Source organism: Mytilus galloprovincialis, chromosome 11 (genome assembly GCF_965363235.1).
Source record: "Mytilus galloprovincialis chromosome 11, xbMytGall1.hap1.1, whole genome shotgun sequence".
Taxonomy (NCBI): Eukaryota; Metazoa; Mollusca; class Bivalvia; order Mytilida; family Mytilidae; genus Mytilus; species Mytilus galloprovincialis.
Genome location: NC_134848.1, coordinates 33,010,638 through 33,154,816, shown reverse-complemented (window position 1 = coordinate 33,154,816; position 144,179 = coordinate 33,010,638). Strand labels below are relative to the sequence as shown.

At 32.7% G+C, this 144,179-nt stretch overlaps 6 protein-coding genes and 2 long non-coding RNA genes across 13 annotated transcripts; 4 read left to right on the top strand and 4 right to left on the bottom strand.

The window, feature by feature from the left end:
* Positions 1–34,132: 34,132 nt before the first annotated feature.
* LOC143051996 (uncharacterized) lies at positions 34,133–40,806 on the top strand. 4 transcript variants are annotated; one of them, XR_012970974.1, is made up of 4 exons: positions 34,133–34,327; positions 35,999–36,216; positions 36,819–36,878; positions 38,023–40,806. It is a non-coding gene; the product is annotated as an uncharacterized LOC143051996 (long non-coding RNA). The 4 variants fall into 4 exon arrangements; XR_012970973.1 differs by lacking the exon at positions 34,133–34,327 and adding an exon at positions 34,964–35,163; XR_012970971.1 differs by lacking the exon at positions 34,133–34,327 and adding an exon at positions 35,405–35,538.
* On the bottom strand, positions 34,267–34,950 carry LOC143051997 (uncharacterized). The gene is made up of 3 exons (XR_012970975.1): positions 34,798–34,950; positions 34,604–34,660; positions 34,267–34,316 (listed from the first exon to the last, which is right to left on the bottom strand). It is a non-coding gene; the product is annotated as an uncharacterized LOC143051997 (long non-coding RNA).
* A 24,491-nt stretch (positions 40,807–65,297) lies between the features above and the next one.
* Positions 65,298–66,008, bottom strand: LOC143051993 (uncharacterized). Its single transcript, XM_076224965.1, has one exon. The coding sequence runs from the start codon at positions 65,986–65,988 to the stop codon at positions 65,341–65,343; it is 648 nt and encodes a 215-aa protein (XP_076081080.1). The 5' UTR covers positions 65,989–66,008; the 3' UTR covers positions 65,298–65,340.
* A 101-nt stretch (positions 66,009–66,109) lies between these two features.
* LOC143051992 (uncharacterized) lies at positions 66,110–127,029 on the top strand. 3 transcript variants are annotated; one of them, XM_076224964.1, is made up of 13 exons: positions 66,244–66,262; positions 114,204–114,277; positions 118,335–118,443; positions 119,661–120,189; positions 120,968–121,033; positions 121,428–121,529; positions 122,312–122,395; positions 122,594–122,638; positions 123,054–123,134; positions 123,736–123,790; positions 124,347–124,986; positions 125,771–125,835; positions 126,323–127,029. In XM_076224964.1, exons 3-13 carry the CDS (start codon positions 118,437–118,439, stop codon positions 126,506–126,508), a joined length of 1,860 nt encoding a protein of 619 aa, XP_076081079.1. In that variant the 5' UTR covers positions 66,244–66,262; positions 114,204–114,277; positions 118,335–118,436; the 3' UTR covers positions 126,509–127,029. The 3 variants fall into 3 exon arrangements, with proteins under 3 accessions (XP_076081077.1, XP_076081079.1, XP_076081078.1); XM_076224962.1 differs by lacking the exon at positions 118,335–118,443 and having other exon boundaries at positions 66,110–66,262; XM_076224963.1 differs by lacking the exons at positions 66,244–66,262; positions 118,335–118,443 and having other exon boundaries at positions 113,502–114,277.
* On the bottom strand, positions 81,092–83,008 carry LOC143051995 (uncharacterized). Its single transcript, XM_076224968.1, has 4 exons — positions 82,972–83,008; positions 82,116–82,174; positions 81,481–81,543; positions 81,092–81,346 (listed from the first exon to the last, which is right to left on the bottom strand). The coding sequence occupies exons 2-4, from the start codon at positions 82,166–82,168 to the stop codon at positions 81,151–81,153; spliced, it is 312 nt and encodes a 103-aa protein (XP_076081083.1). The 5' UTR covers positions 82,169–82,174; positions 82,972–83,008; the 3' UTR covers positions 81,092–81,150.
* Positions 83,929–87,987, top strand: LOC143051994 (uncharacterized). Its single transcript, XM_076224966.1, has 5 exons — positions 83,929–83,989; positions 84,390–84,455; positions 84,605–84,685; positions 85,162–85,227; positions 85,601–87,987. Exons 3-5 carry the CDS (start codon positions 84,640–84,642, stop codon positions 86,041–86,043), a joined length of 555 nt encoding a protein of 184 aa, XP_076081081.1. The 5' UTR covers positions 83,929–83,989; positions 84,390–84,455; positions 84,605–84,639; the 3' UTR covers positions 86,044–87,987.
* On the top strand, positions 89,396–94,359 carry LOC143050731 (uncharacterized). Its single transcript, XM_076223852.1, has 3 exons — positions 89,396–92,347; positions 92,628–92,964; positions 93,078–94,359. The coding sequence occupies exons 1-3, from the start codon at positions 89,401–89,403 to the stop codon at positions 94,357–94,359; spliced, it is 4,566 nt and encodes a 1,521-aa protein (XP_076079967.1). The 5' UTR covers positions 89,396–89,400.
* Positions 127,030–138,545: 11,516 nt separating the features above from the next.
* LOC143050730 (uncharacterized) lies at positions 138,546–139,131 on the bottom strand (the record flags this gene model as incomplete). The annotated part of the gene is made up of 3 exons (XM_076223851.1): positions 138,546–138,558; positions 138,712–138,819; positions 139,043–139,131. Coding segments are annotated over 3 exons (210 nt in total), but the record flags the coding sequence as incomplete, so codon positions are not given.
* Between the last annotated feature and the right edge of the window lie 5,048 nt (positions 139,132–144,179).

The following is a 144,179-nucleotide window of genomic DNA, read 5'->3' as shown; positions in this document are numbered from 1 at the left end:
ATATCTTGCATTAAATAATGCTTTGCAGCTCAGATATAACTTTTTTTAATTTAATTTAGTTATTTTCCCAATTTTATTTTAATAAGTCAATATTCAGATTACTTTTAAACTTGCATTTTTGTATCCAAAATAATAGTATATCCTGCTGTTTCATATTTTTCTTAAATTATTATTTGTTTTGAAAAGTTATCAAAATTTTGAAGAGGACAATTTTGATTATGATAATTTGTGAACATTATTATAAAATCATATTATTATACCAATGACAGATTAACTGTCATCCCCAGGGCAATAAACTAGTGTGTCTTAATTTGTATATTAGCTACATCATGTATATAATAATTTCTGATTTTTACCTATCCAGTGTTAACATCCTGATTATTACCTATTTCAATGTCACATTTGCATGGTCATATTCAGTAAATAAAAATATTTTAATTATTTATTTTGAATTTGAATTAAAAAAAAATTAGACGAAATTAGTAGATACAACATGTACAATATGCAGTTAACACAGTAAATTTTATGACAACTTACTGGATAATACTATATCTACCAAAAAATTTTGAGCTTCATAAAATACTTTTAAAAAAGTTTATACCATGTTAACATAAAACAATATGCATACAGATAGATTGTTTTGTTATGTTTTCCTGACATTGAATGTTAACATAAACTAATGATCATGATTATGCAGAAAAGGGAAAAAATCTGCAGTCGTACATAAATGCACATGATCAACGGAGATGTGGGATATATATATATATATATATATATATATATATATATATATATATATATATATATATCAATGATGCATTAACCCAACAGTTAGGCAACAATAAAGTAACCAAACCACAATTGAATGCGTGTCAAAAAATATGACTCATGATTAGAAGGTCCTTAATCATTTCGGAATAAATAAAAAAAAAGACCATTGAATGTTACTACTTGTAAGTTAGATAACATGTATGGCACAAATGAATTTTGAAAAACAATGCTAACAGGCACAATTTATATAAAAATTTCACATGAAAATATATAGTTTAGGTATTTAAGTATTAACAAATTATAGTGATTTAATATAAATTCTATGTTAAATCTAAAAAGAATAAATTATGATGCTAGCTTTGCTTTTTTAATATGTGTTTTTAAACAATGTGGTACATGATAAAACAATTACTAATTGAATTAGCACAATTTGTTTAATCAACTGTGTTTAAATAGCAACTGTTTATGACACTGTGCCTTTTTTCAGGAACATTAATTTAATAATATTGTGATTAATGCGATTTTAAACCATTATTTAAATTCATATTTTTCAAAATGTTAAGTACTAGAAGAAAGCTGATACTTCTACTTCCATCTAACAATTTTGGAAAGATTTCTTTTTCAAGACCAGGGTTTTAGATAACAGGTAAAAGATCTGCCCACCTATTTCCAATAGTCAAATATTCAAAACAAATAATAATCATGTACAGGGTCTTAATACAAGCAGATAATGATGTATTTTTTGCTCGGCTGTGTTTTTTTCAAGAAAAACCCCAAAATACACATCTTTTCATATACATTCAACTTTGTTCTCATTGGTTATAATACAGTACCAGAAGTCATGCATATGCTTAATACATTTCCTGATTGACAAATGCTATTAGAAGAGAGGTACACAATATGACAAATTTTATTAAACTTATTTCATAAATTAATTTGACTAAAGACTAACTTTGAGTGTTCCAAATGAAGTTTAATTCAAGATGCAATTTTCATTTAATAGGCATTACAAAAGACCATTCCAACGTTTCCAGAGTTACCAACGTCAGATAAAGAAGAAGAAGAAAATTTGAATAAACCAACCACTTCTGATGATACAACTAACAGTTCCCTAGCATCTGTGGTAGGCTCACCTATCACCTATTAGCTATGCCAAGCATTAGTGGGTCAACCAGCAGATTGTCTTCCGGAGATGCAGGATTGATTAAACAAAGTGAGTTACTTATGAATATATCTTTCACATTCATTTGTTATATATAACAGTATTCTTATCCCGGGCATAAAAACAATGCCGTATTTGGCAAAATCTTTTCAACTTTTGATCTTCAGTGCTGTACAACTTTGTATTTTTTTCACTTTCGATTTCTGATAAATAAATGAATGTGATGAGAATGTGTCGGGTTGTGGTCTATAAAAATGTCCTTCTCACTATTATAACTATATCTAGTATTACACATGATAGCTAAAACGGAAGGGCAATGTCGAAGAGTTACCTTTGAAGTTTTAAAACATTTCCCCGTTGCATTTAAAGTTATCATGTTATCTGCTATGAATTAGAATTTTTCGAAAATCACTTTATTAAGATTCGGTAGCAGAGCTGACAACGAATGTTGTTAAATCGAGCATAACATTGTTGTTGTTATCTATTGGTTCTTTCTAGTTGACAACGTTTCATATGATGATGGACATGAAAGAACATCGGCTTCCTTTCCGTCTACCTTGAAATCAGTTTCGGATGAGACATTCCTAGGAACATAATGCTCCTCGTCAGACTCCTCTTCTACACAAGATACCGTATAGTTGGTCGTGTTATCTGAAACATCTCGTGAATATGACACAAATACCTGTTTATGTGGCTCCAAAACGACATTCCTAGTAGACATGGGAGGAGAGCATGAACGTTTTCTCGTCTCTGAATAAGATCTTGTTAGTTTAAACCACAATTCTTGGTATAGTTATAACATCAGTTATTGGTATACTTTAACCATAATTAGTGGTACACTTTAACCATAATTATATTATCAGATGATAATAGGGACATCAGATTGGCTTATTTTCTGTTAGGTTTACTCTAGATCTATATTTATAGTGAAGTTATATCATAAATGTTTTATATATGCATACACAATTTTATTCTCAACACATATGAAGCTTAAATATAGACGTTTTAAAAATCTTTTTTTCAAATTAATGGTCAACTTTTTCAGATTTCTCATTCTTGAAAATTGCTACTAAACGGTATCGTGGTTAAAATTCAATTTAAGGTGTATTGTTAAGAAATTTATTACAAGATCGTATCCAAAACTGAAAAGTGACCTTCTCCTTTTCTTATCGGATCCTATCGCTTTAAAGATTTTTCATCGCCCATTATACAATCAGAAATACTTATCTAAAGACTACTGTATTCTTACACTTAAGTTTAACAATAATCGCTGCTTAACCCTAATCTTATCCTTAGTTTTATTTCAAACCTATCTAACATTCAAAACTGTTTCACGGACAACTGTTGTCTTGCATTGTATTTTTACCCACGTCGATTTTAATATTTTTTAACAAGACAGCAGTTCAACAACAGTATATAAACATCTTCATCCATTTGATAAAACGATGTACAGAGAAACTTTTGCATGGGTACTTTTTCTATTCCATAAATATGTAGTACTGGAGTCTTCTTTTAATATTTAGTGCTATGTTGTTACTTTCAAATCATTGCAATATTAAGGTACCTGTATTTTACAGTACTTGATTTTTTTACTAGAAATTTTAATTCTTTATGTTTTTGGTTACACCGTCACATTTTCTGCATTCTGAAAGTTTGTCTATTTCAAATTTCTTTAAGTTATGATTTTTAAATATGGAATATTGTTGGTATTATTTCTGTACCAAAACTTTAAATACAAATCAAGTACTATAAAATACAGGTACCTAGACTTACAATATGTTTAAAGTGAAGAAATAGTACTAGATATTAAAAGTTAATTTCCAGTACTACAGATTTTAAGTACAGAAAAAGTACAAATTCAAAAGTAGAAACCTTAACAATAGACAATAGGAAGCTTTAATGTTTACCTTCCTTGCTATTACACACAGTGTCCACCCTGTTGTACACATAGTTTTCCATTTTGTCCGTTTCTTCCCAATATTTGTGAATAACTCCTTCTGCGAATATTTTCTCCTTTACGTGATTTGCTTTCTTGTAATTAACTTTTTACACATATCCTGAATGAATTGGTTTCCCTTAGCATACGGTTTCCATTCGAATCTTCTTTTCTTCACTGTCTTTTCCTTCCTCTTCACTCCAGAACAACTTGGAATAGCATCGCTTGGTGAAACGTGAGCGATTGGTCGAATAGCAAAACATACTTCTGTTTTCTTCTGAATAGTCACAGGAAATTTCACTATTGGTTTCAGCAATGCATTCCTTTGGTGTACTGGTATGTGGTGTCTGGTTTATTGCAATGTATTCCGTGACTGGGATATTTTCCGCCGAAAGAAGGTCTCTCTCCAACCCAGGAAACACTTCAAAGATTGTAGTGCTAAAGTTGTCTCTGTCAGTTGCATTTGAATTAGTCTTTATGCTCAACGTTGCATTGTTCAGACAGCTCTCAATCTCATCTACCACTGGACGTTAAGCAACCAACAATCAATCAATCAATCTCATCTTTTTGAGAAGATTTCAACATGGTTAGATCTTTTCTAATATTTTCCAAAGCTTGGTCATTAGTTTTGTTATACAAGTCAATGTCATTCTTTATTTTTTTTAGTTCAATGTTGTATGTTGCGATGGTAACACCTAACAAGGCTATTTCATTCTGGTTCTGAGATTCATTTTGGTTTTCATCAACCTCCATGTATAATTATGAAAATTTCTTTTTCATTGGAATAATTTTATATAATATTTTAAAAGTGCATTTCATCTGTTTTTATGGTATTTTCACTTGATAGATATATGTAGCTGCTATGCACTAAAATATCAGTATCTGAGGTTATGGAAACTGCAAAATTAAACCTAGACTGTGGTAATTTGTATTATAGAATATTTAAAAAAATCTGTAATTATCTTAGTGTCTTTCAAAATCTTTGAGTGTTTTAATCTCAGCATTGAGTTAACCTATTTAGTTGAAAATAAAAGTTGCTATCCTTCTCCACTGGTCTAATCAAGGATGCATATAAAGTCTGTATTTATCTTATAGTAAAACGTGCTTTAAATGTTGACGTATGTTTTGACATAATTTATTGGTAATGTAGTTCATGGCACCTTAATGAATACTTTTTTTCTGAGGGTTTGCTACAGATTCTGTTTATGGCTGGTGCACTTGGTAGGCCAATCCAGCAGTACTCTGAAATAAAGCGATATGGGTATGACATTTGCCTGCCGCCCATGCCAAAAAGGGGATAGTGTGTGGATCAAGTTTAAAGCCACTTCAGTTCAAATGCACCATGTCGCGCCATTGCTAAAAGTAAGAGGTAAGTCTTTCTTTTATAAAATTTAAAAAAATTAAAAGTCCCACGAGTCAAATTAGTCAACCTCTTCAGACTCCTCTCAACAAATCATCACAGAACCAAAGTGTACGAGTTTTCAGAGCTCCATGAGGTCATTGCTTACACGAGTCGTATGCACAGAATGTGGAGTTGATAACCTACAATGGAGCATCAATGGAAGTAAACTTTCTCTGCATGGAAGGTCATCAGACATTTTGGGAATCCCTGCCATTAGTCAAGGGCAACCCAGCTGGCAATTTCATGGTGGCAACAGCGATAGTCGTAAAAAATATATAAGTATTTTGGTACATGTCATATGGTCAATCGCTTAGGAACGGACTTGAAAATATCCCGGTCGTCAAAAGACTTGTTTTTACAAGAAAAACAAAATTCAGAAGGATAGTTCTTTGACACCAAAACAAATATACTGCCTACTTGTACATGGTTGCACATGGTATTTAAACCGCAAGAAAAGAAAAAAAGATGACCTACAAAAACAGACATTTGTGTAAAGTAGACCTGTAACCTACCTTTTATTTTTGGAGAACCTGGATGAAAAAGATAAATTAGTCACGAACAAAAGGCATAATGTATTGTATGGAGTGGAGTGTTGGAGTGAACTTTTGGAATGAGATTTTGGAGTTAAATTTTTGGAGTGAGGTTTTGGAGTGAAATTTGATGAAAAATTTTGTAGTGAAAAATTTAAAAACAAACTACTGAAATAGAAATAAAAAAAAAATGCATGCAGTGAAGTATTCGAATAATAATGTGAACGACCTCATATCACCAGTCCTTTATAAACAATTTCAAATTTTCCTGATCTTCTGATGCATAACTAAAAGTTATATAATTATTTAGCATTGTGATTTCCCAATCTCTTAAGAATCTGGCAGCATCCTCATTAGGAGAATTTTACATGCTCGTGTATTAGGTTTAGTCCCCATTTCCATTCTTTATTATATTATATCACTTTGTAAAATGAACAAAAAATCTTTACAATATCATGTTTAAAAGTATCATATTCATTGTTTTTGCACTGTGGTTTTTAGTTTTTTTAAATGATTTACAAATTAATTGACTTGAGCTTCTGTTTAAATAAAAAAGAATGTTTAAATGTTTTCAACAATGATGAAAGTATTTTCATTTTCTGAATTTAATTTAGATAAAATTTGGATTTATGAAAAAATAAGTTATTAATTGGTATTACCTAGCTATCATTTCGGTATCAATTGAACACAATAATAAAAGATGAACTGCAATTACAGTGTTATTTCCTGGATTTACATTGAGAAAATATTGTTACACCTGGGGTGTGTGGTTAACGGTGCATTACGTTTGCGCGCATTACCATTACATTTGCGCGCTTTTTTTTGGCAGGTTAACTCAGGTAAAATACAGGTAATAATGCTTATTTATCTATTAACTTGTTCAATTATTTATAAGTATCAGTACCCCTTCCGTTAGTCTTAGTATGTTGTCTCTATGAAACATTCCCCATTTCCATTCTTAATGTTATCATAAAGCACATATTTTGAAAGTATTCAATCAGTATTTTTTTAGGGAAAATACAGGTAATAATGCTTATTTATCTATTAATTTGTTCAATTATTTACAGGTATCAGTACCCCTTCCTTTAGTATAAGTTTCATAAGGCAGGGAAAAAAGAGATAAGGCATATAATAATTATGGTCTCAATAAAGTATATAAGTCTTGAGATTTATTACGTGTGTTGGTTGAATGAACCGCATTTAATAAAAGTTGAAAATAAATGAACCAACTACTAACGTTGTTGTCAAATCTATAAAAGATATTGTTGAAAATCTATATAGGAAAAAATAAATAGATTCACAAACTTATAATTTTTTGAGGAATAAAAATGAACCAAAACACGGACACATGTACCTTCTTCCAAAAGTTCATAAATTAATCTCGAAACAATTAATGAGGCATTCCGAACTGGTCAAATAGTTGGTAACATAAACATTCCTTACCGACTAATCATCAATAAGTGTATCTCTCCCACGAGACGCATTGAAAGATTACTGGGTCTAATCTTAAAACCATTATTGAAGAGGCATAACTTTTACATTTTACATTCAAGATACAAAAGACTTCATTAATAAAATAGTCACACGAGGTCACAAAAGAATGCATCCTTATTGCCTATGATGTAACGTCGATGTACAAAACTATGAACATTGATAACTAAGAAGAAACAGTTATCAATTCATTAGATTCAATTGACACACAAGAATATAGTTTCAGCAGATTTTACTATATAAATGTTCTTAAAACGGTTGCAGTATTTCTTTGCGTGTGAACTGGGTTATCACAAGTTTCAGGTAATAATATATTATGCAAATCATTTGCAGGTTGTACCAATATAGAAAATAATTTGAAAATATGTGATATTGAAAATTTTTACTTTATAAATGAAAAAAAGAAAATGAATATACAGATAAAAGAAATTATGCAAGAAAATTATAAAAAACTGTTTTAAAAAAAATTGAATTCGTTAACAGAAAATAATTAAGGAATAACAGTACTGTAGTTGAAGAGTTGCCACCGTCAATTGTAGATTTGACGGTCGCAAATGCATTTTTACTGGCGACGCGGAGCGGAGACAGTAAAACGGAGATTTACGACCGTCAAATCAAAATTGACGGTGGCAACTCTTCAACTACAGTACTGTTATTCCGATTCTAATGCATTACAAAAAGAAAAAACACGATAAAACTTGAAAAAATGTCTAAATTTGTCAAATAAAAAAAAATCCGCGAAACTTCATGAATAATTTTGGCACAAAGACGTCATGGCTAAACGTGACGTCATACAATTGAAAACTTACAAACTAGAGGTTTTTACGTTACCTGTACGCTTCAAATTCGGATAAAATTACATTAAAACGTCGAATTCGAGGTAGGTGTTATTTTATTTTCGATTAAATAGTAGTAATCGAACATTTGTTGATTCATCAATTCAAAATGGCGGGTCTCTCCTTAGTTACGCCTGGTCAACTGTGGATTTGACGGCAACTTTTAGCCAATGAAAAAAATTGTTACAAATGTACATCCATATTGCATTAGAATAAATTATTTATTTACAGTAAAGTTAAAAAGAAATATGAAATTTAGCCTTATTTAATAAAAGATAACTCTGAAATCAGGAAATGTTTTACTAAATTAAGGGTAAGTGACCATATTTTGGAAATCGAAAGGGGCAGATACAGAAATATAAAAAAAAAAGAGGAACGTTTATGTCAACATTGTTTTTAAATAAAATAGACCGGCGATGAAGAACACTTTCTGTTTGAATGTAAAAAAAAATGAAATATTGAGACTTGAATTTTTACAGAAAGTTAACAATACTTATTCTTATATAAATAGTATGGAGAATTTTAATAAATTGATTTTATGTCTTTCGTGTCCGTTAATTATGCAGTATGCTGCTCCATTTGTTAAAAAGTCATGGTCACTGAGGAGGGTGGACTCGACAGCTGCATGATATATACATATGTATATAATGTCTTATTAATTTGTTCTTTTTTGTTTTTTATGATGTACTGTTTTAGTAATTGTTAATTTGTATGTCATGCCTTCAACCCCATTGGGGTATAACTGTGCATTTGTTTGTTTAATAAAGTTAAATATATCTTTAGGTAAGGTGTTGAGTCAATGGGGGCTGGTTGCATTCAGTATCTGATAATATGGTTAGAAAGGTTCATATACCCTTGTCTCGGGCCCACAATCTTACAGACACCTCGTGCAAAGCCCTTTATATACTAAAGGTCCCACCAAAATCGTTGAGATTCCAAGGGCAATGATTTGTCCCACCGTTACGATTGGTCCGCTCCAGTTTCAGAAGGTCGTCTTTTATGCTTCTATACACAATTGGGTCAAAATTCATAAGCGGGCCGACACCATAGCCCACTGGGCAGTTACAAAATATATCCCTTAGTTGAACGGCAAATTAAAAAAAAATGAGAAGGGGTGTATGACAATGTTTTTTATCCAACGAAAGACTGGCACTCTTACATCTGGGGAAAACAATGAGATATTCTGGTTCAATGAGTTTTCCAAGATTTTTGCCCATTAGGACTTCGAAATTCTGAGCAATTCAATGTGCGCTTTGTCACCACAAGTCAAATTACACTCCCACAAGGTGAGTTAATGAGAGGAGCAAATTTCATATTTTTAAATGAACATGACCAAATAATTATTCTGTGATCAAAATTTAAATCAATATTTAGCACTGTAATTTTTCTTTATTTATTTTTAATGAATACTTGTTCAAAATTAAACAAAACATTAAACCACCGACATTCTACTACTTCTAGAATAATATACTATATACTGTAAACTTTCACCAAAAAAAAATCACTCCAAATTCTCACTCCAAAAATTTCACTCAAAAATCTCACTTTAAAAATTTCACTCCAACACTCCACTCCAATACTCCACTCCACTCCATAGAATACATTATGCCCGAACAAAATAGGTCAAACACATTATCCATGGAGTCAAAAGGTGTATTTTAGGGAAAAGTGGACACAACTGGTTATAAAATACAAGTGAAATGCCTCTCCCCGAGAGAAATGATTACGATGTACATAAAATAACAAAAATATTAAATAGTGCTGGAATTGTCAATCAACAGATCACATCAAAAATCTTTTATGATAATAATCTCTTTGTTTGCGGGTTGAAATGAAAGCAGAAGAAATTTATGAATCATTGGAATCATTGGAGTCGAGAAGTTCAAGATCAACTTAAAGTGCAAGCAAAAGTCATTTATTCCGCATCAAAATAAGAACAAGTAGGTAATCACCTTAAAATGAAAAGAATCAATGAAAAAGTTATGTTCGTCATCGAATCTCCTTACAAGGATAGTTGTTGTATTTATTTGTTCAGCTTCCTTTACACTCTGAATGTAGTTTTAAGTTAACATTTAAAGTCAATGTTATTCAATTCAACATTGTTCTTACATTTCATAACGTCTTGGCAATTTCGATTGACTTTCAAAGTAAACTTACTATAGCAACCACTTTCTCAGTAAAACACCTCTGAAACTATGGGCATCATATATAAGCATCGTGTTACAATGTTCCTCCCCAAGGGTGACTGGGGTATAGAAATATGGTCACTTGGTCTTCTCCCGACCGGGAGTAAAACGCTTGCCGAAGTGGGGCGTCCGTTTGGCTGTGCGGGATGTATCAAGTTCGCAGTCACGTCCGTCAGAAGGGGACGTTAAATCCGATGCCTCGTGTAAAGAGAGTGCCACGCTCTTTGCACGTTAAGAACCCTTGCAACAACTCTTTGAGGGGTCCGTAGGTGGCCTGTTGCAAGGCAAAATTTCTGTCCCTATCCAATATACCCTCATTTTCCAGTGGCAGTCCAAATTTCCCCGACCATCATCCTAGATGGCCTCTATTACAACAACCTACCTATTGTATTTATTGTGAACTTGTTCTCGTCCTGAATATGCATGGAATATTTGCCACTGGACGTTAAGCAACCAACAATCAATCATGTTACAATGTTCTACGTTTAAATCATTATGATGATTTGTGTTTACGGCCCCTTATGGTTTACAGTTTTGTTCCATATCAGTCTGTGTGCCTTGGGTTCTGTTAACAAAACTTCAGTTTTGGCTTTAGTTTCCAAAAGTTCCAAAGTCGTATTTTGTACAATGCCAATATTTACAGTACAAGGCAAAGAACTAGTCAATTCCTAATTGGGACCGAAGTTTTCTTCCCCTTTTGTTTTTTGCTAGGTAATCCACAACGTGGTGACATACTAGGTCTCTTCTTGTTAGACGATCCAATGACTATAATGGCTTGTGCAGCACAAAGAAGTGGCGGTGGTATAAGCTCTTGAAGGGTTGGTTTTTGGGGTTGTTGAATTTGAGGTGGCTAAGGCTGCTGAGTTTGAACAGCCGCCTTAAAAAAATACGTATCGATCTTATTAATAAAAAAAAAACTTGCCTCAAATTGTTTGAAAAGCTGCTCCAAGCCTTCCTTCATATTGGTCAACCCCAAAAACTCATCCCAGCCAGGAAAATATCTTCCTGGATTTCTCGGATTATAATGGTACAAGTTTATACAGTGAAAGTCATTCACTTTTGTCAACACTACCGTTATGTGACGTCCAAAAAGAGGTACGCATATCCATATTTTCCCTGATACTTTGTTTTTTGGTAAAAACGTAACTTTCCATAATTGTAAAACGTTTATTCATCTCTTGATTACGCATCTGTACAGGGTGAATCATGTGGTACATGCGGTTGACCTCATTTATCAACTAATACTGCCTGTGACATTACTATGGTCTTGTTTACCTTCTCTCTGTAATTTTATATAAAAAAAATATCTTTTAATTACCTTGTTTATTTCAGTAGGGAAAGATACAAATGTTTCTTCCATATTCAAAAAAAAAAAATAATAATTAAACCAAAGACAATGAAATACATATATCTATAAGTACTTTTATGTTCAAGTTATACAATACTCCTGATAACTTGATAGTACTTAAATAACTCTGGAAAAATGGATCAACTCTGCTTACACTGGTTATATCATTGATCTAGACAATGTACCATCCCAAAACACTGTTCCTATATCAATTGAATAAATTAGATAACTAAATTCAGAGAGATCTTGGAAAGTTTTCAAGTAAAGAAATTATTGAAAAAGTGGCAAATAATACTCGCGGAAATTATGTTTTACATTTGTATCATACCAAAATGTCGAGACTATGACACGATTATTTCTGTCTTTAAAATTAACCACAAAAGGGAAAATCTGAACTCTAAATTATTATTTAATTGTAATTTGCTTGACCATATTCTTGTTTATTTTATCAATTTTGGGATCAGATATTATTTAAGAACCATACCACTTCCTTCAGAAGTCTCTCCCAAGAGAAATGAATACGATGTACATAAACTAACAAAAATATAAACAGTGATGGAATTGTTAATCTACAAATCACGTCAAAAATATTTTATGATAATAATTTCTTTGTTTGCGGGTTGAAATGAAAGCTGAAGAAAATTATTGATAAATAGATTCTAGAAAGTCGAGAATACAGATCAACTTAAAATGCAGGCAAAATCATTTATTCCGCTTGAAAATTAGAACAAGTCGGTTAAAATGAAAAGAAATCAATGAAATAGTTATGTTCATCATCGAATCTCCTTATATGGACATTCGCTATACTAGTTGTTGTATATATTTGTTTTAGCTTCCTGAACAATCTGAACGTAGTTATTTTATTCAACATTGTTCTTACATTTGGTAATGTTTTGTCAATTTCGATTGATTTTCATAGCACTCTATGAATGGAGGATTCATGTTTTCTGAGGGAATGTGGTCGTTTGTTTTTTTGTGTGGCTATTATATATGTTGAAATTTGTGTTTATGTACGGGATCAGTCCTCACTGAGAAATAAGTGATATATTTTAACTTTTTCAGAAGTCATGTATGCTAATTGGGTCTTTAATTTCTCCTGCTTTTGCCTGTTCCTAGGCCTGACTGTTCACTTCTTTCAAGGAATACGGGTATTTTAACAATTTCCATTGTAAGTCCTCTGCTATGTGAAATATTTCCCTTCTTAAATCTGTGTTTTTTTAGTGCATAACACGAGTTCAATATCTTCAACATGAGGACGGCATAACCATCGATGCCGACGAAAACAAAATCCCACAGAGGCAAGGCAATAACATTGAATGTATTATTAAGATGTATAGATTTTACCACGTTCGATCATATCATTAAATAAAATTTATAAAATATGTATATATTTCAAAGTTACAAATATTTCGTGACCTTATCAACTTGCGATTCCCATAAACATGCCATAAAGCATTCGGAACAGAAAGCTGGTACGATCTTCTTCGTATCGTTCGGCACCATCGTATTGCTACTCCGGCTTCGTCAACTCTGATGAGGGATTCTGCTATTCTTTTTCTTTGCAAAACGATTCCTTCTTTTTTTCAAAATTCATTGGACCATTCGTTGACCTGACGATCTTTTAAACTGGGTTATCCTCCTTACATGATTATCTAAATTGGTGTCACATTATCAAATGTGTTCTATAATTAGTACAATGGAAAATCAATTCTCTCATTACTTAACACAGACCGAAATTCTTCAAAAAGCTTTAAATGGCATTGAAAGGTCGGCTACATGACAACTATGTTGAACATCATTAATCATTTCAAATTTGTTGTAGGTCAGGGTTGACAAATGATCATATTCTGTATCTGAATACAAAACTGAAAAGCCATCCATCCAAACTGTTCAGAGTTTCGCAAAACTAACATGAAGTGCTTTCATAATAAATGACTATTATTCGTATCAACTTATACTTGGATTGTTTTGTGTAAAAATAGCATAACCTTTTTTTTAAACATTATATATTGTTTAAGGCATGTAAGCAAATATTTTGGATCTTTCACTATGATCTGCATAAGAGACCGTGTAAATTTATGACTGAAAGATGTACATTATCTAGTTCTGCCACATGCTAACTGTTTACTACGGAAAGAGTTATTTATATGGTAAGGTGTTGCACAAGTACATTATAAAAGCTGAATTAGTCTTTCATGTCTATATTTAGTGCATCTTAAACAAATGAAAACTGGTGCATAGTGAGAAAAAAAAGTATTTGGAGTTATGATTTTTGTGTGCATAAAACCATAAATATGACCGTGTAAAACAGACTCATTTACTAGATGAAAAACATTGTAATATTTAAAAAATACTAGTATAGTTTAGAACATTTGCAGATAAGACATACAGATATTGTAAGTAAGCAAGTATTTAAGCATTCGAATAATTATTTAGTATTTAGAAAGCGTTTCTTCAATTCAAAACTATGCTGTATAACTTTTTTCAGTATTATATACCCTTTCATCTATAAATTGTTGCTAAAATGTTTGTTTATCTATATTGTGATGCTTAAAATTATCTTCTACTTAGTATATATTGTAAATGCTTTATCAATAGCAATGCAAAGTATGAACGTCAATAATGTCACGTTAATTGGTTAAAGAATTTCTTTGATCGAAACATTTGGAAACGTTTTTAAATAATTTTAAAATACATACTGATGGATGGAATTCAACATTCTCAATCCCCTGCAATACATTTAAAATTAATATACATGCAACTACAATATTCATTTAATATTTCTCTCCTCACAGCGTGTGTACATTTTATAACATTTGCCACATACTTTGGAGGATCTTCTTAAGTTTCAATTTTGTCTCTGTGACCTTTTCGATCATTGAAGATTTTTGTCTTGATGGCTGTTATCCTTTTTTTAATTTCAATATCTTGAAGGATTGGATGCTTCTGAAGAAACTCTCTTACATCATTTGATCCTGAAAAAACCCCAATCTTTTTCATTGGCATAGTTATCCGTTAAGGATACAGAAAAAATATTTTTTGTTCGAATTTATTTTACAGAGTTACCCATAATGTGCATTTGAAAAGGCAGGGTCTATAACATCCACCACCATCATCTTTATTCTGGTTCCATGCCCAGTGTTGTTGTCCAGGCATCGCACCAACTCGTATAACCACACAAGCTTTTCTGAATCCACCCAGTACAGCAGTCTAATTCCATCTTGGGTGCTGGAATGTGCTAATTTGTGGTAAATTCCAACAAGGTCTTTATCCAAACTTGCTGTCTGGTCTATTGAATTTAACATGCTCAACACATTTATTCTAAAAACAGTTGTTGGCATGACACGGGTTATGTTCTTCTCATATATGTTATGATGGTATGATACTAATTACCCCTAACGGGAAGGATTGTGCCTGATGTTCATATGATGAAATCATAATCTTTCAGTCAGTTTAGTTGAAGTCTGGAGCTGGCATGTCAGTTAACTGCTAGTAGTCTGTTGTTATTTATGTATTATTGTCATTTTGTTTATTTTCTTTAGTTACATCTTCTGACATCAGACTCGGATTTCTCTTGAACTGAATTTTAATGTGCGTATTGTTATGCGTTTACCTTACTACATTGGTTAGAGGTATAGGGGGAGGGTTGAGATCTCACAAACATGTTTAACCCCGCCGCATTTTTGCGCCTGTCCCAAGTCAGGAGCCTCTGGCCTTTGTTAGTCTTGTATTATTTTAATTTTAGTTTCTTGTGTACAATTTGGAAATTAGTATGGCGTTCATTATCACTGGACTAGTATATATTTGTTTAAGGGCCAGCTGAAGGACGCCTCCGGGTGCGGGAATTTCTCGCTACATTGAAGACCTGTTGGTGACCCTCTGCTGTTGTTTTTTATTTGGGCGGGTTGTTGTCTCTTTGACACATTCCCCATTTCCATTCTCAATTTTATCTCAATCTTATGTTTATTACTTGTATCTCTATTACACAAATCGCATGGTGTGTATAACTGGTAGATCGTAAAGTGTGATCTTTTCATATCGCAACTTAAAATCCATGGTTGTAGTGTATTGGAAAAGCCTTTGAAGAGCAATGTTCAGCAAATTTCTGTTACTTTGGATATATATTATTTTGAATGGAGGTTTCCCCTCCCAACTACATATATGTAAATCTGAATGTTTTAGTTTTCATTTGGAGGAGGAGTGTGAAATCAACTTTTAAAAGCTTGGGGGTGGGGGAGATCTGGATTGAAATAATAAATAAAGCAGTCCAATCAAATTTGATTCCCATTTTCAGCATACATTTTGTACTTTGTTTCGTTTATTTTTTTATATTTATCATGTTTATATATACAAGTCACTATTAGGTTGAAGTTGAAATATATTAAATAAAGTGCTTTTTAAACATGTTTAACCCGGCCGCATTTTTGCGCCTGTCCCAAGTCAGGAGCCTCTGGCCTTTGTTAGTCTTGTATTATTTTAATTTTATTTTCTTGTGTACAATTTGGAAATTAGTATGGCGTACATTATCACTGGACTAGTATATATTTGTTTAGGGGCCAGCTGAAGGACACCTCCGGGTGCGGGAATTTCTCGCTACATTGAAGACCTGTTGGTGACCCTCTGCTGTTGTTTTTTTCATTTGGTCGGGTTGTTGTCTCTTTGACACATTCCCCATTTCCATTCTCAATTTTATTTAGTAATTTACATTAGATAATGGAACTATAATTTCACTGACAATAATTTTGCACTTCATATATTGTGCACTAAATCCCACGAGCATAACAAATATAACATCAAAACTAAATACATGAATTTGGGATAGACAAGTACCGTGACACGTCTTATCGCAATGTGAAATAACATTAAAATAAAGCTGCACCCTGCGGAGCACCTGGTTCTAATCTGTTTTTATGTTGAACATTTTGTAAACCATGAGTTCCACCTAAAACTTGTCAAATTATTGTCAATATATGAAAAACGTCTAACTTTAATAATGCTGATAACACACCAGTTAATTACATCATAAATAATGACAACAGTTGTATACCGCTGTTCAAAACTCAAAAATCCATGGACTAAAACAAAATCGGGGTAACAAACCGAAACCGAGGGAAACGCATTAAATACAAGAGAAGAACAACGCCACAATATCAAAATGCAACTGACACAGAAACGGACCAAGCACCAGACAAAATCCAACGAGAACAACAAACATAACATCCAAACCAAACGCATGAATTTGGGATAGACAAGTACCGTGACACGTCTTAAATATAAAAAAAACAAACGACACAACGTTAAAATGTAACACACCCTGAAATGAACTATAATATAACAATGTCCATATTCCTGATTTGGTACAGGACATTTTTAAAGGAAAAAATGGGGGGTTGAACCTGGTTTTGTGGCATACCAAACCTCCCTCTTTTAAGGGCATGTGAAATATAACATTAAAATGACAACACAACATTACAGGGCTACAATATAATTGAATTAGGGGCCTAAATGAGGTATTCATATCGAAATCACATCTAGAGTTTATCATGCAGTATTATATCAAATATAATTTCATTTTGACGTAGCCTCTAGATTTTTTCTTCTGTTTGTTGAAACATGTATGCTGTAGACCTTCTTTTAAAAGTATACTAATTAATTGATAAAGTGTCATTGGAGGGGGCAGTTGCTGTCTGTTCTAACATTTTCTTCCGACTTTCTGCTAGTTGCTTTGAATGTCCGGGTCCAATGTTTAGTTTGCTGGGAGTAACCAATGTAACATTTTTGATTATATCTTCATGTGTTGGAAACAACATGTCTACACCGTTTACTTTCTTAACCCATCGCTGGTAAGAGCTGGTTCTGCATTTTGAACTTTGTCGAAGGTCTCTCCTAACCCGATAATGTTGGTCTAGTCTTTCTGTTTTTCTTGACATCTTAAATTACAAATACTGCTGTAACCGGATCAGCCTTCAAACTTTTTAACCTTGCTAATTGGCATTTAATTTGTTTAATAACTTCACATTTTATACGACGATCATTCGACAAATTTGCCAAGGACTCCTTTTCTTCTGTTTCATATATCTTTTTTTCACCGATTTTATATTTACGGGATTGGTCACAATTCATTCTGAAAAATAAACGATGGAATATGTAATATATTCTATTTGATTAGTATGCCCTACATTTAGAATACATTTCAATCACTGACTTACTGACCCCCTCTCCAATATCCATCTCATTACGTAAACGATACAATATGGGAAGGAATATGAACATTGTTAGAAAAATGTTTGAAATGACACTAGCTTCATACACATTAAAAGCCTTTTGTCTATATACAAATTATACTTGTAAATTAATTTATCGTATACCAACAATGAATTTCATACTTACAATGTAGCTGATTAGTTACATTAGTTTATAATTTATTCTTAAAAAAAAACTCCGTAATGTCAATCAATATTATATTACGCTTGGTGCTCCTTTTTTTTTTATTAAATAAAGATATGTATTTTGTATGAACATTTAAAGTGCTGTTAAAAATTTCTTTATCATGCTCAAAAACAATCTTCTGTATCATTTCATTCTTTGGTTGAGTTGCTTTTTTTGTTATCTTTTTGTATTGCTTCTTTGATAATCTCTTTCCCCACAGCTAATGCAAACTCGTTTCCGTTTTTCATTTAATGTTTGACAATTTTTCGGAAGTTATGTAATTTTCCTTGTTACAATTCTTGTTAACTAAATCGTCTATAGAATCTGTAAAATCTTCACCATTCTCTTTTTGGTCCTTTAAAACAATCACTATGGCATGATTTATATGGTGATACAACTGTTCGGTGTGTTCTGTTGTCATTCTTATGTAGTCTTAACCATCCTAATCAATTATGTCTGAAATGATAGACTTCAATTTGTCATTCTCCTGTGTCTTTTTAATCTGTCCCTTCTCAGTTTGATCAATATCTATTAATGGCTTTACTACCGTTTCTGGTTTACATTGCATATTTTCTTTGGAGAGTAATTTGACATAACCTTTGTTTGTAATAACTGACATTGAAACCTTATTTCGTGGCTTTTTTTAATATGCCGTATCAATGACTTGTTCATTATCGAAGACAATCATTAAATCACTAGAATTACTGGTAGTTGGCTTCCTTGGTACTTCAACCAATTTGTAATTGTCTTTTAATTACCAGAAGGATTTGTGTTACCAATCATATCAACGACTACTTTACTTCCTGTGAATACATATGCAGATATGCTCATTAAAAAGGGAAATATTTCTATAACTTATACACGGTTAAACAAATAAAACAGAAAAACCTTCTGAGGTTACAGCCCTGAACTACGACCAGACTAATGTAGATGGTTCCACAAATGAGACATAACAACCCTTCTGACGTTTTAGACCTGAACTACGATCAGACTACGGTAGATGGTTCCACAAAAGGAAACAAAATATCCTTCTGAGGTTTCAGCCCTGCACTACGACCAGACTTATGTACATGGTTCCACAAATGAGACGTAACAACCCTTCTCAGGTTTCAGCCCTAAACTACGATCAGACTAAGGTAGATGGTTCCACAAATGAGACAGAACAATCATCGGAGGTTTCAGCCCTGAACTACAACCAGACCTTCGGCTGTTGTCTGCTCTATGGTCGGGTGGTTGTCGCTTTGACATATTCACCATTTCCTTTCTCAATTTTAAGGTAGATGGTTCCACATTTGAGACATAACAACCTTTCTAAGGGTTTAGCCTTGTTTTAGGCAAAAGCAGGGGTTAAAAAATCCACTAGCCCGACGCCCGGGACTATAGCCTTTAGGCCTCGGGCAATTAAAACTTGTAACCCAATATGCCCGACGGACTAGTAACAAAAAAATCTTGGCGCTTCCAAAATAGAAAGTGAAAAATCCCCACATCACTATTATATCTTAGTTATCACATGTTATGGCAGCCATTTTGTGTTGTGTAAACATACTGTGAAGAAGTCTCTAGAACCATGACCTAAACATTAACAGCCTTCAGAAATCTTAAATTTGATGCAATAATATTTCATCAATCATGATTTTTCTTCATTGATATTCAAATGAATTTGATTTTTAAAGAAATAAAATTTATATCAAAAACAATTTCAGTTTAGAGAATACAAAACAACACGTTTAATAATTTATTGCGTCCGAAGCGCTTTTCTGGATTTACCTTCATCAGGAACGCTCAAAGCCAAACATTTGAAATCCGAAGATGTATAAGTACCGAAAATCGTTGAAGAGCTATATGTTAAAAACACCTAAAATAAATAGCCAAATTCATCTAAAGCCAACTTTGCCTGAGGGAGTTGAAACCTTAGTTTCATAATAATTTCAAAATTTATAAACGGACAATTTTAGTAAAGTTTGTTTAATCATGTCAGTACCGAAGCACTGACTACTGAGCTGATGATACCCTCGGGGACTGATAGTCCACCAGCAGAGGTATCGACCCAGTGATGTAGAAAATACAAAACAACACGTTTAATAATTTATTGCGTCCGAAGCGCTTTTCTGGATTTACCTTCATCAGGAACGCTCAAAGCCAAACATTTGAAATCCGAAGATGTATAAGTACCGAAAATCGTTGAAGAGCTATATGTTAAAAACACCTAAAATAAATAGAGACTGTGCTCGGTTTGTAATCTATTTAGAGCCCAAAATTATCGTACCTTTGATGAATGTAATATGGATATTACTGTACTTCGTTTATAAAACAATTATAAAAGACACAAACCGTATGGATGGTGATATTTATTCACATAAATACTTGTGGTCATTTGATTTATTCTTGAATAGGATTTTAAAACTGAAAACAAATATGAGCATTACATATAACCAGCTGATATTTCTTTTACACAAAAGTGATGATGTACATGTATCTGATAAAAATTACTCTAATCCTTTTATGCAAGGCATGACTTTATATAACCATGTTTAGAAGTGGTCAAGACTTATACCATCTCGGGATTTGGTCAACTCATTATTACAGTATATTTAATGAATATTCAATTATCGATTATTTGAATATATCTGCTAATGGGATATGTTTTTGATGTAAGTTTTGGGTATCCAATTTGAAAAAATCTACTGTACAACGGATAAAAATTGTTATGTTTAAAGAATTCATTGTATATTGCAGTAACCTCTGAATTTTTTCAGGCATATTTCAGTCTAGTAGGTCAGTTTTGTTGGGCGTTGGGCTATTAGTTCTTCCAACAGGGCTAGTAAAATCCTGCTACCAATAAGTCCTGGGCTAGTGAGCTATAACAAAATTTCTTAACCCCTGAAAAGTCAGATTGATATTCTTTCTGGATCATGGTATTGTGAAAAAAAACCCAGAAAAGATAACTGCATACAATGAGCAATATAAGTTGTGTTTCTCTGTTCATGAAAATTCTGAAAAACATTTGGATATACCTAGTCTAGATAGCTTTACATCAGACCTACTAGTTAAAAAAACATGGTCAAAAAACTTTTACAGTTTCTTATAAGAAAAAGACTTTATATACACCTTATCTAAAATCAGTAGAAAAATTGGCTCATCAAAGACAAGCTGCTGCTAAAATGGGCATTCATTCATCGTCTTGCATGATTGGTTGCTTAACGTCCAGTGGCAAATATTTCATGCATATTCAGGACGAGAACAAGTTAAACAATAAATACAATAGGTAGGTTGTTGTAATAGAGGCCATCTAGGATGATGGTCGGGGTAATTTGGACTGCCACTGGAAAATGAGGGTATATTGGATAGGGACAGAAATTTAGCCTTGCAACAGGCCACCTACGGACCCCTCAAAGAGTTGTTGCAAGGGTTCTTAACGTTCAAAGAGCGTGGCACTCTCTTTACACGAGGCATCGGATTTAACGTCCCCCGTCTGACCGGACGTGACTGCGAACTTGATACATCCCGCACAGCCAAGCGGACGCCCCACTTCGGCAAGCGTTTTACTGCCGGTCGGGAGAAGACCAAGTGACCATATTTCTATACCCCAGTCACCCTTGGGGATTCGTCTTACATGCAACAGGCATTAGGTACATTATTAGAAACATTACTAGACATTTATTTCAGCTTGATTCAAATAATTGATATCAGTTGAAGCTAGAATACTTAACTTGCAATGATAGTTGTCATAAGAAACTGATACTGAATAATACTTGCAGAGGGTATATCTTACTTGGCTGTATTTCTAGTTGTAAATTAAATATGACGACTATCCCAGAACCGACAGAAAGGCGTGTGAAAATACGATAAACGCAATAAAAATAAAAACCATTTATTGCGGTCATATATCAAAGGACACGGCTATCGTTAAACATCACCAATTTATCCCACTCATGTATAGAAACAAACTTATAGTCTTCAGAAAAAAATTCAAAGTGATAATATGCTTTCTTCCTCCTGTTGGGTATCTTCCTCATCTTGCTGTTCTTTCTCCTGCTGGGTATCTTCCTCATCTTGCTGGGTATCTTCCTCCTCTTCTATCCAAACATCTTCCTCTATACATAACTCTTCCTGCTCTGTCTCCTGCTGATTATCTTCCTCCTGCTCAGTATCCTCATCATAGTCTAGGTCTTCATAATGCTGCCTATAAACCTCTTCCATCTCTTTCCCATCATTCCAACTTTTTGCCATGCTGGTTATACACAATTATCCTAATGCTATTTTTTTTTTAAACTTCTATATACATGATATACAATATTTTACAATGTTTAGTTTTTTTTTCCATTATTATTTGTTTAAAAACCAGCCAATCTGGCAAAAATTAAAACTCATCAGACAAATAGATGTTTTCTTCTTTATTAATTTCACTTTTGACTGTTTTTGAACATGAGTCATAACTGGATCTCTTCATAATAAAAACGACAAGTTTATTTTCCATTACGTTTGAAAACTTTTGGTGGTAACAATTGGTGCATCAGCAAATTACGTCAATGTTAAAGTTAACAAAAATTGTTCAGTTGTCAAAAGCAACCTAACTGTCACATGCGTCATCATGTTGATGTTTTTTTTCTTAAATAAACTAATTGTTCTGAGATAGTTTCTTGCCACTTTTATACGTTTAACGAATGTATCTCTCCGTACCGTCTTTATTGTTGATCGTGTTAAATTCAAATGAGGACTACAATAGTTATCAAAGGTACCAGGATTATAATTTTGTACGCCAGACGCGCGTTTCGTCTACATAAGACTCATCAGTGACGCTCATATCAAAATATTTATAAAGCCAAACAAGTACAAAGTTGAAGAGCATTGAGGATCCAAAATTCCGAAAAGTTGTGCCAAATACGGCTAAAGTAATCTTTGCCTGGAAAAAGAAAATCCTTAGTTTTTTCAAAAATTTAAAGTTTGGGAAACAGGAAATTTATAAAAATGACCACATTATTGATATTTGACAAAGTTAGAAGACATGAAGTGACAATTATTTTTTACATCATACAGGTAACGAAAAATAAATTTGTCGTTTTCTGTATGTACAAAAAACTGAAAACTATATATAATTTAATCAACAAAGTACAACTTGTATGATCATATGCCGAAGGTAATCAGAAATGGAGCATTCAATATCATTCAAATTACTCGTACTTAGAAAGCATGTAGTAAATGCACTAACGTACTATGGAGGCATGTAGCAAATGCACTAACGTACTATGGAGGCATGTAGCAAATGCACTAACGTACTATGGAGGCACGTAGCAAATGCACTAACGTACTATGGAGGCACGTAGCAAATGCACTAACGTACTATGGAGGCACGTAGCAAATGCACTAACGTACTATGGAGGCACGTAGCAAATGCACTAACGTACTATGGAGGCACGTAGCAAATGCACTAACGTACTATGGAGGCACGTAGCAAATGTACTAACGTACTATGGAGGCATGTAGCAAATGCACTAATGTACTATGGAGGCATGTAGCAAATGCACTGACCAAAAGCTTGGCTTTCCTTGGTTGGATATCAGTCCTTAGAGGATTTAAAGTAAGAATTTAAAACTAGTTCTATAAAATATATAAGTTTCTCACAGAAGTTAATCAAGGTTTTGCTGCGGTGCAAATATTAAACTTTTCAATATAAATAAATATCTTTCAACAAATGAATTCAAATAGCAAAAGCTATGTTATTTAACAAATATGTACTGAATAAGCTTCATCTGATTCATCAAATAAAGGAATATGAAATTTATAGTTTTAATTAAGGGAACTAATAACGACATAATAATCCTAACTGCCACATTATACTAGTATCAGTGTATCTCTACTCATTCCCAAATCTGCAAGTGTCCCATGACAGTAACTTGATTTAATTGGTGGTCTGTTGGGAATTGTAATTCAATAGTTTTCTGATGAATCAGCCAAACTGCAAATGAAGTCTTGCAACACCTGAAAGTCTACAAATAAATTTCTAACCTATAACAATAAATTGTGTGGGCATGCATTTATTGGGATCTATTTCAAATTTGCACTTTTTGTTTGGAACTACAAAATCTAAAATTAAGAAATATAAATGAAAAATATATGATTTTTTATCTGATGATGTCGCAACTATGTAATAATACGTACCGTTTTCATGAAAACGATGAAAAATACAGAATGTGTGCAGTTTTCAAATATTAATCTTTTGCATCTTACTTTCCAATGAGGAAAACCATTGTACTAAAAAAACAACAAAATCATTTCAGAAGCTTTATTTTCACTACTGACATAATCATACCCAATATAAAGTTGTTTCTTGTATAAAAATAGGGAGGTATAAAGTTTTGAACGATAGAGTCATTAAATATACTAGATAAGTTGATAAAAACAATACCTCTGCTAATATATTTAATTAAAAAAAAAGACGTTTATGATCTTCAGGTTCGTCAATACGTGGGAACAGCCTATGGTGGCAAAATGCTGTTTTTATACGAGAATATTCATACAGTGGGCTGAAGAATGAGGTGGTGTCACACTCTTTGAAAATATCGTGTAATTTACTAATCGGTATTTGACCCAGTTTACATAATAATTGATGCCTACCATTACTTGAAATATAGATAGGATATTATCAAGTGTATAATTTATACGATGTTTAACTCGTTGATTTCGATTGATACGATTCCCATGAGACCTATTATTTCGTTGTTTATTATCAATAATATTCATGATATCAATAGAGAAGGTAGTAGAGGATTCTGACTTTCTTAAATCAAGTAAGTTATATAACTGATGACTGTACAGATAGAACTCCTTTGTCCTGTGTTGATAGAAAAAAAAATAACTTGATATATAGGGCCGTTAGTTTTCTCGTTTGAATTATTTTACATTGTCATATCAGGGACTTTTAAAACTGACTATGGGATATAGGCTTTTCTCATTGTTGAAGACTACAGTGACCTGAAGTTGTAAGCAGCAAGAATGTTCAGTAAAGTAAGATCTACAAACATATCACCATCAACAAAACACATTTTGTCATGAATCCCACCTGTCCTTTGTTTGTTTTATATTCACATAGACCAAGGTGAGCGACAAAGGATCTTTAGTGCCTCTAGTTATAAATTGTAATTTGGATGGAGAGAGGTCTCATTGGCACTCACACCACATCTTCTGATATATATGTACTTAAAAACTGTTTCCCAACATATCTATTCTGGGCCATTCAAGAATAAAATATATATAAATGATAGTTTATTAATTAAGACGAGGCTTTTGAAAATTGAATACAGATATAATATTATATACTGACATAAAACATAATAATCCAAATGTTACTGAATTTTACATTATTTTGTAAATTCAAATTAAAACATTACCCAATTGACGACTACATATATATAAATAAACAAAATAAATAATTACAGATAGATAAACAAACAAATGACTACAGATCATATATACACACATAAGGTTGCATGAGACTGATAGATAAGTGAACTGGTAACACTATTCTCATCACCACATTTATAAGTTGCATTTGTAGTGTCTAAAAGACAACGGCGACAAGCCTTCACACGTGGTCGCCTCAAAGCCTCGTTCACCTTGTGAAGTTTTTCAATATATTGCTGTATACTGGAACTTTGTTTGTCTTTCATAATGCAATCAGCACAGTTATTGTTTGAATAAAGTGAGTCAATTGGTTGAAGATCAGTTAGTTCTGTAAAATTTGATAGAGGATTTGTAGAAGTAGATGTTGAATTATTGGAAGCTGGTATGTCATTATTGCTCATTATAACAGGTCTTGAGGTAGATGTGTCAACATGCATGTAAGAAGACTGCTGACTATTAGTTGACATATGCAAGGGTGACACATAGGAATGAGAACCCGATGTGAGAGGTGAAAGAAATGATGGAACATAACTATAAGATGTTGAGACTTGCTTATCATGCTGATTGAGATAATGATGCAACGGCTCTGCTGTGTAGGGCAAGGGTACTGAACAGGAAACATGGGCATTAACAAGTGGAGTGTAAGTAGGTTGCTGACTAGTAGTTGCTATGTAAGGAAAGGGTGCAGAAGAGGTAACATGTGTGTTAACTAAGCCAGGATTGAAATAAAAATGTTATGTGGTGGTTGACTGGTTACTTCTGTTGGAGGCATATGAGTTAAGGAATGAACATTATTGTTGGGCACAGGTGATGGTGAAGGGACATTCATGATAACTGGGGAAAGAGGGATGGTAGTAATGTTATGTGGTGGTTGACTGGTTACTGCTGATGGAGGCATATGAGTAAAGGAATGAACATTAGTGTTAGGCACAGGTGATGGTGAAGGGACATGCATGTTAACTGGGGAAAGAGGGATGGTAGTAATGTTATGTGGTGGTTGACTGGTTACTGCTGGTGGAGGCATATGAGTAAAGGAATGAACATTAGTGTTAGGCACAGGTGATGAGGAAGGGACATGCATGTTAATTTGGGCAGAGGGGGTAGGCACAGTGGTAGTGCAGGAAACATTATTAATCTGTTGGTTAAAGTCTAACATGCCAGTATTTGTAGGTGTACTACAAGTACCTACACTTGCATTCAGCATGCAGCTCTTGAACATATCACTAGCATTTTTTTTGCTGTCTCCTGGCGGTTTTTTTTCTGTGCTTTTCCTTATTTCTCATGAAAAAATAAAAAAAAATAAGAGTTTTCAGTATAAAAGAAGTAAAAAAATCAAGTGGTTACATAAAAGCACTGTTTGTCTATCGTGAAGTATAAATTAATCATTGTTAAAAGAAAGGTAGGTAGGTAAGGATTTTTTTTCATTTCAAAACATTTTTTGCATTTCATTGAGACTATTAGAAAGAAATTATGACTTAACAGAGCTAATTGAAAAATGACAAAAAAAAAACTTAAGTTAGGCTAGATTTCTAAACACAGTATTTTATTTGGCCTTGACAGACTTCTAGCAGTTAACTGACATGCCAGCTCCAGACATCAATAAAACTGATAGAAAGATTATGTCTTCATCATATGAATATCAGGCAAGTCCCCAGGGGTTACTCCCACTCCCTTGTTGTTTGAGAACTTGTAAACGGTTGAGATCCTCACCCACAAACCAAGTATATCTTTGTATGGGACAATAAAATAAATCAAATGAAATATAAAAGAAGTCCGCAGGGGTGACCCCCCTCATTTTGAAAACTTGTGAACAGTCGTGATCCTCAGTTGGATCGTTAAATTAACTCCTATAAGTTAAATTTGAAATAGTCTCAATTTCAACATAAGTAATCTTAAAGCAATAAAATTAACGGTACCAATTTTCTTGCACCAGATGCGCGTTTCGACAAAATATGTCTCTTCAGTGATGCTCGTGGCCAAAATATTTGAAATCCAAAGCTCATACAAAAGATGAAGAGCTATAATCCAAAAAGTCCAAAGAGTATAGCCAAATCCTTGAAAGGAATCAGAGCTTTGCATTCCTTAATTTATAATAATTTCTAATATTTTTTAACAGCAAATTTTAATAACACAAAACATCCGTATTTTCATGTAGTAAGTTTAACTTACCCAGATTCAAATGACATATTCTCATCCTCTTCACTTTCACTAATTCTAAAATTAAATAGTTGCAGTTGCTAAACATTTTCCTTCAAAATAAAGACTTGCGATAAAATTATAGTAAAAAGTAAATATCTACCTTTAATATAACTTAACCCTAATTACATTGTAAGTGTTCAGAAACAATTATAATAAAATGAAATCTCAATCATATTTGAAACACTTTTCAATTGCAAGAGACCTTGATGTTGCCCTATGGCTTTTTAAGTTAACCTGTTTCAAAACTTTTTCATTAATGATTACCAAACATCTTTTAATCTAAACAATAAGCAAATATTTCATGAATGAATAAAATAAAACAATATTTACGTTTCCCTTTGTCTTGTTTTCCCTTCTCCTCCCTGCCCCTGACAATTGGGCACCTCTTCCTTTTCCTTGTATTTCCTCTTTCAGATCTACAAAGTTGACACTTTTTATTAAAATAACATTGTGTAGTTATTTGCAATAGAAATTCATGTAGTCAAGACAATGACTGAGGTGACATTAACATTAAGGTTGTGATTGGAAAATGAGGTTTTTTTTTTTAATAAATGGTGATTTAGAGTTTCAAACTTCTTTCAATTATCTTGTTTTAGTAAACACTCTTCTGCTTTTCAGTAAAACTTCAAAAAATGTATGAATTCCATTTTTTTTTTTATATCTTGAAATTGTTCTAAGATTGACTAACCTCATTAATTCATATCCCTTGTAAAAGATATGACATAGGCAAATATAGAATATTAGAAGCAATGTGTTTTGGGATAAATTATGTGTTTGTTTTTATTGAAAAATATATTACTGAAGATTTATTATCAAGCTGACTGTTTTACCTTGATATACCCCCGGCAGTGTAAAGCTGTTGCCAAATACCAGATTTCCCAGATCTTCCTTCTTTCTTCTAGCAAGATCTTTCCCTGCCCCTTCTGTAAAATTAAACTTGTATTTGTTTGGTGTCAAGAAACTATCCTTCTGAATTTTGTTTTTCTTGTAAAAACTATAGTCTTTTGACGACCGGGATATTTTCAAGTCCGTTTCGAAGCGATTGACCATATGACATGTATCAAAATACTTATATATTTTTTACGACTATCGCTGTTGCCACCATGAAATTACCAGCTGGATTGCTCTTGACTAATGGCAGGGATTCCCAAAGTGTCTGATGACCTCCCATGCAGAGAAAGTTTACTTCCATTGATGCTCCATTGTGGGTTATCAACTCCACATTCTGTGCATACGACTTGTGTAAGTAATGACCTCATGGAGCTCTGAAAACTCGTACTCGTACACTTTGGTTCTGTGATGATTTGTTGAGAGGAGTCTGAAGAGGTTGACTAATTTGACTCATGGGACTTAAATTTTTTAAATTTTATAAAAAAAAAGACTTACCTCTTACTTTTAGCAATGGCACGACATGGTGCATTTGAACTGAAGTGGCTTTACACTTGATCCACAAACTATCCCCTTCTTGGCATGGGCATGGGGGTAGGCAAATGTCATACCTATATCGCTTAATTTCAGAGTACTGCTGGATTGGCCTACCAAGTGCACCAGCCATAAACAGAATCTGTAGCAAACCTACAGAAAAGAAGTATTCATGAAGGTGCCATGGACTACATTACCAATAAATATTCTATTATTTCAAAATATATGTCATTACCAATAAATATTCTATTATGTCAAAATATATGTCATTACCAATAAATATTCTATTATGTCAAAATATATGTCATTACCAATAAATATTCTATTATATCAAAATATATGTCAACATTTAAAGCACGTTGTACTATAAGATAAATACAGACTTTACATGCATCCTTGATTAGACCAGTGGAGAAGGATTGCAACTTTTATTTTCAACTAAGTAGGTTAACTCAATGCTGAGATTAAAACACTCAAAGATTTTGAAAGATACTAAGATAATTACAGATTTTTATAAATATTCTAAATTACCACAGTCTAGGTTAAATTTTGCAGTTTCCATAACCTCAGATTTAATGGTATGCTCAACAATACTTCTCGCTGTAGGCTGGTTAACTGGTCCACAGTACACATACATTGGGTAGCCTCATCCTCTGTTATCGGTTCAATATTATACTATCAAAAGAGTGAATCAGATATTACATTAGGATTATTGAATATACATTTTTAACTATTAGACAACTGTATGCATAGCAGCTATATATATCTTACAAGTGAAGGTACCATAAAAACAAATGAAATGCACTTTTAAAATATAATATAAAATTATTCCAATGAAAAAGAACGAAAATTGGTAAACACAAAAATAAATAAATAGATACATATGTTTTCTCTGACACAAATTTGTCTATGTATGAGTAATAAATGAATCAACCTTCAAACAATAACCATCATATTTTTGTGATATAATTATTTGTGTTTGTATAATAGCTACATTCTATTCAAAGTGTTCATCCATTTGTAGGTATCATTCTATCATACTCTTCTACTGATATTTTAGTGCATAGCAGCTATATATATCTATCAAGTGAAAATACCATAAAAACAGATGAAATGCACTTTTAAAATATTATATAAAATTATTCCAATGAAATTTTTTTTTTATAATTATACATGCATAAAAGAAACTGATAACATAACCTTTGGCTGAATGTGTTAAACCAACATACATTGGATTCATTAATATGCATTGGATACCAATTTTCATTGTGGCTCCATGTGAACCACGAATTTCAATGTTCAAGGAAGCACAATTATGAAAAGGGGCTATATTGGATAGGGACAGAAATTTTTCCTTGCAACAGGCCACCTACGGACCCCTCAAAGAGTTGTTGCAAGGGTTCTTAACGTGCAAAGAGCGTGGCACTCTGTACACGAGGCATCGGATTTAACGTCCCCCTTCTGACCGGACGTGACTGCGAACTTGATACATCCCGCACAGCCAAACAGACGCCCCCCTTCGGCAAGCGTTTTACTGCCGGTCGGGAGAAGACCAAGTGACCATATTTCTATACCCCAGTCACCCTTGGGGGGGAATGGTAGCAAGAAGGTTGGTGATGAGCTACAAAGAAATTAAATAACAAAATAATGTCATTTATACCGTGTAAATATAGGAACACCTACAACATTATTAAATAAAAACAAGGTACAATCAGCACTGACCTGGGGTACGTCTTGTACAAGTCATTTTCATTTAATTGAAAAAGTACATAATACATTTATCTCATAAGTTTGAATAACCTCCCCTTAATCTAAGTAGATATACATCTTTTTACAATCCTTAAAATGCTCAAGCTTTTGAATGTATACAACTGCATAAGACAATTTTTCACTAGAGAACTCGTGACATATAAAAGTTGATTTAAGAAAAAATTATACTCTCTTTTCAAAATATTTCAGAGGTCAGTCAAAATGAGGTTCGTACCAGTATTTAGACAGCCAGTCCTGATGACCGATGTTAAAACGGCTGTTGCAGTGCTTTTTTTGGGGTAATTAGTTAACAGTTGTACTGCAACTAATTCTAGTGCATGTTTACATCAGTAAGTACCTGCTGCTAATTTCCGCAGTACTGGTTTCCTATAATAAACAAACCGAAACTAAGGTGGCAGTCTACAAGTGGCCTGCAAAACAACAGGCAATTGAGTCCTTCGGTGGAGATACATTTTTTAGTTATAAGACAAATCAGGAACTCTGATATTTCATTGTAATTACAGAAGATAGAAGTGCCCAGTCTCTTGACAAAGTTGATTGGTTTGGTTGCTTTACGCCGCATTAGCACAAAAAGGCTATATCGCGGCGAGAGCTAATTCGGATATTTTTACAAATTATAAAATTGAGAAAGGAAATGGTGAATATGTCAAAGCGACAACCACCCGACCATAGAGCAAACAACAGCCGAAGGCAACTAGCATATTTTTAAAATAAGACAAAAAGTCCTTCAATATATTAAAATTCTTAACTAAAGCAAATTGATTATATACAAATAAAAATCAACAGTAAAATAACGTAATAAAAGTTAAAAACAATTTACATATAATAACATTTTTATATTCTATAATAAATTCCATTTTTTTTTTAAAAAGCAACAATTTTTGTTAATGGAGCATTATTTAAGAGAACTGACATAGTAAGTTTTCTGTATTTATATCTATAATTTCAATTTGAAATAGTACCACAAACTATAACTTCAGTAATAGCAGAATACACTTATATAATACATCATATGCATCTATTATAGGATTGTTTTAATATATGATGCTTGAATTATAAAACACAGTGGTAAAACAATATAATGTTAAATCATTTACACCTTCCTTATACAATGGCCTTCTAAATACTGGTACGAACCTCATTTTGACTGACCTCTGAAATATTTTGAAAAGAGAGTATATATTTTTCTTAAATCAACTTTTATATGTCATGAGTTCTCTGATACCATTAATTCTTACATTTATAAAACAGCATGAATAAATATTGATACATTGAAACCTTAGTTAATTCTTACCTATTTTCTTCTGTTCTGGAACTTTTTCACTTTTTCCCCCTCTTGTCCCATCATCAAGCTCTATTTCCAATTCTTCCGATATTTTATCTGGTTTTCTTAAGATCTCCTTATTTTCAGCTCTTGTTTTTACACCTCTCATCGACATATCTGCTGTTTTCAAGACTTTGTCCTCAGTAATTATTTCCTCAGTCATGACATTTCTATCTGCTCCTGTGGGAATGATGATGGCATCATGTTGTGCACTTTCTGCAACTTCCAGTGGTACTTCGGCTGTTTCTTGGTTTGAGGTATCTACCTCTTCTTCAGTTGTTTCTGTCAGTTTTAAAGGCAAACCTTTTTCTTTTGTCACACCTTGATCCTTTTGATGTACATGTTCTTAAATAAGAAATATAAATATTCAAATAAGTATTTAAAAAAACTTGTTATCATAATGATATGTCTTGCCTTTTTGTAATTCTAAGTATGCAAATAATTATCAAAGGTACCAGGATTATAATTTAGTACGCCAGACGCGCGTTTCGTCTTCATAAGGCTCATCAGTGACGCTCATATCAAAATATTAATAAAGCCACACTAGTACAAAGTTGAAGAGCATCGAGGATCTAAAATTCCAAAAAGTTGTGCCAAAAACGGCTATGTTAATCTATGCCTTGGATAAGAAAATCCTTCGTTTTTTGATAAATTAAAAGTTTAAAGTACATGAATGCCCCATATTGACAATGAAAATATTGTGAACAGTTGAGTGTTTGATGAATTGGCATTTCACATTTTGTTGCTCCTGTTCAACTCTGAGCCTTCGTCTAAGGCAGCAATCAATTAAAGAACATTTGCCACCCTCACAGTCAAGTGTAACATGCACTTACCAAAGAACTGTTGATACAGTTGTTACATCAATCAGCTTCAGTGGTCTGATGTTGAAAAGTTGATTGGGATGGCACCAGTTTTGCTTTCTTTAACAAAACCATCTGGTGGTTATTTCTTTTTCCCATGATGTGCGCTAGGTGTTTATTCCACAAGGTAGTGATATGCGTCAAGTGTGGTTAAAATTCATAATTTTGTCAACTACCGCTGGCTTGCATACTTGACGTTCGAAAAGAAAGCCGAGTGTGTAAGTCTTTCCTGCCAGTACATAGCTTCTACACTATCAAGACTCCCGCGATAGTGCACGTAAACTGGGGTCTTAGTACCTCAGGCTAAACTGCAGGAGATCTCGGAGTAGCAAGGGCCCTAGAGATGCATTGTGTAGACCCACCGGTGTGTGGACATACCCTAGCACTCATCAACCTTGTTCAGTTATAGGTAAATAGGCGGTTAGATGAGAGTCGTAGCCTAGTAAGGCAACTCATCTAGGAGATGGTAACTTCGAAAACAAACCTGGAAAGAATGGATTAAAAAGCTCACGACAGCAGCCCTTCTAGAGGATGGAAACCTGGACTACAAATGAACTGGCCCTCTAGGTTGGAGTGTTAGACATGGGGTTATAGCCGGTTGCAGGATTATTTATATGTAAACATTAACAATGTACCCACCAACTGTAACTCTTCCTACTACACTCGGAGAGTGCAAGACTTCTATTAAATGTTCTCAGTCCAGTAAAACAAATCCTGGCAAATAGATTTAGCTTATAAACCAAAAAAAAAAAACACATCTTAATGTATATGCGTGTCATTCGATAGTTTGTTACTGATTGTGTCAAAAGGGGGTTGGCATCTATGACTTTACATAAAATTCCAATAACTTAGAATAGATCATATATATTTTATATTAACTGTGGATAATATACACTTTAAAGATGTAGAAGAAGAAAAATGAAAAAAAATTAACACAATGAAGGTAGTTCATTTACAACTTTAAAATGAAAACAAAGCTTTTTATTACATTAATTATAAATTATTTGATAATAACAAAAATTCTTAACTCTATTTGTTTTCAAAGAAGCATATGGTGTGTTTCATTTTTCTGCAATTTTTAGGTTAAGCTTACCAGAATGATGAGAGGGTTTCACTTTCAGAAGTGTACACCCTTCCTCCATGACATTGCTGACCTCATCATTTAAATATCTACAATCAATGACTGGCAGAAGACTCGAGTCCCTAATTTGATCCTTTGCTCGGTCATTTTCCTTGATAATTTTAGTAGCTGCAAAAAAGGTCAGTGCTTTTCTCAATAATGATCCAAATTTTCTCTTGCTTTAATATTAAAAAAAAGACTGACTTGTAATTAATGCAGGAAATTTAAATATACCCATATTATTGGAGAAAATCACACACCTGTTGATCATTAGTTATTTGATAAACATGTAGCTTGAATGGGTCATCTCCTTTTCATAATAATGATTTTCACATTTTATGACAGTTATTTTTTATATATTTAATCAAATGTAATAATAAACATATTGAAATGCATCTTTGGAACCATAATTTTACCTTCATAATCTGGTATGTGAGGCTGGTAACTGATGGTGATATCCGACGCATCGTCTTCTGTAAAAGAGAAATTTATAGATTAAAAAAGAATTATGCTCGTTACGGTGCACAAATATATACTTTAAGAAGATTAAAACAAATACTCATTTTATTTAAAGTATTCAAAGTACATATTATGAACATGATGAAAGTACCTTTCAATGTGTTTTTTTCACAAGACACATATCTTGAATTTCCATCATCATCAAACACCTTCAGTTTTTTTAAAGGTAGCAGTAAATACCCACTTTCAAATTTATCCACTACCTTAGCCCAAGCATTTTTCAAAATTTTGCCTTCTTCTTTCAGGCCAGATGATCTAAAATGGTGAAGTGAAGGCCCCTCAGGTCTGGAGGAGGGATCATTTGGGCCATCAAAAAAGACCAAAGCTCCATTTTCAAAATGCCACCAGACATCTTGACCCTGCAACATGAAATCTGCAATTCTTTCCAGATGGCATTGGACAAAGGAAGGTCGCTTATTGATCAGTTCTGCTGAAAATGTAGATCTTCTTCTTTCTGGTAACAGCCTTGCCTGCCTACTTATTATTGAATCCTGTATTTTAAATGACTCCGGTTTATCAGGTGCATTCTGCTGACTATTGAACCTTAGCATAGCATTGTCAGCAATCCATTTGGGTTGTCTATTGGTCGTCATTTCAGAAATTCTTCTTAAGTCGCCGAAACATCTTTCCTCTTGTTCAGTGTGAACAGATCGTACAGAGAAAATTCTTAAAGTGTTGGGAAGATGGACTGTAACACTATGAAAATGACTGCCATAAAACTTTCTAGATGTCATTTTTGAAGGTTTTCCAATAACATTCCTGCATACCATACCAAATATGAGAGCCTGATTATAAAGTCTTAAAATAATCTTCGGTGTTCTTGATTCACTGGGTAGGTAAGAAATATTAACTACTTCTACAAGGGAATTTATAAGCTGCATAATGTTGTCTTCTAATTTTCCATTACCGTGTAAATCTGATGTAAACTGGGCCAATTTAACCAAAAACAGACGAGCATCTGATCCTTTGATTTGGTTTTTGTCACCGATTGTGCTGTTTGAAAAATTTGAAAACAGCTTTTGAACTGATGAATCAGAGATATGACATGGTAACTCTGTAATAACATTTTGGATAACGTTCGTCAAATCATGTAGGGGTTCACAGCCAAGAATTTCGTATTTTCCTATGTTTAAATCTTGTGATGTTAGATGTGGACTGTTTGTCATCAATGCTGGTGGTCTACAAATACCATGCAGTGTCGTCGTCAAAATGGCTTGAAGGTCTGGTTTAAGGGAACAGTCAAAATCTATTTTCCTGCTGTCCAACTCTGTCATGATTTCATCTTTTTTCAGGTTTTGAAAGGGGTTTAGACAGCCTTCTTTCAATTTCCGTAGGGAATTTGATGAAGTGGCCAATCTGCATCTGTCATCCAAATCTTGAGGGGAAACTTGGAAACAATGGAGTAAATTTGTATGTTCTTCAGCATGAACACCACAAAGACATGGGTAATTTCCTCCTCGTTGTTGACCACCTTCAAACTGTCTGGCAGGTCCATCTCCACTAAAAAGTCGTAAGCAATCCTGTATTTTGTAGTTGTCGTGTTCGATGGGGGTGTCTATATCTTTCAAGTCTTCCAGTCGAGTTTCTACATATGTCATTTGCTCTTCATCTTTACAACCTGCATTTAATATTTGACTGAATTAATTTTACAAGTGGCATCATGCACAGGTCTCCAAGTTTTTTTGTGTTTCTATTTATTTTTTTTATTTTTTTTTTTGGAGGGGGGTGAAGGTTGGAGGGGGCTTTAAGCTTTGCTCATAGAACCATTAGTAACACAATATTTATAAGCTGAGAAGTGGCCTAGGAAGGAATAAATTATCCACCAAAATAAGTTGCTTTACAGTAGTTAACTGTTCAATGAATCTTTGAGGTGTTATTTTTAATTTTTATGTTAAGAAATTAAATATTTTGAATGAACAATTAAACAGATGAAATATATTTTGGTATGAATTATAATTTTGATAAATGTCACAATAAGAAGGGATAAAATAAAGTAGATTTAGTGTCCATTGTGAATAATTTCTTTGAGGGGGAACATGTGTGGATGTATACTATTTATGTACTATATGAATTATAAAAATGTTTTATCTTGTACAATTATTCTTTTTTCAGCATCACGATAAAAAGAATATCAGGAATAAAGATTTTCAATGAATGACAAAGACAGAACAGGTATATATTTTATTTTACAGCAGAATGCTTATAGTGTGTAGGTTAAGGTAGTATCTTTTCTTAGCTTGTGTGCTAGCTGAAACATGAAGTCTTTATTAAATTAGGTATATTAACCTTCTTAATCTTTAATTGTAGACTATATATAACTAGTCCAAACAGATAACCAATATATCTGTCTGTAGGACTTGTACTCAACTCAGAAAGGAGGGATGTATACCTTTATACCTAACTGATTTCACAGAGATATTACCTTTACCTACACATTCTAGGCATTTTAGCTGGTAGATTTTTATCTTAAGGTTGTTAAAGGTAAATAATGCAAGTTTTAATTGGCCACTGACAACCTTCAATAATGAGACTAACCAATACTTTGTTGGCTGTTAAAGGCCTTGACAAAATATATGAAATGATTTAAATGAGAAAATTCTACTTTAAAACAAATAAGAAATGCAACTTTGGGATCATCATTATTATGAAAACAGACAAACTGGACTTGTCTCTAAGTCCTAAATGCCTAATGCAGAGGCTCAAAGGTACAAAAAAAGTGGAAAAAATGTATTTTGATAACTTTTTTTATTTTGATAGTTAAACAGAAAAAAGTACCTTACAAAAAAGGATGTCTCTTTCGAAAGCAGATTAAGAGCTTAAATGAATGGTTGCACCATATTTTTACTTTTATTTATTTAAATATATAGGATTAAGTTTATTTATAGAAAAAAAAAGAAAAACATTTATACCTGTGAGCCCCATTAATGCAGATAATATCAATTTTATAGTCTTTGTTCTGACCAAGCTAGAAATTCAACTTTCATTCAAGGGAGCACAAGGCCTTTATTAAGAGGTGGTTCATAAAGAATTAACAATGTGCGAAATGAAGTGTGGTAAATTATTCGACTATTACCTGATTGTCCAAATATATAAATTTTTGGTTTTTCAACCTCTGCTTGTACATTTATAGGTCGTCTTTCTGGATATTTTTCCATATACTCTTGATTGGTTAGATAATTAGCTGTGTCGTAAAGCCAAGATAGCATAAAACAAACATATGAATGGTTGAGTATATCACTATGGTCATGCCATAGTTTTATACTTCTAGTACGTTCCAAAGATTTTAGGAAACTAATGGCATTTTCTCTGTTTTCAGGTATACTCTCCTGGATTCTCAAGAATCGTGATCTGAGCTCTTGGTCGGATATGTTGATGTATTCCTCATCAGTGAAGAAGCGTAGCGTTCCAGATTGAATTTGATGTTCTAACGCAGATTTTCTGATATGTTGCATTGGAATTTTTCTTCCATATATTTGTTCTTTCTCCTGATTAAGTGTACCGGCATCTGTTATTTTTGTTTTAACTATTGATTTAGGGGCAACTGGAACTCCAATATATAATTCTCCGGAAGAAACCTTCCTCTTTATATCTGTCTTTAGATTTTTAGCTGGTCTCTTGGTTGGTAGGGAAATTTTTATGTTTTTTTGGATGATTATTTTTTTGGCCCTCCTGATCCTTCGCAATCGTAAATGTTGAGTTAGATTTGGATTTTTTGTTTTTGCATACTCTTTCAAAACTTGGCCAGCATTTTTTGGGGTTGTTCCATTCTTAGATTTAATGTCATACTTCCTAGCTAAAAGGGACCAATTAATTGTACTACCTGCTGGATTTTGTTGAATTTCCTGTAAAAATAAATCTTTGTCAAACTTGTAATTGTCAAATTTACCATGATGTTTCTTTGGTTTGTATCCTGATTTTTCTTTGTTTAACCGAGACAGGACCCTTTTACTGGCACTTTTTTTGGACTCAAAACTGGTTGACATTCTGTCCCTGGTATACTGATTGAAGGATTTTCCGGATGCAAGAAATACATGAATGTCCTCTCCAACGTCAGTAAAAGCATCGTCCATTTTTTGTTTAGTTTCTTTTAAGTTTCTTTCAAACTCCTTTCTTTTCTGCTCTGGTGTTTTTAATGGAGATAAAGAAACTTTAATTGGGTTTTCAAATTTGATGTTGAGATTTTTTTCCATCATTGGTTGAACAATTTTTACTATATTTTGTACAGCCTTCAGTCCCTTTGTTGTTGTCCCATGGCTAGATGAAGGTGTACTCTGCTGTACAATTGTGTCAGTAATAGACTGACAAAGTGCTGTCAGTTCTGTAACCTCTGGAGCGGCAGACTTATGGAGTGATGAGTGCTCAATGTGAACAGTATTGCAAAGCCTGCAATTCTCCAAAGTGTGTTGTTTTTTCTCCGGCTCGGGTAGTTTTTGCCAATTTTTGAAAGAAAAGTACTCCAGAAATTTATTTTGTTGTCCTTCTTTGTTGTTGTTGTTCCAATACTTTTTCTCCGTTATGTACCCCTGAAGCCTTCTATATCTCAAACTAAAATCCTTGAAGTTCATACTAGTCATCTTTGGATATTGGTCCATGAATATTTCATAGTTTTTAAATCTGTCTTGGAGACTGATATGGCTTGAGTAGATTGGCTTATTTTTGTTTTCTTTTTTCTCCTTCCAGGCATTTATTGAGGAAAGGTCTTTGGTTGCCCTTGTTATAATAACTTTGCCAAAGTTACAAATGTTCATTGTGTGGTTATTTACAGCTACCTATTAATTATAAAATCATGTATTCTTGAGGCTGTATTGTAGAATTAAATTTTTTTGTCGTTATTTTTATTGTATGTTCACAATTAACTTTAAAATTTATTTATTTAGTATATTGTTGAAATATAATTTAATTTTGACAGCCAATAGGCTGTGAGTTTGGGTATTTCCTGGCAAGATGGCTTGATTTTAGCTTCTTTTAAAATTTATTGAATTAATATCTTTTGATGTGGTATGATGGCTAATGAGATGAGAAAACTGGACCAAAGACCAACTGACAGAAATAAGCAACTAAAGATTATTATATGGCCTTTAACAATGAGCATAAATCCAGGATCAATTAATCATAAATAAATGGAAATTGTAATAAAAAAAAGACTTGTTATAAATTTTTCAAATAACAGATGTTTATTCTATGGTTTATTACATGTCTTAAGATGTACTTTTCTGCTTGTTTTATTTATATAATTGTATTTTGATTATTGTTGGTGTGCTTTGTTGCACTTGTTTTATTGTATGTTCTCTATTGTTGCTGACATTTAAAAAGGTATGTTCCTGACCCAAATCAGAAACCTCATAAAGAACAACAAATAGTCAATCACTTAGTTTAAGATAGATGTGTTATGATTGGCATTGAGACAATATTATATATATTATATGAAGTCTACATTAAGTTGCATTCTACAGTTGATTTCAATGAGTATGTGGCTAAAGACAATATCTTTGGTTGGCTGGCTTGCTAGCTGAACCTAAAAGTCACTGGGTTAGATAAACTACCCTCTAAGAGTAGACTAGTCTGACAGATAACCAATCTAGTCTGTAGGACTAGGCTACTTCGAAAGGAGGGTAGTATACCTTACCTAATAATGACATCCAGGTTAGCAGATTTTATAGTTTGGTTCCTCACTTATTGATGAATTGTATAGTTTAAATGATATATTTTATAGCTTGGTTTCTGTCTTATTGGTGTATTGTATAATTTAAATGATAATTTGTAGTTGGGTTTCTGTCTTATTGATGCTCTTTAATAGTTCGTGTGATGCCATGCTAATATATAATTTATTTAATAGCAGTTTTATTTCTGTATTCCTAGTGTTACTGTTTCTTAAATGTATTACGGTATGTAGTTGGGTTGCTGCCTTAATAATGTTCTATGTAGTGTCTCATTGATGTATTTTGTAATTAGTTGCTGTTTTGTTGATAATTACACTAAAGCACCAGTTATGCTTACAAGGTGCAAATATTTTTCATTTTAATACGGAAATGTGTTAATTTTGTCTGCATCATAAGGTATGCATTTTCATGTTGAAAAAAAAAATTGCATTAAATTTCAATGGTGTTATGTTATTAATTATTTCAGCTCTATCAATACTAATTACCAGGGGACAATTTGTTTTGGTGGTAAATATATTTAAAATATTTGCCACTTGCAATGTGTTTCAGTATAATATACTATATATTAAAAAGGAATTGAGCAATCCTAATAGTTAACCTGAAAGTTGGAAGCAAATTCAGAGCTATGACTCCCAAAAGCAGGAGCATGTCTTAAACTTCTATGTAAAAAAGCCTTGTTTTAGAGGAAGGCAATGGTGCATGTATATGCCATAAGACTAACAAAAGGAATTAAAATTGAAAACTACAAGAAATGTTGCAACTTGTTTTGTTTTGGGATAGACATTTATAAATGTATAACTAAGGTGGGTGGCTGATGGAGATGCAAAAAGAATTAAAGCATAAACGTTACAGGTGTTCTCAACCTTCGGAGATCTTCTGAACATACATGTATAGCGTTGGTGATATTACCCCCTCCCCCTTTTTAACTCTTTTTTTTCATAGAAATTTAAATTGAACTGATTTACTCCAGAACTTTATGTATCAATGAAAGGTAAGTTAATGTAAACAGTTCAAAAACCGGCATATTCCTATTGATCATCAAGATAATTACTGTATGGTGGTGGTGTCCAGATGAGCGGGGGAAATAATTTTCGCGATGTCTTGCGGGATTTCTCTATTATTCTTGGATAGTTTTTCAATAAAATTTGCGATATATGTTGTTGAAAACTACTGCCTCAAGAATACAAGTTTTGATATAAATATAAATCGAAATGAGATGATGATGGATTGTTTTTCCCTGGTGCAAGTTGTATCATATGCTTTCCTCCATCTTCAATATAGTTGGTGCAGTTCACTCCGATATTTGAGGGTTCAACATAAAAAAATATTCGTAATTAATCGATTGGTATACGAATGTTGTAGGACAACTGCTGCATAGGGTAGCTATTGTAGGTCTAGGACATTTGTCTTTAATAATTTGTGATCGCTTGGAAGTGTTCGTATATTATTTTTGATTGTTATTTAACCTGCACGACCTCCTATGTATTGGAATCTCCCAAGAAAACCGGGAAAACTTTTGCACATTCAAATAATTTTATTTTATTTTTTTAGAAAATAATTTGTACATAATAAACAAAAAACAAATGTTTCATCGATTGTTCTAATAAAACAAAATTGTATTAACAATTGAAAGTTTGCCGCCAACCAACTGTCCGGTTTCTGGATAAGACCCGTTTTATTCCGTGTTTGCTGTTCTACGTCATTGGTGCGTTTGTTTATCTCTGAAAATATAAACATATCCAACAACATTTTTTTAAACGAAAAGTGCAGGTTGAAGATCGATAAGTACGTCTTAGTTTCAGGCATGTATGGATTCAGCAGATGTTGAAATTTATAGAAAGTGCTGTTACAAATCAAAATAATTCTTGTTCATTTTTCTAGCGCCATTAGAAGGGTATTGTTGTTGTTTATAAAACCATTTTACTCGTAAAAGTGACTCGTTTTTCATCTTACAAATTAAAAATCAACTTGTAACAGCAGTTTTTATAAAAAGTAGACCTAGCAGTTTCTAAAATTCCAAAGTTGGCATTTGTACGTTACTATCTTCAACCTGCACTTTTCACTTTTGTGATCGATTATGTTGTATGTGGATTTGTGGTCACGTGACTACTTTCACTTTACCGCAAAACTGTACAATGTAATAAAACTGTTAACATGTATGTTTTATGGAAATAAAAACATTGACATATAATTTTAACGAAAGTTATTGGTGATAAACAGTGTAATTTTTGGCAGATACAAATTATGGCAAAATTTGATTGATTTTCTTTCAATGTGCCTTAACCTCGCTGCGTACAAAAAAAAACAGTTTTCACTTGAAATATAAGAAAATGTTGTTCCTATATGGGGATTACCACCAAGGGTCTCCTGCTTTTCATGATGAATCACGAGGACGACAATGCATGCCAAATAGCATTATATTTTCAGCAGTCTCTCAAATACGGCCAATAGCTACATGGTCTTCAGACACATTAAAAGTCATTTTGCATTCTGGTGATGTTTTGTATACATACATTCGTAAAGAATGTCTTGTCTCGAGTGATTTCTTGTTTTTTTGAAGATCTTCCAAAGCACTTTACTTTTTTGGGGAAAAACTTTTCCATTAAAAATGAAAAGAGTTTCAGTGGAACATTAACAAAGACTAGTATCTCAATTGTTTGTAAAACAATTGAAAGGTCTTTCCTATAAAAGTTATGTTTTCGTAATGTACTTTGTATGACCTTTCGTTTGATATACGACAAGCATACCTTCTGAAACTTTTCGCTTTTTACACTTAATGACCCCATCGGCCTACATTTTCGAGATCGGAAGTATGATATATATATATGTACCATTAAAGACTTGATGATCTTTCATTTGATATGCGACAACGCCATGTTTTAGAAAGTTTGGTTTTTGTAACTAATAACCCCATCCAACTCATTTTTGGAGGACAGGAATTTGATATTTGAAATGTACACGTTATGACCTTTCATTTGATATATAACAACCTTACCTTCAAAGAAATTGTTTTTGCACTCAATGACCCCACCCAACCCATTTGTTGGGGACATCAATTTGATATTCGAAATGTACGCTTTATGGACTTTCATTTGATATGCGACAACCTAACAATTTGAGAAGTTTGAAATTTTGCACTAAATGACCCCACCCTGCCCACTGGGATGAAACAGGGGTTTGAAATTTTCATTTTTGAGTAGAGCTCATTAAGACCTTCAATTTGATGTATCATATGACCCCATTTTGCAAAGTGCCAAAAATGACGCAATATCAATTATATAAATAGAACTTATGCAACTTACAAAGACAATGCAAAACATGAATATTTCAAATTGATTTTTTGGTTTTTTTTTCATGGAATGTTTTCGGTATTTGGTCAAACATATAACTATGTTACCCTCTTCAATTTCTAAAACATTTTAGGTTGTAATCTGTTGTTGATTCAGAAATACATGCCTCCGCTCGCAAAATTTCAAACTGCATTATCTCTAAAACGACAGCAGATATCTCAAATCTGTTAATTGATAAATGATCTGCAGTTGAAGGACAACATTGTAGAAAAAGATTTCGACACTTCCAAGGTTCATCAAGGTCACAATGAATCATCAAATATATGATGCAATAACAAACTTGAGAAGCGGAAGTGGTAGAGACATGGGACTACCACCAATCAACTCAGGACTACTTGTTCTTTCAAATGTGACAAGGTCAAGGTCATACTACACTTTGAAGGTCAAGGTTAAATTTCATCATGGCCTGACATTGACATCAAATTGAAGGTCTTGAATTACTGATCATCTTTGCAGTTTATAGTAGGTTGATATCTGTTACCTTTTAAAAGATATACACTTGTTACTATAGTTTTAAGAATTATGTTGATGTAACATTTGAACAGACAGTCGGACATTTTTTAGCTCGTCGAGAGGAACATTTTATACACAGTATGAGTGCAGCAAACTCTTATAGTTTTCTTAATATGCAAGCTTGAAATTGCAGCGTAATTTCTTTTTGCACTCGGTGACTTCCGGTTCTCGAAATATAATTTTTTCAAAAATGTATAATTTGTCAAGGGAAATAACTTCTTATCAGGGTAAATAACCTACTAATTTTTTATGTTTATTAACATTGCCATCTGTTCCTGTACATGCTGCCATTTTCAATTCTATTCTATCTCTAATAGTTTTTAAGACAAATACAAAAAAGAAAAATGCTTCAAGGGGATATAACTCTCAAAGGGGATGATGAAAACCTACACAGCCTCATCTGGTAATACGTCATGATGAAATCTATCGATGGTCAATATTTGGTCTTGATAACTTCAATAGAAACGGGGGGAGGGCATGTCAAAAAAATGTTGGAAGAAAAAAAAACATTAGAAAAACAATAAGGTCTTTCCTCACGTAAGGGAAAGACCTTAAAAAAAAACATTAGAAAAACAATTAGGTCTTTCCTCACGGATATCAGACAGAGATATCATATAAGCACTGTGTGGCACAGGAAATGATTAGACCAAATCATGTTAAAGATGCTGTTAAGTTATTAACAAAGAGTAATCTATTCAAATCAGAAGGTATATCTATTGATCCACATTGGTCAGTTGATAATGTGTCCAATACTTTTACTGATAATCATGATAAAGGTCAATCAAGTGACATTGAAACTAATGAGGAATCATCAAATAGTTGGGATGAAGCTGCAAATCATGAGAATGAACCCAGTGGTAATTTAGATACAATGCTTAATCCTATAGGATTTAGAGAGTACAAACCGGTTATAAATATTGCACCTGGTGAGGGAAATTCTCGCCTTGGTGTTTTTCAAGATATTAATAGTGAATTTTTAGCATTCCCTGCCATATATTGTGGTCAAACTAGAACACCAAACAATTTGAGGTGTATTCCCTTGCACTACAGCACAATAAGTAAATGGGAATTGCGTAATATTGACAGACGAGTAGCTATGTGCATTTGTTACACAATTGGTAACATTAATTAATTATCAAGGAGTATTAATTAGGAAATTTATTAAAAAGGAAATAAACAATTCAATGACAATCATGTATGCTTTGGACACTAATAACCATCTGTGAATACATTAAATAGCAGAAAGCCTTTGGACACTAATAACAATCTGTGAATACATTAAATAGCAGAAAGCCTTTGGACACTAATAACAATCTGTTCGTATATTATGGACATATATACCCCGAAGCCCATAAATGACCATGTTTACTTTAAAATAACATTTATCCGTCAGGGGTTAATTACATTATTTGACAATTAACCTCATGTAAATAGTACTCGATAACCGGACGATTATACAACCGGCCTACAGCTATAAACATGTGTATGGACCATTGGACTATATAAGATACCTCAATGGACTACAAGGACACAATTCGATCACACCAGAATTCGTCACATCTCGGCCAGTGTCAGTGCAAAACATTTATTTGAACTTTAAATCGCTCTTTGAATATACTTGTAAAATTAAGCAATAAATACTAATTGACAAGTATCACTTATTAACTTATTGATTGTGCCACATCAGTCAAATTGGTGCCGTTCAGACCACGGATTAAGGACTTCTAACCACTATACGACCAAGGAACCAAGGAACCACGTAAGTTGCAATTACCATAGCTTTCATTCTTTTTTGATGGATAACCAAGATACTTCTATGTCAGCACAAAAAGTAGAATTAGCTTTCAATTCTGTCGCTAACGAATTACATGGGTTACGAGAGGTAGTTACGATTCAAGGCGATGTAGCCACGGAAATTAAAGGGTTAAAATCAGCCATTTGTTCTCAAAATGTAGTTCAAGGAATAACGCCTTTTGAAGGTAATACGAAAGATTTTAAAGCCTGGATTAAGTCAATTGAAAAATATGCGTTACTTTTTAATGATAGGGATCGAATTAAGGAAATAGCTTTTCAAACATGTAAAGGGGCTTGTTCAGATTACATACAAAGGTATTTAAGAGACCATCAGGACACCACTTGGGAACAATTAAAAAAAGAATTAACTTCAAGGTTTGGGGAAATTACTGACCCTCAACATGCGTCGACACTTTTGAGACAATTAAAACAAAAAGGGGACGAATCTGTTCAAATTTATGCAGAAAATTTATTGAATTTGGCAAATGAGGCATATTCAGATTTAGATGGACATAACGAAGCTATAGAAAGGGAACTCGTAGGCATTTTTATAGATGGTTTAGCTCATTCGTATTTAAAAATGAAATTAATGAGAGAAAACCCAGCTACTTTTTCTTTGGCAGTTAAAAGTGCAATGACTGAACAAAATTTGAGAAAAAGATTTACTTTAAGAACGGAAAGGGTAGACGAACCAAGGTATAAAACGACACGACCAATGACATTAACAAGACCAAGACGGACTGAACCTTTGAACTCTCATGAACCAATGGAAATTGATCATTATCGTGATGCAAAACGTTGTTATTCTTGTGGTAAAGTAGGTCATGTATCACGTGATTGTCGTTCTGGGGGAAATTTGAGACAAATTAATGCCGTAGAAATGCAAACATATCACGGAAATTCGGGTAGAAATAGGGAAATTAATTGTTATTCTTGTGGTAGGGTAGGACATATAGCACGAGATTGTCGTTCTAAGGGAACATATAGACAAGTAAATGCAGTTGAAACGCAACAATATCAAGGGAATTCGGGAAGAAATAATGAGATAGTTTGTTATCAGTGTAATCAACGGGGACATTAGGCCAAATTGCCCAAATAGAAAACCTAGGACTGTTAACATGGTAGAAAACTGGGGTGTATATCCGGAAAACTAAAGCGCTCTTGTCACGTTGAAGCCAGTGATAAGAGTCCAATTAAATTACCTACTTATTCTATAAATGTTGCAGGAGCTCCAAATTCAACTTTAATTAAATTTCAAAATCAAAGATATAGAGCTCTTGTAGATTCAGGCGCTAGTGTTTCTTTGATACACAAAAGAATTTTTGAAACTTTGAGGGATAAACCAAAATTATTAAAGAAAACGGCTAATTTACAGTCCGTAAATGGGGGGTCTTTACATGTAGAAGGTTGTGCAAACCTTACTTTTAAAATAGGTAGTACAAAAGTTACTCAATTATTTTATGTTGTTAGAGACATGAACAGAAATGTTATTTTAGGAAAAGATTGGTTAGTACAAAATGGAGTTAGGTTATATTTTGATTTAGGATGTTTGAGAATTCAAAAAAATTATATTCCATTAGAAGAAGATATTAATGTGGCTTCAGTTGTAAGATTAACCGTAAATGCCGTATTAAAACCACAATCAATTAATGTTTGTCCCGTAGGCCTTAAGAACAATCCAAGTTTTGGAAGTACTAATTTGTTAGAAATCTCACCTGTAGCTTCAGGGTATGTTAGTACAGAACCAGGCTTAATGATAAGTAATACGGTGGTTAATTTTAATAAAAATAGGAAGTTTCCTTTGATGATTGTAAATAACACAAACAAATCAATTAGGTTAAAAAGGGGTTGTGTAGTAGGTAAGGCTTCTCATTTAGAAGAAATAAATTTAGTCAATGTGAATCAATCTCAAGGAACTTCGGGACTCAAAAAGTTAGATGAGTCTGAAATAAGTGTACCGCAAGAATTTAAAAAGGATATACTTAGAATGATAAGGGACAATGAAGATGTTTTCGCAACTTCAGATAAAGATTTGGGGTGCACTGATACAGTACAAATGACTATCGATACAGGGAATAACCCACCTATTAGATTAAAACCTTATAGGGCCCCTCTCAATCAGAGAAAAATAATAGATAAGACCATTGAAGAACTATTAGAGGCTAATATCATTAGGAAATCTAGGTCGGCTTGGGCTGCGCCTATCATTATTGTTTCAAAAAAGGATAAGACTTCAAGGATGTGTGTGGACTATCGAAGCCTAAACGCAGTTAGTAAAATTTATTCCTTTCCGCTGCCCCTGATTGATGACTTACTTGCTTCAGTAGGTAAAGCCAAAGTAATGACCTCGCTTGATTTAAAGTCAGGATATTATCAGGTCAAGGTCAAAGAGTCGGATAAGGAAAAAACTGCTTTTGTATGTCACAAGGGATTATTTGAGTTCAATGTCTTACCATTTGGTCTCGCCTCAGGGCCCAGTTTATTTAGTGAATTAGTTACAGAAGTACTACAAGGGTTAGAGCATTTTTCAACTGCTTATATAGATGATATTTTGATATTTTCCGAAACAGAGGAAGAACATTTAGGCCACATTCAACAAGTTTTTGATAGATTACGACAGCACAAACTTAAATTAAAATTGAAAAAATGTAATTTTTTGCAAAATGAAACCAACTATTTAGGCTTTATAATAAGTAAAGATGGATTAAAACCAGACCCTGAAAAGGTTAAGGCCATTCAAGGCATGAAAGCTCCCTCGAATGTAAGGGAAGTAAGAGGATTAATAGGTTGCTTGAGCTATTATCGCAGATTTGTACCTTCATTTTCAAAAATTGCAGAGCCTATAGTGGCTTTAACTAGGAAAAACAAGGTTTTTAATTGGACCACAACTTGTCAGGTAGCTTTTGAAAAGTTAAGGGATGAACTAGTGAAAGTACCATTATTGGCATACCCAGATTTGAATAAACCCTATGTGCTGTACACGGACGCTAGCGATAGTTGTGTAGGGGCTTGTTTAACGCAATTACAAGAAAATCCAATCAAGGGTGAAAAGGAAGTGGAAAGACCGATTTATTTCCTATCTCATAAATTGAGTGATACGCAAACACGTTGGTCAACCATTGAAAAAGAAGCATTTGCTATTCATTATGCGTTACAAAAATTGAATCATTATTTGTATAATGCTGAATTTGTGATAAAGACAGATCACAAACCTTTGAAATACATATTAGAATCCCCCATGCAAAATAAGAAAATTCAACTGTGGGCTTTGAACATAACGGGTTATAACTGTAAGATTCAGTATATTCCAGGGCCCCAAAACGTGTGTGCAGATTTCATGTCTAGATTACCTTCAGATGAAAAACCAAACGAAAATCCAGATCCTTATCCAGATATTAGTGACAATACTTACGAAGTTAATGTGATTAATTCAAATAGATTTCATTTTACTGATTACGCAAATAATGACAAATTAGTTGAAGATATTCCAGAAAAAGAAAATTTTCAGTTTGAAGAATTTGATATGTCAATTGAACAAATGAAAGACAAAACATTACGCGACTTAAAGGAACAACTTGTAGGCGATAAAGTACCCGAGGCAGTGCAAAACAAGTACATCATAATAGATGACATACTTTATTACATCTCAAATGTAGATAATGATCCTATTATAAGGTTGTATATACCTTCTCATATAAAACAAGCAGTTGTAGAACAGTATCATGATAAGAATGGGCACATGGGCATTGACAAAACATTTGATTCGATTCGTCAAAAATATTTTTGGCCAAACATGTTTAAGGAGTTGTATAATTATGTCACCACTTGTGTACCTTGTCAATCACGCAACTTACAAAAAGTTAGAGCGCCAATTCAGGAAACAAAAATTCCGCCTTATCCTTTTTGTCATGTAGGGGTAGATTTGAGTGGACCATATCCAACTACCATGTCAGGTAACAGGTACATTATAGGATTTATCGATTTGTACTCGGGGTGGCCAGAAGCTTTTAGTGTCGCAACAAAAAGCACTGACAATGTTGCACATCTTTTGATTGAAGAAATTACTTCAAGGCATTCTGGGATACAAATTCTAACAAGTGATAACGGAGGGGAAAACTGTTCTAAGGCTATGGAAGAAGTTTGTAAAGAACTTAATATAAAGCATATTAAAACTTCATTCTATCACCCTCAGGGTAATGCAAAAATAGAAAGATTTCATAGAACATTACATGATGTTTTGTCAAAATTAATAGAAGATCATTCCACAACTTGGGAATTATACTTGAACCAAGCTTTAGCAGCAATTAGATTCAATATCAATGAGTCCACCCAACTTTCACCTTTTTATGCATTATATAACAGGGATCCAGTTTTACCTTTAGATAACATTTTACAGCCTAGGAGAAAATACAATGGGGAGGAATATCATAAAATTGCCTTACAACAACAACATAAATCATTTATGCTGGTTCATAAAACTATGAAAAAATCTAAGCAGAAACAAGCTAAGTACGCAAACAAAAATAGCAAAGATATAAAGTTTGAGGTAGGAAACCCAGTTTTTTATAAAAATCATAGAAGGGCAAGCAAACTTTCAAAAAAATGGACTCCGTACTATAGGATTATAGAACAAACTTCACCTGTTAGTTTTATTTTAAAAAATCAGTTAGATGGGACAACCACAAAAGCTCATGCAGAACAAATTCGTTTGGCTAGGTTAGATTGGGAAATTCCTAACAACAATCAAGGTAGGGCATTACGTAAAGCTGCGTATGTAGTTCCCATTGAGTCACAATCAGAAGATTCCTCTGATGATGAAAGCATAGATTCAGACACTCCGTTAAATCAAATTGCAAAAAGATATAAGAAAGAAAGGGAAAATTCTGATTATGAAGATGATATACCATTAATGGAGTTATCTAAAAAATTAAGGGGAAAGAAAATTTTTTCAGAACAAGATAGTCAAATAGAAAATGATGATAATGATGATCAAGTCATTAAAGTAGAAAATTCGCCTTCGGATTATGAAGTCTCTGACATTGATGATAACATGTCTAGCACTCATTCTTCGTCGGTAACATCTGAAAATTATGACATTGAAGATAACATGTCTGTAAACAGTGTTAAAATAAAAAATAATCAGAAACCTACTGATATTGGGGCTAATGAAACAAAATTAGTATCTAAGGAACATGTACAAAACTTAGTGAGGGCTTTAATAGGTATTATGTAGGTATCAATTGGCTTTATAGGTAGTAAGAAGGATGCAAATCATTTAAGAAATTCTAAAACTTATAAAATATGTTATTTAAACCATTTGCAATTACAATTAAACATGTTGTCCTTAGGACACATGTCACCTAGTCTTATATCACCCGGTAATTTAAGAGTACTATTGACTGACATAAAACGACGACTACCGGCGACATTAAAAATACCTGGTGACGAAGTTAAAGATATTTGGAAATTTTTTATATAAATTTTTGACCATTGCTGCAAACCAAGAAAAAAAACAACTAAATATTTGCTGCTAAATACCAATGAAATTGACAAATGTTCAAATCCGTTAGTTATTTTTTTTGGTGAAATTAAAAGTCCAGTTTATCCAGTTAATTTAAGTAAATTATGTATCATAGCCTTATTTGCCAATAAAGAAAATTGGAAAACAAGATGTACAGCAAAAGTACGACCAAATACAATTTTGCCTATGGCAACTTATTTGACCGATAGTATGTGGGCAGTTACTACCATTAATGAATTTAGAATCACAATTAGATGTGATGACAATACAAACATGTTGACGGATCAGATAATTAATCCTCCTACCACTATAATTAATTTAAAGCGAACTTGTACCGCTACGAGTGATCATTTGACCTTATTACCTACTTATCAAATGGAAAGTACATTTTTAACAGAAAAAACGTTCGATAGATTCTTAAATACCTTTCAAGTATTGAATACAAGTTTATGGGAACCCTTTCATGCTGCTTTACCAAATTTTACAAAGCTTGAACTACCAAGAGAACTAACGGCTATTAAACAAATTCCTATGAACGCTTTGATTGAAAAACTTTAGAATTTACGGGAAATTGAAAATGATGTTGTATTTCCAAATTGGGGAGTAGGTTTATCCATGGGTTTGGGTGCGATATTCATTGGAATAGCTATATTTTTGTACTGTAAGTTTTTTAGAAACAAATCTTGGTTAGCCAAAAAGAAAGGTGAGAGTTCGGGTTCTAATGCCACGAACGATGGGTACCAAATGGTGACAACGAAAATGGTTGGGACAGAAGTACCTGATTCCAGAGAGAAGCTTCCCTCTGCACCATTACTCAAGGACGATGTTAGACCAAAGACCGATGCGACCAGTCTTTTGAGAAAGATGTACCCAGAGCTAGATACGTCGACTACTTCGTAAAAGGACTGGATTGTAAACCATACAACGTAGACGACCGAATCAACTAGCGGAAGACGAACCGTGTAAATAATTTTCAAAATGACTTTATGAACTGTGTAAATAGAATTGTATAAACATTTGCGTTCCTAATCAGTATTGAGGAACAACTTATTATGAGAGTGTTGGAAATAAAACACGAACTATGTATATCGAAATATTTTCAAATGACCTATGTGTAAATATATTCAGATGTTGGACTTGCCGAATTTTATGAACTATATATGTGGTGATGGTTACCAAAAAACTTAACAATGGAACTACTGGATTTACAATAGCATAAATGAAGAAGGATTATCGTATTTTCCGAACTTTCGTTCTTATTGCGAGGGAAGGGATAATGTTACACAATTGGTAACATTAATTAATTATCAAGGAGTATTAATTAGGAAATTTATTAAAAAGGAAATAAACAATTCAATGACAATCATGTATGCTTTGGACACTAATAACCATCTGTGAATACATTAAATAGCAGAAAGCCTTTGGACACTAATAACAATCTGTGAATACATTAAATAGCAGAAAGCCTTTGGACACTAATAACAATCTGTTCGTATATTATGGACATATATACCCCGAAGCCCATAAATGACCATGTTTACTTTAAAATAACATTTATCCGTCAGGGGTTAATTACATTATTTGACAATTAACCTCATGTAAATAGTACTCGATAACCGGACGATTATACAACCGGCCTACAGCTATAAACATGTGTATGGACCATTGGACTATATAAGATACCTCAATGGACTACAAGGACACAATTCGATCACACCAGAATTCGTCACATCTCGGCCAGTGTCAGTGCAAAACATTTATTTGAACTTTAAATCGCTCTTTGAATATACTTGTAAAATTAAGCAATAAATACTAATTGACAAGTATCACTTATTAACTTATTGATTGTGCCACACATTCCAAACATATTTTTCAAAATGAAAAAATTACAGATAAAATACATTCAAGATAAAATTCAGTTGGCTGTAAGAAAATGTAAATTACAAGGAAAAAAATAACAGTAGAGGATGTTCTTGCCCCTGGTGCAGTTGATAATTTTGTAAAACACAATGAAGGCTTCCACATTTTGAGAAAAAATTCGTGGGTCACCTGCCTATTGGGAGGGGGCAAAAAAAGATTTGTTTGGAATGATAAGGCAATTAGGTATTCCACATTGGTTTGTTTCATTATCTGCTGCAGAAACAAAGTGGAAAAATCTATTGCAAACCCTTGGCAAGTTGGTTGATCATAAAGACTACACTTATGAAGATATTGACAAAATGTCCTGGCTAGACAAATGCCACTTGATAAGTTCTGATCCAGTTACGTGTACAAGATATTTTGATTACAGAGTTCAAAAGTTTTTGAATGAAATTTTGACGAGTTCTCTACATCCACTAGGGAAAATTAAAGATTTCTTCTACAGGGTTGAATTTCAACAGAGAGGTTCACCACATATACATATGATAGTTTGGGTAGATAATGGTCCAAACATTTCAATGACATCAGAAGAAGAAATTACTGCCTTTATAGATAAACATGTAACCTGCAAGAAAGATGATACAATTACTGAGCTAATTAACTATCAAACCCATAGACATGCACGAACGTGTAGAAAAAAGGGTAAAGCCATATGTCGGTTTAATTATCCTATTCCACCAATGTCATTCTGCATCCCATTGATAGTTCAACTGAACAGATTTGCATTGCAGATTGCAAGAAAAATTTTGATAAAATAGCCCAAAAACTGGATGATATGAAGTATGGATCTGATCAAACATTAATGAGCTTTTGGCTGAATTAAAGTTGACAGAGAAAGATTATATTAATGCTATAAGATCTTCCCTACAAAGAGATAAGGTGTTCTTAAAACACAAACCATCTGAAATCAGAATAAACTCGTACAACTCAATCATGTTAAACTGTTGGCAAGCTAATATTGATGTACAGTTCGTTTTAGATGCTTACTCTTGTGCATCGTACATTGTATCTTATATCAGCAAAGGTCAAAGAGGCATGTCGAATCTAATGCAAAGAGCAACACATGAATCTAAAGAGTACAAGTTGAGTCTGAAACAACAATTCCGACATTTTGGAAACCAGTTCTTAACACATGTTGTGGACGCCGACGACGACGGAATGTAGGATCGCTTAGTCTCGCTTTTTCGACTAAAGTCGAAGGCTCGACAAAAATGTGGACATAAATAAAATACATACATTATTCAGTTTTTCAATGTTTAATGATATATCGTTTATTTTCCCGCAATTGCTATGAGACAACACTCCGACACTACTTTTATGAAGTCTTCCATACTGTCTTCTTCTTCTTGTCACCGTATAAGCACCCTTTATAAGGATCACCACCATGAGTTATGGCGTATGAAGGAAGCATTTGGAGCCTGTATCGGTACAGATTACTGTAGACGACAAATTTATTTTCCATTACCTGTGTGCGGTAAAAAAAAATAATTGTCACACCATGTCTCCTTACTTGCTGTCCCTAATGAATTCGTCAGATATTTTAGCACGATCAACAGTATATAAATATACATTCCCAAGGTGTATAAAGTTGCAAGTAAGCAGCTATTGTTGTTGCATTCACTCTTAACTCCTCAATACAACATCAACATCATGAAGATTACCTTCTGTCGCATGTGTAAGAGAGGTTGCTTTTTTGACAGCTTTACTATTTACTAATTACTTACCAAAAGGTAATGGAAAATAAACTTGTCATTTACAGTATGAAGAGATCCAGTTATAAATCATTTTCTCAAAAGGTCAAAAGTGACAGAGGGAGAGCCATTTTCCAGTGAATTCTTTTCATTTGTAGGTTAATCGTGTTTTAAATAGCCAGATCGGTGCTAATTATAGTACATGAACATACATCACATTACTTATTTCTATACCTTGAACTTGGTATTCCTACAAAAACAAGTCCAAGACTATTGGTTTTTTTATGTTGACTTTGTTAATTGTTAACTTCCTGTATGCGCATAAGGTACCATACCACGTAACTTGTCCAACAAGCAAAATAATATCGAACAAATTCAAATGGGATGCTGTTTTTCTCATTTTGAATATATCATGTATATCTGTATTTCGCCTGGTCTTTTAAGGTTTTATCTTCTATAAGATAATACATGTATATATTTTAACCGGAGAACATCTTACATCAAGTCACCCCAAGGGTGACTGGGGTATAGAAATGTGGTCACTTGGTCTTCTCCCGACCGGCAGTAAAACGCTTGCCGAAGTGGGGCGTCCGTTTGGCTGTGCGGGATGTATCAAGTTCGCAGTCACGTCCGTCAGAAGGGGACGTTAAATCCGATGCCTCGTGTAAAGAGAGTGCCACGCTCTTTGCACGTTAAGAACCCTTGCAACAACTCTTTGAGGGGTCCGTAGGTGGCCTGTTGCAAGGCAAAATTTCTGTCCCTATCCAATATACCCTCATTTTCCAGTGGCAGTCCAAATTTCCCCAACCATCATCCTAGATGGCCTCTATTACAACAACCTACCTATTGTATTTATTGTAAACTTGTTCTCGTCCTGAATATGCATGAAATATTTGCCACTGGACGTTAAGCAACCAACAATCAATCAATCTTACATCAAGTGGTCATAGAACACCTTGTGTTACTAACACATGGGATATGGCCTTTTCTGGCATTTTAACAAATCGGCCCTTCGTTGTGATGTCAGCGTATATTTATTCCGCCTAACAGAAGTTCCACTAGAAACTTTATTATAAACAATGTCATAATACCTATTCCTGTTGGAACAAATATTTTATACTATTTATTCCGTTAGGAACATATACTGTAATATATATTCCTGTGGAAATAATATTCCAGAAAATTTATTCCTTTTGGAACTTATATTATGAAGGAACTTATATTCCGTGACAGTGAAACAGATGCAATAGCTTCTCGATGCTTTACCTACAATCACGATTTGTAGTGTAATTGATTTGTTCTGTGGTGTTGTTTATTTTCTAATGACTTAGGTACCGGTGTAGGGACGGTGGTAAAAATGTCAGTACTAGCACAGTTAGTGAATTTGCAACAAAATTGCTGTTGACCGCATTTGATAAATATACTACCATGTTCGAAAAAGGTTTCGAAAAAATGTTTGTGTTGTTTTGAATCTTGTATACAATGGCCTCATTTTAAGTTATGTGTATATTACACACGCAGCATTTGGGCTTCATTACAATATAATAATTTCTCGTGTTATTGGTTATAATGCATAGGCACCTACATTAGTTTGACGGGAGTTGTTCCTTGCATATATGTAATAAATGTAAACACATTTATAGAAAGTAAGTCGAAGAGTATGGACAGTCATAGGAATGCACACAATAAGGGATACATTTTTTTTTCTTTAATAAAATGATATACATGTACTAGTATACTATATAGTCAAAATGAACCAGATTGACTCTATGAATTAAGCCAACATCCGAAAAATATGATAGAAACATTAAAATTTAATATAACAACACAAAAAATGCTAAACGTCTGAGCGAGATTCGAAACTTATCTTCAAACCAATCTTTGAGTAGTAGTCCTATGCTTTACTGATGGAGCCACGGGGACGCTTGACTATAAGTTGTTATTAAGGAGCTATATTAGTACAATTTATCGATGTTACAATTTTTTCATTAAAGTGTTGTTTTTCATGTAATAAGGACATACCAAACCAATTTCATTTTTGAGGGAAAAAGTAGTATACATTACAACTGTCACAAAAAGCATAACTTTTTCTTTGGTTTGAAATGTCCTTCTGGGGGGATTCCCTGTTTTTCCAACCTAAAAACATCCTAACTTCCGCATAATGGACTTTCATCCTTTTTGAGGGTTGAATCAACTATTTATCACACATATCATAATCTGTGTAAATCGAGATATTAATCAAAAAGCATTTTCATTTTTTGTTTTTATAGTAAATTCTATTCTGTCGGCACTTTTTGAAATTGGCTCTTCTGTGAAAAAAAATCCACGGCATATCGGGCCTACCTCTTTATAAAGAAGAAAACATTTATTTGTTTGGAATGAACTTTTATTGATGACATGGTACATATAAACATTTGTAAAATATAAAACCATAAACATTATAGCTGAAAAAAGTGTTGTAGCAAGAATTAGTTGATAATTATAGCTGATCAGGTTAAAAAAAAAAAGGTGAACAGACAGAAAAAGTCACAAATAATTGTTGATCAAATGTTTGAATATACAAGAGAAATGTCTTGAAATATTTACTTTGTAATTCAGATTTTTATATTGAAGTTTAGGAAATGTGTCATTAGACTTGAAAAATCAAGATTTATTTAATTTTAATCATGCAAAAGATATATTACTTGGCACCATGAAGCCATTTAGGTGCCAAGTCACCTCGACAAATTTTTTTTCAACAACTTTTTGATCATCTTTGATATTTAATGATTGATTGATTGTTAGTTTCTTAACGTCCAGTGGCAAATATTTCATGCATATTCAGGACGAGAACAAGTTAAAAATAAATAACAATAGGTAGGACTTGTCATAATAAAGGCCACTTGGGAAGATAGTCGGGAAAATTTAGACTGCCACTGGAAAATGAGGGTATAATGGATAAGGACAGAAATTTTGTCTTGCAACGGGCCAACTACGGACCCCTCAAAGAGTTGTTGCAAGGGTTCTCATCGTCCTCAATCTGACCGCACGTGACTGCGAACTTGAATCATCTCGCACAGCCAAACGGACGCCCCACTTCGGAAAGCGCTTTACTGCCGGTTGGAAGAAGACCAAGTGACCATATTTCTATTCCCCAGTCACCCTTGATATTTTATGATAAATTGTGTTTACAAAGTTGATTTATAAACAATAGTTCAGGAAAATAATTTGTAGAAATAAGCGGTTTTTATTCATGTCCCTATCCAATATACCCTCATTTTCCAGTGGCAGTCCAAATTCCCCCGACCATCATCCTAGATGGCCTCTCTTACAACAACCTACCTATTGTATTTATTGTGAACTTGTTCTCGTCCTGAATATGCATGAAATATTTGCCACTGGACGTTAAGCAACCAACAACCAATCAATCTATTACATCAACCTACCTATAGTATTTATTGTTAACTTGTTCTCGTCCTGAATATGCATAAAATATTTGCCACTGGACGTTAAACAACCAACAATCAATCAATCATCGTTAGTTTTCTCATTTGATTTGTTTTACATGTCATTGCAATGCCTTGTATAGCTGACTATGCAGAATATGCTTTGCTCATTGTTGAAGGCCGTGCTGTGACCCATAGTTGTTAATTTCTGTGTTATATGGTCTCTAGTGTACAAGTTCCAAAACATTTGAGTGTGGAGAATTGAAACGTTAAAATCAGCATTGTTTTTCAATAAGAAAAGGGGCATAACTCAAAAACAACACCGAAACTCAATCTTGGTCTGTGTTTTTGTGGTAAAAAAGCATTTTGTAGAGGCACACTAAAGTTAAGAACAAACAACACCCTTTGAATAAACTAAATGCCCCCATCATCATATGACCTTATCTTGATGATATTTTTTTTCTAAATTCACTCTTTATCTATTACTGTTTTCCAATAATATCCAACATCCAAACAATGGGTACTATTTTAATTTTCAACATTATGAAAAAAAATGGACATTAAAATTCTACACAGGGCACAGCTTGATGCGACTGAAGACATGTTGACAAATTACCTATCCTTTTAATCTTCGCTTACTACCAACGACAAAAATACTTGCTACCTGTTTAAACCTCCAAACTATAATATCATTGATGATGTAACAGCATATTAAGTTTCTGATTTTGTCTTCGCCTCAGGGAAACTATTTCTATTAGTCGAAATAGAGCAACCGACAATTTGGAAATAAATTTAAACGATGACCCATTGATTTATTGAATAAATTACAATTATACTAGTTTCATTCTTATTCCGAATACTAAATGGTTAGCTCGACTTAAAAACTGAATATTAGTATTTCAAAGCGTAAATGTATTCGTGTCTTTATCCCGCGTCAATTTATTTTGATAAACATACCAGCTATTTCTTTCCAAGAGGTTTAAAATGCTACTTGGTGTAATGTTTAGTTAAGCTTGTGCAAAGTCATATTTCAGTAATAAACGTTGTTTACTTTTGTCAGTTGTTTGGAATATTTTAAATTTATCTCGTCCTTACGAAGCTTCTGGTTTCAGGTAAGCCTTGTCGTCCATGCTGTGAAACAATGCTAATTTATTGTCGGATTTGTATAAATGTACAATCCTCTTTCCACATAAGCCCGCTGGTGTTTGGAAGTTTTCTATACTTTTCTTCTGATTTGATAGGTTTTTGTACATGAGAATATCCATTTTCCATGGTGCCTTTAGGCTTCAATACTTATTGTTGACTTTGGCCTAGATCTGTTGTATACTGTTGTTCTTGATTTTATTGGTTGTTAACCTCTGGAAACTCTAATTATGTACAATATTTTTGAAACTTTTTAAAAGTTAATAAATTTAGATATTGGTTTCAAAAATATAAATACAAATGTATGGCCCAATTAAAATACACCTTCACGGGTGCGATCGAGCAAGTGCAGCAGCGCGTGGTTCAAGAAAATCAAGTGAATAATCTACAGATATAGGAAGATGTGGTATGAGTGTCAATACGACAACTCTCCATCCAAGTAATAATTCATAAAAGTATATCATTAAAGGTCAGGGAACGGTCTTCAACATGTAGCCTTGGCTTACACTGAACAGCAAGCTATAAAGGGCCCCATAATTAAGTAGTTTAAAACCATTCAAACGGGAAAACCAACGGTCTAATCTACGGAAAAACGAGAAACACTTGTACGTCAAAAGAACAGAATTAATAGACCTGTCCATTAAAATTTTTAGACTTGCCAATGACTAGAATATGTAATTTAGCATTCCCAGACATATTCGCACAAACTAAAGCAGTCAGCCTGTCCTTACTTTGTTTGCCATCACTACATTTTACATCTTTAAATTCTAGAGTCTTATCTCTTATCAGGTAATAACCGAAACTGTTTTTACATAAAAACAGTTTCGGTTATTACCTACCGAAACTGTTTTTATGTAAAGTGTAACTATTTGGAAAGGTTCAGAGTTCATCTTGGCTATCTGTCGTCTATGTTGCCTTCTTGGCTTCAGCAGCTGGTTAATGACCTGGTGGACAGATGTGTCATTTACTTTTCATTTCTTTTGTATGATGCCTTAAAAAAGTTACCTTGTTAATTTTTTTTTTGAAAAAAAATATTATATATATACTAGTGTATTAAAATTAAGCTAAAATGTGTTTGATATATTTTATACCCTTGGTCTTCAGACGCGAGTACCCTTATCAAGAGGTAATGTTTCGATAATTCATTTAAAAAAAGGAATTATTTGTAAGACACACGTGTAGATGCTCCAAAGAGCGTTTTGAAGTTTTAAACTCTTCACATAATAAACCCAAATATTCAAGGTAATTGAATAATCTGTTATTAAGAATACATGTAAATAGTTTGCCATAACAACTACGTATAGTGATACTCTATAATTGTCAGCATTTGCGGGGTCACCTTTGTTTTTGTATATTAGACAAATAAATCCTCGAGACCAAGAATCTGGTACAATACCACTTTCAAAAACAATATTAAAAATCTTGACATAAACAGGCAATAACTTGACAGCTCCATGTTTCAAAAATTCATTTAGTATCATATCATTACTACAAGCTTTATCATTCTTTAACGTTTTTATAGCATCTACAACATCTTTTTTACTTATAGGCTCATTAACAACAGTATTATATTCTGTAACATTATCTGGTAAAACAATATCAATATGTTTACAACATTGTTTAAATTTTTAAAATGATCAAAAAATACATTCATAGCTACTTTTTGCTGGGTAGCTTTACCTTTTTCACAACCTTTATTTAGTAGTGACCAATATGATTTAGGATCTGAGGTACACAGACCTCTGAGTTTACCTATTAACGCCTTTTGAAATTCACAAAATTGTTTTTTTCTTTCAGTATATTCTTTTATTCCTTGCTTTTACGTACCAAATTATTGTGATAAACAACAGAACGTACTCTATAATGGTATTTTTTTGCTTTACGATAAGCTTGCGTTTTGTATAACATTCACTGTTAAAATATTTTTTACAATGATTATATTAGTAGTAGTTTTAATCAACATATCAGCAGCATTCTTAATAATACTATTACAATTTTCAACTATATCTTTTGCGTATTAGTGTTTGATTTTGTCTTATGAACATTTTTCTGCGTAACCGCGTCCTGTACAGTAAGCATATTTGCAGCCAAATTAGCAATGATCTCTGTCTTAGATTCTATCTGCCGTTTGTTGACATCGGCCATCGATTTTTTATCCAACACTGCTTGTATTGTAAGGTGTCATACCACCAATTAAAAGTCCCTATCTGTTCTACCAAATTTTACAATTTTCACAGCTTTCTAAATATTTTACCTTAAGTTTAACTTCATAGAAACCAGGTATATCCTGAATCGTACATGTATCAGCTTTCTACATGCCAATTTTCAACAGATGTTTAAAATCATATAAAAAAGGTCTTTCGAATAGAGGTACCACTAAAAAAAAACCTGGTTTTCTGGAAATCTTAAATTAATATAATATGGAGTGCATTAATCCTCAATTTAGAATGCAAACTCATATAGAAGTAAATTTTAGCTCAAAATGGTCTTAATATATTTCTCTTTCACCAAAAGCTTCATTTCTGCCAATTTGTTGGTTAGTTCAAGTAAACAATGACATCAAAATACACTATTTTTTGTCCGAGTAGGCCCACTTGCACATACGTTCTAAATTTGATGGAGTAATTGGTGGTATGACACCTAAAGAGACAGAAAAGTTGATTAGAAAAATCTTTTATTTTGCTTACATTTGTTTACGGTCCTTATTGTCCCAGGATTACGAAAACATACTTGGAAGACTGGCATATAAATAATCAACGGAATAGAATGAGAATTCCAAGTAAGTCTCTTGTTAAACATCAAAATGTAAAGAGTTATGTAAGATGAGACAACAGTCACACCATCCCTCATATGAGTTAACAAAAAATAATACTTACATGAAGTGTACAGTGGTAGTTTTGATGTATTTGGTTGAAAACATATTTTTTCAACCTCACTTGGCATTTCCCTGCAATCACTGCACCGACACCAAGTTTGAATATCTACTGAAGGTGTTCGTGTAGGTTCTGACTCTGGTGGAGTTTCACTTGCAGTAAACTGTTGGTTTACTGTTTCCAGTATTCTGAACAGAAAACTAGGTTGTTCCCTGTACGTGGCCATCATGGCAAATGTCATCTGATCTTCAGATAGGCCGTTCCTGAAAAAATAAGGTACTTTTACATTTCAAGGCAAATCACACAAAGTCAGTAAAATGTTTTATTGAATGAAGAAATTAATGAAACAATAAAAGTTTGTTGGATAGTTTACCTGCATCTGACGATCTCTTTCAGCTCTGGCCTGTGCAGCTACTTCGGCTCTGTTGAGTGGTTTCTGGCTGTCATGCTATACATGTTTGTGGTAGACCATTTTTACCTACTGATTCGCCACTACGACTTGATACCAAATCATTTGCCATAAAGAGTGCAATAAATAGTCCGAAACCAGAGTCTTTCACTAATGAGAAAGAAAAAGACGAGAGTTCGATTAAAAACCATATGAAAAGCAAACTGGTGTAAAGGGTATTATCCATCCACTCACCTCATATTTTGATGGACTTAAGCAGATGCAGACCAATGACATGCACACTATCTCTTATGTCATTAGCAACATACTAGACTTGATAAGTGGCAAAACAGATACCAATTAAGTTCGTAATTGTAAATAATACCAACGGCTTGAAGATAGTTGGCAGGAACCAAGAAAAAACAAGCTGCACCCAAGGCTCCTACATTTATACCAAACAGATGAGTCAAGGACACGGAACTGAAAGTCCATCTCCTAGGCCTGCTCAAGCTAGACTCGTTCGTATACATTCGTATTGTTTTTCCACAGATGTCAAATTCAATTATTTACTCGCTAGACTCTACTAGATATTATACAAAATTCGTTTTTTTTATGTTATATACATGTATTCTTATACATAAAACAATGGCTATACAATCACATTGAGCTACTCATAAAGGAAATGAGAGTTTTTTTTATTAGACGGCGGATAGAAATCTTATCCAACGCATCGGAAACACATTCTTATATCACGGGATATCAACAACATTGTCGACGTTGCTTCGTTCACCGTTTTTCACCTGTCCCCTCCTAAATTTATACATGCATGGATATTTTATTGTTATTCAACTTGTTTGCATTGGATTTACTATTCTATTTTCCGCAGAATATTCTAACAGAAATTGTACAGTGTCCGTAAGCATACGGTGTGGTAAAACTATCAAAAATCTCGTCAGATTTGTCGAGAGATTTGTCTTTGCCGATTAATTGATATATATATGGGACGTCCCAAAATTAGACTCAATGCGCACTTGAATGAAATAGTTGCCACTTGACGTTTAACTACAAACAAAATCAATCAACCGACAAAATAGATTAACAGTATACTATTCCAAGAATTAGTACAAATGAATCCAGACATGTCAGTGTTGGTACTTTGATGATTCGGCCTAATAGTTTTGTTTAACACACCATCATGAACTACTATATCTAGTGACTGTTCAATATAATGAATATAGAGATGTAATGCTGACTTTCACAATTTATGCAGTAACATTTTTGCATTAATTGTTTTTCAATATTATTGATTACATGTACATTTACGGTCCTACTAAAATATGCACAGGAGCGCCAGGAGAAGACATTAAGGCGATCGGTACAATACTATGCGCCTATATAGATTTACAAATGAAAATGCACATATGGTCAGTTTTGGTCAAATAATTTTGTTGTACAAGTCAGCATGAGGTATATAAACTATTGTAATTTTTGTTACGTATTCAATATTTAAAAAAAAGAGGACATGCTGGCACCTTAAATTGGTGCAAACAAAAATGTGTTGTTGTATTATTGCAATATTGCTGTCCATTGTATTATACATTGAATCCTGACATAAAAAATATGGCTGATTTACTATACGGGAATATATATTTACAAATTAAAGCGCACATATGGTCAGTTTTGGTCAGTGCGGTCAAATAATTTTGTTATACAAGTCAGCATGAGGTATCAAATCTACTGAAATTTGGTACGTATCAATATTTTGAATAAAAGGAGGACATGCTGGCATCCTAAATTGATGCGAACAAAAATTTGTTATTCCATTACAATATTTCTGTCTATTGTATTATACATTGAATCTCGATATAAAAAAATATGGCTGATTTACAATATGCGGGTATATAGATTTTCAAATTAATGTGCACATATGGTCAGTTTTGGTCGATGCTGTCAAATAATTTTGTTGTACAAGTCAGCATGAAGTATCAAAACTACTGAAATTTTATTACGTATCAATATTTTGAATATAAAGAGGACATGCTGGCACCCTAAAATTATGCGAACAAAAATTGTTTATTATTGTATTGCAATATTGCTGTCCATTGTATTATACATTGAATCCTGATACAACCGGTTGTTAGGGTTGCTGCCCCTGAATTGGCAATTTTAAGGAAATTATACTGTTTTTTGGCTATTATCTTGAATATAGCCGACGAGGTCGCTAAAATTAAAGTAGAATCGAAAAAACATGCACCAAACACAAAGGAGGTTAATATAAAGTGGTAATGGACGAAAAGTTGAAGGAGCGTTGGGAGCATATGGCACACACTTTTGCCAGACTGATATGACAATTTATTTATTTCAAATAATTCAAGTTCCTCTGATGTTTTGGCTTTTTCTTGTAGGTTTCAGCTAACCAGACACCATCTTTTGCATCATTCCATTCTTTTATAGTAAGTCTACTTGGTTCTCCTCCCCGCTTGGCATTGAACAGTGTTATTCTGGCTACCACAAGATCTCTAAGCCGGGGATATTCATTCATATCTAAAATCTTGTATGGGTCATCCATCTGTGCAATTTCAGTCAGAGTGTAATTCCGCAATCTTCTTACATCATCATCAAGAGGTAAATATTGTGGTCGTCTAAGGTTTTCCTGTCTATTCTTAATACAATTGTATTCAGCTCCATCGAATATCTCCTTTTTGTAGTAATCAAATAATGTTTTGAATTCCTCAATTTTTACCAGCTTATCTTTCTTACCCTGCAATAAATGCTGCCCTTTTATGTGTCTAATAACATTTTTTAAAAGGTGACCTACATTTTTTTTTAATCCAGATTTTATACCACCATCGTCTTGTGCAGCCATCACATGGATAGCATCCATAAAAGTGGTAAAGTGTTCCATTTTAAACATGTCTAATGTTAAATTTATGTCTATGCCAATTTTAGCTGCCTCGCTTTTAAAACAAAAGAAAAGATTTGCTATCATCCTCATGTACTTCATTATATTTTTTCTGCTGTGTTGTTTTTGTCCTTCCTTGCTGCAAATCTTCTGTAACTGTCAGTCTGGGGTCTCACTGGCAGAAGTCAATTTCATTTACCTATTTCCGTAAAGACAATTTACGGTTATGCGTAATCTGTATTTTAATGCATTTCCGAGATCGGTAATATTTTTGAATTTACCGCCGTATGACACGAGAACGCTATCCCATGATGCTTTTGTACGTTGTTCAGCTTATGGTCGTGTGATTGTGCGGGTCAGAGATCAATGAACACAGGTGAATATTATAGTATTTATCGATTTCCAGGTAAAAATTGTGTTATTATAAGCCAACTACGATTGGCCAACTGTGGAAAACACAATTTATGCAGTGATAGGGTATATTTTTACCGTGATTTTCGATCTTTTCTGCGTTGTTTTTTCCAACTTTTGGAAAGGGGCACGAAACATTTCAAGTGGCGCACGTGGCTTCAAAAGTTGAGCCATTTTAAGAAGTTTACGTGTATGCGTAAACAAAAAAATGGAAGATAACTCTGTCAGTCTTATAAGATTTAGGTGTTGGGACCATTGAGTCCGTATACGATATGAAAAAAAAACCTCCGTGGAGAATCGACCCGAAGCCCGAGAAATTAAATGAAAATAAGAATTCCGTCGTCATTTTGTTTAACATTTTCAAAGGGTAAACATAGGGCCTACTGAACTGAGCAAGTTAAAATTGAAAAATATTTTGTCATGGTCAGATCTAATCATCTAATTTCTAAAGGGGGAGGGGGCTACATATTTTTGTTGTTTTTTTTTGGGGTGGGGGTGGGGTTGCAGGCCAAATTTTCCTGTCAATTAAATAATAATAAGTCCAAATGATAAATGTTGTTTTGCAAAAGTTAGGTGGGGGGAGAGGGGGGAGGAGGTTTTTTTTGGGGGGGGACGGGCGGCTATATGTTTTTTTCTTGTCCGAGTCAGATTTTTTTTCCACAATTCATGCAAACCATTTAATTTAATTTTTCAACGCTTTCAATCAAATTTGTTTTATGAGGGTCATCAAGGTATGGGGAACATCTGAAATATTTCTTTCGTCATCTGCTTGAACAGAATTTTTTTTAAGAAAAAACATAGATATATATGCTAAAAGTCCCTATCAGTAAGAAAATTGAAGAAACTGCAATATCTTTGCCTGACTAGAGAAAGAAAATAAACACACGTTAAATTAACTCTAAAGAGAAAGATTTTTTTACTTACATAGGTAAATGAAATGAGAACCTGGACAAATATTCTAATTTTATATCATCACAGTTTCATTTAAAATTTGGTTTATACAGATAAGATAAACATTTGTATTCTGCTTCAGCTGCTGTTTATGTGACAATCAAATTTTATTTAAAAGCATTCATTGAATGAAACAATATGAAATTGCGCTATTCTAAATTCTAAATACCCATAATGTTGTCTTGCCAATATGTATGAAATCTTTACCTAAACAGGTAAAAAAAGCTAATCCTGTTCAGGTAAAGAAATGAATTAATTGAAGAAAAGTTTTGATTGAAAATTATTTTGATGAAATATTTGATTCTCACAAATTGTGTTTACCAGCCAAAAAAAAATGTTGTACATATAAAAAAGAAGATTTGGTGTAATCATTTCTTACTTTTTATTCTTATTAGAGGGAATACCTGGGTGTAAAGGCATAAATTTCCATGTCACTTTTTTTTCTGGGATGTGTTTTGATATGATTTTAGTCTCTGATTTATAATTTTTTTTGTTGATTGTTTTTGGCTTTAACTGCGAGTTGGCCTATTCTCAAATCTTTATTTGTATGTTAAGTTGGTTTTTATACACAATTTATAATGCATATCTCATTATCTGCAGTAATTTCATGTTATCATATTTTGTTATCTATCTTAATTTCTTGTCTTACTAGTTTTGAATGTGTACCACTTTTGATAGTATAAAGTATTATGACCAACTAGAACTTTCCCTTCCATAATCCTACTCTTAACTACAGTTTTATTATCTGTATGATGTATTCAAGATATATATATAACAATAATTTTTCACCTCCATACTCCATAGACTTCAATAAATTGGGACTCAAAACATCCCCTTGCCTTACGCCAACACCTGCTGTAAAGAACTGAGACTTTCATTTTTTTAGTTAACTCCATTATGTTAGTACATAAAATTTTGTTATTGTAGAAGACTACTTTAATATCATATATCTTAATATCACATTTTTAGATACATCAACTTTGGTTCATAAAACTCTTCATTTGAGGTGCTCTTTTTTTTTGAGGAAGATTTTTAGTTACACAAAATATGAAAACTACCTGTTTCTCTCCCCAATCATATATGTATCCCTTTGTTATCAAAGAAGTTGACATACAAAACATTGATGTTTGAGCATCTACTTCTTACATACAGACAAACTTTGTTAAAATAATTTTTAACACTTCAAACATTACTTTCCCACAGATAATATAGCATCAAAAATGCATTTTACAGAGGCTAGAGGTAATCCCAGTGACTGAGTGATAGAAATAAGTAAAAAAAATACAAATCATTGAATGGGTTTTATAAAAATGGTCTTGTAGTTAAAGAATATGGGTGTTCATCAGAATATCAGTATGAAAATTGAAGACCTAGGACTGTTTTTATGTCTGCCAAAAAGTTAACTTAGAAACAGGTCCGCTATTGATATAAGTTAACTTCGAACCAGTCCTGTCATAAGTTAACATAAGTTAACTTCGGAACCAGTCCTGTCATAAAGTTAACATAAGTTAACTTGGAAACCGGTCCTGCCACAAAGTTAACTTCTGCTTGAACAAATCCGATCAAAACCAGACCTGTTCCCAAGTTAACTTTTGACTGGTCTGGTCAACACTAAGTTAACTTGTAACCAGGACCGCTCTTCGTTGATTTAAAAAAAAAATATTTTTAATATCTTTGTTTCGTAGTATAAACATCGAAAATAAAGTAATTTGAAAATTAATACTTCCGTTTTATGAACAGGATTAAACACAAATAATTGAAAATAAGTATGCACAGAACGTAACACAAATTTATCTGTGATCTGACAATCTATCTATTATAAAAACGATCTCGGTTACAATGATAACAGGCACTGAATATATATATATATATTCCGAGATCAAATTCAATCATATTATGTATATTTTTGAAAAGAAGTATATTTGATGTTAGGTGTATACGTCCTTGTTAGTTATACATCCTTGAACTATGCAGCCACAATCAGCAATAGTTTAATTCATTTAAATAATGACTACAAATTTTTGTTCGCCTAAATTAAGGGTGCCAGCATGTCTTCTTTTTACTCAAAATACTGATACGTAACAAAATTTCAGTAGTTTTGATGCCTCCAGTTGACTTGTACAACAAAATTATTTGACCGCATCCACCAAAACTGACAATATATGCACTTTAATTTGTAAATCTATATACCCGCATAGTAAATCAGCAATATTTTTTATGTCAGGATTCAATGTATAATACAATCATGACAATGGACAGCAAAATTGCAATATAATAACAAAAAATTTTGGTTCGCATAAATTTAGGATACCAGCATCTCCTCATTTTATTCAAAATATTGATACGTAACAAAATTTCAGTAGTTTTGATACCCCCAGCTGACTTGTACAACAAAATTATTTGACCGCATTACCAAAACTGACCATATGTGAACTTTAAATTGTAAATCTATATACCAGCATAGTAAATCAGCCTTATTTTTAATGTCAGGATTCAATGTATAATACAATCATGACAATGTACAGCAATATTGCAATATAATAACAACAAATTTCTGTTCGCCTAAATTAAGGGTGCCAGCATGTCCTCTTTTTACTTAAAATACTGATACGTAACAAAATTTCAGTAGTTTTGATGCCTCCAGTTGACTTGTACAACCAAATTATTTGACCGCATCCACCAAAACTGACCATATATGCACTTTAATTTGTAAATCTATATACCCGCATAGTAAATCAGCCATATTTTTGGAAAATGACGCAGTCATTGTTCCATAACTGCCGACCTGAACTTCATTACATTGCTCTGCCTACCGCGCTTGGTTTCGTATTTCCTATTTTCCAAACAAACTGGAATCTGCTTGTGTTATCATTATGCATCATTGTGTAGTATTAAACCAGCCAGGACCCAGTTTACACTGGTTTTTGCTTGTATTCCACTACACTCGAACAAAGTGTTGTAGTTTGACGGGAACCAGTTTTAGAATTTGTAAACTACAAAACGTAATCGGTTATTGTTCATTCCGTTTTGGTGTTTCATACCGACTTATATGGTTTGAATAAGCTTAAGACCATTCAAACATTAATGTGATAGGTATATTAAAGATTGTTTTACAAAAGGATTGAACTGCTTTACTTTCAAAGTCGTACTATAGGGATATCTGTCATATACGGATTTCCACTCTCACCGGTTAATTTCTTCTTTTACACGTGCTTTGGAAACTTCCTGTTTAATCGCAAGTTTTAACATTGTTTTTGAGTGAATTAAACTTATTTTAACAATCATGAAGCGTTCCAGAATCATTTTAAGCAGTTTCTTCTTCTCTTTGATGATGGAAAATAGGTTTTCTCAAGAAAATACCGCAAACGATCGCAGAGGAATTGAAACGTACAAGTCAAGTCGGCACCTGGTTAAATTGGCATCTAGTCAAATCGGCACCTATTCGACGTCAATTCGGCATCCAATAATATTTGATATAATATTTTCTATTCAATTAATTAATTACTGTTACCAAGTACATAGTTAATATGTTGTTGTGTATTTTGGTAAACCACGAAACGAAAGTGAATATGTAGTGTATAAAGGTAAACAACGAAGCCCTTTATACCAAAGCTGTTGTTTTAACAATTAGACAATTTGTGTAATTGTAAAAACAAGTCAATTATTAAAATAAAATGGAAAACTATGAGTCCCTTTCAATAAATCAAACTTTCATGCCAAATAATTAGCAAATTTAAGGTGTTTGTTTTTCAGTAAAGTTTAAACAGCATTAAACCAACAATCCTGTAAAATGCTCAACTGGTTAAAATAATGCAGAAAAATACACAATATCTCATGTATTAGTCCAAATAATTATGACGTCTGGCAAGGCTATTTTATTATTTTTCTGGGACGCCTTCCTACGACGTTCAGGTGCCAATTTAACTAGGTGCCAGTTTGACTAGAATTCTTTGACAAATGTTTGAAACTATCTGAGTTTCATTAGACCTTTGATAGCAGTAACAAAAAGATTATTTACTTAATATTTTGTGGGAGAAGGGGGTTCAGACTGTGTGTGCCCAATACATTTTCGCACCCTACACGTTCGCACATTCACACTCTACTCATTCACGCCCAATTTTAATTCAAATTCAAGTTGAATAATTGGAAAATTATGGTTGTTGCTTTAAATTGCTTTGGTGTAAATACTGAATGTATTTATAGCTTGGTATGAGTAAAACATTGAAGATTTTAAAGGAAAAAACACAAAAGATAATTGTTTTTAACAGCTTGGTCCCATTGATCTGAAACAACGAAACAATAAAACATAGAAACCAAAATATAGCAATCCACTAATATAACCAAAACATGATAAAATTTATTCAACACGCAGAAACAAACATAGTCAGAATCTCACTTCATTTTGAAACAAGTCAATGAAACAAGTTATAGCAATACACTAACCAAAACATGATTAAGAGTTATTCAACACAAAATAAAACGTTGACAAAATACCACTTTATTTAGAAAGGATTATTATTATTTTTAGCAATACCTTATCCAAAACATAATTAAGATTTATTCAACACAAAAAAAAAATTGCTGTCTCACTTTATTTTGAGACAATGACAACAATTATACTTATAAGAAAACACTTGCTTACATAGTTATTAAAAACACAAAACCAATTAAGATTGGGTGCGAACATGTAGGGTGTGAAAGTGAAAGGGGTGAAAATGAGTGGGCGCAAACGTGAATGGAAGCGAACGGACTCAGATTCAGACTATGTACCAGTGAGAAATATACAAGCCTTTCTACGGTATTTATTTGTACAATTCAGCTAGTCTTGACCTATTCATTTGTCTTAAAAAACCAGCCAGTTGTCACCTTCACTTCACACACACACACATATACGAATATCAATTATATGCTTACGATACATGTTGCATTGTTAAACTAATTAAGGTATGTGAAAATCAAGACTTGCATAAAAACTATCCCAATATTAGAGACAGTGGCGTCATTTTTCTTCAGAGCTTTCAGCTCTTTGATTTATGTCAGGATTCAATGTATAATACAATCATGACAATGGACAGCAATATTGCAATATAATAACAACAAATTTTTGTTCGCATAAATTTAGGATACCAGCATGACCTCATTTTATTCAAAATATTGATACGTAACAAAATTTCAGTAGTTTTGATACCTCCAGTTGACTTGTACAACAAAATTATTTGACCGCATCCACCAAAACTGACCATATGTGCACTTTAATTTGTAAATCTATATACCCGCATAGTTAATCAGCCATATTTTTTATGTCAGGATTCAATGTATAATACAATCATGACAATGGACAGCAAAATTGCAATATAATAACAACAAATTTTGGTTCGCATAAATTTAGGATACCAGCATGTCCTCATTTTATTCAAAATATTGATACGTAACAAAATTTCAGTAGTTTTGATACCTCCAGCTGACTTGTACAACAAAATTATTTGACCACATTACCAAAACTGACCATATGTGAACTTTAAATTGTAAATCTATATACCCGCATAGTTAATCAGCCATATTTTTTATGTCAGGATTCAATGTATAATACAATCATGACAATGGACAGCAATATTGCAATATAATAACAACAAATTTCTGTTCGCCTAAATTAAGGGTACCAGCATGTCCTCTTTTTACTTAAAATACTGATACGTAACAAAATTTCAGTAGTTTTGATGCCTCCAGTTGACTTGTACAACAAAATTATTTGACCGCATCCACCAAAACTGACCATATATGCACTTTAATTTGTAAATCTATATACCCGCATAGTAAATCAGCCATATTTTTTATGTCAGGATTCAATGTATAATACACTTTAATTTGTAAATCTATATACCCGCATAGTAAATCAGCCATATTTTTTATGTCAGGATTCAATGTATAATACAATCATGACAATGTACAGCAATATTGCAATATAATAACAACAAATTTCTGTTCGCCTAAATTAAGGGTGCCAGCATGTCCTCTTTTTACTTAAAATACTGATACGTAACAAAATTTCAGTAGTTTTGATGCCTCCAGTTGACTTGTACAACCAAATTATTTGACCGCATCCACCAAAACTGACCATATATGCACTTTAATTTGTAAATCTATATACCCGCATAGTAAATCAGCCATATTTTTTATGTCAGGATTCAATGTATAATACAATCATGACAATGGACAGCAATATTGCAATATAATAACAACAAATTTTTGTACGCATAAATTTAGGATACCAGCATGACCTCATTTTATTCAAAATATTGATACGTAACAAACTTTCAGTAGTTTTGATACCTCCAGTTGACTTGTACAACAAAATTATTTGACCGCATCCACCAAAACTGACCATATGTGCACTTTAATTTGTAAATCTATATACCCGCATAGTTAATCAGCCATATTTTTTATGTCAGGATTCAATGTATAATACAATCATGACAATGGACAGCAAAATTGCAATATAATAACAACAAATTTTGGTTCGCATAAATTTAGGATACCAGCATGTCCTCATTTTATTCAAAATATTGATACGTAACAAAATTTCAGTAGTTTTGATACCTCCAGCTGACTTGTACAACAAAATTATTTGACCACATTACCAAAACTGACCATATGTGAACTTTAAATTGTAAATCTATATACCCGCATAGTTAATCAGCCATATTTTTTATGTCAGGATTCAATGTATAATACAATCATGACAATGGACAGCAATATTGCAATATAATAACAACAAATTTCTGTTCGCCTAAATTAAGGGTACCAGCATGTCCTCTTTTTACTTAAAATACTGATACGTAACAAAATTTCAGTAGTTTTGATGCCTCCAGTTGACTTGTACAACAAAATTATTTGACCGCATCCACCAAAACTGACCATATATGCACTTTAATTTGTAAATCTATATACCCGCATAGTAAATCAGCCATATTTTTTATGTCAGGATTCAATGTATAATACACTTTAATTTGTAAATCTATATACCCGCATAGTAAATCAGCCATATTTTTTATGTCAGGATTCAATGTATAATACAATCATGACAATGGACAGCAATATTGCAATATAATAACAACAAATTTTTGTTCGCATCAATTTAGGATACCAGCATGTCCTCATTTTATTCAAAATATTGATACGTAACAAAATTTCAGTAGTTTTGATACCTCCAGTTGACTTGTACAACAAAATTATTTGACCGCATCCACCAAAACTGACCATATGTGCACTTTAATTTGTAAATCTATATACCCGCATAGTTAATCAGCCCTATTTTTTATGTCAGGATTCAATGTATAATACAATCATGACAATGGACAGCAAAATTGCAATATAATAACAAAAAATTTTGGTTCGCATAAATTTAGGATACCAGCATGTCCTCATTTTATTCAAAATATTGATACGTAACAAAATTTCAGTAGTTTTGATACCTCCAGCTGACTTGTACAACAAAATTATTTGACCACATTACCAAAACTGACCATATGTGAACTTTAAATTGTAAATCTATATACCCGCATAGTTAATCAGCCATATTTTTTATGTCAGGATTCAATGTATAATACAATCATGACAATGGACAGCAATATTCCAATATAATAACAACAAATTTTTGTTCGCCTAAATTAAGGGTACCAGCATGTCCTCTTTTTACTTAAAATACTGATACGTAACAAAATTTCAGTAGTTTTGATACCTCCAGTTGACTTGTACAACAAAATTATTTGACCGCATCCACCAAAAGTTCAAAACTGACCATATGTGCACTTTAATTTGTAAATCTATATACCCGCATAGTAAATCAGCCACATTTTTGATGTCAGGATTCAATGTATAATACAATCATGACAATGGACAGCAATATTGCAAAATAATAACAACAAATTTTTGTTCGCATAAATTTAGGATACCAGCATGTCCTCATTTTATTCAAAATATTGATCATAACAAAATTTCAGTAGTTTTGATACCTCCAGTTGACTTGTACAACAAAATTATTTGACCGCATCCACCAAAACTGACCATTTGTGCACTTTAATTTGTAAATCTATATACCCGCATAGTTAATCAGCCATATTTTTTATGCCAGAATCAATGTATAATACAATCATGACAATGGACAGCAATATTGCAATATAATAACAACAAATTTTTGTTCACATAAATTTAGGATACCAGCATGTCCTCATTTTATTCAAAATATTGATACGTAACAAAATTTCAGTAGTTTTGATACCTCCAGCTGACTTGTACAACAAAATTATTTGACCGCATTACCAAAACTGACCATATGTGCACTTTAATTTGTAAATCTATATACACCATGATGTACCCGCATAGTATTAATCAGCCATATTTTTTATGTCAGGAATCATTGTATAATATAATCATGACAATGGACAGCAATATTGCAATTTAATAACAACAAATTTTTGTTCGCATAAATTTAGGATACCAGCGTGTCCTCCTTTTATTCAAAATATTGATACGTAACAAAATTTCAGTAGTTTTAATACCTCATGCTGACTTGGAAAACAAAACTATTTGACCAAAACTGATCATACGTGCACTTTTATTTGCAAATCTATATACCCGCATACCATTGTACCGAGGGCCTTAATGTCTTCTCCTGGCGCTCCTGTTCACATTTTAGTAGGACCGTAAATGTACACGTAATCAATAATATTGGAAAACCATTAATGCAAAAAATATTCTGAATAAATTGAGAATGTCAGAATTCCATCTCTTTATTTATAATAACAGTCACATCATATATAGGAGTTCATGATGGTGTACGTGTAAAACAAAACTATTATGCCACATCATCAAAGTACCAACACTGACATGTCTGAATTCATTTGTACTGTTTACAATGATTTAATAAAAAAAAGTATACGAGGTTCTCTTCTTGGAATCTATTATGTCGGTTGATTGATTTTGTTTATAGTTAAACGTCAAGTGGCAACTATTTCATTAAAGTGCGCATTGAGTATAATTTTAGGACGTCCCATATAAATATCGGCAATGACAAATCTCTCGATAAATCTGACGAATTTGACGAGATTGTTGATAGTTTTACCACATCGTATGCTTACGGACACTGTACAATTTCTGTTAGAATATTCTGCGGGAAATAGAATAGTAAATCCAATGCAAACAAGTTGAATATCAATGAAATATCCATGCAAGTATAAATTTATGCATAAAGTAAAATTTAGGAAGGGACAGGTAAACAACGGGGAACGAAGTAACGTAGACAATGTTGCCGATATCCCGTGATATAAGAATATTGTTCCGATGCGTTGGATAACCTTTCTATCCGCCTTCTAATAAAAAAAAACTCTGTGTGATCGTATAGCCATTTTTTATTTATATAAAAATACATGTATATCAAATAAAAGAGAGCATTTGTATAATATCTAGTAGAGTCTAGCGAGTAAATAATAAATGATATCTGTGGAAAAACAATGCGAATGTTGTTTACATATTTTAATGAAAGCTCAAGTCTGATATGAAAACTCTTATAACGATAATCTGTCATAAGCAGACCTGTCCTCAGGTCTGGTCAATAGCAGACGTGTCCACAGGTCTGGTCAAAAGCAGACCTGTCCTCAGGTCTGGTCAGGAGCAGACCTGTCCACAGGTCTGGTCTGAGGCAGAACTGTCCTTAGGACTGGTCAAAAGCAGACTTGTCCATAGGTCTGGTCTGGGGCAGACCTGTCCTCAGGACTGGTCAAAAGCAGACTTGTCCACAGGTCTGGTCTGGAGCAGACTTGTCGATAGGTCTGCAGCAGTCCTAAAAAAGCAGACCGTAGGTCTGGTCCACCAACAACGAAGTTAACTTGGTTGACTGCTTAAAAATTCTCAAGTTAACTTAGAAAGCAGTCAACAAGTTAACTCTAAGTTAACTTTTGTCAAGGTTAGGACCGCACCCATCTGTACGGCATAGCTGCAAAGCTATGCCGTCACTCGAAAAAGGTACGTTGACCCATCACTCAAGTATAAGGTTTGACGTCTTCCAACATGACAAAAATTTGTATATAACATGTTAAATTTACTTGAAAAAGAAAGAAAAAGGGGAGCCAAAAACCAAAGGGACGTTAAATCTTATAAGTAAAAAATAATAAACTGATAAAGTCATGGCTAAAAAAGAAACAGATAAACAGACAAACAACGGAACACAAAATACAACACAGAAAAATAAAGACTAAGAAACACGAACCCCACCAAAAACTGGGGGTGATCTCAGGTGCTCTGGAAGGGTAAGCAGGGTAAAAGAAGTGTTTACTTAAATAGGTAAATGAAATAAGAACTTTGACCATTGTTATATTTTATATAATTGCAGTTTCTTTTATTTGGTTACATTTTATTTGTTTTCTGCTTCAACCGCTGTAATTGTGACAGTCAAATTTTATTAGAAACCATTCATCTGATGAAACATTAAATGCAATTGCCCTAAAACAAGGAATTATTTGAATCTGGAATAATTTTGAATTCTGGAAAATTGATCAGAAATTTATGATGAAAACTAACCCAACTAAATAGGGTTAGCCATGCACCTGACTTAAAAGCATGTATAATTCTCTCTAAATCATTGAATGAACTTTGATGAAATTTTATATATGAAGGTTGAGCACCATATGTATGTGTCAAACTTTCACAAATCTGCATATATTTAGTACATTTACAATAAAATGATACAAAAAGTTTATTCTTTATCAAGAAAGACATTGTGTTAGAGTTTGCCATGATATATGTATAGATATTGTAGCAAGAATATGAGTGTTTTCAGAGTATCAGTATGAAACTTGATGAAACTGGAATATTTTTAACTGACTAGAGAGTAAAAATAAACACATGTTAAATTTACTTGAAAAAGAAAGAAGTATTTACTTAAATAGGTAAATGAAATAAAAGAACTTTGACCATTCTTATATTTTATATCATGGCAGTTTCTTTTATTTGGTTACAGTTTATTTGTTTTCTGCTTCAAGCACTGTAATTGTGACAGTCAAATTATATTAGAAACCATTCATCTGATGAAATAATATGCAATTGCCATAAATTCTACCTACCCATATTGTTGTCTTATATTTATGCCATTTGGTATGAAATCTTTAGGCCATAATAAATAATAGGTTTGTTTGCCCAAACACTACATACCCAGAAAAAAGCTGCCTACTCAAATTCTTTTATTGTCCTGATTTGAAGAAGTTTTTTTTTTAATCAAATAGCCATGAAGACTAATAAACATCTGATACTTCAATTTCTTTTTTTGAAAAAAAAGAAGAAAAGGCCTACCAACCTACCCACTGTCTCAACCTTTGGGTAGGGTTTGGGCAAACCAAAATATTTTTAAGTGTGGCCTTACCTAAACAGGTAAAAAATTCTAAACCTGTGTAGGTAAAGAAAGAAATAAATAAATTAAATACATGTTTAAATTGAAAGTTTTTTGGAGGAAATATGTCAGTTTCTAACAGATTTTGTTTGTTAAGAAAAAAAATCTGTTTTATTACACCCATCCTTTTTCTCATATTCTAAAGGGGGAACACCTGGATGAATAAGTTTTTCCAAGTCACTCAGTCTGTCCATTCGTCCATGTTCCTTGAAAGCACGTACATGTAACTCTCTCTAAATCATTGAATGTATTTATACATGTATGTGTCAAACTTTCACAAATCTGCATACATTTATAGTACATCTACAATAAAATGATACAAAGTTTATTCTTTATCAAGAAAGACACTGTGTTAGAGTTTGCCATGATAAATGTATAGATTGATATTGTAGCAAGAAAATGAGTGTTTTCAGAGTATCGATATGAAATTTGATGAAACTGGAATATCTTTAACTGACTAGAGAGAAAAAATAAACACACGTTAAATTTACTTGAAAAAGAAAGAAGTATTTACTTAAATAGGTAAATGAAATATAAGAACTTTGACCATTCTTATATTTTATATCATGGCAGTTTCTTTTATTTGGTAACAGTTTATTTGTTTTCTTCTTCAAGCGCTGTAATTGTGACGGTCAAATTTTATTAGAAACCATTCATCTGATGAAATAATATGCAATTGCCATAAATTCTACAAACCCATATTGTTGTCTTATATTTATGCCATTTGGTATGAAATCTTTACCTAAACAGGTAAACAAATCTAAACCTGTGTAGGTAAAGAAATAAATAAATTTAATACATGTTTAAATTGAAAGTTTTTTGGAGGAAATATGTCAGTTTCTAACAGATTTTGTTTGTTAAAAAAAAAAATCTGTTTTAATTACACCCATCCTTTTTCTCATACTCTAAAGGGGGAACACCTGGATGAATAAGTTTTTCCAAGTCACTCAGTCTGTCCATTCGTCCATGTTCCTTGAAAGCACGTACATGTAACTCTCTCTAAATCATTGAATGTATTTATACATGTATGTGTCAAAGCTTCACAAATCTGCATACATTTATAGTACATCTACAATAAAATAATACAAAGTTTATTCTTTATCAAGAAAGACAATGTGTTAGAGTTTGCCATGATAAATGTATAGATTGATATTGTAGCAAGAAAATGAGTGTTTTCAGAGTATCGATATGAAATTTGATGAAACTGGAATATCTTGAACTGACTAGACTACTAACGGGGGTTCTTTACCCCCTACAATATCTATTATAACCCCTATATGTTGAGCCCCTAGATACACAACCTCCATCTTATATGGGGGATAATTAACCCCAACCTTTCAAACACCCACATAACATCCAATGATATGGGAGTTCAATAACCCCCAGACTTTAACATTCAAATGTCAAGGAGGTTAAATTGATTTTAAATGATATACAAGTTTGACACACTTATATCCAACATCTAAGTTTTGTACTGAGGGGCATGTCCCATTTGTTACATCCAGAATATATAATGATAAGATTTTCTCTTATGTATATTTACTCCAATTTTTTTTTTTTTTACCAATTTAAAGTTAAGGGGGGAGGTGTTTCTGTTTAACCAATCAGGAATACAAATATATAACTGACAATTCAACAATATTTTATAAAAGTGTGTTTAAACTCTATAAGGTTATATATATTTTTGAATTCTAACAGAAAGGATTTACTATTTAAATTAACCATGTCTCATACCAGAATCAATTCAATATCACCACAAAATAGTGTCACATCAAGTTTAATGAATATGTACCATCAATATGAAATTCACATAAATGTACTGAAATGGACAGGTGTTATAGTGCTATTCATATTTACAGCATCTACCCTATGGATAACTGGTAGTTTATATTTGTCATCAAACATGTCAAAGCATAACATGAATGTTTCCAACTATGATATAAATGAACAGAACCTTACTTTTAACCAATCATTGTGTTCTTATATTAAACATTTCCGTCTACCTGGTGAATTTATGTTAACTGTGTGTGAATACAACAAAAGAACAATTATAGACATTCGTCAATTTTTGAACAATAAACCTACTATTAAAGGAATATCCTTATCACAAAGACAATGGGACTATTTGAGGTCTATAATACAGTATATAACAAGAGTTATTTATCACAGAAGTTAATAACAGGACTTACTTATGTATTTGGAAAATATCAAAATAAATGTATGAGCTATTATGTAATATATGTGTTTTTCTTAATATAAAGTATATACTCAAATCCGATGGCCATAAGAGAGGGAAGGCAAGAGGGTAACTGCATTCCGGTACTGTCCATACATTTGCTCATTATGAGTTTGTCTCACCGTAAGGGTACTTTTTGTGTAATAAAAGATTAAAGAAAACAATCATAACATACAACTCTTTTATTGTATTTAAAGTTCTTTAGTGTCCATTTCCAAAGATCAAATTATATGCCATTTGTTCTTCTTTCTAATAGCATTCTTTTTCTCATTTTTAAATGTTTTTTAAAACTAATTTCCTCATTCAACTTTCTCTTTTGTATTGTCAATATGTGGGCATTGTATGCTATCTTGATGGCTAAATCTTCGATTTTTGTACTCATTATGTTGTTTAAATGTTCCACCATCTCAAATTCTGAAGCTCTAAAAAATATAGATAAAATTTATTTTTTACAGCACAAAATTAAAATAATAAATTATGATATATACAATTACTAATGATTGGAGTTCTATTATTTTAAAACAAAATAGGCTTTTAAAAGAAAAAATATACTCACATGTTCTGGGTATTTCTATTAGGTGGCTGTTGTTGCACAGGTTCCAAAGGCACATTAGTAGATCTACAAAAGCATAAATTAGATGTATTACTTTTATGTAAAGATTATAAAATATATAAATTTTAGCAGTATATACACTGTAAAAATTGTGTTTAGGGCCTAAACACTTTTCTATACACATTTCATGTTATACAATTGGTTACATGTTTAGGCTCTAAGCATGTGGGGCATTACATGTTGAAATTCTAAACATGTTTAGAAGGGGGACACAACAGACATTTATGTGTATAGCTTCTAAACATTTTCCTAAACATGTTTAGGTTCTAAGCACAATTTTTACAGTGTAGCTAAGATAAATGAAGATAAATTTAATACAATGGAAAACGAATACCACGGCAACAAATCAAAAGGATAATAAAAACAAATCATAAATTCATAGACTATTGCAAAATTCGGACACATGCAAACAAAGGACGCAACAAGAAATACGTATAATACACACGAAGACAACAAACAAGTACATGGACAGTGTAAACTCACTCAAAGGATGTTTAAATGATATCTTATCAAAATAATTGATTATATTGTGAATATGAAGGCAACATAGTCTTGCTAACAACCTTACTGATATATACCTGGTCTGTTCAGGGGTTCTAACTGGTACTTCCTGTTTTATGACAGATTCCATTTTAATCTAATAATTAAAACAAAAATATATTTAAAAAACATATTTAACCATTACAATATTAGTATAAATAAGAAGATGCGGTATGAGTACCAATGAGGCAACTCTCCATCCAAGTAACAATGCATAAAAAGTTAAACAGTTATAGGTCAAAGTACGGCCTTCAACACGAAGCAAAAGCTTACACCGAACAGTAAGCTATAAAGGGCCCCAAAATAACCAGTGTAACATAATTCAAACAGAAAAACCAAAGGTCTAATCTATTTACAAAACGAGAAACGAGAAACATATATGAAACATACTAACAAACTTTACGTATGTATTTAATAAATATACACAAATATTAAAGAGGGTCTTAATGTGGACATTTTTCAGAAATCTCTGAACAAAATTAAGGAGAATAAGGATCACACATTAAATTTAACAGTTTTCTGGTTTTGTTATTCGTAGTAAAATATCATCTCCAAAATCAGGAACAGCCCTAACTTACGGACATATTTACACTAAATTCCTTTACACAAATTCAATATCATTTTTTTATTATTTAATTTAGAATTTAGGGTTTACCCATGTCACATTTGGACTGATTAAAACCAGAAAACCAACATTAAATCACTTACATATGTAGTAGAATTAACCAATTCAAGTTTAATTAATTTATTAGAATTATAGAAACAAGTTTATTTTGTAAGGTTTCTAACAACAAAAATTCATAAATTTAAGTTAAGATGAAGATAACAAATATTTTATCTCATATATAAAGAATATGCGTTAAAATGAAAAATAACTCAACAAATTGTACTTACATTTTTCTCAAATTCCTTTCTCTGAATAAAGTTTAACTGATTTTTACACTTATTATGTATACAAATGTTACATAATAAATGAGACTTTTTAAAACTAGACTATATGCATAATAGCAAAGATTTATTATATAAATAACCCATTCCAAATGCCATCCGTCGGGTACCCTGTTTACACTCTGGGAAACCGTTAATTATCTTTTGTAATAGGATGTTACACATTTCATTAAATTTGAATAACATCTTGCTAAAGGATTATTATTATTTTAAAATGTTTTGTTAATGTGAGAAAATATGTAACAGTAAAACATTATTATATAAACTACCCTTTCCAAATGCCACTGCTTACAGTTAACTGTGAAACCATTAATTATCTTTGGTAACCTCATTTCAATTAGCACATTACTAAAAGATCATTATCTAAGAATAGTTTTCACTGTGTAATTTTAATCATGTTATTAACGTGTGAAAATGATCGGAAAATTAAATATCTTATGTAACGTTCCGGAAACAATAACATATCCATTCCAACATATATATTTAGTGAACCGTAAGGAGTTATGTAATTACCACAGTTAATTTTTTCAGTTTTCTCTCTTACGACGTTAATTATGTGTGTTAAAATATGATGAAAATTGATTTGTTTATAAAATATACTTATATTGTTTGCTATATATTATATTTTTTATGAAGATTCCGATGTTTTTATTCTGTTGTTTACAACCCATCACGTTCTCATTGGTACATTAGAAAACAAACATGGCATTTTGGATCGTACATTTTCTTGTGTTATTGTTAGTTTTAAACGCAGAAGGACAGATAGATTGTAAATATGAAACGGCAATTGCCAACTGCTTCTGTAGTACAGAAATAAACATTCTTCAAAACGTCAGAATTATTGAAATTCAGTCGGAAAGTTGTAATTGTACCATCAATTTTCTTAAGGCACAAGATCAACCGCCAACAGTGGTACACGTGTTCAACAAATTATGCAATTGGCTTTGCAATGAGATAGAATGTGGTAAGTTTTATGATTACCCTCACAAGATTTATGTCTTAAAGTCCAACCATTCTAACGATTTCAACAGTTTGCCTTATTTCGAAAATTAAAAAAAAGGGGGAATAACTCTAAGGGCATCCGACCAGTTCTTGACAAGGAATTATTATAAAGTTGAAGGATAAATAAATCTGATCTTCATGTCCCATGGAATGTATTCTGTATGTGCATAATTAAACAATTTTGTAGTTGATTTCTGCAGTAAGTGTGAGTGATCAAAATTATAATTCCATGGGAACATTTCCAACAAATTTATTTTAAAACTAGGTATGAAATATCAAATTTCTCTTTCAATGTCATGTGAGATTGTAACAAGTTTTCAATCAGTTCCAGTATTAGATTTTTTTTTTCATTTATTTTACAGTACCAGACAATATTTTACCAGAGGAAGAAAAAACAACTAGGAAACAGGAAATAACTACAGTTCATGGTAAGATTTATTATTTAAGTATGATTATTAATATTCAATACTTAAGTAAGATACTGCCAGTTTGTTTTTGTTTTTGTGTGTGGTTTTTTTTTTTTTTAAGGAAGGAATTAAACATGTTTTATTAATTTTTTTTTTCATTTATTTTGTAGTACCAGACAATGTTTTACAGAATTCTCAATTGGAAATGACTAACAAACAGAAAAAGTCTACAACACTGACTACAAATCAAAGTAAGATTTTATTATACAATTATTAATGAGTAATACTTCAGCTATATACAGTACAATATGTTTGTTTTTTTTTAAAAGGGGGATTGATGGTAAAATGTTGGGGGCAGTAAATTTTACCAAGATGCCTACTCTTATCAAATTATATAGAACTTTATACTGTACAGAGCATGACATTTCTCCAAATGGTTTCTCTACAATGGTTGGGGGTCAGGTTTTTATATGACTGAAAATAAAATGGTTGTATTATGGTATGTGGGACAGTCTATGTCTGTGTTAGTGTTGTCAGTGTCTGTGGACACATCAGTTTTTAATATAACTTTGAAATTTTAACATGAGGTTTCTTGCCAATTGAGGACTTATCCCAGTAACTCTGTAAATGGAACATTTTGATTATTGAGCAGGTTTTTTTTTTTGAAAGGGCCCTACACAACATAGTAATGATTTATTTATAATATTTTTTTTTTTTATTATTTCAGTACAGGACAAAACAATAATGAAATATGGTGACAAGATGTCAAGCACCATGGAAACTGCTATGATAGGTATGCATCTATAGTTACTTAAGTTATGTCTCTTTAAATACAGAAGAACTTTGATTGCTGGAACACAATGGATATCTTGAACCTGTTTTGTTGTCACTCTCAAACATCTAAACTTATGACCCCCTATATCTTAAAGGGATTTAATTATCTCCCCTGCATGCATCAATAAAGGGAGATAAATGAATACTTTTTCTCATTTATAATAGTACTAGTAAAACAATGGAGTAAACATATATGAGATATGATTTTACAGACATGTATAAAATTTATTATATATATATATATATATATATATATATATATATATATATATATATATATATAAAGGTCTGATGATATGTTTAATTTATATTTATATAAATTTGTTTTACAGCATTCTGGGCAGGGTGTGGAATTTTTGGGATGTTTACATTCTTGTCTGTCCTGAAATGGATACTACAACTGAAACGAAACACTACATATTTGCCATTACACCAACCGCTAGACAACACCACCATAACAGCTGACAGACACCAGATATCTCAAACACAGACCTCTTTTTTGAGTATGATTTCCTCTACTGTCCCGCCATCACTCACTCCACCTCCGACATCAACACCCGACTATTCCATAGACAGACTTCCTGTTTTTTCATTTGAGTCTACACCAATTGAACACACCATACCCTTACCAACATCAGATTCACCTACTACTTTTTTTGAAAACAGAGACTCATCACCCGAACCATCTGCTCCACCCATGGAAATGGTAGAACTGAATGAACCAGTGGCCATCAGAACCCGCAACAAGAAGAAACAGTTAGAAGCAGCCTTGTAAACATTTTTAATCATGTTATATTTTCCTTAATTGTTGAACTCTGGTAATTTTTTATTTAATTATTTATAAACACAAATTTTTTTTTAAAAGAATAATCTCTTCTTTAATTGAAAATTTAATGGTATATTTTGAACACTTGAAATTTTTAAAAATAAACTATTTACCCTCTCATATGAAATTTGAATACATTTTCTCACCTGAAATAAAAGAATTGAAAACAATTAGTCTGTACATATTAGAAATACACTCATTAGCTAGTAGATTTTTGCTTGTTTTGATTTTTAGGCCTAATCCTTTTTATTTAGGTCAATGTATTTGAGCCTTTATTTTTTATGTTGGAGAGTGGGTGATGTTTTTCATAAAGGGGGAAATAGTAAGGTGAATGCATTTATTTTTAGTATCTAAGTGAAGATACATACACCAATTTCTTTAGTTATATAATATGTTTTTTATATCTATGGGAGGATTCTTATTATTAAAAAACAATAGATCCAAAACACTCAATGGTACATACTTTTTTAACTATGGATTTGGTGTCTCCCTAATTTTAAAAGTGCTTTATGGTGAAAGGGTGTATTTGGTTTTGCCTTTGAATGTATATTATTATTTGACTTCACTTGGATAATACACATGTTTTAGTTTTAAATCTAAAATGTTAAACTTTTCAACCTAAAGAAATATACTTACATCTTTCATAAAAGGGTTAATTTACATGTGTAAATTTCATTTAGATTTTTTTTTTTTTTTTTTATCCATTGCAGAATATGATGCTCATATTAAAGATGTATATAGAGTAGTTTAGTATTTTTTGTTGTTGGTATACATGTTTTATGTATTGATGTTTAAAAAATTTTATGCTCATGTATGAAATTATTTAAAAACTCAATTACACCAGTGATTGTTAATTTTTTATTGTTGACACTTGTTATTTTTTTTTTAAAAGGTATTTGATTTGTATTACCTCATCACTGTTTTTTTATATGAATATATTTTACTTGATATTATTGCCATAACTGTTGTGACTTTTATATTTAAACTGATATTTTTAATGACATATGTCATTGTTCTTCATAAAAAATAATAAACTAGTCAAGGTGCTATTATTGTTAAAGAATTGGTGTTAAAATGTTACTCAGGTGATTTTTACTCATACATTGTTTTTTTAAAGAAATGATCTCAAAATAATAATAATACTTAGTTATTGTTGAGGAAGTTTTATTTTATACAATCATTAGTTGTGTACCACATGGAGGTTATGTGATATTTTTTTTTTGTGTGTTATACTCAGGTGATTTTTACTCATACATTGTTTTTTTAAAGAAATGATCTCAAAATAATAATAATACTTAGTTATTGTTGAGGAAGTTTTATTTTATACAATCATTAGTTGTGTACCACATGGAGGTTATGTGATATTTTTTTTTTTTGTGTGTTAAAGAATTGGTGCTAAAATGTTACTCAGGTGATTTTTACTCATACGTTGTTTTTTAAAGAAATGATCTCAAATAATAATAATACTTAGTTATTATTGAGGAAGTTTTATTTTATAAATTAGTTGTGTACAACATGGAGGTAATGTGATATTTATTTGTGTTCATCCCAAATATATCAAGACTAATATGGCCATACAATTTCCAAGAAATTCTGATATCACTATGTCTGTAATTGCTTTGTTAAACAAATACTTGTTTTATAAAAAGAAACATAGGGGGAAAATAATTAATTTAGTTTGATAAGAAGTTACTTGGTTATTGTTTATTAAATATTCTTTAAATATAAGATTTTGAAATTAAAAAAAAACACACAAAATTATGAACAGTTATTTTAATATTGTAGGTTTTGAAGATAAATGTGATATTTGTTAAAATATATTGCATTCCTTTACCTGAAATTCCATAACCAAAAGCATTTTAATATGTATGTTTGTTTCATGATGAATGTATATATTTTGATTAAAACCATTATGAACATTATGTCTTCATTTATCTATAATTAAGAAAAAAAAATGTGTGACAAAGAGTACCACTATACAACAATATTTTATTATGTAAAACTCATTGGACTATATCCAAGGTCATGACACAGAATAATTGAACCTTAACATTACCTAATACAAACAGTACCACTATACAACAATATTTTATGATGTAAAACTCATTGGACTGTATCCAAGGTCATGATGACATGACAGACTAATTGCACCTTAACATTATCTCATACAGTATCACTATACAAATATTTTGTTATGTAAAACTCATTGGACTGTATCCAAAGTCACAACACAGAATAATTGAACCTTAACATTACCTCATACAAACAGTACCACTATACAACAATATTTTATGTAAAACTCATGGGATTGTATCCAAGGTCATGACACAGAATTATTGAACCTTAAAATTACCTCATACAAACAGTACAATTATACAACAATATTTTATTATGTAAAACTCATTGGACTGTATCCAAGGTCATGACACAGAATACTTGAACCTTAACATTATGACATGATTTTAGGGGTTATAAAACCAAGTAAAATCAACAAGATTTTATTTGAATGGAAACATATGAAATGTAAGGTAAGTAAACATTTCAAATATTTTTGCTTTTAGTAAAATCAAACTAAAAATTTAGAATAGTGGTATCACTTTTTTTTTTATCTTAACAGAATCAAGCAAATACAAATACCAAAGAAATAAAACCAAATAATAACAAATATTTTTCAGTAAATGGACAAAACCAAAAACAATGAAGCATAAATCACCAAGTTTGAACAGTATTGTCAAGGATTTTACATCTTTAGAGGACTTGCAGCAATGGGCATTAGACAATGACCTAATAAATCATCCTTTGATACAAAATAGGATCAGACACTTTCTGTCATTCAATTTGACATATACATTGAACACATTTACAGATGCTGACAGTTTAATAAGTTGGGCTACAGATAACTGCCTTTTAAACAACTCCCAAGTTTTAGACAGACTATCATTTTTGTTGACATGTCAAAAGTGTTATATGAAATTCAACTTATCATCGGAATTGAAAGATCATTTGGAATTTCACCAAATTATAGATGACATCAATACATTTTCAAATTCAGATGACCTAGCCATTAATTTCGATTTGGATGCTTTAAACGACTTTAATGTTATTCAAAATATCAAAGACATAAATATGCCATCAACAAGTCACTCCCACATCACTTACAGAGCTACTGCTAGTCAATATATGGACCCTCAATCACAAACACACTTTCAATATGGTTTGAACCAAAATATAGTATATACCGTGGATGACTTGAATCAAAGGGTAGATGCGAACGTAATGGACATGGATGCTATAACGACAAATTACATGGCTACCCCCTACAACTTTGAAGAGGGTGGGAGTGTTATTCAAGGTGTACACACGTCCCTTCAAAACAGTATCGACCCTAATATCACATTGACTATGGATGACATCGAACAAAGGGGGAGTGGTAACGACAACGAAGATTTACCTTATTTATTTCAAATGTCGGGACAGAAAACCTTCTCCAAAAATTTAGCCCGTGAGACTACATACAAAGTAAAATTCAAAGATACCTGGAAAAATAAAAAAATGCGCAATCTTCAAAACGAACTTAGGGATATGTTCGATGACGTACTGGGTAGGGCCAGAGGAAATGACTATGACCTCGGAAGAGTTATCATTTCACATCCCGAATTGAATAATTCGATAGTCGTACCATTGGATAACTGGTCCAACATTAACTCGCAAAGGGTCATGGATGCAGTAGAAAACGTCCTAAATTCCGACGAAAATTTACCCTTGGATACAGCTATGCAAGTCACAATAGGGAGCATTGCAGTACCTAGTGGGAGTGGTACGATACCCATAACAAGACTCAAAGGGACCCGTAATTCAATTGCCCTAAAAAAGTCATTATTACAGGTATCGAATAACGACGAAATGTGTATGGCAACAGCGATTGGTAGATGTTTTTTAAAGCTCTGCGAAGTCGTTCCCCTGAACAAATGGAGAGAGATCACAAAAGACGATGACCCCAACATGAACACTTTTCAAAAAGTCTTGAAACATGGCATGACTACCAAAAGTTATTACAAACACGTGAGTGATTCCGCTGTGAATAATAAATCTTACAGTAAAACCATGGCATTAACCTTATGTAAAGAAGCAAATCTTCCAACTGACAAACCCCTAAGCATTAGAGACATTCATAGCTTTGAAAACCTATTGGACCTCAATATTTTGGTGTTATCCTCAAAATTAGGCAACAAATTTTATCGTGTGGCTAATAACTCCCAACGTAAAAACATTTACCTGTACCTTACGGGTGATGCAGATGGAAATGGACATTACGATGCCATAGGGAGTATAAATGGTTATTTTGGTTTTGGCTATTTCTGTTCGCACTGTTTAACCCCGTATAAAAACAAGGGGAGGCACTCCTGTAGCGAAACATGTGACGTTTGCGGTAGTCATCAATGTAAGATCAGTAACGATCAAGTTACTTGTTCAGACTGCCACCGAACATGTCGTAGTGAAGCGTGTTATAAAAGACACAACTCCCTTAAAACCATCAGAGGCCATGATTGCGACAAATCAATGTGCGAAAGGTTTTACCAGTGTGAAACTTGTAAAAAAGTCCTAGAAAGAAACAAACGAGCACCCGAACAACATAGATGCGGGGAATGGAAATGTAAAAATTGTTCCCAATATCAATTAGGAGACCATTTGTGTTATCAGCGGAAATCTATTTGGAATTCTAGTAAAAAGGAACCGAGGAAATATTTTTTTTACGACTTTGAAACAACACAAAATGAACAAATGGTCTGTAGTGAAGGTCATTTGCTCGGCGAACCGTGCGAGAAACAATGCTCGACAACAGACATGTGTAAAAAATGCAAAATGTGTACAAACTGTTATGAGGTCAGATGTAGATATGAAGAACAATGTTCTAATGGTTACGTACCCAGCCAACCTTGTAAAACGAAATGTGCTATGAAAACGAGATGTAACTCCTGTAAAATTTGCATCAACTGTCATCAGTCTTGGTGTGGACTAAATGAGCACAAGGTAAATTTTGCTGTTTTGCAATCTACTTGTACCCTTTGTGAAAACGATGATTTAACGATAAACTCTAAGTGTGACGTTTGTGGGAGTCGCTGTGAAAACTGTAGAATAGTAAAAAAGAACAAAAGGATTTTACCTTGTAAAGATGGTTGCGGTTACAGACAGAGGGTGTTTAGAGGTAACAACGTACCTTACGAATTCTGCTCTCACATCATGACCCCCCATTACAAAAACACGGTTCTCATAGCACACAACGCCAAAGGTTTCGACAACTACCCCCTACTCAATGCACTCATAGATCATCACAGTGTAAAACCCGATAAAATCATCTTCGATGGCTCAAAGATTGTCTATATGCATGTCTCGAAAAACTTAGACCTTACATTTCTCGATTCTATCAACTTTATCAATATGAAGTTATCGAAGATTCCACAATGCTTTGGTCTTCAGGAGCTTCAGAAGGGTCACTTCCCACACCTCTTCAACACCCAAGAACACCAATCATATAAAGGACCTTATCCGGCTGCATCATATTATGGAGTCGATTATATGGGAGAAGAAGAAGCCCAATTATTTTGGAATTGGTACCGTTCAAAAGAAAATGAAATATTTGACTTTCAGTCGGAGATGTACAATTATTGCGTATCAGATGTAGATATTTTGAGGCGAGGATGTATGGAGTTTCGTAAAATTATGATTGACGTGACATCTGTAAAAGACACTAACGAAAAAGGCGAAATAATAACGCACGCCGAAGGTATAGATCCGTTTAATTACATCACGATTGCTTCTGTCTGTCAAGCCATCTACAGGCAACTGTTCCTAGAGGAAGAATATGAAACGTGTGTGACGGATTTAACCCAGAACACAAATCTCAAGTGTCCCTCGAAATTTGTGAACGGTTCACTTCAAGTGCAATTACCTGACGGTGAATGGGTATTAAAGGAAACGATAGATGCGTCTAATGCGTACACAATTGGAAGAACAGTTTTCGTTAAAAGTCCCATTGCAGTAGTTCCGTCAGAGGGTTACGTATCAAGAGACAATTTCAGTAAAGTGTCAATCCAATGGTTGGAATGGACAATGGAGCGTAGTAGACGGTCAGGAAAACCAATTCACATACAACACGCACTAAATGGTCGAGGAGAACACAAAGTACCAGGCACGAATTTTAGACTAGATGGTTATGTCCATTCTCCAAAGAAAACGGCATACGAATTTTTAGGTGAGTAAATAATTAAGGGCATAGGAGGCGGCGGCGACAATATTATTTATAAATTTATTATATTGTTTATATATTTATAAATTTATTATATTGTTTATATATTTATAAATTTATTATATTGTTTATATATTTATAAATTTATTATATTTTTTCTTATTATTTATCGATTTCTTTCAAGACGATCAAAACGATTCCCACCTATTACAACTGAATAACGATTGTTAAAGTAATGCGGCGCATTGATTGATGTAAACCCTCTTATTATCATTAATGATTTCAGGTTGTTGTTTCCATGGTTGTCCCTCCTGCTTTCCCCATGATAGAACAAAGACAACTCATCCGAAGACAAAACATTCGATGGCCGAACTATATATTATGACCAAACAGAAAGAAAGGGAACTGATACGACTAGGATACGAGTATGTGTGCATCTGGGAGCACGAATTTCATCAATTAATGTCGACAGATGACCAAATGAGAGAATTAGTTTCTACATTAGATATTACAGACCGATTAAATGTAAGGGATAGCTTTTATGGCGGAAGGACTAACGGAATTAAACTGTACCATGAATGCGCAGAACCAGGAGAGACAATTGAATATTATGATTTCACAAGGTAATATAAAATAATGTAATAAGTACTGTTTTTGATTCATTTGTATATTCAGAACTCTTTTATGTTACATTGTTTGGTTACTTAGTTGATAATTTCCTTCTTTTATTTTTCAGCTTGTATCCTAGCGTCAACAAGTATGCTAAATACCCCATAGGACATCCAGTTATCATAACATCGAATTTTCAAGATATTTCCAAGTATTTTGGGGTGGTTAAAGTAAAGATTTTACCCCACAGACGTCTTTTTCATCCCGTTTTACCATACGTTTCCAATGGAAAATTAAAGTTTCCACTTTGCAAAAAGTGTGCCGATGATGAAAACCAAAACGACTGCACATGCACCAATGACGAGAGAGCCATTGTTGGTACATGGTGTACTCCTGAAGTGGAGCTGGCTCTTTCCAAAGGATACGAAATCCTTAAAATATACGAGGTGTATCATTTTGAAGAATTCAAAAAGCATGATCCTTTTACGGGTGTGGGAGGCCTTTTTGATGCCTACGTCAATCTATTTTTGAAATTTAAACAGGAAGCATCAGGTTTCCCACAGGAGTGTAAAACAGATCAAGAAAAGATGGAATATATAGCTGATTACGCAAAACACGAGGGAATACATTTAGATTATGATAATATAAAAAAGAATCCAGGACTCCGTAGTTTGGCAAAAATATGTTTAAATAGTTTTTGGGGCAAGTTTGGTCAACGTTTAAATATGAGGCAAACAGCGTTTTTCCACGAACACGAGGGAGATAAGTTCTTTCAGCTACTCTCAGATCCCCGGAAGGATGTAAAAGATTTCCATATCATTAGTAAAGATTTCATACAAATAGAACATGTACACGAGACCCCTTTTATCCCCATAGACGTTAAAACCAACATCTTCATAGCATCTTTTACTACCTGTTGGGCCAGAATCAAGCTCTACAACGTTATGGAACAAGTGGGTCACAACACATTGTATGTAGACACAGACTCGATCATCTTTTGTGATAAAGATAAAATTATCTCAAAAACACTTCCTATTGGCAATTACTTAGGACAATTAACAAATGAAATTTCACCTGAGGATAAACACATCACACATTTTGTGGCCGGAGGACCTAAGAATTATGCCTACAGATTGGCATCGGGCAATGAAAAGTGTAAAGTGAGAGGTTTTTCGTTAGACAATAAGATGAATTCAGATCTAATAAATTTTTCATCTATTTGTGACGTAGTGGTGAATAAAACTATCAAAACAATAAAGACTACCAATCCGCGTAAAATTTCCCGACTTGCATGTAAAAGGAAATTATACAACAGGATTGAGGAAAAGGAGTACAGAATGGTATATACAAAGAGAAGATTGTTAAATGACTTAACTACTTTACCTTTCGGTTACTGTTGCAACAAATGACTTAACATTAATCCTTTATTGAAGATTTTTATTGTACAAATGAGAAGTTACATAATTAAAAGTTAATATAATATCCATTTTAAGTTTTTTTTCATATTTTTTCTTTTCATTTTCTTAGGAGGTTGATCTAGAATTCCTGGTGTACCACTCGCATCGTCGTTAATCTTCTCAACGAACCGTCCCATTTCAGCTGGGTCAGAGTTTGGAACTTGCTCTATGGGTTTAGAAATTTGCGGTTTCTCGCCATGTTCGTTTTCCATTATTTCTCCTGTAGGTTTGTCTTGTTTATCCTCTGACGCAGATTTTAAAAGTTCATCATATTTTCTTTTAGATAACAAAACTAGTTCTTTTGCCATCATTGCAAAAAATCCATAACAGGTCTTAACAAACTAGGAATTAGTTTATTATGACGAATCAATAATTGTTTCTTTTTTCGCACTCCTACTGATTTTGTTCCCAATTGGTACACAATGGATTTATATGGTTTTAATGACTTGACGTATTTTTGTTTGTTGGGGAATACTCCTTTATAAATATTTAAAGCTACTTCAGATAGAACACTGATTTGTGGTTTAGTCAGATTTGATAAGATTGCAACTCGTTGGTTTGTACCAGCTTCGTATAAAAACTTCAGAAACACAGCATTTGACCTCATTCGCCTGCTCATTATCACCAAATGATCGTACGAACAAGAATGCATTTTTATATAGGTTTGTAAACTATACAGGTGTCACCTGGAAAAATACCCGTTCTAAGCATGTATTGTCTGTCTTCTCTATGAGGCGAGAGGTCAATAAGTATGTATGCATACTTCTGTTTTGTAATTTTCAAAAATGCATCTAAGAAATATCGAGTCATTCCTGGAAGTATTTGTGATGCGAACGTTACAATTTGACGCATGTCTCTAGGATTGTGAAACAAGACAAAATTAGCACAATTCAGGGAAATACTTTTTGAGTATTTACCTGGAGGATACAAAGATTGTGAAATAAGGACCACTGATGCCTTTTTGTGGTGACTAGTGACGGCGAATAAATGTAAAACTTCCTCTGATTGTACTACTTTAGAAATCAAATCGTCCAGTACGATTAACGAATGTTGAGTATCTTGAGTAAATTCTTCTATTTTCTGTTTATCAGGCAGACCTTCATGAAATATTAAGTTGGACGATTGAATGTCGTCAAATAATGGTTGATATTCGGAATATGCATATAAAATTGTTTCCGGTGGTTTGGTAAACATTACGTCAGCATTTTCTATAAGTTTTTTAGTAAAAATCGATTTACCTGCTTGAGTAGGTCCAGAGATATATATTGTGGTTGGAGATGAAAAAGGAAGAAGAGTGTGTTCCTTCTCCATGACTTTGTTTAAAATGAAGACGATACGTCGCATATGAGTTTTATATTCATATCAGAGAAGACCCCTCGTAAAAAGAACAAAACTTTTTTTTTTTTTTTACATCTAATATTTATTTAGAAAAAAACATTTTAATGAATTGGTCATTTTCAAATACATTATCAGTAAACATATCATTAAAATTTTTAATTGAAAATTGATAACATACTTTCATCACTACAAAACATACAACATAAAGTCCACAAATATCTGAAGTGTTAGACTGTAATTGTCTCTGTATTGAAAAACAATCTTTAGCGTTGTTGCTTATAAACTTTGCTAAATTAGTTCCATAAAACTCTACACATTTTCCCAGACTATCAAAATATTCAGCTTTTGTAGAGTCATAGAAAAATACACACAACCAATGTTTTCCAGGATTGATAATAAATAGTTGAGGGTAGTGATTCACAACGGTAGCAGGCAAACCATTAATGTCACTTATACAGATAGATACTTTATTTAAACATTTAAAGTCTTTTAAAAAAACGATCAGTTCTCTTGCATTCATGGTTCCACTATGTTTATATTTCTTGTCTCGTCACATGTCAAAATGGCTTGCGATTGGTAATAGCACATGCAATTCACAACCTCTGTTGTGGGTACGCTAAACCGTATTTCTAATCGAGCATTTCCGTGTTTTACCAAATTGAGAAAATCTTCTTGGAAATCAGAAGGATCTAAGGAAAACACTATGAACGTATAACCATTCCCAAAATCATTCAAAGAAATATTTAATCCTGTATCCTTCTGCCATTTATCGCATATTTCAAAAAGTCTTACATATGCTGCTGTGTAATTTCTGTTGTTGCTAAAATCCATGTTAAGAGGTGATCCATACACTTCCACACCATTGACTTTCAAAGTAATACATGACATGTTAAAGTGTTGAAAATTGAAAGGATTGGCCGTATAATCACCATTTATTGCCTTTTGAGGAACAAGTCCGAACACAACTTTAGAAGGTAGAGATTTCGGAAATAAAGAATCCCAGTAAAATTCTGTTGATCCTAGAGGTATGACATTTTGTATTACGTTACTTCTGTTAATCAAATATTTAGCTGGAGATTCTTGAATTTGACGCCTATGATTCAAAATAACACCCGGATCCACTTTAACCCTAGCAGTTCTATAGAACACGTCTAATATTTTAACCTTGTAATTTGGTTTTGCTTCTCCGGACATCAGTAAAAAAGGAGCACTGGAACGGAACAGTTTCATGTAAATGTCCACGCCACTAATCAAGTACTTATCCAAAAGTAATGCATCTTCCATCAAATTACTTTCTAATTCGAATGTCCTAGACTCTTTTGTGTATTCATATCTGTTAACATATCCAGCATTTAATGTCAACGAATCCATAGGGTCATCATCCTTCATAAAAAGCTGACTTTGAAGTTGAGAATTTTGTTCATCGCTTCCCAAAGACAGTATAACTTTGAAGTACGATTTCCATGGATAATTGTTAGAATTAGCCGATACTAATTTGTTGTTCATGTATACATCAATGTGTGAAAACATACTCTGTAACGGTAAATTAATAATTCCCGTTTTTTCTTTTGGTTGCAGGTAAGATCCGTCTTCTTTTAAAATTTGTAATTTAACAAAAAGACGACTTTTTCTCAAGTCAATGTAATCATTACCAGCTCCTGAGATTACTATTTCAATGGGTGTGGAATCATTAATCAGATTAGATATTGGCCTTTCCTCTGTATATGTTATTTTATCTATGGCCACTTGGTTAGGGGGAGAAGCAAATATTGAAAGTTCCATTGGAAGGCCAATTTCCTTATTATCTTCACTCAAAAAAGCCATAATTTATTTTATCGTTTTCTTTTTTTTTTTAACAGAAACTGAACTCCAAACGTTATCGTAATAGTCTTTGTTGAATTTCTTTTTTGAAGCTCGTCTGGTTCTCTTCTTGGTTGTTTTTGATGTTGATTGTTTGCGTTCCTTTTTCGTTTTGAGCTTTTTTTTCTTGTTTTTTCTTTTTATAATACTCGACACCTTAACATGGGGTTTTTTCTTTTCTTTTACGTCCTTCATTTCTGAAGTTGCCCTATCTTCTGAGGCAACAACAGGTGATACCATGGTAGTACTGATGGAATTTGTCTCGGTGTCGTTTGCATTCACATTCACAGGAATCATGTAAGAATGTCTAAAACGACCATGAAGTCCCCGTCCTAATTGATTTTTTCTTTTCAATCGTCTGTAACTGTATGCGTTAAATTTATTCCCCTCCATGTTTTTATGAAATCTTTTCCAGATGAGAGGATCTGTTAGATAATTATTCATTTCACGAACAAGGGGATCTTTTTTTCAGATGAAGCGTTATGGTCACCTTCTCTTGTAAAAATGAAGCATCTTGTCCCTTGTCATCCTTTATATAAAAATGAATTTGTTGTATTTCACCCTGTCTGACCTGAATATAATACGGATTATTGTAAATAATGTTTCTTTGTTTTGCGTTGTCAAAATATGTCCTTCTAAGTAATGGATGTTCGTTATTTCCAATGAAACTATTCTGGCATATGTCTGAAAAAATAAATAATTCAGGATTTTTATGTGAATCGATACGTTCTGATGAAGTAAATTCCGTAATGGCGATCACCCAATTATGATCCAACCGTATTCTTTGATTTAATTTAACTCTGAAATCGTAGGGTTTGTTATCGGTAAATAAACCTTTTCCATCTTCTGAAGACACAACAATTATCAAACTCATTTTGGCTTTGAATGACATCTAACAATTACAGCATATTATTTTATATCTTTGATCGACTTCTTTAAAATCCAAGAATTAAATTTTGATGGCCAACCCAACCATTTCACTAATACTTGTTCTTTTCCTACTACCTTTCGGGTTTTTAGAATAGTTTCTATTTTGTACAGTTTCTTCTGTGATTGGTCTATTTTCTGTACCTCGTATCTATAGAACGATCCTTTCACGTCGTCATTAAGGGTGTCTTTCAACTTATATATGTCTTGGTTTTCTCTTTTAAATCTTTTAGATACTTTGAAATATTCCAATGTCCAATTTTCTTGATAGCCTTTCTCAAATACCCTTTTTAGTTGTGATATTCGTACAATATCTCCTATCTTGAATTTGTAAACTTGTTTTTTCTTCTTCCTTTTTATTACTTCTATAGATTTTGCTTTTTTTCTAACTAGGTATTGTATATATCTTATTTCGTCCTCATTTATTTTGGTAACAGACGCAGGAGTTGCCCCTCCCAAGGATTGATGAGGTGTGTTGTTGTAACTGTTAACCAATTTCTGAAGAACATCTATGTATTTAGATGTTTGATTTTCCATAAAATAAGAATAAATACGATTTTTTAACGTTCTGATTACTCTCTCTGCATAATTGCTTTTTATTTTAGAATTGTGCGTGTAAAATACATTAATTTTTTCTTTCTTTAAATATTTTTTTACACTTGATTGAAATTCTCCGCCTAAATCAAAACGTACAGTTTTGGGTCTCCTGTTACCCGTTTTAAAAATCTCTTTTAAAGCAGACGTTACTGTGTCACTCTTTTTATCTTTTAGAGGTTTAACTATCAAAAATCTTGAAAAAATATCAATCAGTATCAATAAAAACTTAATATCCGAGTTGTATTTTTCCATTGAGTTGTATTTCGATACATTTTCCATTGATGCTAAATCTCCGTCCCATTGAGCATTCAACCCTGCTACAACTACTCTATTTCGTCTAAATGTTTTTCGTGAAGGTTTTTGAACACTATATGTATCCTCTTTAGCTAAAATCTTTTTTAAATGTGCTCTGCTTATGTCAAATTTTCCTTCACTACGTATAACTTTTAATAATTTATCTGGTCCAGCAAAAGCTCCTGGATGATTAGGGTTTGTCCATATTCTTTTAACGTAATTCTCCTTTTGCTTCTGTGTCATTTTGTTTTTCTGTGGTGTAATAGTGTTCAAATTTACAATAGTTTTAAACGTGTATTAACGTTCTGATGATAACCCACTTAAATGAACATTAAATCTGTGTAACAATGATTTATAAAATTTTACAAATCTGTACCAATTCGAAAATAAAAATCCCTTTAAAAACAAACCATATCAACATTGATTGATCAAAAACAAAAACTAAAAGTGTAAAACCCTTCTCTAAAAATAAGAGTATCGTCAACTATATTGCTACCTGTTCCAAAATAATTCAACAGTTATACCGAATTAAATTAAAAACACAAACACATTAATAGTTATATATGTATATTTTATTTTATAAATACAACAGCAAAATATATTAAACATAATATTATTGTCATTAGTGTGTCATCTAATTCCATTGCTTTTCACAAATTGTCAAACCACCATTTTATTCAGATTCATGATCATGCATGATAATGGGTTTCATTATCTGAAAATCCCCCTCCTGATTTTGAGATACTTCCTCTTCATCTTCGTCACTAAATGGATGACATTCAGAACATTTCTGAAGTTCCATTTCATTGTAGTGAGTATACTCACACACGATAGCATTATTAAGTTCTGGAACAAAGTCAGTCATAATAGTCATGACATCACAAAGTTTGTTCCATTTGATTTTATTTAATGCTATTCCACGTTTGGTTGGAACGGGTTTATCCGAATCCTCAGGTTTCCAGAAATGTCTTAGGTCTACATTAGGATATTTTGAATTTAGTGTCACGTACACTCCTCCGCCTAAGTGAATAAGTTCTTCGTCTACCGATTCGCCATCTGTTACAAGTTGAAAAATACTGTTAATGTAGTCTTTTTGAGATTTCAACTTTAGCCATCTTGAGAGTGTAAGCGACACACCTTGTTTAGTGGGATATTTCTTCTCAGCTACTTTTCGATAATTATTACGAATGTTTATGAGAATCTTATCGTTGTAAGTTTTCGCAACAACGTACGAATCACCTTGTAACGGAATCATACACCTTCCTTCCAAGCTTTTGGTTAAATCATCATCATCAAACTCTACGTATTGCTCATTTCTTTCACTTATATACTTCAATAGATCTTTCTGGTCTGCCTTGATTAAAGCCATCCTCAAATGGTGAAGAGATGAATTGTTAGACTCAATAACACGTTTCAAAAGTCTCTCAGCTTTCATATATTTAGATTTAATCTTGAACACTTTGTTTTTATCTTCTACGGTTATGACGTTTCTTGTTGCCAAATGATGCGCCACATTATCAGAATCCATTTGTGCCATTAACATTTCTCGAGCTTTTCCTATAACCTGTTCCATTTTAAATTTCTTGTCATTGCCTTCTTTAGCTGATTCTTGTGATGGGTGTTGTCCACAAATGTTGTTGTGTTCAATTTGATCAGTATTAGTAAAAGTATCATGAAATGTTTCAGAAAAACAACCACATTGATATCTGTCCATTCTGTTTTCTTTTAAATGCTACCTATATGATCGAAAAGATGTATAAACCTCATGATGAACATAAAGTTTATTTATATTATTACAGTTCATGGTGAGTGATTTTGTTTTCATATAACAGATTACATAAATATAGGATACAAAATCATCCTGTTGAATTGAATGGATGTTAAAATGGTGTATGTTGTAGAATATAACATTTAAATATGTATAACCCCCATGTATCAAACTTGAATAACATTTAAAATCCATTTAACCTCCTTAACATTTGAATGTTAAAGTCGGGGGAGTTATTTAACTCCCATATCATTGGATGTTATATGGGTGTTGGAAAGGTTGGGGTTAATTATCCCCCATATAATATGGATGTTGTGTATCTAGGGGTTTAAAATATAGGGGTTATAATAGTTATCCCCCATATAAGATGGAGGTTGTGTATCTAGAGGCTCGACATATAGGGGTTATAATAGGTATTGTAGGGGGTAAAGAACCCCCGTTAGTAGTGACTAGAGAGAAAAAATAAACACACGTTAAATTTACTTGAAAAAGAAAGAAGTATTTACTTAAATAGGTAAATGAAATATAAGAACTTTGACCATTCTTATATTTTATATCATTGCAGTTTCTTTTATTTGGTTACAGTTTATTTGTTTTCTTCTTCAAGCGCTGTAATTGTGACAGTCAAATTTTATTAGAAACCATTCATCTGATGAAATAATATGCAATTGCCATAAATTCTACCTACCCATATTGTTGTCTTATATTTATGCCATTTGGTATGAAATCTTTACCTAAACAGGTAAACAAATCTAAACCTGTGTAGGTAAAGAAATAAATAATTTAATACATGTTTAAATTGAAAATTTTTTGGATGAAATATTTCAGTTTCTAACAAATTTTGTTTGTCAAGAAAAAAAAATGTTTTATTACCCCCATCCTTTTTCTCATACTCTAAAAGGGGAACACCTGGATGAATAAGTTTTTTCAAGTCACTCAGTCTGTCCATTCGTCCATGTTCCTTGAAAGCATGTAACTCTCTCTAAATCATTGAATGTATTTATACATGTTTGTGTCTAACTTTCACAAATCTGCATACATTTATAGTACATCTACAATAAAATGATACAAAGTTTATTCTTTATCAAGAAAGACACTGTGTTAGAGTTTGCCATGATAAATGTATAGATTGATATTGTAGCAAGAAAATGAGTGTTTTCAGAGTATCGATATGAAATTTGATGAAACTGGAATATCTTTAACTGACTAGAGAGAAAAAATAAACACACGTTAAATTTACTTGAAAAAGAAAGAAGTATTTACTTAAATAGGTAAATGAAATATAAGAACTTTGACCATTCTTATATCTTATATCATGGCAGTTTCTTTTATTTGGTTACAGTTTATTTGTTTTCTGCTTCAAGCACTGTAATTGTGACAGTCACATTTTATTAGAAACCATTCATCTGATGAAATAATATGCAATTGCCATAAATTCTACCTACCCATATTGTTGTCTTATATTTATGCCATTTGATATGAAATCTTTACCTAAACAGGTAAAAAATTCTAAACCTGTGTAGGTAAAGAAAGAAATAAATAAATTAAATACATGTTTAAATTGAAAATTTTTTGGATGAAATATTTCAGTTTTTAACAAATTTTTTTTGTCAAGACAAAAAAATCTGTTTTATTACACCCATCCTTTTTCTCATACTCTAAAGGGGTAACACCTGGATAAATAAACTTTTTCAAGTCACTCAGTCTGTCCATTCGGGGAAGGTGTAAAAGGCAATACAGAGATACAAGATACGAGATACGAGATACAGCGATACGAGAAACGAGATACGAGATATGAGAAACAATTATAAGTAATATGAAAAAAATAAGTCAAGTGTGTTGAACTACACTAATTTCATTTAGACAAACTGTTAAAATTGTAAACTCTGGGAACTAATAGATAAATTTGTCAACATCAATTTAAAACACAAGCATTACAATAAATAAAAGCTTCTGAAGATTATACACTTTAATTTTATTTGAGGTTATTGGCCTGTGCCATAATTTGATACTACCATGGTCAAATATAAAAATTCTTTAGTGATTTATTTATTTAAAACAGATAAACATCTTGTTAATTATATAAATGTAGACTATTTCAACATAGATTTTTAAATTGATTTCTTAATCATTTGTTTATTGTCATCTTATTTAAAAATAATAAAGTCATATTAATATTCACTATAACAATTATGTTTTTGTGTACCTTATAATTTGTAAAAGACTTTCTGTTTTCTACTGGAGTTAAAATGACACACACAAATACTTCTGTGGAATTTTATCTCATTCATCTTTGTGAAATTATGCTTTAATGAGTTATCTGTTAACTATTTTTTTTTTCACAATCATAAAAATTACCATGTAACAATTGGGTTAAAACTTATTTATAAGGGTCTGGAGTGTGGGGGTGGGGGTCTGTTATTCTGTAAACATTTAATTTTCACCCCTTTTTATACGACCGCAAAAAATTTGCGTTCGTATATTGCTATATATCACGTCGTCGTCGTCCATAGACAGATTGGTTTCCGGACAATAACTTTAGTTTAAGTGAATGGATCTCTATGAAACTTAAACAAAAGGTTCAATACCACAAAAGGAAGGTTTGGATTGTTTTGGGGGGTAATGGTCTCAACCGTTCAGGAATTAGGGGCCAAAAAGGGGCCAAAACAAGCATTTTTCTAATTTCTGGACAATGACTTGTGAATAAAATTTTTGATTGCTATGAAATTGTACCACAAGGTTCAATACCACAAGGTTCAATACCACAAGTAGAAGGTTGAGATCGATTTTGGGGGTAATTGCCAAAACCGTTCAGGAATGAGGGGCCAAAAAGGGGCCCAAAACAAGCATTTTTCTAGTTTTCAGACTATAACATGTGTTAAAGTGTATGGATATCTCTTAAATTGTACCACATTTTACAAATATAAAATTTCTTAACAAATTTGGGGGGGGGGGGTAAAAAAAATGGGGGGCCAAACTTTTTTTTCTTCCAGATTTACGAAATTACCAGTTTTTTTGGAAAAAAAATTGGGGGTAAAATATTTTTAGGGGTGGGGGGCAATTTTTTTTTTTTTTTTAAATTTAAGGATTATTCACAATTTATTTTGCTATTTCTTTGTCTATAGTCTAAAAACAGAGGATTGGACTTCTGCAGTCGTATCTAGCTGCGCTCGGCGAAAAAAAATAATCTATTTTTTGAAAGTGATTTTTTACGCATTATTCTCTTATTTTTTCCCATGTTTTTTTTAATCTTTAAAAAATAGTAAAAACATTCTTTAAAATGAATGAGAACAGCAAGGTTTTCTTTTGATTTTGTGTTGATGTGTATTCTGCATGATTTAAATGTTAAAGTTTCTTGAAGTAACATGTCCAAGTTTTCACCAGTTCTTTCCAGTGAATTTGACTACATGACGATAAATAACACATGCTATTAAACATATAATTTACAATGATAATTTTGATAATTTTCTTTAAATTTTAAGAAGGGGAAATTCTGTAAACATTTAACTTTAGCGTTTTCTTTTATTAATTATTAATTATTCAATATTCATTATATTTTTATACCACACATTTCTCTAATCTTCATTTTGTTTGCCGTTATTCTCTAATCTTCATTTTTTGAAGAGCATTATTCTTTATTCATTTAACCCCATCCATATATTACAGCTATCTAGATGCACAATGATAAAACTTGGCTAACATGGGTATAAACATGTTAAACCCAGCCTTTTTTTAACCTGTCCTAAGTCCGGAACCTCTAGCCTTTGCAAGTCTTGCATGTTTTTTTTTAGTTTAGTTCATCTGTAATGTTTTTGTGTACATTTGGAGCTTGGTCAAACTCGCCTATGAGTACATGAGTTCCCGCTGTGTTGAATATTGTGGTCAGGTTGTTGTCTCTTTGACACATTCCCTGCTTCCATTCTTTTATTCTATTACAGAAAGCTCCAATTTTTTGGGGATAATTTCTCATAAAATATTATAAATTATGTTAAATCATCATTTTTTAATTTCTACTAATAATTTCATTGGTCCCAACCTGTGTGATGAAAACTTGTAGGAGTGTTTAGCCCTTTAATGATTGAACATTGCTCGTTGCGGGATCAGCAGAACAAGACTGACAATTTTAGAAAAATCTGACAAACCAGGTCTTTTTGAACTATTGACCCTGAAATATAACATTTTAGTTCATTTCTCAGTTTTGCATATCACGAAAACTATAAGAGCTTGAATAAAAGTAAATCATAAGAACAAGATAACCAAAGTCCAATAACTCTTCCATAAGACAATAAATTATAAAAACGAACGATACTTTAACTACATTCCGTCTGCCAAGGAAATTGGTCTCATTTGCACTACCACATCTTCTTACCATTATAATGTACATTGAGATTCCATCAATGACAAGTTATCGTCATAGGAATTCGGGAAGAAGAATACGAAGGACAAGAGAAAAATTTGATGCCCCTGTAACCTTTGACTATATGACTAATAAAAGTTTGGAAAAAACATTTTGTTTAATGTATAAATCTGATACAAAGTGAAGGATATTTGAAATTTGTAAAAACAGAATGTACTTGACATGTTCAGTCACATCAGTACCATTATCTGGTCAATTAAATAACATGTTTGCATCATTATCATATACATTGGTCATAATCTCAGTACTGCTTTTGTTGTTTAGGAAGTGATGTAATATTGCCTTCTTTTTCTATGCACTGTGTAATTAACAATTTAGTTAATAAACATGTTTATAATGAAATTCCTAGCTCATGTTTGATTAGAGTTTTGTGGCTTTCTTGTAGTAAGCTCCTGATATCAGTTGAAATAACAATACTTTGAGGCTCAAAATATGGATCTTTGTGTAGTACACACCTTTTCTTAGTATGGTAATGAACAAATTCTTTCTTGAATGACATTTTTAACAACCCTGCTTCATTTACATACTGTCTGAATTCCTTCCTAGCAATAACTATATCTTGCGGTTCTTCCGGTACCTCCATTATGTTTTGTCTGAATTTCTTACCGCAACCATAACACACCATTATGCGTGTGTTCCTTAGAAAGCGAAAAATGTAATTGCTTTCTGCACTTTGATCTAATACAATACCATCTACTGTTGTCACTGTTGCTGTTGCATTAGATGTTTTGTGTCTTTTCCATGTAGACTTGTCAGTGGGCTTTTTCCCAGCAGTAGACGGTAGTGTGCTGTTGACTGCTGCTGTCAATGTGAAGTTATTTTTGTTCCTGTTGCGCCAGGTTATAAACAAGTTTAACACTCCAATGTCTTCAGCCCCAGCAACTGCATGTTGGCATATTTTGTACAGTTTGTACATGTAACAATCGCATGAAACTCGACCTGATTTTCTTGTGTATTCAACATAGTGGCTTGTTTTACTATTAGACATACTGGTCACACGTCGTGAGTCTTGCTGTCCAGGAACCTTACAAACTGCATGCTCAATTAATAGTATGTCACCTGCCTTTGACCACATATCTGTTAAAACTGATGCTGGAACATCAGAAAATGTACAGGACTCAGCTGGCTGACTAATACAAATGTTCTGATTTTTTTCTGCTACAACATTTACAATTTCTTTCTGCTGTACTTTACATCTGTTAACCTTTGCAATATGTCTTTTCCTCTGCTCAGATGTCCAGGTTGCCCATGTCTGCATTGGAACTTCCAGATGCTGATATTCCCCTTTGAATCGGTAATTTCCTTCCTGTACAATTGCCATTTTTAGTTGATTTTCCTGTGATTCAACATAATCTTTAGCCTCTGTGATAAATTTAGGCAGTGTAAGGTTCTTCCCACAGACTTTTTGCATAGCATTGTTGATGCTTTCATTGTCATTGGTTGTATACCACTCCAAGGATGAAAGGTCAGCCTCAGATCTAATAGTTTGTATCATTGTTTGTTTAAAGGTTTCTTCCTGGTATGTCTTAAACCATTTCAAGAAACCTGGACTCATATTTTCCCATTTGTCCTTCAAAGAATTAACTTTGATATCAAACTCAGCATGTGTCAGACTATCTACCAACCCCAGAATTTTAATTGATGCACTTTCACTTTTCCCAAATATGTCTGCCAGTATCAGTGACCTGTTGTGCAGAGATACACCCATGTTGATTAATTTGTTCTGAATATTTTTCCTCATGTGGTTGAAACACCTTAACTGTGTATGTCCTTCAAACGCCATTAATGCGGCATTTGTCAGTGCTATTTCTCCATCACTACCAATCGCTTTGATGCATTTCAGTTCTTTCTCTGCAGAAATCAGGGTGGAGAAGAAATTAAAGTATGTAGTAGTTTCCTTCTTCTTATGAACACATATTGGTCCTACAAATACTGGACTTCTGTTAATCATATGTTTACCTGGGGTAATGTCTTGCAAAAGTGGATGTTTGTATGTTGTTATTGTTACATCAAAATTGCCGAAATGAAATGTAGGGTCAATACCTACTATACTACATGGATGTGTTGTGCAAAATCTTTTTAAATCATGTAATTGCTGGTTAGAAGCTAACACAACTATGAAGTCTGGCCTGACATCAAATTTTCGTATGAAAGGCTGTTCTTGATTGTCATACATGTGAAGAACTTCTGTAGCCTCATCCATCTCCTCTTTATTTGTCCTTCTTATGTTTTTGACCTGTTGTTCATTCCTAGGATAGGAACTAGGTCCACAAGATTCTATACCACCGTTTTCATTAATGACGCCTTTCATGATTGATTTGGCTGATGTTTTTGACTTACTAAGTTCAATCATTCTATTCAGTGTGCTTGGAGCCACTCTACGGTAAGGTGCTGCATGCTTTGACTTAGCATTCCCATGAGGTTTGAGTACAACTGGTTCTATATCTCCAGAAAAATAGAACTGCAGAATGGCATGTGGATATCCATGAATCTCTATTATAAGCCGGCGGAAATTTGGTGTTTCTTTATGAAAGGAATATGTTCTCCAAAGCTCATAAGAAGATCTGTTTGTTACCTCGGTTGTTTTCATTAGTTGTAATTTGCCTGTATGGTCTACTCTGTATCTGCGTGTTGCCTTGTTTCTTATACGCCAGACACCATTTCCATCCGCTCGAATGTCGCGTGGGTCTTTTAAGTTCTCTCTGTTGATGATGAAAGCAGCTGGTTTTTGTACATACTGGGGAACAGATACACTGTGTGGATATTTTTCAGCATTAATAATAACCTCAAATATTTCCTCAACGTTCAAACCTCTATTTACAGTTGTAAAAGACTCAAACAGATCATTAAACAATTCACCTGGATAGCTTGTGAAATCTTGAACCTTTTTGGTTTTGGTGGTTTCAACTAATTTACAAACATTGTCTTCTGTTAATATCTCTTCAAGACTGGGTAATGACTCGTCACTGCTTGACAACATTGGTAGTTGTCTTTTTACACGTTTTCTATATGGTGGTCTGTAAATAGAGTCACTGGAATCGCTCTCTATGGTTATGGCATCCTTAAATGGAGACTTTTCAGGAGATGACCATATAGTTATTATTTCATCAATTTCTGTGTCAGGTGTATTCTCAGGTGTATTGTCAGGTGGTGATGAAGGTTCATCTGAAAGAGAGAGGAATGGAATTAATATGATACAATCATAAAATATTTCTTCAGATTTGTGTTAAAATTGTTGCTAATTAACATGATCTGAAAATGTGCTTTGCCGTGCACAGCTTAATACGCCCGCAGGGGTTGAACCCTGAACAGTTTGGGCAAGAATGGACACAATATTCAAGCTTGATACAGGTCTGAATTTGAATTGTAAGGGACTGACCATTTAACTTGCGGGGGGGGGGGGGGGGGGGGGGCATGGTTTTTTCGTAAATAAATATTTTGATTCTGAATTTTGAGAAAATAAATAACTTGGCCAGCAAGGGGACAAAAAAATATTCTGACAGAGGATATTTAGCATAAAAAATAATGTCAAATTTGCAAAAAAATGATTTGTTGCGCTACTTCCCAAAAATAAATAATTTGTGTGCGAAGCGCGCAAAAAAAAATTCTGACCAGAAAAAAAAACCATGCCCCCCCTGCAAGTTAAATGGTCCGTCCCTAATTAAATATTTGACACATTTTAGGTTTCTGACATAGAGTAAAAGTAGTCAACAAACTTGAAATTGGTTAAAATATTTGAATTTATTTTTAATTGAAGATTTTTTCTGTTGCACAATACTTAGTAAATCTGTTTTCAGACTATATAATATACCAAGAATTAGCCAAAAAATGGAAAAAAGTTTAAAATTAAAAAAATAAAAATACACAATTGTAACAGGATGCTGTTACAAAGTCTCCCAAACAAAGCCCCTGTAATTATAAACCCTGTGGTACTACCCCTATATTTTTTCCCATTAAAACTGTCCGATCACACTTGCTTATAAAGGATTTGATGACAATGAAAATTTGAAATGATTATGTTTTCTAATGAAAGTTTTGTGGTGATCTTGACTTTAAAAAAGGGGGGGGGTGACCTCAGAGTCTCCTTATATTTCATTTGATTTGTTTTATTGTCCTATACAAAAATATATATATATGGTTTAGGGGTGGGGATCTCTACCATTTACAAGTTCTCAAACAGGAGGGGGTAAGGGTTACCCCCGGGAACTTCCCCTATATTTCATTTGATTTGTTTTATTGACCCATACGAGAATATTTATGATTTTGGGGTGGGGATCTCGACCATTTACAAGTTATCAAACTGGAGGGGGTGGGGTAATCCCTGGGGACTACCCTATATTTCTTTTCATTTGTTTTATTGTCTCATACAAGAATATATATGGTTTAGGGGTGGGGATCTCTACCATTTACAAGTTCTCAAACAGGAGGGGGTAAGGGTTACCCCCGGGGACTTCCCCTATATTTCATTTGATTTGTTTTATTGACCCATACGAGAATATTTATGATTTTGGAGTGGGGATCTCGACCATTTACAAGTTATCAAACTGGAGGGGGTGGGGTAATCCCTGGGGACTCCCCTATATTTCTTTTGATTTGTTTTATTGTCTCATACAAGAATATATATGGTTTAGGGGTGGGGATCTGGACCGTTTACAAGTTATCAAATACAATGGGGGTGGGGGTGACCCCGGGAACTCCCCCTATATTGCTTTTGATTTGTTTAATTGTCCCATACAAGAATATATATAGTTAAGGGGTGGGGATCTCAACTGTTTTCAAATTATCAAACAGGAGGGGGTCAAGATGACCCCCCAGGGCTCCACCTATATTACTTTTGATTTGTTTAATTGTCCCATACAAGAAAATATATAGTTAAGGGGTGGGGATCTCAACTGTTTTCAAATTATCAAACAGGAGGGGTCAAGATGACCCCCCATGGCTCACATGTTTATTCACCTTTCAGGAACAAATTAACAACACTTAAAAAGGACATTGACAGGAACATATCTGCAAAGTTTGGTGAAATTATATTTAGTGGTTCTCAAAACAAATATCAAATCATGAAAACTTAAGGAATGACACAGACGACAGACTTCAAGTGATGACAATAGCTCACAGTGTAAAAGTCTAATAATAAGAAAAAAACTTACCTTTCATTTCTCGTTCTGGTAAACCCCTAAGGGCTTCTGCATAAGTTTTCTTTAAAAAAAATTTCTTCGACATGTTGCTTTGCTGAACCAGTATCTAGCAGTGGCTTATTTATTGTCCAACATTGGAACCATTCCCATAACCTCAGTTTATTATATTTTTAAGATGTAAAGTGACACTATTAACCTCTGTACTGTTTCAAAATTGTTTAATTGCTGACATTGTGATAAAAAGTTTACTGATAAAAATGCAATTTTATTACCTTTTCCACATACACTTTCAACAAATTGTCAGTATATTTTTTTATTTTTGAAAGGGACCTATGGTTTGTTAATTTGATATGCTACATTTCATGAGTGTTACAAGGTTGTGTCTTAAATATTGAAAAACATAAAACATTTTTTTTTTAATTCTGATAACAACAATTAAATGTATACATATTATGTCATTAAGATAAATATGATTCTTCAATTCAAAATAACTGAAATAATTGATAGATATTCATCAATGCAAGTTTTTATCTTGCAAGATCTGTCACCAAATAAGCAATTTTATATAATTTTTTTCAAATGAACCATAGAGAATTTAAAATTATTTTTTTTTGCATAAGACTGTCCTCTTTATGCCATTGTATTAGAATAACTGAAATTTGTAAAAACATTAATATCAATGATTAATGCATTAACAAGTTTCATGTATTTCCATAATATACATTTTTTTTTAGCTTTAATTAATTATTATATAATTTTCAGTTATTTTGTATCTCGTATCTCGTATCTTGTATCGCTGTATCTCGTATCTCTGTATTGCCTTTTACACCTTCCCGTCCATTCGTCCATGTTCCTTGAAAGCATGTAACTCTCTCTAAATCATTGAATGTATTTATACATGTATGTGTCAAACTTTCACAGATCTGCATACATTTATAGTACATCTACAATAAAATGATACAAAGTTTATTCTTTATCAAGAAAGACATTGTGTTAGAGTTTGCCATGATAAATGTATAGATTGATATTGTAGCAAGAAAATGAGTGTTTTCAGAGTATCGATATGAAATTTGATGAAACTGGAATATCTTTAACTGACTAGAGAGAAAAAATAAACACACGTTAAATTTACTTGAAAAAGAAAGAAGTATTTACTTAAAAAGGGAAATGAAATATAAAAACTTTGACCATTCTTATATTTTATATCATGGCAGTTTCTTTTATTTGGTTACAGTTTATTTGTTTTCTGCTTCAAGCGCTGTAATTGTGACAGTTTTTTTATTAGAAACCATTCATCTGATGAAATAATATGCAATTGCCATAAATTCTACCTACCCATATTGTTGTCTTATATTTATGCCATTTGGTATGAAATCTTTACCTAAACAGGTAAACAAATCTAAACCTGTGTAGGTAAAGAAATAAATAAATTTAATACATGTTTAAATTGAAAATTTTTTGGATGAAATATTTCAGTTTCTAACAAATTTTGTTTGTCAAGAAAAAAAAATGTTTTATTACCCCCATCCTTTTTCTCATACTCTAAAAGGGGAACACCTGGATGAATAAGTTTTTTCAAGTCACTCAGTCTGTCCATTCGTCCATGTTCCTTGAAAGCATGTAACTCTCTCTAAATCATTGAATGTATTTATACATGTTTGTGTCAAACTTTCACAAATCTGCATACATTTATAGTACATCTACAATAAAATGATACAAAGTTTATTCTTTATCAAGAAAGACACTGTGTTAGAGTTTGCCATGATAAATGTATAGATTGATATTGTAGCAAGAAAATGAGTGTTTTCAGAGTATCGATATGAAATTTGATGAAACTGGAATATCTTTAACTGACTAGAGAGAAAAAATAAACACACGTTAAATTTACTTGAAAAAGAAAGAAGTATTTACTTAAATAGGTAAATGAAATATAAGAACTTTGACCATTCTTATATCTTATATCATTGCAGTTTCTTTTATTTGGTTACAGTTTATTTGTTTTCTTCTTCAAGCGCTGTAATTGTGACAGTCAAATTTTATTAGAAACCATTCATCTGATGAAATAATATGCAATTGCCATAAATTCTACCTACCCATATTGTTGTCTTATATTTATGCCATTTGGTATGAAATCTTTACCTAAACAGGTAAACAAATCTAAACCTGTGAAGGTAAAGAAATAAATAAATTTAATACATGTTTAAATTGAAAATTTTTTGGATGAAATATTTCAGTTTCTTACAAATTTTGTTTGTCAAGAAAAAAAAATCTGTTTTATTACACTTATCCTTTTTCTCATACTCTAAAGGGGGAACACCTGGATAAATAAGTTTTTCCAAGTCACTCAGTCTGTCCATTCGTCCATGTTCCTTGAAAGCACGTAACTCTCTCTAAATCATTGAATGTATTTATACATGTATGTGTCAAAGTTTCACAAATCTGCATACATTTAAAGTACATCTACAATAAAATGATACAAAGTTTATTCTTTATCAAGAAAAACACTGTGTTAGAGTTTGCCATGATAAATGTATAGATATTGTAGCAAGAAAATGAGTGTTTTAAGAGTATCGATATGAAATTTGATGAAACTGGAATATCTTTAACTGACTAGAGAGAAAAAATAAACACATGTTAAATTTACTTGAAAAAGAAAGAAGTATTTACTTAAATAGGTAAATGAAATATAAGAACTTTGACCATTCTTATATCTTATATCATGGCAGTTTCTTTTATTTGGTTACAGTTTATTTGTTTTCTGCTTCAAGCGCTGTAATCGTGACAGTCAAATTTTATTAGAAACCATTCATCTGATGAAATAATATGCAATTGCCATAAATTCTACCTACCCATATTGTTGTCTTATATTTATGCCATTTGGTATGAAATCTTTACCTAAACAGGTAAAAAATTCTAAACCTGTTTAGGTAAAGAAATAAATAAATAAATTAAATACATGTTTAAATTGAAAATTTTTTGGATGAAATATTTCAGTTTTTAACAAATTTTTTTTGTCAAGACAAAAAAATCTGTTTTATTACACCCATCCTTTTTCTCATACTCTAAAGGGGGAACAGACCTGCATGCATTTAGTACATGAACAAATAAATGATACAAAGTTATAATTCTTTATCAAGAAAGACACTGTGTTAGAGTTTGCCATAATAAATGTATAGATATTGTAGCAAGAATATGAGTGTTTTCAGAGAATCAGTATTCAATTTGAAGGAACTGTAATATCTTTAATTGACTAGAGAGAGAAAATGAACACATGTTAAATTTACTTGAAAAAGAAAGAAGTATTTACTTAAATAGGTAAATAAAATTAAATCTTTGACCATTCTGATATTTTATATCATGGCAGTTTCTTTAAATTGGTTTCATGATCGTATTCTGGTAGTGTCATTCTAAACTAGTCATTGCATTAAATTAATGTACACTATGTTAAATTTTTCAGTTTAACAATGGACTCCCCAGGATTACAAGGTACAGACATGAAAGGCATGACAAGGAACACACCTGACAACTTTGGTATGTATAGGGCAGTTACTTTATTGGAGCCTATTGTCAAAGGACAGTACAAGTCCAGTTTTTCTTTAGTTCTTACATATGTACCTATGACTGATTGCAGTGTCCACTAAGGCCATTCTATATTGACTCAGTAATTATTATTGAAAAATCATGGGGTTGTCTCTGTTGTCATTAAAAACAGACAGTTGTCTATCATGCCTGTGAGTGCCAAAGATCCATTGCATTTGTTTATCATAATACATGTACATGTAAAGTACCCACAAAATTGAATGAATAACTGTTTAAATTCCTGTCCTGAGCTTATCCTTTGTCTGATTACTTTCTGTTTGCATTATTTTTATACATATTAACACTTTATTAACCTCACCATTTCTGTGATTTCACAAAAAAAAACAATCATAGTTTTAATACCATTTCAGACACTGAGAGTTTTAGTTGTTTTGTTTTCCTCAAGATTGCTTTCATTTGACTTTATCCTGCAGAAAAGACTTTCATTTTTTATTTATTCAGATAATAGAAAATTTAAAATGGCTGGACTGCAGTCTGCTGTCATTGTTGAATGTTCAGATGAGCTAAAAAAACATATTGATAAACTTAATACCTTTTGTCGCTTATGTCATAAAGTAATTTCCAAGCAGTATAACAAACTGTCTTTTGCAAGGGAAATTTTAGCTTTATTTGGCATAAAAGTTGAGGGTGAACCAAATGAAATCTTCCCATTATATGTGTGCCACACATGTTCAAGACATTTATACAGATACAGAAGTGGGACAGACATTTCATCTTTACAAACATTACAAGCAATTAAGTTGAAAGTTTACCTTCCTCACAGTAAAGATTGTGTGATATGTTTTATAAATGAGCCATCTGTCAAAGGTAGACCAAAGAAAAGAAAGTTGAAGCATGTCAACAATGAAAATCAAGATTCCATTGACTATGTACAAGAGTGTGATATATCTGAGAATATGAGCCAAGATTGGGATCCGACAGACAAGGGAGTAATTACTGTAAATTTTGGGAATGCAAACCAAACAACTGATATTATGCTTCTTTTAAAACATATTCAACATGTCATATCAAGCACTAGCAAAGAACAGCATGAAGATTTCTTTTCCAAATTTTTAGATTTATTACCAACAAACAGTTTATCAGTTTTGTGTGAATGCTTAGGTAGGAAGCAAAAACAATCTATTTCCAGAGATGCTGATTCTTTTTTTCTTCTGTACAAAGACATGGAAGCAATGTCCAGTTTTAACATCTTTGATTGGGTGAAGAAAAGAGACCAAAGTGTCACAGCATATTTACTTGGCCTAGCTGGTTGTGATGTCAATGCTCTTGAAAAAAATCCCAGAGATGCTCTCATAGTATCACGTGCAGTAGAACACATATATTATTTATGCAGCAGACATTTTATTTCCCCAGTATCATTCTTAGCAAACCTCACATCCTATGCCATGACAGGTAGCAAGGTTGTTGTTGATATCTTTGGAAACTCAAGTCCTGCAGGTCATTATAAAACTGTCACAAACTGGCTGAAAGATCAGGGAGGTCAACCAGTACAACTTCCATCTAATGATTTAATGAATGTATTTGACAATGAACAGGTAGTTGGCAAAACTTATTCAATTAAACCTGGCAATAAGGTACCAGTTTCTGTTATAACCAACAAAGGATTTTTAGAATTAAACATGCAATCTAGTGGTAAAACCCTGCAAAATGAGCTTGCTCTTAAACCTGAAGTGAAACTGAATCTTCAGGGCCATAATCTCATGACGAAAAAATCATTATCTGAGGAAAAAAGTGAAAATGGAGAAAGAAGTTCATATCCTAATGATAAGGAAGTCAAGCTAAGATCTGTGATAAATTGTATGATTGATCAAGTCAGTCAACTGTATGTTAAAATGGAAACTGACCATAATGAACAGCTTTATCATTTTATAGATCATGCTATTGAAGTTGTACTTGCTGAACAGCAAGACATGGACGGTTATTTTGAAGATCCAATTGACTTAAAAGTTAGACAGGATATTGTTGATGAAAATTACATCAAATGTGCCTCATGTGGCACCCTCAATTCAAAAAGAAAACAGAAATGCACTGGCTGTGATGAAAGGGAAGGTATCAAAAAGGCTAAACTTGACCAGAAAAACACAAAACCTGATCAAAAGAAAAAAGAAAAGATTCCAAAACTAGTATTCATTCATGATGAAGACCAAAGCAAAGTAAGCACTGTCACAACTGAATTTACTCAATATGACCATATCACTACAAACCATAAAGGAAAACATGAATTAGTTTTGACAGACCCAGTGTACTGCAACCCAAATAGTATAAAGTCAGTCGCACTTGTCTTGAGGAAAATTGGGGAGGAGAATGGAATTCATAGATATGGTGGGAATAAACGTCATTGGACGTTTGTTTGTTGTGATGGTTTGCCTTACTTAATTATTAAAAAACTAAAAGAAGAAGCATTAGTTTGTGGCATAACAGGCTGCCATGAATCATTTCTTTCCAGAGATTTGTATGAAAGGCATTGTGAGCAAACTCATCAAGGATCACAGAAACAGTTTATGCATGAGTTTGACTGGATGTATCTTAGAATTGGTGCTGGCCATTATGAAATGAATCTTGTTAAGTCCTTTTTTGAACTGAACTGGACACCATTCTTAGAAACTTTATGTGAAATTATGGGTTTCTGTACAGATTCCTCTAAGCAGTTTGCTAAATCCTGTAAGGACCATCATAAAAGTTGGCGCCTGCTACTCATATTCCATCTGAGTTCTTTACAGGAGCTTGTCCTTCCATATGTAAGAAATTGCTTGTCTTCTAGATGTCCCCCAACAGCTAAAGGATTCTTAACATCAAGCATAGAGAAATACTCATATGGAAATTATCAAAACTTCAAATACATGTTAGATCAAGTTTGCAAATTCTCACAGGGAATAGTCAATTTTCGAATGGCAACTCGTAGGAACAATGCAAGTTTAATGAAAAGTTCCAAATACATGACCAAGGAACTATTCCATGGCAGAAACCATCCTAAGTACCAGAAGATTGAACTATATGATACAATACAGGACCGAATGATGCCAGACAATGTCAGGGAACTGAATGACCTTTATGCATCTATTACAACAAGTGGTAACCCCTCTGCAGGTGAAGATTTAGACTTTGTTTTAGAGGAAAAAAATAAACAGCTTAAGGCATGGATACCAAAAGGCATGCCAACAGATATCATTTGGCAAACAGTCTGCAGAAACAATCGTGCATTAGAAAGACCACTCTCTTTCCCTTTTTGGTATACAGTCCACCAAAAATGTATCAAGACCATTAGGTATTGAGGATGCAATAACAGCATATAGAACTTGTCTCCGTAGGAGCCATTATTTGGATAAAGAAAAAGATCACACTTCCATCTCCGGAATTGCCCTTGATGAAGGACTTGTAAACTTTGTACAAGAGTCAACAAAGAAAAGAATAGTTATGCTAAGAACAGAATTTCTTGGAGAGATATTTGAAGAACAATCAACATTCAAGCACCCATTACCAATAACCCCGAGTGAAAGAGAGAAATTGGAAAGCTTTGGAAATATGACTATAAAGCAAATCCAAAAAGAAATACATAAAATGTTGAACAAAATTCCGGACCCCTTTCAGTTTGACTACCACAATTATATCTATGAGCAGGAGGTTAAAACCAAGGGGAAAACAAAACTACTAAACTTCTTGGAAGAATTGAAGAGAGTCATGGAAACTCTTGACACAGAATTTGAAGATCAAATAAGGTACAATTTGCATGGTTACGCATGCCAAGATATAAATTCAGGCATATTATTTGGTGGCATGTGACACTGTCAATTCAACATAATTTCTCTGATACCTTGACCCATAACTATTAATAATTCCTACTGTCATTAATGTACATCACTTGATTATTCTTACAAAGTCATGAACATGATGAATGAAATGTGAATCAGCATGATATTTTTTACAATGCTAGTCTGTAAAATATTGCATGATGTATGTTGTAATTGTTATATAACTTTATCTTTTTTAGATCGCATGTATATCTTAGTGTATCCAATAAGTAAAGCCATAATGATTGTTGGTGTGTTAATCTTCCTGATATTTTTTATTAGGAAGACAAGAATTAGAATACATGCAAGGTATTCATATATTCATTAGTTTTACTTTTCACTTTTTTTATATCCCCAAAAAATTTTTTTTTGGGGGGGGGGGGTATATAGGAATCACCCTGACAGTCTGTCTGTCTCTCCGTCTATCTGTCTGTCCATATTTCTTGTCAGCACAACTCCTCCAAAACAAATGGACAGAAACTAATGAAACTTTACACAGTTGCCGTACAGAACCCGAGAATGTGCATGAAGGAAATAATCTTGGTCCAAAATATTTCAAGGGAGATAATTGAACTACTTAGTTAAATATTGCAATTTGTGGTAACAAGTCTAATAAGTGCAGCTCCTTTTGAAGGGCTTAATTTATCGATATTGTTGAAACTTTTCACACATACAAAAACACAACCTAAGAATTTGCAAGTAGGAAAATAATCCTTGTCCAAAATATTTCAAAGGAGATAATTGACCTTATATATTGCATATATGCGGTAACAGGTCTCATAAGCGCAACTTTTCAACAGCTTGGTCAATATTGATGAAATTTTACACACCTGCAGTACATAATCTGACGAAAATAACGTTCATAGCAGGTGACCGTTTTATCAAGGTGACTGGAAAGGCAGGATTGACTGTATTGTAAAATTTTCACCAATTCATCAAAAAATTTTGTTCAAAATAAAATGCTAGAATACATAAATTTGGTTGATTGGCCAGTAACTACTAGCTCCTGTATATATATTTTATTTGGGAATATACTTAACCTGTGCATATACGCATGTAGCATGTCACACAAATGTATTGTTGGTTGCACAAGTCATAGATAAAGGGCTAACTTGAACATTGATTTATATAGTACAAGAAGACATTATTTTGGATCTAAACTACTTAGGAATTTTATTGACTGCAAACCCATTTAAGATTTTTATTAGTACTCATCTATTTTCTTAGCACCATGCAATCAAATGTTCATGAATTTCAAAATGTACATGAGATGACTTATGTCATTTGGTCCCTTGTGAAGAGCTGTCTCATTGGAAATTACACCTGTCATTTGGTCCGGAGACAGCTGTCTCATTGGAAATTACACCACATTTTTTTTTTATATTTACATCTGTATAACAACTAAAGGTTAGTTGAGGAACATATTAAGCAAGTAAACCCAATGCATATCATTGAAAGAAATTCATTGAAGTTTTTTAGCATTTGCACCTAATGATTTATTTATAATTTCAATTTTTCTTTTTCAGTTACAGAAGTGAGGCAGAGAGTGGTGGAGGCTTCTAGCTCTCCACGGGCCATAAAGCATCCACATAGATATAAAAAGAAAAAACCAGGGGTTAAAGTAAAATATACAGACAAAACTGATGAAAGACAACATAAGAGAACAGCATTGGCTGCAGCCAAATCAAGAGCTGTAGCCAAGCTAAAACAAATTGCTCAAAAACTAGAGAGAGAACAGATCTTTGATCCTGTTGATACACTTTTCATAATTAGTAGAAGGGGATCAGAACACATACAGAAGTGCTATGGTTATGGCAGTTTATACAAAAAATTTATAAAAGGAGACAAATTGACAACGTATCCGCCATTTGAAAGTAGAGTCAAGCCAATAATGCCAGTTATTAAAAAGGACAAAGTAACATCTTTCCTTACCCCTGGAAAAGGACCCTACTCATTTGCCCAGGGAAGTGGACAAAGTATATCGGAGACACAAAGGAAAAATTTGGAAACTATCCAAATAACTGTGAATGAGGATGACATTCATGACATTTCAATGTAAGTACTAATAAAAACAAGTTGAGTAAATAAATTTCTTATTATTCCCCTACCAGCAATGCCTAGTGGACTATAGATTTGCACACTGTCTGTCCATAGGTCTTTCTGTCAACCAGTCAGTCTGGCAAATCAGTTTTTGACACTTTTTTGTAATGCTTGAAGATTTGGTATGAAGTTTTAGCGTGACATGTCGTGAACTGATCTTTTTTTGCATAGTTTGGATCCCACGACATAAAAATTCAAGTGATCATTTTGCGACACTTTTTTCATAATGATTAAAGATATTGATTTGGTTTAGGGTATATAGATTTAACATGACAAGTTACAGATCAGGTTAGAATATTGTTTTTGAACACTGTTTTCCAACTGGTAGGGGACTATGTACTGCCTTGCAAAAACCTCAGAATGTTAAATACTATGAATGCAGGTCTGTGTCTACACTTGTTCATAACATGATTTATGACATTATTTAAAACTAGGAGAGAACACTGTTAAATTTGCATAATGTAGTTCATCTATGACAGGTCAAGATTTAAGTCAGTCTTGAATCATTTTATTTCATTAACAATACTGAAGTCATGTTAGTAGAAAAGGAAACCCATATTGCAGCAAAAGAAAACTAACATAAACAAAATGTTTCATTTAAAAGGGTGAATGAAACCAGACATTATGTATCTAAGCTCATATTCACAAAAACTAAAGTAATACTTTAAATTATAATAGATCTTGTTCTTGTCATGCATGTACACTGAAATAATATTTTTTTATGTATTTCTAGTGAACCGCCCAATGCTTTAGAAGTTCCTAAAAGAAGAGGAGATTTGAAAAGACTTTTTTCAGAAAGGTGAAATGTTTCTCTAAATTTATTTTTTAAATTTTAATTTGTCAGCACATAAAAAGTAAAATATCATGGAAAGTTCAAAACAGCCTGTGATTTAAATCATTTTGAATAGATACTGAAAATTCCGGTAGATATTTTTTTTTGGCTACAGCACATTGTATTAGACATAGGTATACATATTTTCCGTTAAAAATGTTATGGCCTACTGACATGGCTGACTGAAAATGAGAAATTTTAACTAAATGGAACACAAACAGTTTCAAGAAAGACGGATAGTTTTATCAGTCACCAGTATCATATTATCTTTCCTCATCAGGCTTGTTGCAAAACATAAAACTTGTACAATTTGCATTTATATTTCTGCTCATCTGATTTGTATCTTGTGTCTGTCTTATAGATCCAAAACAAGAGGCAGCCGGGGCAGAGGTCGTGGTAGAGGAAGAGGAAGAGGTGGAGGAAGAGGTGGAAAATCATCAAAAGTACTCTTGGAAAATAACAAGTATGTATCATCTGAAAGCAATTTTGATATAATATTTATGTACTAAACACTAAAAAAATGAAGGTGCGGTGTAATTGCCAATGAAAAATCTCTTCACAAGAGACCAAATGACACAGATATTAACAACTATAGGTCACTGTTCCACCTGCAAGAATGAGCAAATCACATACCGCATAGACAGCTATAAAAGGCCCCGAAATGACAAATGTAAAACAATTAGAACAAAAAACTTACTTGGCCTATGTGCTTATTTTAATTTTGAAGAAAACAACATAGATTTTCAAATGCTTAAGATTTTTGTGCTAAAAAACATCACAGTGTATGATTAATGCAATAATGGGTCACCATTGTGCAGTACTTTACACCTTTCATCCAAACTTTATACAAATTATTCTTCACATCAAATTTTTATGTCAAAACATAAGATTTTGACTTTTTAAATATACAGCAATGAGCATATTTTTTTTTTATTATAAATGCATTCAATTCCATGTAACCAATTAAATGACTTCAGTAATTTTTCAATGCTTTTCTTAAGTAACGTTTTGAAAACAACATTTTGATTTTGATTCATTATCGGCTGATCTTGCTAATGTAGTGTATGTTTAAACTTTCTACTTTAATTGATCCTTCAGTTATTTTAATCCAAGCGTCATGATGGGCCTTATGTTAGACAAAATAGTGTCCGGGGTAGAAAAAATTGATAAGCCTGGCACCTTTAATAAGTATTAATGCCCTTAAATTCTTATATAGTAATTAGTTAAATACAATTGTTATTGTAGCAACATTGAAATGCCAAGCAGTGATGATAATGAAATGAGTCCTGTTTATGCTGTAGAAGATAATGTTAATTCTGTGAAATTGAGGTAAAAAGTTTTTAAAATAGTTAAATGATCATTCTTGTTCTCCATTTTATTATGATGATTGTTTAAAATTTCACACACATGTATACTTTTTTTACAATATCATATGACAAATTATCATTATGAAACAGAAAAATATTTCAGTTCACAGAGAATTATTTGTTGTCATTCGATTTACCTTTAAACTTCTTTTTTTTTCAGACCAAAGAGGAAAACAGCAAAGGTTCTAGTCTATGAAGATGACAGGTAGGTTCATTATCACTGAACTAGTATATATTTGTTTAGGGGCCAGCTGAAGGACGCCTCCGGGTGCGGATATTTCACGCTACATTGAAGACCTGTTGGTGACCTTCTGTTGTTGTTTTTTTATTTGGTCGGGTTGTTCTCACTTTGACACATTCCCCATTTTCATTATCAATTTTATTATCTGATTAAATCAACATTCTTAAGTACAGCTGTCTACTCAAATATTGGTGACTAGAAAAAAGGAAATGTTAAAAACAAACACTTGAAAAATCCCACCTTATCACTGTATATTTAACTGTATTTGTATTTTATAATAAGTTTGCATTCTATTAGCTATAGGGTGTTACTGGTTTATTTATCAAAATCTGAACTTTTTTCTGAAAAATGATAAATGATGAGAAAATACTTATTGTAGTGAAATGGAAGTTCCAGACAGCCGGGAGATCAGTCCTGTCGTTGTTTTGGAAGATGTTGTATTAAATAGTTCTTTACTAAGGTGAGCATGACAGGATATTTCTCTTGGATATATACTTTAAAGGGACTTCTGACTATCAATTTAAAGATACTTCTTAAGAATGTACAACTCTGTATCAACTATGCATGGCATGCTCGCCTACAGTGCAGTAGCCTTGAGTAGGTTGTGGGTTCAACCCTCGTCTGCGTCCAACCAAAGACTTTAAAATTGGTATTTTCTGCTATTCCATCAAGCACACATCATTGAGGAGTTACAGCAAAGACTTGTCATCAAAGAGTCAGAATAATGTGTCCAGGTAAAGTGACATGTCTTCCTGCGACCTGTTACCTTGTGAGCTAGCACATTAAAAATCTGGCTCAGCATGTTAGTCTAGTACAAAGCAGGGTTAATATTCATTTATCCTTATTATGTTCTTGTCCTGAATATGCTTCTGGACATAAACAACTATCCATCAATCCATCAACTATGCATGTACATGTATGCAAATCATTTCTTATAACAGTGTACAATTTAATCTTTCAAATTTCTGAATGAATTTCTTTTGATATGATTTTCTTTTTCTCAATTTGTATAAAGAAATTTTGATTCTTTACATTTGACAAAGTTAATTACTTTATTATAGAGAGGCCTCTGTCCTGATGGCAAATATGGATTTTTATGTTGATCCAACAGATAAAGTAAGTACATACATCTTAATTATCCAAATTTTGATCATGTGTTTCTTTTTACAGTCACATGTAATAACTATTCCAATTAAGTTGCCATAACCATGATACTGTTATAATATAATCCATCAAATACAAAAGAGCAAATTTTAGACCATGTCTATCTCCTTCCTTACTCTCTCAACATTTAATTCAACAACATGAATATCACTTGACTGATTTTTACCAAATTTGACAGGAATGATGTATGGTATAAAATTAAGCAAAGATATCAGGCATAAAATATTTGTGCATGTCAGACAAATGTTTCTCCTTAATAAGAATCATCAGTGATGCTCTAATGGAAAGTTAAAAAGCTAAATCAAGTTTAAAACTGTGAATTTATGAATATGACTATATCAGTCATACATCTTGTCACCAACTAATAACAAGCAACTTTTGGTGTAGCTTTATCATGATAAGAGATTCAAGCTCTATATCGCCTCTTGTTCCGTAATATTTTACGTAAGAAACAAAAATTATTGAATCAGATTAACAATAAAGATTTTTAAAATACTGTAATTTAAAGGAGCCAACTGAAGCATCTAAAAACCAAGTGGAACAACCAACCCAACCAGAGGAAAAATCAGAGAAACCAGATGTACACACAAATATACAACCAGAAGAACAAACAGAAGTACACACAGATATACAACCAGAAGAACAAACAGAAGTACACACAGATATACACCCAGAAGAACAAACAGAAGTACACACAGATATACACCCAGAAGTACACACAGATATACAACCAGAAGAACAAACAGAAGTACACACAGATATACACCCAGAAGTACACACAGATATACAACCAGAAGAACAAACAGAAGTACACACAGATATACACCCAGAAGAACAAACAGAAGTACACACAGATATACACCCAGAAGTACACACAGATATACAACCAGAAGAACAAACAGAAGTACACACAGATATACACCCAGAAGAACAAACAGAAGTACACACAGATATACAACCTGAAGTACAAACAGAAAAACAACCAGAAGAACAAACAGAAGTACACACAGATATACACCCAGAAGAACAAACAGAAGTACACACAGATATACAACCTGAAGTACAAACAGAAAAACAACCAGAAGAACAAACAGAAGTACACACAGATGTACACATGGATGTACAACCTGAGGAAATTTTAAGTAAAGGTATACTTTGCTACTGTCTCATTGCAATTTTATTGTATTTACAAAATATTCACACATTAAAAAAGAAAACTGCTGGAAGATTATATTCATAAACCACTTGTATATAAAGCAGTTAGTATGCACAGAAAGGAAATGTTTCAACTTCTTTACTGTTCTTTCAGCATTGACAGAAATTATAACTTACTTTATCAGGTGTCTTTAGGGGACAAAATTAGTTGTGGGAAACACTATACAATTATAACCTTGGTATGAGGTTGATACAAGGATATATTAACCTGAAATAAGTATATTGACTGAGGACAAAGTCTGAGGTCAATATACTGCTTTGGGTCGATATATCCTGTACTGACCGAGTACAAAGGCTATAATTGTTATATTATTAATTACTGACCATATCAGTATCCTATAATATTCCCTTTTTTTATTGTTTTTTTTTTACACAGTCTCTTAGACAATTTCATCATATTAGTTCTGATTTCCATTTTGTATGTTCTTGTTAGTACATTTATATATTTTGAAGACTTTTTAAAACTTAATCGATCATAAATATACACTTTTTTAAAACAATATCATGAAATTCATTAGTTGACTTCAAAAAGTATATCGGTTCTTAGATATTCTAAAAATAACCATGCAATACCTATATATAAAAAAACGTGCAATATCATTTTTAAATCTACCGTTTTCAGTCTACCTTAGAAAATATAGTTTAACACATGACTATCCCTGAACTAATCAAATTAGTAAGAATATACAAATTAATATATATTTTTTTTGGTTTCAGGTGATTTTGTTCTGGTGGAACTTAGAATTGAAAAGACGTTAAGAACAAAGCAGTTCATTGGAAAGGTTTGTAAACAATAGAATTCTGTCAAATGTTAGACTACACTTGTTCTGACTTTATGTATCAGCCTTATATTTTATTTAAATTGATCCATAGCTAAAACATGATTGAAGAGTGTAGATTAATTGAAATAAATATAAAAGTATTAATAATAGAGTAGAATAATGCTTTAGAAAAATATTTTAAAAGTAACAAATCCAAGTAGCCAACTTGACTCTTCAAATACTTTTTTGTTAAAAGCTGTGTCCCTTAACCAATTCCAGCAAGCATAATACTTGTACCCTTCTGTAAATACTTTTAAATCCTTGATGTGTATATTATATACATATCAATTGTACTTACTTCTATTTGAACCTGATTTATTTTGATCTTTCATAAATATAGAAAAAATATTGCATTTTAAAGTGTTTTTTTTTCTATTTATTTATTACAATCTTAATTTCATAAAATGAATTTTAAGATCCAACAAAATCCATTATATTTTTTTTCCAGGTAATAAGTATAGCAGCAGACGATGTTGATGTTACTTTCATGAAAAAGACTCAAAATGGACTGTTCATTTGGCCGGAAATCCAAGATAAAAGTATCGTAGACAGAAAAAGGATTATAAAGAAATTGAACCATCCAAAAGAAATAAGAAAAAGGCGTTCTATTGAGATGTTTTTTCAAGACACCTGATATTGATCTTTACAATGACATTAACTGGCTTATTCTTACTTAAATATTATATATAATGTATACACTTTCCTCCTGATTTTAGCCCACATTTAGGAAATGTGAGCTTTTGCCATCATTTGGCATCCGTCATTGTCGTCCATCTGGTGTAAACTATTTCAAAGATCTTCTCCTCTGAAACTACTGAACCAATTCTAATCAAACTTAAGATGAATGATCGTTAGGGTATCTAGAATTAAATTTGTGTTTTATTTTCAGTTTCTTAAAAACTCATGACTGCCTTGACTAAAAATAGAACATAGGGGTCTAAGTTTGTGTTTTATTTTCAATTACCTCAAGAAAAATTGCCACTTTGGCTCAATAAGAACTTAGGGGTAAATTGCATTTTATTGTTTGCCTTTGAAGACAATAAATTACAGATACAAAGAATATTCATTTTTAAGCACACATTTATATATACATTGAAAAGCTAAATAATCATTGAGAAAAGATTTAAACAAAGAATTACAGGTGAGCAATTCAGGCTCTTGAGAGCCTAGAGCCTCTGTTTTTTTAACGATATCTATGTGGATGTTTTATTAGCAATATGAATAGTGTAACATAATTGTATATATGTTTTTTGCCTAGGCTTTATTTTTGAACATTATTACAAACATTTTGTACTTTGTTTTACAATATTCTTGTAACATGTCAAGTCAGTTTTAAAACTTTATGCTATAGGACAAAATTTGTTTACATTTTTTATTTCAGCTTAGTGATATTATCCAGAATAATCCATTACCCATATGAATATGTTGTGACTGAACTATCCAATACTTTTTATGATCTGTTTGAGCATGCACATCCCATTTTAAAATGTGTATTGCTGATGAAAAATGTTGAAATATACCATATATATGTAGGGCCTTTTTTCAAATATTGTTACTTTTGTATTTAGGTATATGACATTTTTTTTATGATGTTCATTGTTACTGAATATATCAATGTTCACTGTCATGACTGTTTTGAAAGCAATCGTTTTATAAGCTATTGTTTTGATAAGTTTTATTTGGAAGGCCCATGTGGTGCTTTTATTTTTCTCCATTTAGCTTTCTTGGCTCTATTGGCCAAGTGAGCTATTGTTGTTACTATTTTGTGATTTTTTTTTCACAAAAAATCTCAGGGATGTTATCAAAATTCCAGAGGAATAATCTCTTTAAAAAGGAATATGACGGCTAAAGCGTTTTAGTAATCTCAGGAATATAAAATTTTATTATTCACATTGTCATGATTGTACATGTATGTAAATAGTATTCATGGTAGATAGAGGTTGTATTTTATTTCTACAATGTTTTTATTTTCTGTACTTATGTATTTCCTATTTTATCTTTGTGTTAAGCAAGTATTTCCTATTTTATCTTTGTGTTAAGCAAGTATTTCCTATTTTATCTTTGTGTTAAGCAAGTATGTACAAGTTTTTACAATACTTAGTTTTTTATGAGGTATTTTTTGCCCACAATGTTTCACCAGAAATGACACAAATGTTGAAATCATTGATGCATTCCCCATTTTCTATTCTCAATTTTATTTCAGATCTAAACAACAAAACTAACAGCATTTTTTTTATATGGCATAATTTGGTTTTGCGAAATTTCTGTAACTGCATAGTATCATTACAGCCATTGTTTCCTTGTACAATAACCTACATTTGTTATTTCAGCATAACTCGTGAAAGGAGATTATCTCATTAGAATTCACACAATAACAGTATACATTATTTTCTTGTGTTAAATTATTCCATTGACTGAAGATAATGAATCTCTATGTACCCATCCGTGTATCAGTTTTACATGTAGAACAACCTTTAGTAGAAAATTTAATTTAGCTACTGATAGCTTTTGCTAGTCAAGAAAGTGGTTAAACAAATGATTAAAAACTTCTTTTGTTATTTGAACATTTAATAAGATGCATGTATATGGACTGTGTCCACACTTAATGCACTTGTTTCTATATTTTATGAATGATTTCTGTTCAAAAACACATATTCATTTAGCTGTCAGTTGTTTAGATATATGTTGATTAATAAACCATATTTTTACACTGTATTATTTCTTTTCATTGTTTCAACAATTACAATCTCCCCCTAATATTCAAAATAGAATTTGTGAAAGTCTTTTTAATTTAAATTAATTATAGTGTTTACTTAAAAAAGTAAACAAAAATAAGGGAGGTAATCAAAAAATCTAGTGGACTCAGAATATATCTGTATTAAGTTGATTAAATAAAGAAAAAGATCATTTGTCAAAGGGAGATAATCCAAAGTTTTTTTTTTTTTTTACCTATTTAGGTAAATTCAGCATATTTGCATAGGTAAAAGAATTTTACCTGTGGAAGCTATAGGAAGTTTACACAATCAGGTAAATAATATTAACTTCTGCCAGTGAGACCCCAGACTGACTGTGAAATCCAAAGTCTTTAAGTTATTTATCAGTTTTACGAAACGTTCCACTTGTGTCATCCAAAAAAGCCACTTCAGATGTCTGCCTTATATTCTTCAGAGTAACCATCATCTCTAACAGCAGAAAGTGGAATTGCAGTTGGTGCAATTGTTGTTCCATTTGCTGCTGTACATTTGATTCTGTGAATCTTCAAGTGTTCTTTTACAAAATACCCCTGACATGAGGAACACATAGTCCTATTTTCCATTGCATTTCCTTCCCTCTGTTTTATTGCCTGCCTTTCCTTAACTATTTGATTCACATCAAAGTCTTCCTCTTTCATCAGCATCAAGTTGTACTGGTGATAGCCTCTCCTTTTCAAATTGCATAAAACCTGATTTCTGTCTTTTACTGGAAGCTGCTTTGCTGCCTTTACCTCATCGTTGTCTCTATGTTTAGTTAGAATATGCCTGCTTAATCGACTTTGAAATATCCACAAAATGGAGATGGTCTTTTTGGATTTCTTTTTCCTTCAAAACAGAATAATAAAAGATAAATAACAAATCATCAATATGAACTCAGACCAAACACAAGAATTACTATAAGACCATGTTTTCCTCATCTGGAATCTATGCATTTTGTAGACTAGTTTTTTTGAAAAGTAACTAGCTGTGCTATGAGTCATCGAATATCAAAACTGTGCCACAACCATTAACATCACAGTGAAGATCTAAAATCAAAATAATTAAAATAAAAAAGCATGTTCTATTGTAATAACTTTCCCCAATGGTATAAAGTGTCATATTATCATAATACATTTATAAATTACATATTTCTCATCATTTATATTTTACTAACGAAATATTTTTTTTAATACAGTTAACTATCGTTGTCTCGAACTCGGTTAACTCGAAATTTCGGATGAGTCGAAGTTACTAAAATTTTCTATAGATCTCTTGTATCCGAGAATTAGACATTTTGTCAACTATAGACGACCTAAATAACGAAACTATCGATTGAAAATTACTCTCCCGGATAAAAGCCATAAAAAAGTACAAGGATGCCTCACTCGCACTATCAATTTCCATTTTACTGTTATGAGTGTTCTTAACTGCTACTTCAGCATCACATGTGTTCACATCTGCTTCTTTACTTTTATGAGTGTTCTTAACTGCTACTTAAGCATTACATGGGTTCACATCTGCTTTACTTTTATGAGTGTGTTCTTAATTATTACTTCAGCATCACATGTGTTCATATCCGCTCCATTTGTATCCAGTTTCTGTTTTCTTGATAGTGGTCTACAAAAAAAGATTTGATTTAATTTTTATTGCACTAGTAAATGCAGCATGACACATTCGATAAAACATTTGGTGACTTGAACTATAAATAATATTATATATGTGATGTTTTTAATCTATCACAGCTAGTATCAAAATGTACCTGTTATATGAAAGTCTTTGAACAATCACTTGTTGATTTTATGCTTACAAACAAAAAGAAAATGCGTTTTAATATCCATTATTTGTCAACAATGCATAAGTGACTGTCATAATCTCATGTCAGATACAATTACGGTTAAAATCAGTGTCTGAAAAATCCCATATAGAAGTTATAAAAAAACCATGAATAGACAAATTCAACATAGATACACGTATACAATATGCAGAAAATGCCACTTTTAGAGATTAGTTAAATAATGCTTGCAATGAGTATCAAAATATGCTCATAATCATTTCAGGACTAGAAATAGGTTTTTTCTCAATTCACATGCAAGAGCTTCATGGAGTCTTGGTATGTTTCAGAAAAGCTTATATTCTGCAGATCATCTTGTTCATGTGTAGGTTATCAATGCTTATTTTTTTTATCTAGGTAATCACATACGCAAATCGAGCGTGAACATAAACAGAGCAAATACAATTAACGGTACCAATTTTCTTGCACCAGATGCGCATTTCGACAATACATGTCTCTTCAGTGATGCTCGTGGCCAAAATATTTGAAATCCAAAGCTTATATAAAAGATGAAGAGCTATAATCCAAATGGTCCAAAAAGTATAGCCAAATCCGTGAAAGGAATCAGAGCTTTGCATGAGCAAACTACGCACATAGCTGTAATGACTGAGGCGTGACTGGTGTGGATTGTGATTGATAATCTAAATCGTAAAAGTTTTTGTAACTTTTAACTGTGTTGGAATTAATGTCACCAGACAATAACTATTAAACAAATGTTTTTTTCAGTACGTCACACAGGTAAATAGAAAAATTTGGCCGTTCACAGTATTATGAGATTAATTATTTACCTTGTACACTGGTATATTTAGGAGAGGTTACCATACGCAGCTTGTGGATTTTACATCTAAAGATTGATGAACTGAAAGTGCATCTGATTTGACTGCTATTTGTTCCAGTATGTGTCCAGAATGTGTCCGATGACATCAGATTGTGCCTGTGTGCCATCTGGTTGTAACTGATGCAGGGAGGTCGGACATATTTTTTAATATATGCTTAACACGGAAACCGATATATTTTAGGAAAAGTCTCAACAGCACAAGCTCAATAAAGGTTATGTTTATTATTTATCTCATGTTTTTGTTTGGCGTCAAGAAACTATCAGTCTTAATTTTCTTTTTACAAAATTATAATCCTTCGACGACCAGGACACCCCAAGGGTGACTGGGATATAGAAATATGGTCACTCGGTCTTCTTCCGAACGGCAGTAAAATGCTTGCTGAAGTGGGGCGTCCGTTTGGCTGTGCGGGATGTATCAAGTTCGCAGTCACATCCGGTCAGAAGGGGACGTTAATTCCGATGCCTCGTGTAAGGAGAGTGCCACGCTCTTTGCACGCTAAGAACCCTTGCAACAACTCTTTGAGGGGTCCGTAGGTGGCCTGTTTCAAGGCACAATTTCTGTCCGTATCCACTATACCCTCATTTTCTAGAGGCAGTCCAAATTTTCCCGACCATCATCCCAGATGGCCTGTATTGTATCAACCTACCTATTGTATTTATTGTAAACTTGTTCTCGTTTTGAATATGCATGGAATAGTTGTCACTGGACGTTAAGCAACCAAGAATCAATCAATCGACGACCAGGATATTTTCAGGTAAGTTCCAATAGCCAATGGTTTTATATCTATAGTAATGCGCAATACTTCTAATTGATTAATTGCGTAATACTTCTAATTGATTAATTGCGTAATACTGCTTATTGATAAGCGACTGTCATTGTATTAATGCATATCATAATCTTTATGTAATGCGGTACTTTGTTATATGATTAATTTGATATATATGCATTTGGATGTAGAGTTGTCTCATTATAGCACTCATACCACAACATCCTTTTTCTATTTAAACAGTACTTGCTACGTACAAGTAAGATGATATATGTCTATTTAAAGGAGTACTTGCTACGTATAAGTAAGATTATATATATATTGACAGAAGAACTTGCTACGTATAAGTAAGATGATATAGAACGACACAAAATTGCAGCTTAATTTCATAATGTTTGTGAGAATGCTATTAATGAGTTTATTCACGATATGCAACGTATTACGATAACCATAATAATTGCTACGTACTTCAAGATACACGTATATGAACATTAGATTATTGAATTATATGTACTCTGGACTTATATTATGCTGCATATTCATCAGTTATAATAAATGTATGGTCAATTTTAATCTTTTGTTGCTGTTTCAGATGGATGGTTTGTTACTCACAATATCAATACATTCATCTACTATTTCTCCATTTTTTGGCACCTGTATAAAGCAATGCAGGGATAGATTGTATCAGAGTCTTTTGCCAAGTGTGCCCTCTGAATTTCAGTTCGGCTGAAACAAGAAAATTTTTCAGCAAAGTCCATAGTTAGAACAATAGAATTTTGAGGGAATGTTTTGCACAATTCTGCAAATTGCTCTTGTTGCCAACGAGCCTCAAACAGGTGGAGTGACAAAACGACTAATCGTCATCTGAAAAGGGGGCCTGTCCAAGTCATGTTTCGGTGCTTCGCTTTATAATCAACAAGAAAAAAAAACCCAAAAGGGAAAACAGGCCACTTATCACCGCAATATATCAAGGTCATTGCTTAACCTTAGTGTAATATTACTTACTGTGGCATAATCTGTGTTAATGAACAGATTTTGGTGGTTGATCGTGTGTCCTTTGATCCTGAAATATTGTCCCTTCCTCATGGTTTGGATTTTTTTTTGTTTTACTGTAAGTTTGTACAGATTGCTGTTCAAATATACATAAGTATTGCCAATTTGGCCATATGCTGTCGGGCGGCGGTTTAAAGACGTCACTCGTTTTACCCTGATGTCCGAAGAAAAATTAGAGGCTCTACGCTCACCTTGGTCTATGTGAATATTAAACAAAGGACGCAGACGGATTCATGACAAAATTGTGTTTTAGTGATGGTGATGTGTTTGTACATCTTACTTTACTGAACATTCTTGCTGCTTACAATTATCTTTATCTATACTGAGCCAAAAAAGTTTAGCAACAAAAATAAGAAATTTTATTTTATTTCAAAATCATAACAACATATAATTTTAATAATAAAAAACTGGAATTATTACATGTCAGAAGCAACATGGCTGTTTATCACTCACATTCATTAGGATTTTCTTTGTATGGAGCGCGGGAGGGTCAAAATCAGGAAATGAATATACTGTTATTCAAAATCAATTTCTCAGCCATGCCCTTAGTGCACCAATGAAGGATTGGCAGGCACACCAGCAGCTGCCCTTAGTCAATGCACTACTTTTGTGGCCGGAAAAAACTTGTCACGTGTTGATGAAAAGCGAAGGTAGCGCTCCTCCTTTGGCGATAGTTTTTTTTTTTGGTCTACGGGATATCGACCTATCCTGTGCAGTTGCAATTTGTCGATATCTGTTTGCTAGTCTCTTAACTGTTGCCGTATGCACATTAAATCGATCCAAGATGTCAGCAACACTCATTCCGACATCAACCATTCCAAGACCTGTCTGACGGTCATTTTCGGGGAGCCCTTGTTGACGCCCCATGCAATTTTTTCAAAGGTGTATGTGTTTTTCCTATCAATGGCATGTTTCTGAACGTCAGTGAAAAAAATATTTTTATTATCGTTTTAAAAGTACAGGTACAGAAGGTAAAACGTCAATTACACGTGCAAAGCTGAAATGGCGCAAAATCAATCACCAGGAAAAAAGATCGTCTGTTTTAAATTACAGGTAAAACTAAGGATTATATCAATGATGTTTGAATTTTTTTTCCCAGAAACAACCAAAAAAAAAATTAAAATAAAAGTGTTGCTAAACTTTTTTGGCTCAGTATATAATGAACTTGGCCCAGTAATTTCAGGAGAATATTTTTGTAAAAGATTACTAAGATTTACGAAAAATGGTAAAAAAATAACTTTAAAGGGCAAAATGTCCTTAAAATTACTAATTGAGGGGCAGCAACCAAACAACAGGTTGTCCGATTCATCAGAAAATTGCAGGGCAGATAGATCTTGACCTGATAATCATTTTTACTTCATCAGATTTGCTCTAAATGCTTTGGTTTTTTTAGTTTTACGCCAACAACTGCATTTTACCCCTATCTTCTATTTTTAGTTGTTGCGGCGGCCGGGTCACCGGACACACTTTTTAAACTAGATACCCCAATGATGATTTTGGCCAAGTTTGGTTTAATTTGGCCTAGTAGTTTCAGAGAAGATTTTTGTAAAAGATTACTAAGATTTACGAAAAATGGTTAAAAATTGACTTTAAAGGGCAATAACTCCTAAAGGGGTCAACTGACCATTTCAGTCATGTTGACTTATTTGTAAATCTTACTTTGCTGAACATTTTTGCTGTTTACTGTTTATCTCTATCTATAATAATAATCAAGATAATAATCAAAAACAGCAAAATTTCCTTAAAATTACCAATTCAGGGGCAGCAACCCAACAAAGGGTTGTCCGATTCATCTGTGAAAATTTCAGGGCACATAGATCTTGACCTGATTAACAATTTTATCACGTGTCAGATTTGCTCTAAATGCTTTGGTTTTTGAGTTATAAGCCAAAAACTGCATTTTACCCCTATGTTCTATTGTTAGCCATGGCGGCCATCTTGGTTGGTTGACCTGGTCATCGGACACATTTTTTAAACAAGATACCCTAATGATGATTGTGGCCAAGTTTGGTTTAATTTAGCCCATTAGTTTTAGAGAAGATTTTTGTAAAAGTTAACGACGACGGACACACAGTGATGGGAAAAGCTCACTGGCCAGGTGAGCTAAAAAGGGTGATTTCTGTATGAATTTTATTACAAATCACAACTGGTCTTATGTTATATTATATATCTAGTTTGAAAAGGTTTTGCATGACCCTATCTGATTCATCCATGAAAATCTCAGGAAAAGGCAACAATTTACCGCGTATTAGGGACCGGTCAAAATTTATCGTCACATAGGACCGGTGCAAAAAAATAAAAACATTTAATAAAAGTTACAACCCAATGGCTTTCTGACTGAAAAAAAAATGATGTCCTATGCCAACTTAGTAATAAAAAAGTTGGTGTCCTATCCTACTTTTCCAATGTATTGTAAATAAAAGTATACTTTTAAAATAGAGGCATTTAACATATGTTGTCTTTATAATATGATCAAAAGCAACAGTTTCATATAAAAAAAGAAGATGTGGTATGATTGCCAATGAGACAACTATCCACAAAAGACCAAAATGACAAAAACATTAACAACTATAGGTCACTGTACGGCCTTCAACAATAAGCAAAGCCCATACCGCATAGTCATGTATTATTTTGTTGATTCACATACAATTACAGGCATGGCATTATCATAAATTATACTATGAATAAAGCATTGACAAAAACAAAGACATTGCATAATGCAATCAAACCACAAATAGGTGTTTGTTAAACTGAAAAATTTCTGAAGCTGCATGTATCTTATATAAAATTTTATCAATACCTTTAAATATTAATTATAAAAACAAGCTCCAGGAGAAACATGAAACTGAATAGCATTTGGTTTAACTCTCTATATATATTTTAACCTAAAGACCCCGTAGGTTACCTTGTAATGTGTTTTTTTTATTAGGAATGGTAATAATTGCTTTAACATTTTCCCATTTACAGAAAATGTACCTGATGTGACCCCCGAATGATTTTTGCTACTTTGTTGGTTGATGTAATGTACATGATGTATGTTTGTTGCACTTCACCATATAAGTGAAATTAAATTTTACAGCAAAACAACAAAAATCTAAATGGATTCAGTAAGCTTGATATATATCTAAGATAGCTGCATAGTTTGATGAAAATCTAAGTTGATTTGAAAAAGTTATTAAAAAAATTAAAGTGTACTATCTCTATTTTGTCCGAATTGCAAATCCTACCTTTTTTTACCAAGATTACTTTAATTCTTAAATTATATAGCAATACAACAAAAAACTAAATGAAATGAGATTCAGTAAGCTTGATATATATCTAAGATAGCTGCAAAGTTTGATGAAAATCCAAGTTGATTTGACAAAGTTATTAAAAAAATTAAAGTGTACTCATCTCTATTTTGTCCGAATTGCAAATCCTACCTTTTTTTACCAAGATTACTTTAATTCTTAAATTATATAGCAATACAACAAAAAACTAAATGAAATGAGATTCAGTAAGCTTGATATATATCTAAGATAGCTGCAAAGTTTGATGAAAATCCAAGTTGATTTGAAAAAGTTATTAAAAAAATTAAAGTGTACTATCTCTAATTTGTCCGAATTGCAAATCCTAGCTTTTTTTACCAAGATTATTTTAATTCTTAAATTTTACAGCAATACAACAAAAAACTAAATGAAATGAGATTCAGTAAGCTTGATATATATCTAAGATAGCTGCAAAGTTTGATGAAAATCCAAGTTGATTTGACAAAGTTATTAAAAAAATTAAAGTGTACTCATCTCTATTTTGTCCGAATTGCAAATCCTACCTTTTTTTTACCAAGATTACTTTAATTCTTAAATTTTACAGCAATACAACAAAAAACTAAATGAAATGAGATTCAGTAAGCTTGATATATATATAAGATAGCTGCAAAGTTTGATGAAAATCCAAGTTGATTTGACAAAGTTATTAAAAAAATTAAAGTGTACTATCTCTAATTTGTCCGAATTGCAAATCCTACCTTTTTTTACCAAGATTACTTTAATTCTTAAATTATATAGCAATACAACAAAAAACTAAATGAAATGAGATTCAGTAAGCTTGATATATATCTAAGATAGCTGCAAAGTTTGATGAAAATCCAAGTTGATTTGAAAAAGTTATTAAAAAAATTAAAGTGTACTATCTCTAATTTGTCCGAATTGCAAATCCTAGCTTTTTTTACCAAGATTATTTTAATTCTTAAATTTTACAGCAATACAACAAAAAACTAAATGAAATGAGATTCAGTAAGCTTGATATATATCTAAGATAGCTGCAAAGTTTGATGAAAATCCAAGTTGATTTGACAAAGTTATTAAAAAAATTAAAGTGTACTCATCTCTATTTTGTCCGAATTGCAAATCCTACCTTTTTTTACCAAGATTACTTTAATTCTTAAATTTTACAGCAATACAACAAAAAACTAAATGAAATGAGATTCAGTAAGCTTGATATATATCTAAGATAGCTGCAAAGTTTGATGAAAATCCAAGTTGATTTGACAAAATTATTAAAAAAATTAAAGTGTACTATCTCTAATTTGTCCGAATTGCAAATCCTAGCTTTTTTTACCAATAAAATTGAGAATGGAAATGGGATGATTTGAAAAAGTTATAAAAAAAATTAAAGATGCCTATCTGAATTTTTATATAATAATTTTTATTTTTACATATTGTATATTATACCCGGTTATTTCAAGATTTGTTAAAAATGTTAATGAAAATTATTTTAAAGTAATCGTTTGAAAAAAAACTTGTGTCCTATGGATATTATCTGTGAAAAAAGTGATGTCCCAACAAAAGTTATTCCGGAAAAAAGTATCCGTCCTACTGCACTTTGCACCGGTCCTATGTGTAGATAAATTTTGACTGGTCCCTTACATCTGAACTGTCATTTTTGGCGTCATTAAGAAAATAAATTCCAGCTACGATTATACCACGTTCTCATCGCGCTTATCAAGATCATTCTACGCTTATCACGTTCTCACTACGACCATACCACGAGTTATCCGATTGCAACATAATCTTACCACGCTTCTACTGCAATATATCACGTTCTTACCACGATTGTACTACGTTCTCAGCACTAACGTCAACATTACAACAACCTACCTATTGTATTTATTGTGAACTTGTTCTCGTCCTGAATATGCATGAAATATTTGCCACTGGACGTTAAGCAACCAACAATCAATCTAACGTCAACATCGTGTTTTATATAAAAACTGTTCTCGGAAACAACACAGTGCCACCAAAATCTACCAGAACACGTGGGCGGGGTGGTAGGAGTAGATGTAGAGGTACAGGTAGCCCTAATAGTAACGAATCCTGATCTAGCAGACATGTCTGACCGACCAATGCAACCTGGATCACAACCTACAGCTGGTCCATCAAGCTCAAATGACGGTGTTTTAGTGACACGTATTAATCTTTCCAACTATAAATTAAACATTTCAGATAGAAAGCTGGTTAGATAGCAGTGTTTAATTTGTGGATTATCATGCAATTTTTCTATAATAGTTCAAATCGAAATCTTACGGAATGATGGATTGATCTTTGTTCCCTTGTTATATAGCCGCCACTCTTATACTTTGGAAAGTGTATGCTATATCGTGCCACTCCGTCTTTTGTAACTGCTTGTGGTCTGGCAAAGTTCTCGTTTAAATGCAGTACAGCAAGAAGCAGTTTGCAAAAATAACTTTCAACATTTGATTTAAGAAATGACACGATTGAAGATTTGGTTTTATGGAAGGCCTTGACACTATTGCATAGTGAAAAAAATGTGTCCCTGTTCATGGGAAAATAAGCTGAAGTAGTGTGCTTTGTTTAATTTCTATAAGTTAACAAATCCTCATTGAATTATTAACTTGTTTACCAGCATCTTGTTTGAACAGCGGTATACTACTGTTGCCTTTATTTACCAGCAGTGCATCCCATGAAAGGAGAAAGCAATCATCTTTGGTGCGAAGTGGTTTATTGTTGAATGAAATGCTTCAACATCTGAAGTCGGGTGATTAGGTCACAGCTTCTTTATTTTATTTTTTTTTTGGGGGGGGTTAGGTCCTCTATCCAAACTTTGGCCAGAAAGCTTGAAATCTGTTTTCCTTAACAAACATTTATCGTTTAATAATGGTGTTATTTCATCGTTACTTTTCTTTTTAAATTATATTTCGGGATCATCAATCTGTTGTTCCTCATCTTTAGTTTTTATACGACCGCAAAATTTGAAAAAAATGTTGGTCGTATATTGCTATCACGTTGGCATCGTCGTCGTCGTCCGAATACTTTTAGTTTTCTTACTCTAACTTTAGTAAAAGTGAATAGAAATTTATGAAATTGTAACACAAGGTTAATGACCACAAAGGGAAGGCTGGGATTTATTTTGCGAGTTTTGATACCATCATTTTAGGAAATTAGGGGCCAAAAGTGGCCCAAATAAGCATTTTCTTGGTTTTCGCACAATAACTTTAGTTTAAGTGCATAGAAATCTATGAAATTTTGACAAAAGGTTTATGAGCACAAAAGGAAGGTTGGTATTGATTTTGGGAGTGTTGGTCCCAACAGTTTAGGAAAAAAATTAAACTTTGTTTGATTTCATCAAAAATTTAATAATTGGGGTTCTTTGATATGCTGAATCTAACTGTGTATGTAGATTCTTAATTTTTGGTCCCATTTTCAAATTGGTCTACATTAAGGTCCAAAGGGTCCAAAATTATACTTAGTTTGATTTTGACTAAAACTGGATCCCTGTTGTTCTTTGATATGCTGAATCTAAAAATGTACTTAGATTTTTGATTATTGGCCCAGTTTTCAAGTTGGTCCAAATCAGGGTCCAAAATTAAACTGTGTTTGATTTCATCAAAAATTGAATAAATGGGGTTCTTTGATATGCCAAATCTAACTTTGTATGTAGATTCTTAATTTTTGGTCCCATTTTCAAATTGGTCTATATTAAAGTTCAAAGGGTCCAAAATTAAACTTAGTTTGATTTTAACAAAAATTGAATTCTTGGGGTTCTTTGATATGCTGAATCCAAACATGTACTTAGATTTTTTATTATTGGCACAGTTTTCAAGTTGGTCCAAATCCGGATCCAAAATCTATTATATTTTTTTATTATTTGCACAGTTTTCAAGTTGGTCCAAATCAGGATCCAAAATTTATTATATTAAGTATTGTGCAATAGCAAGAAATTTTCAATTGCACAGTACTCAGCAATAACAATAAATCTGCAATTGCACAGTATTGTGCAATAGCAAGAAATTTTTAATTGCGCAATAGCAAGAAATCTTCAATTGCACAGTATTGTGCAATAGCAAGTATTTTCAATTGCACAGTATTGCGCAATAGCAAGAAATATCTAATTGCACAATATTGTGCAATAGCAAGAAATTTCAATTTGAGTTATCTTTCTTTGTCAAGACTAGTAGTTGAATCAACTTAAATCATTGTTTTATACAAGAAACAATGTATATTCACTTTTACTACCAAATGATAAATTTAAAACAATCTTGACCATTCAGTAATAAGAAGCACTTTTTTTACATTTTAATATTTTATGATGTATTTAAATGAGTAATTATTGTTGCAAACTCCATTAGAAATTTAAATTGAGATCGGTTTTGGATAAAAGGAAAGAGGGATGTGAAAAAAAATTGGAGGGGGGGGGGGTTCAATTTTTCTCATTTGAAATTTCAAAAATAAAAAGAAAATTTCTTCAAACATTTTTTTGAGAGGATTAATATTCAACAGCAAAGTGAATTGCTCAAAGGCAAAACAAAAATTTTAAGTTCATTAGACCACATTCATTCTGTGTCAGAAACCTATGCTGTGTCAACTATTTAATCACAATCCAAAATTAGAGCTGAATCCAGCTTGAATGTTGTGTCCATACTTGCCCCAACCGTTCAGAGTTCAACCTCTGTGGTCGTATAAAGCTGCGCCCTGCGGAGCATCTGGTTTCTTCTATTCCTTCAGCTACCAGTATTTCAGTTGGTGTCGGCCTCCTGATAAGATCATTGATTTGTAATAAGGTGGTTGTGCCTATAACTTCATCTTTCTGCTGATCTTACAAAACTGTCTGATCAACTTCATTGCATTTACCTTGATTAATTGAGAAACGTCCTCGGCAGGTATTTCGAGTTTGGTCAGTCAGTGCAATGCCAGTACGAACAAGCAACTGCCCACACTGTTGTCACTCATTACATATGTTTTTAAATGGGATCTGAAGAAAAGACAATTCTGTCATATCAAAGAGAACATGTCACTGAAAACATCGTCTGTCTTTCAAATGACTTGAAACATGATTATGATGCTGTACATGCATTCAACAGAACAAATTATAAACACCTATTTAAGAAATTACAGACATGAAACAGCAGGTTTTTAGATGAAAAAATTTATAAACAAAGCCAACATAACATCCCTCCGGACATTGCTATATGACATTTCTATATTTTTGTTTAGTTTGGCAACATGTAGGTACCGCGATTCCTTAGACGAAATAGTACGACCATAAACAAGAGGTATCAACATCATTGAATGTTTTTGTTTTATTTTGAATAAATGTACCGCGTCAAGTCTAAGCCATCAGTTTCTATGTTTTCTATAAGGAGTGTGCGCTTTTGTCCCACTGCCCAAGCAAGTTCTTAAAAGGGGTTCAGACGTCAAATCCATATCGAACTAGGTATTCGATTGTTGGTAGAAGATACATGTTATACTCACTTTAGTACTGTACCGGCTGCAGTTTTGTGGTCCACTTTAACCCATTTGTTGTCTTGTTATGTTTGAATCTGTCACGTACAGATTGGCGTAAAAAGTTTTTTAAAGTAAAAACTGTTAGATTTCCAATGATGAGTAATATATTGAAAAAAGACAAGTATGTGAAACGATTACACTGTCTGCATATATTCATAACTATATATTTAATTGGTAAAGGCTAATAGTTAATTCCAAGTGACATTATATAAAACAAATGTAAGAAATGAAATACCTATATATATATATATGCAGGCACGTGAATTTCATGTTTACTTTTAGTCTGCTTTCCATTTTCTGTCCTTTTTTTTTTTGTTAAGTTGGGGCAAGGTACGATAACGCCCGTTTTTGCCCCCCCCCCCCCCTAACCTTTTGGCCTACTTTTTACTGTCATTTCTTTAGGCTATTCCAAAGTTACGATAATCAATTGTTGTCAAGTAATATTTTCTAAACAGGAAACCTTTAAAAATGACTGACACACTTCTCTTTTCCGAGTTATTTTTAAGGCTCTGATAGTCAAGAGTTTTTCGTACTTTTTTTTCTGATAAATTCCTAACTTCTTAGTTTTTTATTTTTGGTTTGTCTGGACAAGGTTTATCAAGGTCTGCCGGGCCCGTAGGTGGCCTGTTGCAATATTATCTGATCCCTCAAGTCACATACATAATTAACAAATGGCATGTATGACAACTCATTGTGACTTATTTCAAGAACACTTTTTAATATTGGCGGGGATTTTTGAAAAATGGATCTAAATCCACTAAAAAATAAATCATTCAGTATTGTCCATTGTATTTATAAATATTTTTTTTTTAAATCTTGATATTCAATAATATACAATGCAAATTAAGCATGCACATTGCCACACAGCCCACGGCGACATGGTCCTTTTTTTTCGAGTGTCACTGTCTAGGGAAGTATTATAGTGATTTCTTTTGGTTGTTCTGGCATGGTGGAATTATGTTTACAGTGGGGAAACAGTCCTCTTCTTGAAGTATGTCTGTATTCCCTGTAATTTCTGTGGAGGACATTCTGGTCACTGGTTTGTGACGACCAGCATAGTCAGCTCTCCAAACAGTGGGCTACCTTCCTCAGCGCAGACGGTAACCCAGTTGAAATAGAACAAAATGACCGAGGCTTAAAAATTATAAGACACAAATAAAATGCTAAATATGGATTTTTTTTGTCAAATTTTGCAGATGAAGTATCATGGTTAAATTCTCTAAGTCTGCTAAATTTTCTAAAATCTCCACAGTCAAATTGTGGACCGTTGTCTGTAAAACACACATCGCCATGATCGGGTACTAGTATACCATGCCTTGCAAACCGAACTCTTAAGTTTTTCTGATTACTATTAGCGCAAGAGTATCTTTAAGATAATCGATTTCCCAGTAGTTAGAATTGCAATCTAACCTCTAAATCTATCCAAAAACGTTCCTTTAAAGCTCGAAATTTTCTATCGTGGTCTTCTTCTGTTTCGCTCCGAATTTCCCCGACCGTCATCCCCTATTATAACAACCTACCTATTGTATTTATTGTTAATTTGTTCTCGTCCTGAATATGCATGAAATATTTGCCACTGGACGTTAAGCAACCAACAATCAATCAATCAATTCTTCTGTATCGCCTTCGATTTGAATAAGAATATCATCTACTATGCTGTGTACACCTGGCAAACCTTCATCAGTTTGGTCTTGCCTTCGTTGATATTCTTCAGGTGCAGAAGATAAACCGAACGGCATTCCCCTTCTATAGCAGGTTAATAAATTTGGTCGATTATCGGATAGTTTGCTTGATTGAATTGTTTTACATTTGTCATTTTGGGCCTTTTATAACTGACTATGTGGTTTGCTCATTGCTGAAGGGTGTACAGTGACCTATAGTTGTACATTTTGAGTCACTTTGTCTCTTGTGTAGAGTTGTATCATTGGCAATCATACTCATCTTTTTAAAATGATTCACAATCATCTAGACACCAAGTGATGACATAAGCTCACCAGGGATAGCTCTATGAGCCAGGTGACCTTAAAAAAAAGTAAGGATTATAGCAGTTTAACTTGAAACCCAAGTACTTTAAATGTCCTTTATATTACCTGTTTTATCTTAAGATGAGGCAAATACTTCGACCACATTAACATAAATGAAGATCTTTTTAACTGTGTCTCCTTTTCATTTTCTTGATGGTACTGTTCATAAATTCTGATCCTCCGGGTTCCATATGGCAGTAAAGCTGTTTGGCTATCTCGCATTCTATCAGCTCTGAAAGTAGCATACTCCTCTAACCATATCAGAGCATTGATGAAT

Coding starts and splice junctions, on each gene's coding strand:
- LOC143051993 (XM_076224965.1), bottom strand. CDS start 65,988: ATGAAGTACATGAGGATGATAGCAAATCTTTTCTTTTGTTTTAAAAGC.
- LOC143051995 (XM_076224968.1), bottom strand. CDS start 82,168: ATGGAATCTGTCATAAAACAGGAAGTACCAGTTAGAACCCCTGAACAG. Junction 81,544..82,115: donor AGAACCCCTGAACAGACCAG/GTATATATCAGT, acceptor ATGCTTTTGTAG/ATCTACTAATGTGCCTTTGG. Junction 81,347..81,480: donor AATAGAAATACCCAGAACAT/GTGAGTATATTT, acceptor TATATTTTTTAG/AGCTTCAGAATTTGAGATGG.
- LOC143051994 (XM_076224966.1), top strand. CDS start 84,640: ATGACTAACAAACAGAAAAAGTCTACAACACTGACTACAAATCAAA. Junction 84,686..85,161: donor AACACTGACTACAAATCAAA/GTAAGATTTTAT, acceptor TTATTATTTCAG/TACAGGACAAAACAATAATG. Junction 85,228..85,600: donor CATGGAAACTGCTATGATAG/GTATGCATCTAT, acceptor TTTGTTTTACAG/CATTCTGGGCAGGGTGTGGA.
- LOC143050731 (XM_076223852.1), top strand. CDS start 89,401: ATGGCTACCCCCTACAACTTTGAAGAGGGTGGGAGTGTTATTCAAGGT. Junction 92,348..92,627: donor AACGGCATACGAATTTTTAG/GTGAGTAAATAA, acceptor TAATGATTTCAG/GTTGTTGTTTCCATGGTTGT. Junction 92,965..93,077: donor GAATATTATGATTTCACAAG/GTAATATAAAAT, acceptor TTTATTTTTCAG/CTTGTATCCTAGCGTCAACA.
- LOC143051992 (XM_076224962.1), top strand. CDS start 114,211: ATGGACTCCCCAGGATTACAAGGTACAGACATGAAAGGCATGACAAGG. Junction 122,639..123,053: donor CTAGTCTATGAAGATGACAG/GTAGGTTCATTA, acceptor TACTTATTGTAG/TGAAATGGAAGTTCCAGACA. Junction 123,791..124,346: donor ATGTTGATCCAACAGATAAA/GTAAGTACATAC, acceptor TGTAATTTAAAG/GAGCCAACTGAAGCATCTAA.